At 47.9% G+C, this 140,290-nt stretch overlaps 7 protein-coding genes, 11 non-coding genes and 1 pseudogene across 28 annotated transcripts in view; 12 read left to right on the forward strand and 7 right to left on the reverse strand.

Moving 5' to 3' along the window:
* The window catches only part of SHF (Src homology 2 domain containing F), a 21,718-nt gene extending 15,500 nt beyond the window's left edge, over positions 1 to 6,218 (forward strand). For 5 of the 8 annotated variants that reach the window (XM_065688040.1, XM_065688034.1, XM_065688032.1 and 2 more), the window contains 2 exons: positions 1 to 119; positions 3,513 to 6,218. The exon at positions 1 to 119 is cut by the window's left edge and continues 1 nt beyond it. In XM_065688040.1, coding sequence (XP_065544112.1) covers positions 1 to 119; positions 3,513 to 3,699 — 306 coding nt within the window. In that variant the 3' untranslated portion in view covers positions 3,700 to 6,218. Of the gene's footprint in view, positions 120 to 1,778; positions 1,822 to 3,512 lie in introns of all 8 variants that reach the window. The other 3 variants (XM_065688039.1, XM_065688037.1, XM_065688031.1) reach the window with 2 other exon arrangements.
* Positions 6,219 to 13,032: 6,814 nt separating this feature from the next.
* On the forward strand, positions 13,033 to 41,857 carry LOC136019069 (mitotic-spindle organizing protein 2B-like). 4 transcript variants are annotated; one of them, XR_010614731.1, is made up of 5 exons: positions 13,033 to 13,195; positions 13,277 to 13,422; positions 23,625 to 23,840; positions 27,802 to 27,939; positions 28,613 to 36,046. XR_010614731.1 is itself a non-coding variant. In XM_065688840.1 (3 exons), exons 1-3 carry the CDS (start codon positions 13,071 to 13,073, stop codon positions 23,783 to 23,785), a joined length of 432 nt encoding a protein of 143 aa, XP_065544912.1. In that variant the 5' UTR covers positions 13,033 to 13,070; the 3' UTR covers positions 23,786 to 23,848. The 4 variants fall into 4 exon arrangements, 1 of the variants encoding a protein (XP_065544912.1); XR_010614733.1 differs by lacking the exons at positions 27,802 to 27,939; positions 28,613 to 36,046 and adding an exon at positions 39,329 to 41,857; XR_010614732.1 differs by lacking the exon at positions 27,802 to 27,939 and having other exon boundaries at positions 35,735 to 36,046.
* Positions 32,815 to 33,698, reverse strand: LOC136019153 (olfactory receptor 10A7-like). Its single transcript, XM_065689052.1, is given in 2 exon segments — positions 32,815 to 32,978; positions 32,981 to 33,698. Coding segments are annotated over 2 exon segments (882 nt in total).
* LOC136019154 (olfactory receptor 10A4-like) lies at positions 40,010 to 40,965 on the reverse strand (annotated as a pseudogene).
* A 15,277-nt stretch (positions 41,858 to 57,134) lies between the features above and the next one.
* On the reverse strand, positions 57,135 to 57,216 carry TRNAS-AGA (transfer RNA serine (anticodon AGA)). The gene has a single exon. It is a non-coding gene; the product is annotated as a tRNA-Ser (tRNA).
* An 8,154-nt stretch (positions 57,217 to 65,370) lies between these two features.
* TRNAM-CAU (transfer RNA methionine (anticodon CAU)) lies at positions 65,371 to 65,442 on the reverse strand. Its single transcript has one exon. It is a non-coding gene; the product is annotated as a tRNA-Met (tRNA).
* Positions 65,443 to 66,333: 891 nt separating this feature from the next.
* Positions 66,334 to 67,275, reverse strand: LOC136018919 (olfactory receptor 12D2-like). Its single transcript, XM_065688596.1, is given in 3 exon segments — positions 66,334 to 66,802; positions 66,804 to 67,117; positions 67,120 to 67,275. Coding segments are annotated over 3 exon segments (939 nt in total).
* Positions 67,276 to 76,443: 9,168 nt separating this feature from the next.
* LOC136018797 (olfactory receptor 10A7-like) lies at positions 76,444 to 77,418 on the reverse strand. Its single transcript, XM_065688391.1, has one exon. It carries the CDS (start codon positions 77,416 to 77,418, stop codon positions 76,444 to 76,446), a length of 975 nt encoding a protein of 324 aa, XP_065544463.1.
* Positions 77,419 to 86,009: 8,591 nt separating this feature from the next.
* Positions 86,010 to 86,951, forward strand: LOC136018907 (olfactory receptor 12D2-like). The gene is given in 3 exon segments (XM_065688584.1): positions 86,010 to 86,165; positions 86,168 to 86,481; positions 86,483 to 86,951. Coding segments are annotated over 3 exon segments (939 nt in total).
* Positions 86,952 to 87,842: 891 nt separating this feature from the next.
* TRNAM-CAU (transfer RNA methionine (anticodon CAU)) lies at positions 87,843 to 87,914 on the forward strand. The gene has a single exon. It is a non-coding gene; the product is annotated as a tRNA-Met (tRNA).
* An 8,154-nt stretch (positions 87,915 to 96,068) lies between these two features.
* On the forward strand, positions 96,069 to 96,150 carry TRNAS-AGA (transfer RNA serine (anticodon AGA)). The gene has a single exon. It is a non-coding gene; the product is annotated as a tRNA-Ser (tRNA).
* Positions 96,151 to 99,876: 3,726 nt separating this feature from the next.
* TRNAQ-CUG (transfer RNA glutamine (anticodon CUG)) lies at positions 99,877 to 99,948 on the forward strand. The gene has a single exon. It is a non-coding gene; the product is annotated as a tRNA-Gln (tRNA).
* A 5,212-nt stretch (positions 99,949 to 105,160) lies between these two features.
* TRNAS-AGA (transfer RNA serine (anticodon AGA)) lies at positions 105,161 to 105,242 on the forward strand. The gene has a single exon. It is a non-coding gene; the product is annotated as a tRNA-Ser (tRNA).
* A 3,726-nt stretch (positions 105,243 to 108,968) lies between these two features.
* On the forward strand, positions 108,969 to 109,040 carry TRNAQ-CUG (transfer RNA glutamine (anticodon CUG)). The gene has a single exon. It is a non-coding gene; the product is annotated as a tRNA-Gln (tRNA).
* Positions 109,041 to 114,250: 5,210 nt separating this feature from the next.
* On the forward strand, positions 114,251 to 114,332 carry TRNAS-AGA (transfer RNA serine (anticodon AGA)). Its single transcript has one exon. It is a non-coding gene; the product is annotated as a tRNA-Ser (tRNA).
* Positions 114,333 to 118,058: 3,726 nt separating this feature from the next.
* TRNAQ-CUG (transfer RNA glutamine (anticodon CUG)) lies at positions 118,059 to 118,130 on the forward strand. Its single transcript has one exon. It is a non-coding gene; the product is annotated as a tRNA-Gln (tRNA).
* A 966-nt stretch (positions 118,131 to 119,096) lies between these two features.
* LOC136019155 (uncharacterized) lies at positions 119,097 to 134,596 on the reverse strand. The gene is given in 5 exon segments (XM_065689053.1): positions 119,097 to 119,162; positions 119,261 to 119,399; positions 130,311 to 130,441; positions 134,068 to 134,550; positions 134,552 to 134,596. Coding segments are annotated over 5 exon segments (864 nt in total).
* On the forward strand, positions 123,351 to 123,432 carry TRNAS-AGA (transfer RNA serine (anticodon AGA)). The gene has a single exon. It is a non-coding gene; the product is annotated as a tRNA-Ser (tRNA).
* Positions 127,693 to 127,764, forward strand: TRNAQ-CUG (transfer RNA glutamine (anticodon CUG)). Its single transcript has one exon. It is a non-coding gene; the product is annotated as a tRNA-Gln (tRNA).
* Positions 134,597 to 140,290: the final 5,694 nt, after the last annotated feature.

Here is a 140,290-nt window from a genome sequence, read left to right on the forward strand (position 1 = left end):
TGGTACCATGGGGCCATCAGCCGGACGGATGCAGAGACTCTGCTGAGGCTGTGCAAGGAAGCCAGCTACTTGGTGCGCAACAGCGAGACCAGCAAGAATGACTTCTCCCTCTCCTTGAAGTGAGTGAGCCCGGATGAGGCTGGGGAGTGGTGGACCCACAGTAGAGGTGACTTGGTAACGTAGGTGATCCTTCATGGGGGGGTGCCCCATGCAAACATATGCCTGTGCTGATGGGGTGACTGAGATGACCACAGCATGGTCAGAAATGGCTGGAATGCAAAGTCTGCACTTCTCTGTGGTGTGTCACAGGCTTCTGGTTTGGTGCCTGGCAAAAGTATGTCTTGGGAAGGCTTGAGGTTCTCTTTCCTTGGCAGTGCTAGTAATCCCTCAAACAGATAAAATGATGTGCCTCACTGCTCACTTGAATGTGTCTGGTTACAGCTTCCAGCTCTGGCTTGTTACCCATTTTTTTTTGTTTTTTTTTTTTGTAGCTTATTTTCATGAGAAAAGAAAGTTTGTGTTCATGAAGATGCAGGTACCCATTCCTGCCTCCCCAGCCCACGTAATCATTGAAGCTGTTGTTCAGCAGCACTGTAGAGAGGGAATTACCCTGCTCTGGTTTCCCGGCAGGAAAACCTCACCCTTCACATTTTATACATACGTATATATAGAGAGAGAGAGAGCTTGGTTTCTGCTTGGGTTTTTTTTTTTTTTTGGATCTTTGCATCCTCCCCAAGTTTTCCAGGTTCCCTGAGCACCAAAACTGCATGAACATCACCACATGTGTCCTGCTGAGGAAGGGGGGAGCTGCCCATAGCTCTTCAGCTCTTTTGTGACTCTTGGGGTGTGAAATGAAGGCTGATACCTGTCCTGAAGATGATGATGGATTATCAGATGCCTTCTTGCCCTTCTGCTGGATGACTATTTTAGCTCTTTTCCTGGCAGATGTGAAAAAAGTATTTATTGAGCACTTCAGTCATCTCTGCCCAACAACAAGCCACATACTCCTATGCTTTTCTCAATATACTTTAAGTTTCCTCAGTGCTTGCTGTACCTGCATTGCTCCCTGGTGGTTTCAGCCTCCTGTTTATTTCCCAGTGACACAACTGTGAATTAGATTGCTCTGTCTCTCTGTCTTTTCTTCCCCTTTTATTTCTGCCTTCAGCACCAAGCCAGGGCCAAAATTGAGCTGGGAAATAGTCTTTCTTCCTTCTGCAGTTCTAGTTTTTGGATCAAACAACGACTCCCTCCTTTTCTTTTTTTTTTTTTTTTTTTTTTTTTGGTCAGAATTTGTACTGATGTTTTAATTTTCTCAATATTTGTTCCTTGCTATAGCTTGCGAGCAATTTTGAAGCAACTTTGAAGCAACAGCTTCTGCTGGCTGGCTCATATTCAAGGCTGCAAGAGGTCCTCTTGGCCGTCACCTTGTGGGTGGCATAGGCCATCATGTGTGGTGGCATTTGGTTGTTGATGTGGCTTCCTCCCTCACCAGCATGGGTGTCCCTTTTCATCCCCTCTCTACAAGCCAGTCACACATTTCTTTGGGTTTTGTTCCTTACTTCTTACTAACCATCCTTAGCCTTATGACAAAAAGGGCCAAATCCTGTTCTCAGACGGCATGCATGTCTAGGACATGGCCTTGCAGTGGCGTCCCTCCTCCCCAGAGGAGACTGCAGCGCATCCAGGAGCTGCTTGGGCATTACCTGTCCATCAGCTGTGATTGCAGTGAGCCCACAGCCCCAGAAACATGATTTTTACTCCACTATTTTTCTCTATAGAGCCTGTTCAAGGAAAATGCCCTGGGATGCTTTTCATATATCTGTAAGCTGGCTTTTATTTTTTTTGTTTGTTTGTTTGTTGAGGAAGGAGGCGCAGCATAGGATATGGTCTGAAAGAGAGCTCCCATGCTGACCTAAAGCCCTTTTGTGCTGCTTTAAAGGAAAATAACGCACGAGAGAGAGCAGTAGGAATGCTGTACCCATAGTGTGTCAGGTTGCTGGAAGGATTTAGCCCTGCCGTGATACCCCTGGCTGGTCCAGGCTGGGCAGCCCCACATTGCCTGTTGTGGACAGGGTTGTAATGTGAATACCTTAAGCACTTGAAAAATTATTCCCTCCTGGATCGCACCTCCGTGAGAGTGGCTGAGGCCATGCTGCAAAGGTTTGGGTCCTTCCTCATGTCTGTAAGGTGCTCAGCAGGAACAGCGGCTGCCTCTTATCTTTGTCCCACCCCTGCTACTGGCTCCAAGCCTGTCAGGTTTGTAGCACGCTCCCTCAGCCATGTCTCCAGGGGTCTGATCTAGGTCACATCCCTGAGCTTGTGACAAAGACTGCTGGACGAAATACAACCAGCATCACCTCTCTGTGGATCCGTGTGGCAGTGCTCCGGCTCCAGACCAGCACTGACAGCACCAGGCTCCTGCACCCCTCTCACCTGCCAGCACAGGCAAGGGCTGTGTCTCCCTGCAGACGGTGCAGTGCTGAGTGAGGGCAGCATCCATGGGCAGCTCCACGTGTTAGTGCTGCGACCATATGTGTGTGTGCAGGTGTACCTTCACAGGTGCCATGCATGGGGCAGCCCCACAACTCTTCCCTGCACCCTGCCACTGGGATGCAGGATGTGGCCAGCTATCGCTTTTCCTTGGCTCCTGGCAGGGGGCTGCAGCTCTGCCATCCCTTGGGGCTGGCTCCTTGCCTCTCAGCTCTAAATGGATTGCAGACCCATTTTGCTAATGGAGCCAGGCTGTCCATTATGGGTACTGACTCCAGCCGGGGGGAAGGGACTGGCCTGCACAGCGTTGGAGGCTGCTCAGCATTGCTGATGAGGTCCTGTCTGCTTTTAAATCATCGATATTTTGCCTTAATGTGCATTCCAGACACTGCAGACAGGCTGTGGCGCTCCTCAGAGACACAAATTAATAGCAACAGGGCCATTAGCCTGTCACTTGGAATCAGTGCTCATGGCAGGATCTGACTGCACAAACTCTCATGGCTCAGTGCCCATGCTGTGCCAGGAAATGGCCTCACTACACTGAGTGGGTTCTATGGAGTCCTCAGTGTTGGCATTGAGGGGGATGGGGGACCAACAGGCTGTGGGCCAAAGGAGAGAATCCTGTTTTGCCATGGTGAGGCTGGAGAGCTGAAGTCTTCCCTTGTGAGCCTTGACAGTTGCAAAAGGGGCTTTGCCACATGCGAGGGGCAAAAGCTGCTGCCCTATGTCACCATGCAGTGAGAGTCCCAGCTGCTCCTGCCTCCACATGCCTGCCCCAGCCTCAGCACTGTTCTTGTCCCTGGATCAACCCCTCACACCCCTCTGCATGGCCATGCTCCCTTGGGGGCACACAGCTGTGATCTCTCCCTCATGTTGTGGGCTTTTTGTGGGGTTGGGCAAGAGCAGGATGGTATGGGCAGGGCCTGGTTGGGTTGCCTATTTCAGGGTGGGGGAGATGTCAGGAGTTGATGGGAGGCTGGAGCCAGCTACACCCCTAACCCTGCCTTCATGTCTCCTTGCAGGAGCAGCCAGGGCTTCATGCACATGAAACTGTCCCGGACCCAAGAAAACAAGTATGTGCTGGGTCAGCACAGCCCACCCTTCGACAGCGTGCCAGAGATCATTCATCACTATGCGAGCCGCAAGCTGCCCATCAAAGGGGCTGAGCACATGTCCTTGCTCTACCCGGTGGCTATCCGTACCCTATAGTACTCACCATCCACGAACCAGGCTCCAGGCTGGGTGCATCTGAAACTGGTCTGTCTGCAGGGCCGAGCACAGTCACGCTGACCACTGGCTCTGGACTGTCAGCTCACAAGCAGTTCGCTGGGCACAGCCAGCGCTGTTGGGGATTGCTGCAGCTGGACCCTTCGTCCTGCTCCCTTGGGGGGCTCTTGCACGCTGGTTTGCCGGCTGGGATGGCGCCGGGGGGAACCCATGCCTGAGGAGCTGAGAGGGGCTTGCTGGCTGCCCACTGCCCTTGCATACCTTCAGGCGGAGCTCAGGACATTAGGACTGGAGCTGGGGCCTTGGAGAGGCAAGGGAGGGGGGTTATGTGTTGGAAAAGGGAGAGAAATCAGCCGGTAGCAGGCATGAGGTGCCACCATGAGGGTGCCTGGCTCTACCCATGGGAGACAAAATGTCTGTGCCAGCAGGCAAGAAGGCTGGCAGGGACAAGCCTGCCAGGAACAGCGAGACATGGCAGGCTGGGCAGGCTGTCCCTTCCCCCCCCCACACTGTGCTCAGCACTCTCTGCCATCCTTTGCCAAATGTACATAGTAACCGCTTTTGGCTAGGTGTGCAGCACCGCTGCCTAATAAAGCGGTGCATGCTCACCTCCTGCTTCATGCATCCCACCACCCTAAGTGGGAGGTCGGTGTGCCAAAACAGTGAGAAGTGGGATTTTATTATATGAAAGCTTGAAGTGAATTGCTTTTTCCTTCACTCTTGCACACACAGGTCTTGAAACCCGTGTGCCTGAGCGGTCCAGCCAGCTTACTCATCTGTAACATGGGGAACATGGGAAGTTGGTGGTCATGTCCTTGCTATGTCTTTGGGACACTTTGTGGGCAGCAAAGTGTACTTGCCTGTTATTCCCTGTAGAAGGGGGTGCTTTTTGGGATCTTTTCGCCTCCTTGTTTTCCTTCACCCTTTGTAAGCCTTAGGCAAAATCCCTTAATTCACAGATCTCCCGTTCTCCTCCTCTGGGTATTTACTGGCCTCAGTCTTGTTCTTTGTCTTCCTGATACCTTGTCTTTGGGCTAGCTTGCTCCTTTTCTTCATTTGGCTGAAGCTATGTGTGATGCTCTGTAGCATTTAATGCATACCTTGCCTTTTAACCTTGTTCCTGGTCTTGCTTGCTGCTGTACCTAGACACGTTTCCTCCATCCATGCTTCAGGCTAAGCTCAGTCTCACTGTTGCTCCCCTGCAGTGTGTTCCCTTTCTTCTCCAGTCCCTTAGTGGTCCTGCTGTGCTCAGCAGAGAGAATGACAACAGCAAATTTGCTGCTGGACCAGCAAAACCTTTTGCATCAGTGGAGCAAAGTGCTTGGGGCATTGGTGATGATGCATCAGCAGTGGTTTGATGAAGGCTTTGTGAAAAAGCATCATCCTCCACACCGCCTGTTCCCAGAAAAAGCTGGTCCTGCTGAGGGGGGTGGAGGTGGTCAATGGGGCCATGGGGACCTTGCATGGGTCCCTGTTCTACTTACTGTGCAGGGCTCCAGGGTTTTCCAGCTCAATCTGTAGCCAGGAATCGCTGCCCTGACTGCCCAGCACAGCTTTGAGCTGCTGTGGGGACCATTGGGCACAGCCAGCGTGGTCTGTGAGCGCACACCGCGGTTTGGAGCATGCAGAAACTGGTGATTTGTTCCAGGTTACCTCAGCCTCTACCGCTCCTTAAAAGGCAGCAGTTTGAGCTCATCAGGCGCCCGGTGTCTCCTTACAGTCCTGCTTGGCTGCCTCTCCGTCCCAGGAAGGCATCTTGTCCGGCAGGGATGGAGGCAGCACTGGAGGGGTTTTGTCCTGGCAGTGCCACACCAGAGCCTGCAGAAAGGGCCAGAGATGCAGAAATCTTCAGAGATGCTCTTGGATGCCCTTGCTGCATTTAAAGGTTTCAAGGGCTCTTAGCAGCTCTGCCGTGCCCTGATGACTCCAGCACAGATCTCATCTTGGGGGATACTCTGCCTTCTCCGTGGCTGCAGCTGGGAAAGCAGAGGCTTCTTGGGTCCATGCAGTTGGGGAACGTAGGCACATGAGAACCTCCCCATATTCTGTTTCTTTCTCTGGAGAAACTGTGGTAGTGAGCAAACTGCCTAGCAGCCAGTGCTGATTGTATCAGTGCGCTCACGGCTTTACAGTGAAATCCTGTCTAAGCACTCTAGCTCCATCTCGGGGACATCCAGGCAGAGCACTAAGAGGCATGAGACCTGCGTGCGTTTCATCAGCTCTCCATAAACAGCCATTGCTCTAGAGCTGGGCTTTATGTCCAAGTGATTCAGCTAAGCAGCTCTCAATCCTCACTGTGGCAATTACATCCCTTCTCACCCCTTTCTTCTCCAGGCTAAAGAAGCCCAACTCCTCAAGCATCTCCTTGTACAACACACTGTACAGCCCTGACTATCCTAGTGGCCCTCTGCAGGACTCTCTTATTGTATTTGGGGTCCAGAACTGGACACAGTATCCACATGTGACCTCACAAGTGTCAAATAAAGGGAAATAACAACTTCCTTTTGACCTGGTTGCACTCATGTAACTTGGGCTGGAAGGGACCTTAGGAAGTCTCTAGTCTACCCTCCTGCTCCAAGCAGTGTTAGTGTTGACCAGTGTCAAGAGGGGTATTTTTTGAGAAGCAGAACTGCCCTAAGCCTAACTAGGGTTTTTCCCCTCTTCATAGCATTACCAAGGGAGACGGGACAGCAGGGATAGAGGGCTGCAAATTCACTGCAACCTGAGAGCAATGCCTCCAGCCCAGTGGCGCCTCCAGCTCCATGAGGGCTCTCATGTGATGGGGGAGGTCCAATAAGAGCGATGTAGGAGCAAGGTACAGGATGCAGAGCCATAGTAAAGAGCCAGCCCTGACACTGGGTCAGGGGATGGACCTTATGGGGCAGATTCGAGCAGGTCATGTGTTCTGTTTGGATCCAGGAGGTGTCATTTTGAGTTTTCCACATAAAGTATATGACTCTGGGTCTGGCTGGTTCATCTTCTGTTTGCAATGGGAACTAATCAGGAGCTCCCCAGAAAATTTGAATCGAATCTCTCCTGCAAGGGTATTTTAGTGCTACGTTTGCCATCCCGTAACTGGGGTGATGTTTAGGAATGGGGTGTTTGGGGGCAGCCATGTGACAGGGCTAGAGAGGTGATGGGTGGGATCCCCATTCACGATGTTAATCCCCAGGACAGACAGGGTCCAGAGCAACCTGATGCGGCTTAGATGTTAATCCTGCTGGGAACATAAAAAGAACCAGAGACCTTGTCTGTAGCAATTCCCAATCCACTTGTCCTAGAAATCCCCCATGTACCCCCAGCTGCCTCTGTTCTCTGTCCCTCCTCCCTGCAAGCAGAAGAGCTCAGCCATTCATCGGTTATCTCTAATCCCTTGCTAAGCCTTCCACAATCAAGAACTGTTTCAGTATTCTGCAGGTCCTGGTGATGAAGGAAGGAAGTTTGTTTCGTAATTGGATTAGCACTGCTGGGAGCATGCTCTCGTATGGCAGTGAAAGCTGGGCTGGCATGGCCCCTTAGCCCTGTGCTGCTTTGCCTGGTTGTGGGCCAGCTTGGGGCTCCGCTTACTCCTGCACAGAACTTCACTGGCCAAAAGATGTCATCTTGCCAGAAGGCAACCAAGAGGGGTGAAAGGCTGATTCAGGGCAGAATTTGAGTTTACCCTTCTTGGAAGCTGGGATGTGCTTGCTGAAACTGTCCCTCATGTCTTTCACCTTCTGGAAATGAAGCATTTTGCTTAGCATCATCAGCCTCATCACCCACCCTAGCACAAGCCATCAAGGCTTCTGAACACCACGAAGGCTGGAGAGCATCACCAGTAACTGATCTGTGTGAGACTGGGTAAAATCCTCAGATTACTGCCTCTCTGCCCTGGAAGTTCCCTTGAGCCCATGCCTAGTGATTAGTTTAAAACCCCAGCCCTAGCAGTGATGCCTAAGTTGCTTATAGGTCACTGAAAACAGAGTGACCTCTATTCTGTCTCCAACCACAGCAATCTGCAGAAGGATTAAATAACCCAACAGTTCAGCTGCTGAAGTTTATAGCAGAGAAATTTGTTCCTGATCCCTGCAGGCTACCAGGAAAATGTGAAGTGCAGCACATACAGAGCACATACATGCATGTGGCACACACACAGACCAACTGAAGGCCTCCTTTTAGATCTTGTAAAGAACAGTATGTTTGACAGAAGGGGCAAGTTTCAGTCCTTAACTCAGTGACCACCCCAGCTCAGTCCCTTTCGTATGCTTCCCCAGCATTGTCTTAAGCCGGTTACTTGGTCGTGTTACCCTGTTTGAAAATTGTCCCAAAACATCCATGCCTCCACCAAATTTTCAGTCTACACTTGCGAGCAGTTCTCTCCTTTTCCTTGCACAATTTTGCAGGCACGTCTCCGGAACAGCATGCTTGGGCAGATCTTCTGGGTGAGATCTTCCCAGTGCCTTTGTAATAATGTGTCTGTTTCCCTCCTGAAAATGCATCTCAGGCATGACAACTCCACACTCCCAGCCCTGCACTGCTTGCTATTAACATTAGTGGGGTCATCCCAAGACTAGGGTGGAGGAACCATGCTAGGGAGAGCTGAGAGACACCCTTTTTAACACAACCCATCATATACTTGATTAGGTGGTTCCTCCTCTGCTACATCCATATGTCTGACTTCCAGCATTGGAGACTGTTTGTATTGGGTTAGGTACAAATAAAACTTTTTCCTTAAATCTAACCAGCCTAAATACACTGCATCACCTTGTCATAATTATGAAAGTAAAATCATTATGTTACACTGAGACAAGGCATCTGTGATAAATTCTGTTTCCAGTTCCCCTCGTATGTGGAAGCTGGGTCTCCTTCAAAACACCCTTTTAAAGGTATGAATGTCTAGATATGTTTTAGTATCTCTTTTCACTTTCTTGGATGTGGGAGGCACATTTGCTGCATTTGTTTGCTATTTGAGCCATATCCATGTTATCCTAAATCTTGTCCTTTCACAGAGAGGTGACCTTGGTCCTTTTCTCTCCAATCTCCTGCAGCACCTCCTGGTTGAGCCTCATCTCATGCATTCAAAGTATGTCCTTAACTGGTGGCTGTGCCTCAGGCATTCTCTGTCCTTCGCATCTGACTCAGCTTGATGACCTGCACAGATACATGTCTTTCTCTTAATTTCCAGGATAAATGTATGCATGCTGAATTGTTCTCCATTAAATGGCAGTGCACTGCAAGTCCTTATCTTTGCCTGTGTGGGATCAATGGGCTCCCTGCATGTGTCCTCTCTGACTGCTCCTGTACGGGATAGACTTGCTGCACATGTACACTGCACTGTGATTTACTGCCCCTATGCAGCATTACAGCCTCTCTCTGCATGCACAGTGTCCTGATCTGTTCTCATTAAGGGTTACCTCTCTGCAAATTCACAGCATGTCTCGTTTTAGTGTGACCATGTCTGACCATGCACAACATGTCCTGATTATCAGGGAAGGCTCTTACATTTTTTTGCCCCTGTCTAGAGTGCCTTAAGTCATTATTCATACATGCCACTGCCCCTCTCCAAGGGGAACAGTCTGCCTGATTTGCCTCTTGGATTTACTGTGTATGCAGTAGGTGGGTACTCCATGTGGCATAGCGTAATTTCCATGTGCTCGTGGCATCCTAATTTTGGTTCACGCATTAGCTTCTTTCCCACACAGGTGCCTTGCAGCCTCTGGACAGGCACATACTTTGTGCTTGTGTGCAAGACACCATCATCATGTCCTGACATCAGAGCAACTCCCAGCTCTAGCTGGTAATGTGTGGTAAAGATTGCAGCCTCTGTGCTGCACTCAATTCCATTTTCCTTCCACATGCACAGGCTGTCAGAGCCTCCTCTGCCCCCATCTGCTCAGCGACTCTTGTAACCATGTCTTACAGGGGCTGAGGTGCAGCCTGGCACCTCCATCCTGCACTATCCTGGCTCATGTCCCACTCTGGAAACCGTCGGCTCTGTGGTAACCAAGTGTCCTGCCAGAGGTAATGGAGAGTGTCTCTGGTGGGCAGCAAGACTCAGTGTCTTGCTGAATGTCATTTAAGCCAGAGCCCCAAGGGCACCTCCTGCTGCTGAAGTCTTCTTAGGGGATGTTTATGGGATGCCAATGACTTTCTTCATTGACCTGTTGGCTTGAGTGACCAAAAGGGGAAAACTGGGATATCAGAGCCCCCATAAATGCTTCAGAGGGTAGTTCAGAGAAGAGTGTCGCTCGAAGTTGCAGAATGTGCCCACCCAGGCATAAAGAAAGTGAGGAAGTTGTGACTCACAGCCATGGCCTGTGTTGGCCTGTGAAGGAAGCATGGGAGAGGTAGAGTATCCCATTCCTTGCCCTGGGAAGGTTTACAGCCATGTTTGTGATGCTGGTGACCAGAGAGCTGCCAGCTGGAGTTAGCTGGGGCTGGGAAGAAGGAAATACAAGCTGAGACAGCTTCAGTTTCTTGTAAGGAAGGTAATTCCTGGTTTGTTTTTTTTTTTTTTTTGGTCGGTTGGTAGTTTGGTTTAGTTGGTATTTTCTTGTGTGTGGGGTGGACTTTTTTTTTTGTTCGTTTTGTTTGTTTGTTGGTTTGGTTATTATATTGTTTGTTTGTTTGTATCCCCAGAGGGGCTGAGCTAAAAACCATTTTGCTTTTTTCTGCTGTGACTTGTAGCTGAGCTCTCAGATGCCACAGGCTGGGGGAGGTGGTGTAGGTGGTACCAGGAAGGGCTGGAGAGTGCATTACCTACCTGGTGAGGGCTCTTGCCCTTGAGTTTGACTTCCAGCCAGTCCTGAAGGAAGCAGCACATCATATACCAGAGCAAGCAAGAGAACAAACATAGAGATGTTGCTCAGTCCCCTGTGCATCACAGACCCCGCACTGCCCCACTCAGCTGGCAGTCCCAGTGAAAATCCATCATTCAGGGCGACCTCAGACTTTGTGGCTCTGGCATTGTCAGCCCTACAGGCAGCATGGTAATTCACACTGGTAGCAGCTGTTCCCCGTGTCAGCATTGGGCAATTGCCCCTGCTGGTCTGTTCCTGCTACGTGCCATTAGCAGCAAGATCCTTCTTTTATCATCATACTTCTCATTCCATCTTGGCAGCTGCAGTAAATGTCTGTCTGTTAGCAAGTATGAATGCCTGTCAGGACACAAGGTTGGGTTTCCCTGTAGCAGGAGATGATTTTGACACACTCATGGGTTGCTCAGGTGTGGAGTGGGATCATCTCTTTTGAAGCAGGGATGGGACAGGGTCTCTCATAGTGTCACTGGGGGTACAGCCCAGCACACAGGGGGTTTCTGGGCTCAAGTGCATACTGAGTCCAGGTCATGGGGAGCTTCTCTTCACCCAGCACCCCCAAGTCCTTCTCCTCAGGGCTGCTCCATCCAGTCTATGCCCAGCCTGTGTTTGTGCTTGGCATTGCCCCGATCCAGGTGCAGGACCTTGCACTTGGCCCTTCTAGGCATCTTCCCCAGGCCAATCCCAGCTTGCTGTCTCCTCACTGTGGTATGATTCAAGACACAAATTTCCAGTTTTCTTTTCCACACAATGCCATATGCTCTCGGCTGGCTTGGGAACTGAAGCACATTAGAGGTGCTGCAGCCTGGAAGAGGTGGATAGTTGGGTGCGTGAACATGGATGATTACCTGTGTGTAGCTCCAGGAAGGTCAGCTCCCAGCTCCCATATGGCTTCTCTGTATCCAAATCTGCTGCACAAAGTGCTCCCACTGCCTTTCACTAGCTCCCTTCCCTGTCCTCAGACAGATTAACACCAGCATCCACAGTTGGCCCACATGATCCGGATCACTTGGGGGCAGAGGATGGTCACACAAGAAGTCACACAGATGATAACCACAGCAATGAGGACAACCAGATGCTTGTCTTTCAGTGGGAAAAATGCAAGAAGAAATACAGCAAGGGGGTAAGGGTGTCCTTGCTTGCCACCTACATTGAGTGCATGTTCACATGCCCAGACAGGTGATATAGGGAAGCTCACGATCTTCTGTGTGGTCTTCTCCTGTAGGAATAAAACACCAGTTTCACTCAGCTACAAATGTGACAGCTTGTACAAAAGAAGGTGGAGCAGGTTGGCAGTGGGGGAGCCACAACCTCAGCCTTGGGAATGCCTGGAGACTCCAGTTTGGAGGTTCAGGGCAGATGTCTGCTTTGCGAAAGGAGTTTGGCTTAAGTAAACAGTGAGGTAGGGGAGGCTACCAAGGGGCCCCTTCCAGTGAGTGAGAGCATGTATGCTTGGAGGAGGGACACAGAGGCAGTAGTGCAGCCCACAGTGAATTTGAAGGGTGGCCTGGGGAAGATGCCTAGAAAGGCCAAGTGCAAGGTCCTGCACCTGGATCGGGGCAATGCCAAGCACAAACACAGGCTGGGCATAGACTGGATGGAGCAGCCCTGAGGAGAAGGATTTGGGGATGCTGGATGAAGAGAAGCTCCCCATGACCTGGACTCAGTATGCACTTGAGCCCAGAAACCCCCTGTGTGCTGGGCTGTACATGGGAGCAGCAGAGCTGTTCCTCCCTCGATCTGCTGCTCAAGACCCAGAGCCTCGTGGGAGGGGATTTTCCCTCTCTGCAGTCCTGATCCAGCTCTGGGACAACAGCACAAGAGGGACGTGGAGCTGCTGGAGGGAGTCCAGAAGAGGCCATGGAGCTGCGGCGAGGGCTGGAGCAGCTCTGCTCTGGAGCCAGGCTGAGAGAGCTGGGCTGGGGCAGCCTGGACAAAAGAAGGCTCCTTAAGGGGAGACCTGAGAGCAGCTCCAGTGCCTAAAGGGGCTGCAGGAAACCTGGAGAGGGGCTTGTGACAAGGGCCTGTAGGGACAGGCCAAGGGGAATGGCTTTAACCTGCCCGAGGGGAGACTGAGCTGAGCTCCTAGGCAGAAGCTCTTCCCTGTGAGGGTGCTGAGGCGCTGGCCCAGGGTGCCCAGAGAAGCTGTGGCTGCCCCATCCCTGGCAGTGCTCAAGACCAGGTTGGACACAGGGGCTTGGAGCAAGCTGCTCCAGTGGAAGGGGTCCCTGCCCGTGGCAGGGGTTGGAACTGGAGGAGCTTTAAGGTCCCTTCAACCCAAACCGTTCTGCGATTCTGCTTCTGTGAAATCACCATGAGCAGTGTTCTACAGGCTTGGGGCGCCAGCAGCTGCCCAGGGGAGGGAACAAAGGAGCCCTGGAGGGAGCGGGAGGATGAAAGAGCCCCGCTCGCGGCCAAGCACTCCTGGCTGCCGCCGGAAAGCGGCTGCCACCTGCCGGGCGCTGGCGGGAGTCGCAGGGCCGGGCAGCGCCGGGCTCGGGCCTCTCCGGTGGCGGACACTCGCGGTGAGGCTGCGCGGGGCGGGGCCGGCGTGGGGTAATGGCGGCGGTGGGGGCCATGGCGGAGACGCGGCTGCGGCGGAAGCAGCTGCTGAGCGCGGAGGAGGCGGAGTTGTTCGAGCTAGCGCAAGCGGCGGGGAGCGGACTGGATCCGGAGGTGTTCCGGTGAGCGGAGAGGCGGCCGCCGGCGCTCTCGCTGGCCTCTGTCTCCTCTGACCTTTGTCCCGCTGGCCGCTGTCCCCTTAGGGTGCTGCTGGATCTGTTGCGCATGAACGTGGCGCCGCTCGCCGTCTTTCAGGTGCTGAAGTCTATGTGCGCCGGACAGCGGCTGCCGCCGGGACTCGAGGGCTGCCCTCCCGCCGCGCAGGCCCTGCTCCCCTCCGACACGCGAGGTAGGCCGCGGGCAGGGCCGGGCGGCGGGCTGTGGGACGGTGGCGGGTCCTGACCCCATATCTCCTTGCGTAGGGCCCCCAGAGGACGGCCGGGCCCCCTTCTCTGCTCTGCGGCCGCCGCGGGTCGGGGCGCGCCCCCCCCAATCCCGTGGTCCCCCCCCCACCTCTGCTCGCTGGCTCGCGGCCTCCCCTGGCCTCCCGCCGGCCGCGCCGCCCGTGCCGCCACGGGGATGGGTCCGCGGGCCGGGCAGCCGGGCCCGCGGGGAGGCTCGGCCGGCCACCGGGGTCCCCGTTCGATGTGAACGTGGGGCCGGGGCCGGCGCCGGCGGGGACTTTGCGCGCACCCTTTGGTCTTACTTCCTATTTTTTGTAGCAGCGCAGGGGGCCGGGTGAGGAGGAGCTGTACGGCGTGGCCGGGGAGAGGTTGCTTCAGTCGTTTGTGCTGGGTTTTGTAGCTTCCTGCCTAGGACTCCGTGACTTCAGCAGCAACAAACAACAAACCCCTTAGTGCACAGTGTTATACAATGCTGCTTTGTATCTAATGCAAAAAAAAAAAAAAAAAAAACAACAAAAAAACCACACCAAATCGAAAAAGAGGAGTTTCTGGTACATTAGGAATCCTCAGAAAATGAGAGGAGCAGTGATGCTGCTCCATCCCCATACAGCACAGTGGCTTCTGCAGCTTGTCCAGAGGTTTCTTTCTGTGGGAATGTGAAATGGGCGGCACTGTGGGGATTGTTGGCTGAAATAGCAACTGCTTGTGAATGTAATTATCTTCCGTCATTGCCTTAATCTCGATGGACAGTAGCAGATGTAGCCCTAAAGCTGAGCCATATATATTTATCTTATTTCAAACCAGTTCTAGTAAAACTTTCACTGACCCCCTGAACTTCCTGAAATGAGTTTTGGCTTTTAGTTTACAACCTCTGTGGATTAATTCCAAAAGGTTTGAAAAGAAGTAACTAAAACAAGCTTGTCACTAAGCTTAAATTCACTGCAGAAAGGCTCTCATTTGTCTTGTATTCAGAAACAGCAGAAAGGGGCAGTGGCCAAAACAGAAAGGTTTTGTGATTATACTCTGTGGTTGCCAAGAGCAAAATTTCATGCTGAAAGCTTGCTGCTCTACCAGTAATGTCTCACCCAGCGGGAGCCTAGAAATGGATGAGGTCAAGTTGAATCGTATTGTCGTGTCCTGTTCTTCTTCCTTGCTCTCCCTGTTTCAGGGTGAAAACTGCTGTAGCTGATGGGTCTCTGTTGCCCCATGATAAATTTTGAGGCAAAGCTTTAGAAAGGAATTATCAGCTGGGAAGACAGAGAATGGGGCAAGAAAGGAAAGCTTTGTCAGCAAGGTAACTGGGGTAGTGTGGGGGGAAAGTAAGGTTTCCCACTCATTGTAGTGTACTACTGCTTAGTCTCTCTGCTGAAACTGCCTTGATGGTAGGGGCTGTTTACTCTCATAGCTGTGCTTGTACGTTTGGTGGTAAGTTCTGAATGAAGTGAAGGTGAAAGGTAAGAAAGACCAACTATAAGCAGTCAGTTTTAGGGCAAGAACTGTTATGCCACACTCTGAGGCACCCTTACAACAGCAGAGCCTCCTGCTCTAGGTATGAATTCCCACATGATAAGTGGGTGAGACTTACTTCATGGAGCAGCTATACAGAGACTGAGAAAGTTTGCTAAAGCCCAGATGGGAATTGGAATGTGTGGATAAAGTGTCCAGGACCCCACAGAAACCTGGACAAGTTCTGCTTTGTCAAGAAAGAAGGCACCTGGCTGAGTCCTTTTTTGCCAGCAAAAAGAAGGAGGTACAGCAGCATGCTGTTTGTGTACCATGTTGAGAGGAAAAAATGTCAGAAAAGCACCAATTTTGAAGCAAGGATGCTGTGAAATTTTGCTCTCTTCTTCTTTTGCTTTGTTGGTGCTTCAAGTGTGATGGGCCACTCAAACTGTGAAACAACTTTGGTAAGGCTTTTTGCTCCCGTATGTCTGTTAGAATCATAGAATCATAGAAGTAGCTTTTATTCTCTCGTGTATGCTGTTTGTGTGGTACTTCTTGTAAAAATCAGACTTTTTCCTAGCAGTGGGCTACTGCCATGAGCTAGTTTTAGCTGGTAGTAGGCTGGCTCAGGTTTGAAATGGTCTAATGGCAACTTTCTTGTTAATGAGCATTAAATTCCTCAAGAGGAAAAGCCTGTGTCATTCCAGGGTGCTCATTCTGCATGTTTAGCTGAGCATCTACTGGTCCAAGATGATGCCCAAGTCAGATTTCAGTCCTAGTGTGTCCAGCCAGACTTTCCTCTCCATAGTTTCCTTTCAGAATTGACACGCTGATATTCTCAAGTGCACTGGGAAAAGCACTCCAAGGGCCAAGTGTAGTGAAGTTGAGAGAAAGATGATGTTAGCTCTGTGTTGCTCATAGTAAATATTCACATTATTAGTTTGGCCTTCAGCATCTTCTGTTGCTGCTTTATTTCACAATGTTAAAATAAGTTTCAGGGCTAGCTGACGCACTGAGATCACTGGATCATACGTAGCTTACTGAAGCAGGAGAATTGTGCCCATCAAGCCACAGTTTCACTGCAGACGTGGTGGTGAAACATTAAATGCTGAGCTTGCATTTGCTCCCTTTGCAAGCTGGTGCTTAGTAATGTGGTGGTAAAGGGGCACTTTGTCCTCTTCTCCCTCATCACCCTCAGTCCTGACCAAATTCAGATATGCAGCACTTGCATGCCTTGTCAGAAGGTTTAGTCTTCCCCAACGGTGTTGGTGTGTTTTTGTTTTGCAGAAGCTTGTGCTGTATTGGTGCTGTAAGTCACTTTGAATGAAAACTTCTCTTTTTAGTTTTTATCAGCCCAAGTGACTTTGCTGTCATCCAGCACCCACTGATATCAGCTAATTCCTTTTGTGAATGAAATCACCATTGAAAAGTTAACTCCCTCAGAAAATTCTTTGAGCAGAACATAAGCTCAGCAGCAGCCTGTCACAACCTTAGTCCCGCATCCTCATTCCTGTGAGTATAAGTACTGGTAAGATCTCCTTAATATTGAGAAGAGGACACATTTTATCTAGCTCTCCTTGTGGGAATGTTTTTGTAGCCTCTCAGATGGAAGGCAGGTGTCTGTGCTTGCTGTGATTTATTCAAAGGAGGGGCTGTGTTAGCTTAGTGCCTGGCCTGACCTAAGATAGGCATCTGGTGCAAGTGAACAAGCTTTTGCAGCTTTGTGCAAATTTTGACTAGCTTATGTCTGACTGCAGTGCCATGTAGACAGTCGGAGCAGTATGCCTGGAGAGTCTGAGGAGGATATGTAGGACTCCTGGCAGAAAGTCATGAACACAAGTGGGTGTCCAGAGAGATCTCTCAATCTGTGGAAATTGGTAATGATATAAAGCAGAACTGGCCCATCAGTGCCAGTCTTGTCCATTTTACTGGACCCCCTTTGGCCGAATTAGGATTTGAACTATCTAGCTCAATGTGGGATCTTGTTTTACCATAGCCTTTGGGGAAAAGTGTGTTCCTGAAATAAAGATCCCATTAAAATCAGCATACCTTTATCAGAGTAATTTTCTTTCCTCCAGCTGCAGAAGCAACCAGCTGGCTTAAATTGAAGAGGAGGAGTAATGTCTCCTCAGTCATTGAGCTTCCTAGTTTTGGTCACAGTCCAAGTCAGTTGTTAAGGAGTTGGGTAAGTGCTACTAGGGTTACTGGGGGTGTCCTCTAGGCTGGATCTGTTCTGCAAGAGTGTTTGGCTTGCCTTGCCTCCTTTCCCTTTAAGGAGCTGCTGCAGGGAAGCTGTGTCTGCTTTTGGCCCTGCTGTCTTGTAGGAAGATGCTGCTTCCATTTAAGAGGGAGATGGTGTTGCTGCCATGCAGGGCTGGGCATTTGGAAATGGGAGATGCACTGTCTGCATAGCTGGGACTTGTGTGTGCTGATAAAGCCAGAGCTCCTTGTGCTGATAAAAAAAAAAAAAAAAACAACAAAAAAACAGTGGTTGTCTTATATAAGCTTGCCAAGTTGCTTTGCACAGTGTCCTTCAGCTCTGTGTATCTACTCTTTACCCTATGCTTTCTCCTTTGTTGAAGACAGACTAGTGGCTGAAGTAATCCAGGTCTCACTAAAGATTAGGCAAGACTGCTGTGGTCAAATTTTAGCACTAATGGTGTGATACTTGCTTTGGCTTCTCAGCCCATTGTGGTGCAGGGAGGTTTTTTAAAGCAGCTAAAAAAAGACTGTTACTGCATTTCTGAACAACATTATTGGTGTTCGGGGGTGCCCCTGGTAGTTATGTCCGCTGTTTTTACAGCTAAAGCAACAGAGTCTAATATGAATTACTTTATTTTGCATCTTCCCATGGAATGTAACCATGGTGTTCTGCATGGAGCTGTGTTTGCTGGTAACTGAATTAATGATAACTGGCTCCAAATTACTGTGTTGTGTACTGAAGCATCCCATTTGGCATACAGATACAACATAATGCAAGCTGCATTCCAGACGGTTCCTTGACAGTTGTTTATCTGGAAGGGGAAAAGCTGATTTTGAAGAGAAGGCTTAGGCATTTAGGTGTGAGGAGGAAGTGTGCATACCCGTTGGGATGGTGGCGTTGGTTTTGTCCTAGCCCAAGTGTTTTCCATAAAGTTACATCCCAGAGCTTTGCACCAGCTTATTTCCCGCGCTAAAACTGTTGTTTAGCTTTTCAAAGTTCTGTCTCCACTGGGGGCCTCTCACCTGGTCTATGGATTTTAAGGCTGTGAGGAATCATTGCAGCTTCCTGTTCTGCATAGCAGGCGTCAGAATGCTTTCCTACCCTGAGAAATGCTGTGTCGCATTTAGGTGACTGTTAGAAAGGCCACTGAGCTTGGGGAAGTCATGGGCACGGGGAAGAGTTTGCAGGGCATGTTTTTCTTGTCTGTGTAAGAATATGCTTTTGAGAATCAGAAGTCCTCCTGTGCCCCTGGATTTGTAATGACTTTCTTCCTGTGCAGATACTTAGGTATGATCAAGGTCTGTTGTGTGGTTATTTTCTAAACATCCCTCTGACTACTATGCAGCTTGTTGCCAACTTTGTCCTCTCTGTGTGTACCTTTTGCCATCCTTGTTTTTGTAGTCTTCTCTGTTCATCTTCTTACCGCTTATTTCTTGCGCTTTCTCTGTGTTGTCCATCTTCAGCTGTGGTCAGACTTCTGGGATGATGACTGTCGCTGTATGAGCCTGCAGTGTCTGCCATCACTCTTGGGTACTGCTTGCTTGCAATGCATTCCTCTGCTTTGCATTCCTCTGGTACTCACCTTCCACTTACTCAGCCTTGTTTTGTCTCAGGGGATAACACTGTCCTAAGTGTGGTGGTGAAAAGTAGTAAAATGAGGAGCAACCAGGAAGATGTGAGGATTTGTAGGGGAATAGCTAGTGCATGTCATCTTGATGAGTGAATAAGAAAGGATCTCCTGTGGCTCTGCTGAGCATCCTTGAAAGGAGCCATCACTCAAAAGAGCAGGAGAGGTGATCAAAAACCTTGTCTTCAGTAGACCAAACACTTCATAGGTGGCTAAGTTGGCAGCCTCTCAAAGTAACATTGATATTCTATGATTCTGTATTAGAGTAAAAGGAGAATCCATCCATCGTGTAGATGAGAATGAAGTATTATTTCAGAGAGTTGCCTTGGAAAAGGATTGTCAGATTGATAAGACTAGTACAGACCTCTGCTCTGGAAGGAGGGAATTGTTTTGTATATTAAACCACCTTCAGTCATCTTAGAATCATAGAATAGTTAGGGTTGGAAAGGACCTCAAGATCATCTAGTTCCAACCCCCCTGCCTTGGGCAGGGACACCTCACACTAAACCATCCCACCCAAGGCTTCATCCAACCTGGCCTTGAACACCACCAGGGATGGAGCACTCACAGCCTCCCTGGGAAACCCATTCCAGTGCCTCACCACCCTAACAGGAAAGAATTTCCTCCAATCCCCCAATCTAAACTTCCCCTGTTTAAGTTTTAACCCATTACCCCTTGTCCTGTCACTACAGTCCCTGATGAAGAGTCCCTCCCCAGCATCCCTATAGGCCCCCTTCGGATACTGGAAGGCTGCTATGAGGTCTCCACGCAGCCTTCTCTTCTCCAGGCTGAACAGCCCCAACTTTCTCAGCCTGTCTTCATATGGGAGGTGCTCCAGTCCCCTGATCATCCTCGTGGCCCTCCTCTGGACTTGTTCCAACAGCTCCATGTCCTTTTTATGTTGAGGACACCAGAACTGCACACAGTGCTCCAGGTGAGGCCTCACAAGAGCAGAGTAGAGGGGCAGGATCACCTTTTTCGACCTGCTGGTCATGCTTCTTTTGATGCAGCCCAGTGTATGGCTGGCTTTCTGGGCTGCAAGCGCACACCGAAGCCGGCTCATGTTCATTTCTCATCGACCAGCACCCCCAAGTCCTTCTCCTTGGGCTGCTCTGAATCTCTTCTTTGCCCAGTCTGTAGCTGTGCCTGGGATTGCTCCGACCCAGGTTCTTACTTGATGTATGAAACTGAGATATTTGAGCACCTAAAGAGTCTCATCAGTATCTTGAATAGGATATGGGACTTCTGTAGTGATACCTAGTAAAACTGTTGAATACCAGACCTGTTTGGAAGAAACAGGCTTGCTGAAGAAGAGTCTTAAATTCTGTACAGGTGATTTGTAGGCCTGTGTAGGTCCCCTCTTACTTTGTATTCTCTTCTTTCTCCGAATCCTTCTCTTCAAATGAGAGTTTGCAAGAGAAAAACGTGCTTAAATAATGACCCTCTGCTTAATGCATACTTAAGGTCTTAGTTATTTGGAAAGTAGTTAACTTATTTGGAAAGTGCATTTGAGAACCATTTTTTTTTTTTTCTCTTTTCCCTCCTCTTCCCCTGTTTCAAAACAATTCAGCTGGATTTCTTCAGACATTTTGCCATTTTCTCCTGCTGTTTTACTCTGTTAGGGAGACTGCTGTAGCAGGGGTGATGTTTTGGCTCTGGAGGGAGTATATTAGCTGTTCAGGATATGGCAGCAGCTTTAAAGATCTGAGAACCTCCCAGTTTGTATTGCAAAAGAGGGCTAATTGTGATATTTATGTAAAGATGAGAGCAAGACTCTGCAGGGCAAACCTGGCAGTCTGGCAAAAAATTGAATATAATGAGCCACAGACATACTGGGACCGCTTTGGGGAGTGAAGCCTAGCTGTATCCCAGGTTTTTCCATGGTCAGGATGTGATGAGATTTGAAATGGGTCACATCGTTATGCACATTTTGGATGATCAGGCAAAAGGTGTCTGTTTAAGCCTCTAGGTAACACATAGTGATTATGAAAAGGAAGGACTTTGCTCTTATAAGGCATTTATTATTTACACCTAAAGCTTGTCTAGAAAGGCCAGCTGGTTTACTATGCCCAGCAAAAGCCTTACTGGGAGACAGAAACAGGAAGTAGGATTTTTGAGAATGTAAAAGTACCCCTGCAGTTGTTCTAGCCCATAGTCACTGCCAATATGCATGACAGGAGATATTTTGAGATAGCTGCAGCCCTGGTATGCCTGACTGTGTTATAAATAAATGTATCAATATCCATTTATTTATTTATTTATTTGCCAGTGGGAGGAAAATCTGTCGTCCCTGGTACTGTTTAGAGGCAGGAAAGGATCCCCTGGGGAAAACAGTAGGGTTGAGTAGAGGAGACTGAAAAAGAAGAGCTTTAGATTTCCACTTCTGAAAGCATATTTGGGGTTGGGATTCCTTTCCTAAATCTGATTGGTCTTTATTTGCTTCCTTGCTTGACACAAGAAGGTGCTGCTTCTTCTGTCTGCTATTTAAGGCTTTGTCTTCTTGCCGTGTGCCACCTTGCAGACTCCTATCCCAGTATCTTGTGGTGGTCTTCCAGAGGTGACCATAGCTTTTTTGTCTTGGTTTTGTTGAGGTGATGAGCATGATTGTGTTCAGTGAGCAGCCTGATCACAGTGGGCACTGCTATTTTTAAATGGGGGAGTCAGCACTCAGAGGTAGGTCTGGCACACTTCTGCCGCTGTTTGCATGCAAACTATGCCTGGCTCTAGAGGAGATAAACACTCTGCTTCTTCTGGAGTCATCTTTGGGGAAGGAGGTATGATGATTAGGCTTTTGGCTTGTCTCTTGCATCTGTAGCTATTTGAGCTGCAGTTGTTCTATGATAATCGGACACATAGGACATCTTGTGTCACCAAGGAAAATATCAGTGGAATCCTTTTGTTCATCTGTAGTACTTGAATTGCGCAGTTTGTGGATGTTCAGCTGCTGTTGTGCTTTGTGTTAATTGGATCTGTTATCTCTGGTAGTGTTTTAACTGGTAGAATTGTACAAGCCATGCCTGTCCTCATGCACTTCATGAGCTATTCTTGATTGGTTCATGGGTCATGCTTCCAAAATCAGAGTTGATTTTTATGCTATTGAAGTAACTGTTTTGTTTTATTGTGATTTTTGAGGCTAAGAGAATGGATGGCATGTGCTTTGAGTGCAGCTTCTGCTCAGTAAAGTGATTCTTCCCAGGTTGTTTCAGCTAGATCAGACCAAGGGCCTGACTACTAGTAGTCCTTAATGGTGCAGTTGTTTTATGTGTGCAGGTGGTTAGAGTTGTACACAGTCTGAGGACCTGTCCTCTTACTGGGTAGATGCATGTGAGAAAAGGGAGGGCATTCACCCGTGGAGATGTCCTGGGTTGCTAAAAGCATCGTGGTGAACTATGTTTTTTTTTTTCCTGCCAGTTTTTCTCTTGCATACCATGAGATAATGTATTGCCTTTGTGCAATTTGTGTTCGTGGGCAATACTTGCATTAGTGAAACTGCTTAAAGTGCTTCAGCTGCAAAGAAAGATTGCAGTTCTGGTTGGTTGGCGTGGGATAATAACTGCTGGCAGATCACAGTGTGGCTTACAAAAAGGGACTTTTTTAAAAGCGCATGACTTGGCTGGGGTAAGTGGACATATTTTGCTACCCTGGTCTGTCAAATTTTACAAATATGAAGTGGCTACATACTCGGAAGTTCTTGGGTTGTCGTTCTGGTGCTGCAAGGTATTGTGTTATTGATGTAGGTCCTGTTCTCAGCTGCTCCAAGGAGACAGGGTGGTTTGGTAAGTAAAACAGACACAGCTCCAGCCTGGTGCTGTCCGTAGCACAGATGATCCAAGATGATGATTTCCAAACCATGCCTGTGGAGACTTCAGTGTGTGGAGTAGCTGTTGGTATTCTGAAAGTTGCTCTGATAACGATTGCTAGAATATCACTCTTCATTTAATTGTGTGCACATAACTACAGTAGCTGCAGCTCACTGTATTCTTGTGCTTTGTTTCCTTCTTGCTGTTAATAATTTTTCATGATGCCTCTTGGAGCTTGCTACCCTTACTAAAAGCTGTGACCATTTTCCTCAGGTTCCTTTTATTTTTACTGTCTTTCTTAATGAGAGTCCTACTTCTCATCTGAAGTAGTTCTGTCCAGTGCCAGGAAAAGTCAGTCTTCCTCACTTATCCCCTCCTGTCATTTGTTTGAAGCCCACCTTAGTCTGTTCCTCTCTCCTCTAGCTGAATCGAGTGGGGTGAGCTACATGCCCCTTGCCTCCCTCATCTTCTTTCTACCCATTGCTTCTCTCTGCTGTCACATTGTATTTTAGGGATAGTCATTTGTACCTACAAAAGGATAATTATCTTCTGAACACAATAAGAAAATTTCTAAGTCCTGTGTAGGAGTCTGAGCTCCTGGAAACCCCAGAAAATTATAGGGAATCCATACTTGCCCATCAGGTTACAGCATGACATGGAAGGTTTCTGATCCAGAAATGTGCCTGCAGGCCTCAGAAACTGGTGGACACTGACACATCAGTTTACTTACCCCAGTCCTGAGGTATTAAATACTCTCCATGTTCTTCCTGAAGTGCTGTTTGCAGTGCTGGTGTTCCTACACCAAATGAAAGCAAGGTTTTAAAAAATGAAGTAGCTGGTTATTTTGCAGGTTAAACTTGATGAAAATTAAGTATGCTTCTACTGCAACTTGTTTTGGTTTTGTGACCCTGATACCTCTGAGCTGAATTCACAAATTCACCTTCTGTGCTTGATACTGGATACATTTGGGACATCTAATACAATTTTGCCTTGTGCATGATTTCCGAAGGCATGTGGTCTGGGTGACATGTAGGATTGGGACTTGAAAATTAATGTATGTTTTTGTTTATTCAGGGAGAAATAAAAGCAGTTCTGCTGTCAGCGGGACCCAGGTTCTAGCAGAAAGAAGCAGCCGGGAAGGATCTGCCCAGAGGATGCCTCGGCAACCCAGTGCAAGCCGGCTGCAGAAAACAGGAGCTTCTGGAAAGAACACTGGAGGAGGCAGCAGTACCTAAACAAGGCCTTGAAACTGATGTATTTTGATGCTTGGCAATGTATATAAACCATTTGGTAAAGCAGCTTGTTTTGTGTATGTTAACCTGACAAATGTGGTTTGTAATGTATGGAAGGGAGCTGTTGTTTCTTATTTCCAAAACTTCTTTTGGCAACGCAGACTGCTAGGTATTGTTGAACCACTTCCCTCTGCCCTTGCCTTAGGGTGTGGTTCCACCAATCTATTTCACTTTCACACTCTCTAATGGCTCTCAACCTTTCAACATCCTCCCTCAGTTCAGCCACCTGCCTGAGCAGGTCATTTATTTGCTCACAGCGAACACAAGCAGTGTCACTGGCTCCCTCCAATACAAGTGCCAGGCTCAGGCATTCGCTACAGCCAGAGACCTGCACAGCTGCATGTCTGCAGGAAGGCTCAGTCTGGATACCCACATTAGTACTCACTACAGCTTTCGATCGTGTTGTAACCATGATCTATCTGGTCAATCAATCCTTCAAGGCCCGCCTGGACAAGTTCCTGTGTGATGTACTGTAGGTTACCCTGCTCTTGCAGGGGGGTTGGACTAGATGATCTTTTGAGGTCCCTTCCAACCCTTGGGATTCTGTGATTCTGTGATTGGCTGAAGGCACGTGGGACAAAGAGCCTGAAGTAATGCTCAAGTTGCTCCAGAGAAGTCATGACTCATTTTATAAGCCAGTGCTTCTTGCTGCCTCTTTCTCTAAAATCCATTTTGATATGTTGATGCTGTTGTAGCAGCAGAAAGTCTGGTTGGCTGCATTACGAGGTGAGGTATATCATACGTTAGTGTCACTGAGCCCTCCAGTGATGGTAGTTTGTGCTGGAAACCTGACTCTGGTGGTGGTGTGTTCTTGTACTAAAGCTGGTTTGCCCTGTTCTTTCATGTGCATGCTTACTTGGGGTTTAGCTCCTTAATCTGAAAACCAGTTTGACCTATCACATAGCATAATTGCACAACATTCCAATGATGCTAATGTGATTATTAACTTATAAAGTATTACAAACACCTTTGCCTAATGGGCCAGGTTAAATCAGGAGATTGTGCTGGATAAGGGAGAGAATAGTTTCACCGTTCAGTGTAAGGTACATGCAGGTGACTAAAACAGTTTAAGTGGATTTGTTAGAGCTTTAGTGTTGCTGATCACTGTTGTGTACGCAGGCAGTGGAGTTGTCTGCTATGGCCTTGGTTAGCTCAGGAGTTGCTAGTGACATCCATTTTGCTAATTAGGAGCAAGTGCCTCCATTCTTTGTGAGGGATAGATGGTGTTACATAAACTCAAGGAGATCTTACTAACCTGATTCAACATGTGCTAAAATTTCTTCCTGACCAAAGGAAAAGAATGCTGGAGAGTACAGTACTCTTCTGCACAAGTTTTTGTGCACAGTATTAATGATGCTCAGATAATCCTACTTTATAGATTCCTCTTGCAGATTAGTCTGCTCTTTTCCTCCCTCTCTGACTAGACCTGAGGCTGTTGTTAAGGAAGATGGTTATGTTCACAGCCCATGGCATTCACGAAAGACTTGCTCCTGTGTGTGCTCTCCGTGGACTGCAGTTCCTTCCAGGAATACTTGTTTGCTCTGGCAGGGGCCCCTCTGAGTGTCTGCTACCGTGTAGTTCTCTCCACAGGCTGCAGGGGACAGCCTGCCCTTTCATTTCCATGGGCTGCAGGGAAATCTGCTGGCAGCATATCCTGCCACTCCTCCTGCTCTGCTCGTAGTGTTAGCAGGATTGTTTCTTCTATATTTCTTTTCCTCACTCTGGGTAGAATTTTGTCATTTCTTAAATACGTTTTTATAGAGGTGCAACTTTTGTAAAGAAAGCCACCTTGGTTGCTCAGCCAGGGCCACCCCTGCAGCATCCCAGCCTTGCCATGTAAATCCAATACATCCATCTGTGGAGATAAGAATTTTTCAAGGGTATGAGTATCTCCTGCGTTGATCTTGTAAGAGAATATATCTACTCCCCCTAAAACAACCTCCAAAGCTCTACTGGGAAGCTGTAAGTTGAATTTGCTGGTGAAAAAGAGCAGCTGAAGGGCTGGGTTTTTTTTTTTTCTGAGAACAGTCATTGGTGCTTTTATCCCTAGAACAGGTGTGAGCAGACTTGAGATGTGACTGAAACCTCAGTGCAGTATATTGACCTTCTTGGGAATAAGTACCTACCAAACATTTTTTTTACCTGAATGTTCACTGCCTCCTCTCTTTTTAACTAATTCCATACTTGTGTTTCTTTAATTTATCCCTCTTCAGCTTGGGACACCTCCTACGGTGTAGCTACCCGTCTATATCCAAGCTTCCACCACATCCTCCTGAGCTCTACTGCCTGCTGCTTTTTTCCTGATGTCCAGTTTTCCTGGCAGGCTGTCCTGGTCTCCTTCCTCAACTACCTAGCTGAATATAAATGCTCAGTGCATGCTTTTATATCTGCAGCAGTTGAGGCACCCTGGAGCTGGTGTTGCTTTGGAGCACCTTGATCTAAGGGGTTCTCCACTGTGCCCAGCATGCCTGCTTTCTGTGTGCAGTAGCTGCCTTGGTGGACGCTGTGAGAACAGTAGGAATAACTTTCTTTGACTTACGCTTTTCAGTATGGTCTGGTGACCCTGCAGCCTCACTGAGGAGATGGGCCTGTTTGGGTGGACTATAGGATGAATGGCAAGTTGGCTGAGCTGCAGCTGAATTGAGAGTGCAGATAACTGACACAGAAGGGTGCAAAGAAAGGGGCCTCATCTTGCTTCAGACCAACCTAAATCTTCTCAGGTGTGATGGTGGCAGAGCACAGGGTGTGTTCTCAAGCAGGTGTTGGAGCAGCTGTCACTGCCAGGGCAGAGGCTTCAGCCCAGGTTTTGAATGGCAAATGAAACCCTACAAGTCTCAGGGTGTGCCTGGGAGTGCCTGGGGCCTCCCCCTGAGGCTGGCAGAGAGGGTCTTCGCTGCTGGAGGTGTGGCGGTGGTATTGGAGACTTGCATTACTACTTGGAGCAGTTACAGGAGGAAGTCAGCAGGGTAAGCAGTTTCAGGGAGCACCAGAAAGACTATGTTCTCAGACCCTGCACTTCAAGATCCGTGGACCTCAGCTGTAGTGGGATGACAGGCAGAGTCTGTAGCAGATTGTAAGTACAAACTGCAGGGAAGGCAAGGGCTGGAAGCTGGTGACTTCTGCCACTGAGAGGGAGGCTCCTGCTCCACCTGAAGGCTTGCAGCAGTGGAACAGGTTCACTGTCCTCAAAGCTGAGGAGGAGGTGGGTGTGCTTTCAAATGAGTTGTCTGGGCAGACCAGCTCAAATCATGCAAGGAGGAAGCACCAAGTGATAGTTGTGGATGTGCCCCTGCTGCAGGGTGTGACTTGACTTGTCAGGAGAAGTGCACTACTTGCTGTTGGGCCCAGATCTGTGGTGCTGTGGGGACAAGTGGATGAAGCTGCCTACAGACAGTTGAAAGCAGTCTCACTGGAAGCATGACCCTGCTCCTCATGGGGAGAGTTTTACCACCCTGATATATGCTGGTAGTACAACACAGGAGGGCATAAGCAATCCAGGAGGTTCCTGGAGAGCATCAATTACAGCTTCCTTCTCCGTGTGATAGAGCAGTTAATGAGGAGAAGTGTTTTTCTGGATCTCATACTTGTCAGCAAGAAAGGGCTCATCAGGGGTATGGAGGCCAAATGTAGCCTTTGCTGCAGTGACCATGAGATGGTGTTCAGGGTCCTGAGGGGAGGTAGCTGGGCAAAAGTCAAGATCACAATGCTGGACTTCAGGAGAACAGACTTTGGCCTCTTTAGCTATCTGCTTGATACAGTCCAATGGGATAAGGCCCTGGGAAGGAGGCCCAAGAAAGGAGGTTGATACTCAAGGATCACTGTCATGCTCAAGAAGGATCCATCCTGACACCCCAGAGCTGCATCCCATGCCTGAGCTCCAGCTGCATCCCTGACAACCCCTCTTAAAGCCACATCCTCATGTCTGGCCCCTCTCACAACCTCATGTTTGTTTCTTCCAGGCCCTGCAGAGCTGAAGATGCTCCTGTGGAGTTGCAGTGAGCTGCAGCAGCTGGGGCCTGGCTGGATGCAGTCCCCTGGGGCAGGAGAAATCCACCATGGCACCTCAGCCTCAGTGTCCTGGGCTGGCAGGGTCCAAGGTAATTCCAGTGTTGAGGGCTGTGGTTCTCCTGAGGTTGCTGCAAGGGGCACTCTGGAACAGGATGGGATGTGGGCTGGCACAGAGAGGAGAAAGAGAGCCCAGAGCAGATAGGGACAGATGCTAACGCTGGTCTTTCCTGTCCGCTTCTTCCTGGAATTGCTGCAGTGGCAGGAGACAGTGATTGAACATGTTGCAGAAAGAAGTGGTGTGTTGGGGAAGGCACACTGTTCCTATTGGAAAGGTCTCTGTGGGATGGCTCTTACAGGGCATCCTCCATGGGTGCATGATTTGGGGCTGGTGGATGCAGGGTTCCCCCCAGGAGCATCCACCAGGGCTGGCATCCAGGGAGCCCCTCCACCCCCCACCATGAGACAACATTAAGTTTTGTAATTGAAAGCTCATCTCCGTGAATGAAGAGAAGCAGAGGAATGATGAGAGGTGAAGGAACCCAGGGAACCTCCACAGTGCCAAGGATTCTCTGACCCAGCTGCTCCTTGGGCTGTCCATGCGTCCAGAGGTGGCACCGATCTTGATGGTCAAGTGGGTCAGCTCTCCAGATCCCCTCTTGGACTGGGGGGGTGACTGCCTAGGGGTGAGGGACACAGTATGGGATGCAGGGGAACAGCTTTTTGGGATTATACAAGAGTTATGGGCTGTTCTGGTGTCCTCAGCATAAGGACATGGAGCTGTTGGAGCAAGTCCAGAGAGGACATGAGGATGCTCAGGGCCTGGAGTACCTCCCATATGAAGATAGGCTGAGAAAGTTGCGTCTCTTCAGCCTGCGGAAGGGAACCTGTGTGAAGACCTGAGAGCAACTTCCAGTATCTGAAGGAGGACTACAAGGATGCTGGAAAAGGACTCTATATTAGGGACTGTAGTGATAGGACAAGGGGTGATGGGTTTAAACTGAAACGGGGAGTTCAGGTTAGACGTGAGGCAGAAGTTCTTCCCTGTGAGGGTGGTGAGGCGCAGGCACAAGTTGGCCAGAGAAGTGGTAAATGCCCCATCCCCGGCAGTGTTCAAGGCCAGTGTTCAAGAGCCTTGGGTGACATGGTCAAGTGTGAGGTGTCCCTGTCCATGGCAGGAGGTTGGAACTAGATAATCCTAAGGTCCTTTCCAGCCCTAGCTATTCTATGATTCTATGTTCAGGAGGAGGAAGCAAAGGTGGGGAAAAGGAGGGGTAAAGGTGGTTTGGAGAGCCACAGATGTGGGAAAATAGAGGGATAAGGGTATGAAAAGGGCTGTGTATCATCTATCTAATTGTCCATCTACCATTTTGGGGTGTATATATGCGTGCCTCCTGGGGTTACATGCTCAGCCTTGCTGGCTGAAGCTGGGGACATGGAGCCATGGCAGCCTTGGCCATCTTGGGCTTCTGGATTTGGCAGCACCCAAACAGGGTGTCCCACTGGTGTTGCCAAGGGTTTGCAGCACAAGGAGCAGTGTCTGCAGCTGGTGGCATACATTGGACCCAATAATGAAAGTTTGTGCTGGTTTCAGCAGTAACAGTCGTTTTTCTCAGTCTTAGTAGCTGGTGCAGTGCTGTGTTTTTGACTTTCAGCCTGGGAACAATGCTGATAACACCGATGTTTTTAGTTGTTGCTCAGTAACGTTTGATCTGACCAAGGACTTTCTGAGTCTCATGCTCTGCCAGGGAGGAGGGGAAGCCAGGAGGAAGCAAAGACAGGACACCTGACCCAAACTAGCCAAAGAGGTATTCCGTACCACAGCACGTCATGCCCAGTACATAAACTGGGGGCAGTTACCCAGAAGGGCTAGATCACTGCTTGGTCGGGCTGGGTATTGGTTGGCAGGTAGTGAGCAGTTGTATTCTCTTCTCATTTCCCTTATCATTATTATTATTGGTGGTAGTAGCTGGTGGTAGCTGCAGTGGTTTTGTGTTACACCTTAGTTACTGGACTGTTCTTACCTCAACCCGTGGGAGTTATATTCTTTCGATTCTCCTCCCCATCCCTCTGGGAGTGGGGGAGGAAGGGGGGGAGTGAGCAAGCGGCTGCGTGGTTCTGGGTTGCTGGCTGTGCTTAAACCATGACAAAGTTTATTATGGAGAGAAAAAAAAAAAAGGGGGGGAAAGATTGAGACAAAGCATGTGGGGGGACCCTCTCCCTGGAGGCAGCTGGTGTGAGAAGCTCTGAGCTCCTGGTGAGCAGCAGCCTTAGTTTCCCCTCCAGTGCAGCAAGTGGCAACGGTGCTGATGGTGCTGTATTTTGTATATTTTCCTTGATCCTATTTGTGACACTATTGGGTTGCACAGTCAGGTGCACGTGTTGCACACTGACCAGTTGCTGACTTTCTGTGCAAACACGTTTTCCATAGAATCACAGAATCAGACTGGTTTAGCTTTGGGTGCGAAGTGACAGCAACAGTCCTGCTGAAAGCTGAACAGAGCCCCATCTCCCAGTACTTAAAGGGGCCGACAAGGAAGCTAGAGAGGCACTTTTGCCAAGGGCCTACGGTGACAGGATGAGGGGGAATGGCTTTCTCCTGGCAGAGGGGAGATTGAGATGAGATTTTAGGAAGAAGCTCTTCCCTGTGAGGGTGCTGAGGCACTGGCACAGGTTGCCCAGAGAAGCTGTGGCTGCCTCATCCCTGGGAGTGTTCAAGGCCAGGTTGGATGGGGCTTGGAGCAACCTGCTCTAGTGGAAGGTGTCCTTGCCCATACCAGGGGGTTGGGACTAAATAAGCTTTAAGGTCCCTTCCACCCAAACAGGTCTGTCTCAAGAGTTGTGTCATATGCTTTGCTCAACTGTGGTGTCTGGGCAAACCTTCCTGCTACTGCAGCCCTTTCCACTGGAGTTGCAGTGCTTGCCTTGCCTCTTCCCCATGGGAAACTGCCCACATTCCCTGTGTCTCCACTTGCTGGATTGGCAGCTTAGATTTCAGTCAGCATATGGTAGGTATTTGCAATTTTTGCAAATACCTTGCTTTTCAAGACTGACAGAAGATGGGCACACAACATAAAAGCATTTGATGAAGTGAAAGAACTTGTATTTCCTGTTTGAAATGTAAGAAAATTCCCCAATTTTTTCTCTTTTCATGAAAAGTTTCCCTTCTCCAACCCTTTCCCTCTCCAAAAGCCCCTGCAAGTTCCATACCTAAACCTCACTTCTCCCCAAATGGTTCTGGCCACTCACCACACGCTGACACCTACTTACCTATGCAGCCACCTCAAAAGATGATTTCTGTTCTCCTAAGCTTTCCTTTTTCCCCCCAGTCTTTGGCTTTTTGCAGCACCCTCTCCCCTCCTTTCCCTCATGCTGTCCAGGCAGCACAGAGACAAGGGCGCAGAAAACAGGTATGTACTCACCTGTTCAACATACTTGGGTATGTTTCCAGCCCAAGAGTCCACAGACCAGCAGTCCTTCAGCCCCCTGCAATGCCTTCTCACTGGTAGTGGGTGGCTCTTCCCCATGGCACAGCCTGATGGCCCAGGGAAATCCTTCTTCTCCAGGAGTCTCTTTTAAGGCAAGTCTTCTTGGAGGTGTCTGATGTTTCGTCACTCCACTGCGGCATCCTGAAATACTGTTTTCTGTCATACCCGTGTTCCCATATATCACAAGTGAGTCTGCTATTGTATCTCTCAGATTCGTTTTTGAGCTCTTCTTCCTGGCATTGGTTTGCAAAGAGTTGTAAAGAGCAATACTCACTTCTGACAGCTTGTGGGATCTCCTTGGAGATACTTGAAAGCCACATGGACATGATCCTGTGCAAATGGCTCAAGGGACCTTGCTTTAGCAGGGGGTGTTGGACAAGATGATCTGTAGTGGTCCCTTCCAATCTCAATCATTCTGTGATTCTGTGGCATCTTGTGGTGGGATCTCTAATCACCCCCACACAGCTGGAGATATATCACGCTCATCTCTCCAGAAAAATAGTGGATACAAGGCCATGGACCTTGGAGTCAGTTTGCTGACACTCTTCTGGTATGGCAGCTGGAGGTCTGTTGGGTACACTACTGTGCCTGCCCCTTGACTAAGCTGCAATATAGGTGTCTGGAAACATTCTTGGCAGCCTGCAGTCCCCAGGGTTATCTGTTACATTTGGCTTGTCAGATATAACACAGACGTATGGGAAGCTCAAACCTTTTTGCACTGGAACCAAAGTAAGATGATGTAGGACGTTTCCAGCAGCGCTAGTTATTTGTATTCAAGCAGCCAAAGCAAGTTGGTTGCTCACTCCTGAAGTGCTTCTGATTGTAATGACTAGGTTGTCATTGACTTTGATGAATGTGTAGGTGTTGACTTATGTATAGATGCCTACAGCTGGTTATCGTAATCTGGAACTGAATCCCATTCCTATATCCAGTCAACTGGATCTCACTCTTTACCTTCTGGTAGGAGGATCTGATTACTATGGGATGAACTATACTTGTATGCCAGAAATCTGGTGGCATATTTGTCCTGAAAATATGCACAACTTTTTTTTTGTGACTTTGCTGGAATTTTGCTGCAGGTTAGGTTTATGTGTGCTGAAGTCATGTGTTCTTATGACAGCGATTTGTTTTAGACATGCTTGAAAGCTAACCTTATGAAGCAGAGAAAAAGGTTTAAACATTTTGTAGTCAAAGTACAGATTTTATGGCTTATTTCTGTACTCTTTGTAATGTTTTGAACAGTTAAATATATTCATTTGTTCATTGTACAGATCATGTGCATTTCTCAGCATTTTGCAACAAAACCTAAAATATCCAAGCCCGTTACAGACTTTGAGGAATGCACTAATTCATTGATTTGTAACCTTTCAAGTGTGAACAATTTTCAGAAAATCAGTGAGACTGTCTAGGCAGAGATAACTTGCTGAAGAACTCACTTCTCCCAGATGTCTTCCTCAGAGCGTTCTTTACTTCTTTGTTTCATAAGCTGTAGATCATTGGGTTCAGCATAGGGGTTACTGTTGTGTAAGAAAGAGCCACCAGTTTACTGCTGTTTGCCAAGAGACTGGACTTTGGCTTTAAATTTATCAAGCCAGTTGTGCAGTAGAACAGTGTCACTACCACCAGGTGAGAAATGCAGGTGAAAAAGCTTTGTGTCTTCCTTCAGCAGATGGCATGTGGAGAATGGTGTGGATTATCTGGGTGTAAGAGGCTGCTATCAAGATAAATGGAATCAGAACAATTAAAACAGTAGCAACGAACACAAGAAGCTCAAATAAGTATGTGTCTAAACAGACCAGATCCAGAACAGGAGTTGTATCACAAAAGAAATGTTCAGTCTCATTTGAGCCACAAAAGGGGTAGCTAAATAGACACCCAGTGAGTCCTGCAGAAGGTGGAATACCAGCAATCCAGTGTGCTATGACCATATGAAGACACATTCTCCTGTTCATTGTTACGGTGTAGTGCAAGGGGTGGCATATAGCCATATGTCGGTCATATGCCATAGCACCCAAGAGGGAACGCTCAGAAGTGATAAAGAGTATGACAAAATAAAGCTGTAGGGCACAGGCAGGAAAGGAGATGGCCTTTCTCTCAAACAACAAATCAACAGGCATCTTGGGCACTATGTTTAGTGTAAAGCAAATTTCAAGTAAAGCCAGGTTTTTGAGAAAATAATACATGGTGTGCAAGGCAGGGTCAGCGATTGCAACTATGATGATAAGAAAGTCCCCTGTCATCCTGATTAGGAACATTAGCAGAATTCCCTCAAAGAGGAACACCTGAAGAGCGGTGAGGTAGGAGAACACTTGCAAAGCGAAGTAGGTCTGGTTTCTGAGCCACAGTGTTTCAACAGCTTCCATGTGAAAGGGAAATGACACAGCCTGTGTAAGTCAACCAGGAAGACATGAGAAGAAGAGTACAGGATGAAGAAGAAATAATTAGCTTCTCTGAACCTGGTTCTCTTATTTATTAAGTTGGACTATCAAATACAACTGGGCAAATAATTTGTGAGGCACACTACAAAAAAGTAACACATGGTCAAAATGAGAAAATAAGAAAAAACAATAAATTTCAGGACAGAAAAGCTAGGATTTTCCTTACAGTTTGTGTTTTCATTTTTAATTAAGCTAAAATATTGCCGTGTCTACTTCATATTTCAAATGGAATATGTTTTCATCAACAATTCACCTATTTTTTTCTGTGTGCAAAATACGAATTAATTTCCTAGAGAACTGAAATTATATTTTCTGCTCTGTTTAAAGAAAAAAATGTTTTCCCCAGTTTTCTCACATATGTATGTATAGACGCAATACCTTGGTTGTATATCTCAATCCAGTTATCTTTACTGGTGTCACTATATGGGGTTTGCCATTCATTAGCACAGAAAGGAGCTACATCTGCTGCAGAAAGTGGTATTATCTGGGAAAGGTCCTCCCTGACAGTTTGCAGTTTGATTATCAAACCTGCACTGTGATTATCAACATTGGTTGACCTTCCTATCTTCCTTCACAGTAAAGTGAAGTTACAAGTCTGCATTGTTATAAAGCACAATTCAGTATGTTACTATCCTGACCTGTGTTTTCTCTGATCATCTTAGTGGTTGTCTTCTGGACTCTCTTTTTATCAATCTCTTTATTGTATAGAGAGATTCCAAAATAGGACACCTTTCTCGATAGGCAGCCTCACAAGTGCTGAGCAGAGGGGAATGTGTCTTCCTTTGACCAGCTGACTAGTTCTTGCTAGCACAGATGGTTACTTCTCTACAGTGCAGGGACACACTGCTGTCTTACATCCAGCTTGCCACCCACAAGGAGCTCCACACCCTTTTCTGCTAGCTGGTCCTCTGACAGTCAGTCCCAGTCAACACCTATGCATCTTTTGTGCCATGGCCAGAACTTGGTATTTGTCTTGTACTTTGTGAAGTTCCTGTGCATGGCCCACTTCCCTGATCCCCACATTTCTGTCATCTGGAAACTCATGAGGATATTCTTTGTCATGTCTTCCCAGTCACTGAATATGTGAAACAGCATTAGTATCAACCCAGGAAGAATGCCTCTTATTGCCAGCTACCAGCTAGACCCAGATTGTTGACCCCTGCTCATTAAAGTCTGGATGGTTTAGACCACCCAGCTTAGATCTTTCTAGTCTGGCTCTAAGGCTACTATGTCAAAATTTGCTGAACTCATTAAATGACATCCACTACTGTGCCTGCACTCAAACTGAGCCAAGTCATCTCATCACAGAAAGGCATCAGATTGGTCAGGCATGACGTATTTTTAGTAAATCTGTGCTGCTTACACATCCTTTCCTGGTCTTTGTGTACCTGGACATGCGGACTGTGCAACTACTTTGGGTTTTGTTTGTGGTTTTGGTTTTGTTTTTTTTTTTTTTTTTTAAGAAGACCCATTTCAGAGCAGGGAGGTGTTGGTTGGTTTGTTTTGTTTGTTTTTTTAGACATCCATATTTTTACAAGTGAAATATTTTCCCAAATGATCAAGAAAAGCTTATGTGCTGTTTCTGCAAACAGCCATATGGTAAACATCAGCAGCTGAGATACCCTTACTGTCTATGAATAGAAACAACTCTCAGATGCTATTTTTGTTCATTCTTCAGAAGTAATCTAAAATAATTGCTAGAAGTACTTAAATCTCTTAATTTAATCTCTTACATCTTCATGAAGATCTAAACAAATAGCTCAGACATTAGTGTGTACATTGCAGACACCTGGAGCTGTCAGATGCATTCTCTTCTAAGTTACATTTTCTTCCTGAGCAATCTGTAAGCATTTTTCTTGCCAATTTTAATTACCTAACAGTATAGAAAATATTGGTATACCCCAATTTTTATAAGAAGCAATCCAGAATTTCTGATATGATGCCTTTGTTCATGATTTCAGGTACTGGGATACCTTTTTCTGCTTTTTGGGCAGCAGTGGACTGTGAATAGTTTCCTGTAGGATCCCCACAAAAGAATGAGGTTCAACTGTTCTGAACTGCATGCAATCTTACATTGCTTCCTGACCTAGGAACCCTTCTGTGGATTTATTACCAAGTACACTCAGAAGAAAGAGCATCTCGTTTGGTATTGTAGCAGACTGTGAACAGTTGAAATTAAAGTTAACTTGTCTGTTGTTAATCTTACATGAGTAGAAGCAATAAAATATAATTGGGTTAACATTTAAAATTAAAAATAAAGTTTAAATAGTGAAGTATGATTCTTCATTTGAAGGTAACGGGAGGAGGAGTATACTGTTTGCTAGACACCTTGTTTTAATTATTAATCAATTCTGTCTTGATAGAGAGTAAAGAACCCCCAAACCAAATCAGACCACTTGTTTTAGACATCTATCTGAGGCTCTGTATATCAGTTTCTGAAGACAGCTATCTTCTATTGTCAGGCAAGTAGTAGCATTATGTCATTTACCTAAGAAGTCTATTGTTGAATGGATAAATTCAGGTGAAATGGATCCTACTTGAACTACAGCTGTCCAGAAAGGTAGAAATTAAGTGTGAAGTTTCCTGAACTAATTTTTGAAAACTGTCCTAGACCCAAACGGAACAAAGTATTTTGTGCAAGGTAAGGAAGGAAAGCTGGTAGCAAGTGGAACAGAGATTCACCATGCCTGACTTCAAGCACCTGTAATCCATTGTTTTATTTGTTGTTGGCATATCCAGTGACTTTTAAAATGCTGTAGAGTATCCAAGATACCTGCTTAGGACTGGCAGATATGATAGAGGTCCACAGGAGACCTGTTCTGGAACATTACTGGACATCCTTGTCTCTAAGTTGGAGAGGCATCAATTTGATAGGTGGACCACTCAGTGGACAAAGAACTGGCTGGGTGGCCACATACAGAGAGGTGTGGTCAATGACTCAATATCCAGCTGGAGACCAGTAACGAGTGGTGTCCCTCAGGGGTTGGTGTTGGGACTGGTCTTGTTCAGGATCTTTGTTGCTGACATGGACAGTGGGATTGAGTGTGCCCTCAGCAAGTTTGCCGATGACACCAAGCTGTGTGGTTCGGTTGATACACTGGATTGAAGGAATGCCATCCGGAGGGACCTTGGACACGCTTGTGAGGTGGGCTGATGCCAACCTTATAAAGTTTAACTATGCCAAGTGCAAGGTCCTACACCTGGGTCGGAGCAATCCCAGGCACAGCTACAGACTGGGCAGAGAAGAGATTCAGAGCAGCCCTGCGGAGAAGGACTTGGGGGTGTTGGTTGATGAGAAAATGAACATGAGCCGGCTTCAGTGTGCGCTCGCAGCCCAGAAAGCCAACCGTATCCTGGGCTGCATCAAAAGGAGTGTGACCAGCAGGTTGAAGGAGGTGATCCTGCCCCTCTACTCTGCTTTTGTGAGACCTCACCTGGAGCATTGTGTGCAGTTCTGGTGTCCTCAACACAAAAAGGACATGGAACTGTTGGAACAAGTCCAGAGGAGGCCACGAGGATGATCAGGGGACTGGAGCACCTCCCATATGAAGATAGACTGAGGAAGTTGGGGCTGTTCAGCCTGGAGAAGAGAAGGCTGCGTGGAGACCTCATAGCAGCCATCCAGTATCTGAAGGGGGCCTATAAGGATGCTGGGGAGGTACTATTCATTAGGGACTGTAGTGACAGGACAAGGGATAATGGGTTAAAACTTAAAAAGGGAAAGTTTAGATTCGATGTAAGGAAGAAGTTCTTTACTGTAAAGGTGGTAAGGCACCGGAATGGGTTTCCCAGGGAAGTTGTGAATTCTCCATCCCTGGCAGTGTTCAAGGCCAGGTTAGACAGAGCCTTGGTTGGCATCGTTTAGTGTGAGGTGTCTCTGCCCATGGCAGGGGGGTTGGGACTAGATGATCTTAAGGTCCTTTCCAACCCTAACTATTCTATGAATCTATGGTCAGCTAAGATGCTCCTGGGTGTTTCAGATTGCACTGAAGGCCTATGTTTGTCAAGTTGTTTTGAGTCCTAAATTTTTACATATGAGCTTGTCATAATTCATCATAGCCTCAAAAGTAAAAAATGTGCAGATAAGTCAGAATGTAGAAATGCCTTTTCCATTTAGTGAGTATGCTGGCAAACTAGGTGACTGACACATAATACGAAGTTTGTATTGCAGATTTGTAAGTGTTAATGGATATCCGTTATAGTAAATAAAATGATACAGAAATTTCTGGGCTGGGTAATTTGGCTATACATATGTACAGTTTTATGTAGCAAGTGGTACCTATTTCTTTCTATTTTTGCTAATCCTCTCTCCAGTTGCTCCCTCCTTCTGACCCCAGGGATGCTTCCCTGTAGCCATGTCTTGCTCTGCTAATTGCATTCAAGAGCTACATTTCCTTACTGTGATGGCCAGTCCTGGGCCTATGCTGTCTTTTCTCCACTGCTTATTGCACTGCTAGAATCTTCAGTGATGTGAAGCTTTACTAACCACTTCTTCCTTTATTTTTTTCTAACCAGGTTAAATATAAGAACACACATGACAGTCACAATTCCATAACCTGCAGAAGATTTCTAAACAGCTCTTCCTATTTCCTAATTGTTATCAAGGAGACTAAAACTACACATGCAAAATGTACTAATTTCAGGATTGTAAAGATGGTCCTTTCCATTTTTCTACCCCTCCTTTACCAAAATCAGTGAAGTAGGCATTCCTCTTTAGAAGTTGTTGCAATGTTGTTGTGGGAGTTTTGCTTTCATTTTAAGGGTTTAGTTGTCAGTACAAGTATGGGTAGTGTATTAATTTTAGACTGAATATCTGCATTGTGTGTTTTTCTGTATGAGCTAGCAGTTCTGTAGTGTATTCAACTGAACCTTCTAGAGCATGGTTTATATTAAACATCCAAAATAGATCAGATGAACCACATTCAAGCAATGTTTCTCACTCTCTTCATTTGCAATCAAGAGAGTCCAGATACTGATCATGAATAAACAGATCTACACCATAGGTGTAAAACCAGAGTAATCCAGAAGAAAAGAAAGAAATGGTTTATGTAGTATAAATTGAGTTTCTACTGAACTGAATTTCAGCTGTAGTGAGGAAAAAGAAAGCGAGCAGGGAGGCAAGACAATATGATGTGCAATAATACAAATGCAGTTACACTAATGGATTTATTTTGCTTACTTTACAGTGTTCACAGAATCACAGAATTGTCAGGGTTGTAAGGGACGTCTGGAGATCATTCAGTCCAAACCTTTGCCAAGGCAGGGCCACCTAGAGCAGGTTACACAGGAACATGTCTAGGTGGGTTTTGAATGTTTCCAGAGAGAGAGACTACACAACCTTCCCTGGTCAGCCTGTTCCATTCCTCTGGCCAACCTCAATGGAAAGAAGTTCTTCCTCGCTTTGAGGTGAAACTTCTTGTGCTTTAGTTTATGGCCATTGCTCATCATCCTGTCACTGGACACCCCTGGAAAGAGTCTGGCACCACTGTTTTGTTACCCGCCTTTGAGTTACTGATCTAAATTAATGAGATCCCTCTCAATTTTCTCTTCCCTAGGCTAAACAGTTCCGGCTCTTGCAATCTCTCCTTATAAGAGAGGTGCTGAAGACCCCTGATCATCCCTGTGGCCTCCACTGGACCCTCTCCAGTAGCTCCTTGTCTTTCTTGTACTGAGGAGCCCAGCACTGAGTGCTCGAGATGTGGCCTCACCAGGGTTGAATAGAGGGGAATGAATAACCTCCCTCAACATGCTGGCCACAGTCCTCCCAGTGCACCTCAGGATACATTTGTACCTCCTGGCTCATGGTCAACTTACCGTTTACCAACACCCTCTGGTCCTTCTCGGCTGAACTGCTCTAGTAGGGCAGCACCAGCATGTGCTGGTACTTGGGGTTCTTCCTTCTCAGGTACAGGACCCTGCACTTGCCCTTGTTGAACCTCAACAGGTTTCTCTCTGCCCAATTCTCCAGCCTATCAAGGTCTCACTGAATAGCAGCACAGCCATTAGTTGTATCAGCCACTCTTCTAGCTTTGTATCATTAGCAAACTTGCTACTTCACTATATATTCATGTTCCTTCTCCATACCACCCCCAAGAGATAGCAAGATTATTTACCTATTTTGTTTCTCTGCTTATTTATTTTCAAGATATACAGCTATGTATTTCCAAGTTTTATTCAGATTAACTATATTCGCGTGCCATATAGCTGTGTCTGAACTTGTAATTTATTAAGGATAATTACCCCTCCTTTTTAACAGAAAGCAGGCCTCTGAAAGTCAGCAATTTACTTGTGAGCTTCGTTTACTTCTTTGTTTCTAAGATTGTAGATGAGAGGATTGACCAAGGGAGTGAGAATGGTTTAAAAAACAGATATTTTGTTTGGAGATATTTGGATATCTTGATGAGAAAGCACATAGACAGTTAATATTGACCGGTAGAAAAGAATCATCACGAAAAGATGCTTGGAGCAGGTGGAAAAGGCCTTTTTTCTTCCAGTGGCAGAAGGAAGTCTCATGATAATGATGCAGAGGTAGGATGAGAAGGTCAACAAAAAAGGAGGCAGTGAGCACACACCTGCCACAACAGAAGTGACAAGTCCAACCACATGAGTTTCGCTACAGGAGAATTTTATCATTGTGAATGAGTCACAGAAAAAATACTCAATTTCATTAGGCCCACAGAAATCTAAACTTGAGATCAGGAATGTTAGTATAGAATTAGATGGAAAGCCACTTACCTTACCCAAGATGCAGCACCCAGCTGGAGACAGAGCTTGCTGTTCATATGGAATGGATAGTGAAGTGGCTTGCACACTGCTACGTACCTATCGTAGGACATCACTGCAAGGAGACAGGAATCTACAGCTGCCAAACAACCAAAGAAATAGTATTGTGTAAAGCATCTGTTGACTGAAATACTTTTGTCTCCACACAGATAGCTAAGCAACATCCTCAGCAAGATATTTGAGCTGTAGCAGATTTCCAAGCAGGCCAAATTGCCCAAGAAGTACATTGGGCTGTGAAGGTGTTGATTAGCCACCATCAGCACAATGATGAAGGTGTTTCCAGTAATAGTCACAATGTAGGTTGACAGAAACATCAGGAAGAGAAGGGAATGCAGTTTAGGCCATTCCCAAATCCCAGGCGCATGAACTCAACAACAACCATTTTGTTTTCCCACTCTTGCTTTGTCATAACTTTTATTCTAGTGATAAAACCAGGAAATGTTAGCACCAATGAAGACCTTGACAGTTTAGACTCAAGTGTTATCAGACTTGTCAGCTGATTTCTATAAAGATTTCTTACATACTGAGAGTCACGTTACTCATTACTCCACGTACTGAGAAGAGCACTTAAAACTGAAGTAATGTCCATTCTTCTCTGGCACAGGGAAACTTTATAATATGTTTCCAGTCTGTGTAAGCAAATGAAAAATCAACTTCTTTCTTAAATGCCATCACATGTTTTGCTATATTTATTTCTGTTGTGAAAAAAGCAGTATTTGGTCTGATTGCACCAGTACCAATATTTCCATTGCTAATATGTACTGATGCATATTATATATTCACCATACATATCACTATAAGTATGTAGCATGACCTTTAACACTTACATATTTCTTATTTGAAGGAGGCGGAAAATAATCCATCTTCCATCAATGAAAATAAGTATGAACATCTATACCATCCTCAGTATATGTTTGCCCTGCCAAAAAAACCCCAAACACACAAAGCATCCTCTGGTTGTCTCACCCTTCAGTCTTGTCAGTGGTTAGAATGGAGGATTCCAGATGTAAGGAATTTAATTCACCCTAAAACAGACAGAATGAATCATCTTGTGAAAATACATAGTTATTGTCACTGAGAATTCAGAGGCAGTTTAGTTGCCAGACCCTTAATCAGAAAAATACAGTTTAGAAAAATCCTACTGCTTGTTATAGTACTCACTCTTATTTTCATCTCATGTTTACAGAATCACCTCATTCTCTAGATTTCCTTATAAATTCCATTTTCCAAAACTCCTGAGGATTTGGCTGATGTTTTCTGGACTTGTTTAGTAGAAAAATAATAAAAAAAATAATAAAATATTCAGTGGCCAAAACTTGATACAATACCATTGTTAAGGCTACTAAAGGAGCTGAACAGAAAATCTACTCCTTTTTTATTCTGTATAGATTCTTCTTGTCAGCTCTGTTTAATGTGCATGGAGTTGGGAGAGATATTTGCAATGTATTAATGGGGTGCATTTTTCAATCCCATGCACTTGGCAGCACAAATTCCAGCCATGACACTTCAGAGATTGGGAGGGACAAGCTTCAGCCCCGGGGTTCCCTAAACACATCATCTATTACAAATACAACTTTGGTGGGGTTTTTTTCAGCCTGTTATCTTCCCAGATCTAGCACTCCAATTTAGCACCATCTATTTGAATCATCTTCACAAGGATTAATGTGGTCTAACTTGAAATATCTGCATCTAAGGCGTTCACTGCAGACTGCTTCTATGGAGAGAAGTGCTTTGGATTACAATCCATCCAGTATGTTTGATAGTCTACTTTGTATGAGATAAAAAAATATAAGGAAATTACCTATTTCTTTTCTTTCAATTGACAGTAACAGGAGTTTAGGTATTAGCTCAGAAGTCAGTTTCTGCCATGCAGACTGCACCTCTATTTTGATGCTGCTTACAACATTGAGGCAATACGGGGAGGTGACCAGACACTATAGCAAAGGCCACATAAGAATATGCAGCATTGTGTGCAATTCTGGTGTCCTCAACATAAGAAGGACATGGAGCTGTTGGAGCAAACCCAGAGGAGGCCATGAGGATGATCAGGGGCTGGAGCACCTTCCATATGAAGACAGGCTGAGAAAGCTGGGGGTGTTCGGCCTGGTGAAGAGAAGGCTTCGTGGAGACCTGACAGCAGCCTTCCAATATCTGCAGGGGCCTATAAGGGTACTGGAGAGGGACTCTTCATCAGGGACTGTAGCGATAGGACAAGGGGTGATGGATTTAAACTGAAACAGGGGAAGTTCAGGTTAGATATAAGGCAGAAGTTCTTCCGTGTGAGGGTGGTGGGGTGCTGTAACAGGTTGCCCAAAGAACTGATGAATGCTTTATCCCTAGTAGTATTTAAAGCCAAGTTGCACAGAGCCTTGGGTGATATGGTCTAGTGTGAGGTGTCCCTGCCCATGGCAGAGGAGTTGGAACTGGATGATCTTAGGGTCCTTTCCAATCCAAACCATTCTATGATTCTATTATTCTATGATTCTATAGGATTAATTCACACACTATTAAATTTGTACCTAGCCTCATGTAGCTTTTTAAAACTCCACCTGGAAAGTGAAGAGAGAACGGGCAATGTGAGTCTTGCAGTATAAGGATTGTCACCTGAAAAGGCTATGGAAATTCTCAGAAGTGTCAGTCTCTCTCCACTAAGAGAACTACACTGAGTATGTAGTTGATTTTGCATTTCCAGATTTCTAGTTAAAATAGTGTTCAAGTGTTCAAAATTTGGGTCAGATGACTCCATATTCTAAGTATCAAAGGAGATTTCAGTCTTCCTTTTTGAAACCTGGAATGTTTACAACACTTGCTCAGTAAATAAAATACTTGAGTCCTAGCTGCCATGTAACTCAAAGATTCATTACCCGCAGCTCCCTTAATACCACATTGTACTCTAGTGCCTAGACTATCACATGATTCATCATAGGTTCTCTTCCATGTCTGTCTTAGGGAGTTCTGCCATGAGGTGGAAAGTAATGTTCATGAGTGCTGAGTGTTCCTGAGAGCCAGGAACTGTCTCTATCCACAGCGATGTTCTGTGCACGTTGTGTTCAACGTAAAAAGCATTATCTCTGCTGGGGAAAAAGGGTAGGCCACTAGAGGAGATTTTACATTAGTCAGGTGAATACATTTGAGTACCTCAAAGGCTTATATCTGATGCTCTTCTGAATTAAGGAAGGGAAAACAAAATTAAGATTTTATGAATTACGATTCTTCAGAAGTATTTGTATCATACCAATATAACCCCAAATCTGAACTGCTTTTGGATATTGTTTTAACCAGGTGTTCCACCAGCATTTAGGCCAAGGAGCATCTTGCCAATACAGATAGCATCTTCCTGATGGAAGTTTCCAGTGACTGGAAAAGGGGAAACACAACCACCATTTTTAAAAAAGGAAAAAAGGAAGGTCCAGAGAACTGCAGGCCAGTCAGTCCCACCTCTGAGCCTAGAGATCATGGAGCGGATCCTCCTGGAAACTGTGATAAGGAACATGGAAAATAAGGAGGTGATTGGTGACCACGCACGTATTTCCATGTTTCTCTTCTTCTTCCTGGAGCTTTTCTTCATGCCTTCCTGTGAGGGAACTCAGTCAATATTGACACAAGATTTCCCCTCATCATCTGCTTTAGAGCAGAAATCTGTCAGTGGAGAGCACCAGTTGTGGTTTGACCCAGCAGAGGTTGTTCTCTGAAATGCTAATCTATGCCCTCAGGCTGTTTGTGAGTGCCTGCATCAAAGGCATATTGTAAAGACACCATTCAAATGGGTTGTGATACAGTCCCCTTTAATTCAGTATAACAGATACTCAACTCATGTTCATTAGGTATCTGGATGCCTTTGGAAAATGGAATATAATTTGAAATAGTATGTGTGGGGGATGGAGAGAGCAAAATATTTTTGTAAATTTCACTGCAGTATTAACATATTATAAACTTTAATTAAGAATGTTATTGGGAAGGTTCTACCCAATTGATAGGTTATTTAAGATTTCCATTAATAAAACCATCAAAGAAGATTTTGTGTTCATACTCAAAAACATATAATGAGTCACAAGGGAATTCTGAGTTCGTCTTGGCTCCATCACATGTGGAAGTTTATTAAAGACAACAAAAAAACCCACTTGGGAAGATCAAGCTCTTGGCTTCCATATAAAGAATAAAGATGAATATATGTAGTCTTACATATAAAGAATATGAGAATAATGATGAAAAGAGAAGAAAGCCTGCAGAATCCATGCTGGTTTCCACAGCGTGATGTGGGCAGGTCTAAGAGACCTTGGTCCATAACTGGCTACCATGGATGTAAACCTGACAAAGGAGAGTGTGAAGAAGAAAGTGAATGAAGAAATTATGAGAAGATAGATTTATGATTTCCTGTGTTTTTCTGTCAGTGGAAATAATTGCCCATGTGCCAAACTAGAAGGCTTATTGGTTACTGACATGATTTTGTAATGCCAGTTACAGCTTTATCTGAAAGTCCCAATATTTTTTAAAGGACAAGACATTGAACAAACTGAACAAACTGCATAGACAGTGCTCCCCAGGCCTAAAAATCCCCTATCTTGTAAATCCACTGGATCACCCAAGATGCAGAATATAAGAAAACTTGTATGAAGATTGTCTGGTTGCAGAAACTGATCTGATGTGATCATAAGCTAATGCCATAGTTTAGGTGTAGGTAGTTTAGAACAGCTTTCCCTGTGCTCTGTGATCTGCAAAGTAGTTTAAGTATATAAATGTATATCCAGAGAAATAAAAGTAAGAATTAGGATATGTCTCTACAAGACAAGGGAACAAGCCAGGGCGCTAAGCCAAAAAATGGCATGTAATCACCTATACTTCTTAGAAAAGAAGAAAATTGTCTTGAGCCTGAGGCATACCAACAGTGATTGAAACTGAGATGAGACAATTTGTTTTTTTTTTCATAGAAAACATTACTGAAATGCTTTAAAAGTTGGAACTTTGAATAAGTTATAGCGTAGAGATTGGATCCAAGAATTAAGGTGAATAATGTATCTTTACAGCCATGCATGGAAAACAGTTTTTTGATTTTTATATTACATTTTAGTATTTGCTTTCCACAAGATGCAGTGTGAGTCAGCTATGGAAAAGCAAAACGAAACATACATTACAGAAGTCATCCTCCTGGGATTTGGTGATTTACCTGACCTTCAGGTTCCTCTCTTCCTGCTCTTCCTGGACATCCACATGGTGATGATAGTGAACATTTTCATCCTCATGTTGGTGGTGGTTTATCAGCATCTCCACATCCCAGTGTATTTCTTCCTCAGTAACTTGTGCTGCTTGGAAATGTGCTATGCCTCCAGCATCCTGCCCCAAGCTGCTGGTCAGCTTCCTGACAGGTGACAGAAGTATTTCCTACAGCACTTGCATGACACAGTTTTAAATATTTGCTTTTCTAGTTGGGGTAGTGTATTACCTCCTGACAGTGATGTCAATGATCAATACTTAGCAGTATGCAAACCTTTACATTACATCACCCTAATGAGTCATAAGCTTGGCACAGGACTAGCTGCAGGAGCCTGGGTAAGTGGTTTTATGATCAGCTTTTTTATCACACTGTTGATGTCACAAATGGTGTACTGTGATCATGGTGAAATGGACCATTTCATCTGTGATTTTGACTCTGTGATAAAATGCTCCTGCAGGGACACATTTCTGGTAGTTTTAACACCTTTGATGTTTGCTACATGTACGATGCTGCCCTTTCTTTTCACTATAGCATTCTGTATTTTAATCATCATAGAATCACTGAATCATCGAAAGGTTTAGGTTGGAAGGGACCTTAAAGAACATCTAGTTCCAACCCAAAATGTAAGACATAATACTTCTTTTCAGCTATAAGAAGGTCTGAATGACAGGAGAGTCATTCAGCTCCCCAAACATAGTTATCAAGTAATCATTTGATACCTTAGATCATCCAGGAAAACTCCATGGGGCTGTCAGCTATGCCTAAAGTCCTGCAGGAGACACATATGCTTCTGTATTGGAAGCAAGAGACCAGATGGGGCACCATAAGACAATTCCAGAATTCCTCTGTCATCCCCATGGTAAGCAACCAATACACAGCTCACTGTTGGAGTTTTTCATTTATTTACATGGCTTTGTTTCAATTGTGTCTGAATCCCTCAGCACAAAGCCAACCTACCTTAATATTGAGATCTACCTTAACCTATCTTCAGGCCTGCGACACGTAAAGGTTATTTAATAGTTAATATGTCTCTATAATTAATATTGAGTGATCCTCTCAGTTTGCCAGGTTTATGCTAGGATGGTGTGGTAGGAAAGTACCTACCACATGCAGAAGAAAATTACATGTAGGGATGTGAGGATGTGTCTTGCTCAGATACTCTGAAAGTTTACTTGTGTTATGTTTGTGGGCTGAAACAGAGAAAATGCAGAATGATATGTGCTAGGTGGGCTAGCAAGGAGTTTGGCACAAGCCCAGCCTTGACAACCATTATGAGGATATCAGTTAGAGACCAGTTTATCCTGTTTCCCAAAGAACTGGGTCCCAAGGGAGTTACAAAGTGATTTGAGTCAAGTGATTCAAGGCAGCTGTCCTATCTGATTGTCCTCACATGTTTGCTAGCAAGGAAAGCTGGCTGTCAGGAAGCCAAGGGAGGTGTGTTCCTTGGGGATGGATATTCATGCATCGGATGCCTGCCATTTTCTGGTGGATCATGGATAGATAAATCCCTGCAGATGTCCACAGCTCTGTTCTGTGGATTCCTAGCATACAATTCCAGGATTAGCACTGATCATATTTTGTGAATTTGTTTATTTTCTGTGTTGTGATTTTGGCTACTTTTTTAACATCAAAACAATTATGATGCATTGATGTTCATGAGGACTTAATGCAGTAGTAATAACTGTAACCCAGGGATAGCTGTATAGGCTGGCACTTGGCACATATCCATGAACACCAGAGATTTCAAACTGGGTTGAGATATCTTCACTGAGCTGTTTGTGTATTCTGAGTTATCTTAGTTAAGACTTTAGCATCTGCAAAATGAGGGGTGATGGTTTTAAACGAAAAGAGAGGAAATTCAGACTGGACATGAGGAAGAAATCTTTTACAGTGAGGGTGATAAAATCCTGGTACAGGTTGCCCAGATACGTAGTGACTGCCCCATCCCTGGAGACACTCAAGGCCAGGTTGGATGTGGTTCCTGGCAACCTCGTCTAGTTGAAGATGTCTGTGCTCATTGCAAGGGGGTTGGACTAGATAACCTTTGAAGGGCCTTTCCAATCCAAAATATTCTATGATTCTATGATTGTATAATACTTCAGTGTAACTTCCTCCATTCTATTTATGCATTTCAAGCCATCTTTTGATTTTTTTTTTTGTGAAATAGATTCTCTTGGTTCTGTGTCAGAGGGTGTGATTTGAAGTGTATATCCCTAACATTTGTGAAACCAGGCCCAAAGACATTGTGGACAGTGACAGAAGAACTGCCTTTGAGCACCCACATCATGAGTGCATGCGCATTTTACTGTTAAAACAACTCTCTTCAGTAGACAGGGACTCATACCTTGATCTCAGACAAAAATCATTTACAATGACCCTTTGACAGAGCAATTTCCATTAAACATCCCACTGGGGACACTTGTAGAAAAGTGATGGTGGCTCAGTGAGGGGCAATTGGTGAGCTCGGTGAGTACTGCAGAGGTGGGGGAGGTTGGAGGGGTCAGCATTTCAGGGAATTGCTCAAGGCATTGCTGTGGGGAAGGGGAGATGGCACTGAACAGAGACAGAAGGCAGGGCTGGGACAACTGGGAGCGGTAAGCTGTCACCACCAGAGAGCTGAGGAGCACCCATCTGTTCTGGAAAGCATGAGTGGAAGTTCAGGGGTTACACGAACAGGCTACAAGGCACCACTGAAGCAGTGGGGTCTGGTGGAGTGGGGATTGGTCTGGGGCAGGATGGACTTTGTGGAGAAGCTGGATGCCATCTCAGTGCAGCTGGACTGCTGGGGACCTCCAGTCTTGGCCAGATTGTTGTCAGGTAAAGTGAGGTGGTGAAGGCTGTGTTTCAAGACAGAGCAGCAGCACTTGAGCCTAGGGCACACAGGGGAGGAGGGCAGCCCCAAGGCTGGGTTAGCAGTGATGTGTGGACCAGACTGATACATCTTTGTTCAGGCGCTGTGGGTAACATATTCATATAAAGTGGGAGACCTGCTGAGGGGTCCCGTGATGCTGTTGGTCCATTTCCCTGAACAGGTCAGCCAAATCTCTGATCCAGCAGGACTGTTCAGTGAAGGGTGCCTATAATGATAGACTGGTCTTACACAAGGGTCTTGGCTTTCCTGGAGCATTATAGAAAAATTGAACACTAAGGGTTGAAAAAATCTCCCCCCCTTTTCATGTGACAAGTCACCTCTGCCATGCAGAATCCCGGGAGTCTGGGTGTCTCCTCTGCATACCCTGCAATGACCAGAAAGAAACCCAAGGCAGGCAAGGCATGGAAAGGTCCTGCAGTGGATCAGCACCCAGCTCCTTTTCTTGACAGGACACATCGAAAGGACTGCTGGATGAAAACTTTCATTCCTTCATTTTCCTTAACCACACTCCAGTCTTCTGCTCTGATCAGTACCCCAGGAGGGACACTTAGACTTCTTGCAACATCTCCACCTCTAATAGCCTCAACGGGCCCAATTAGAACTCCAGGAAACTACTCCTGTGACCTTCACACATGTAATTTTTACCCAAGGGGTCCACAGAACAAGTAAACTGTAACATGGTTTTCCTTGCTGCTTATTCTGTGCACAGTCATTCGGGTGGCTAATAGGAGAAATAGTCATTGCGAAAGAATTTTGCTAGACTTCAAGTTTTTAATGAGCATATGATACAGACTTCAAGTTTTTAATGAGCATATTTTTGTTTCAGGCCTGATGGTGTAAATTAATATACTCCAAATGAACTCAGTAAACATCATTTTTCAATAGGGGCAGATGCTGTCAAAAAAACCCAAACAATTTTATCTTTGTGGTCAAGCATCTCATGGACTATCTGTCTTCGGCTGTTTCAGGCAAATCTGTCTGTGATAAACTAGTCCCTCTCACCATTTTCAGAAACCGCACTGCATGGCAAATCCAGTGACAACTCCAATTTCCTCTGGTGCTGCTTTTGTAAAATTATCTGCATATGTGAGGCAAAATACATAGGTGTAACAAGAATCATGACATACATAAAACTATTAAAAAAAAAAAGGCACCCAAACTAAACCCAAATAACACTTTTTAACATTATGAAGGTGGGTTTTCAAACTCTTTCTCTTGACTATAAGATACACCAACACAACCAACCCTGGACGCATTCATAGAGACAGGCATATGATGAAGAGACAAACAAACCACTACATGAGCACCATAAGATAACATCAAAGGTGGCAGTTAGTGATAGCACATGTCCAAGAATTAAACAGACAAATACTGGGTAGGACAAATTAAGCTCATGTAAAAAAATTTTCGATAGTTAGACAAGCAGGCAAATAAATATTTGTATAAATGAAGAAAAAGGCAGAACAAAATTTAGTGGATAGTGAACTAGCCAAGTTATGAAGAACACAAGTGTCATGCACACACAGACTTTTTTCTTTCAACAAATGAATAATTATAGAAACATTGGGAATATTTGCCAGATTTCAGTTTTACAAAATCATTTTGAGCAACTTAATTAATGGATTAAAATTCAGGAAAAATGTTGATGTTAGCCAGGTTTGTATTTTTTTTATTTCCAAACATTAGCAATACATCAATACATGTTTTTAAAATAAAATACTAATTTTAAGACATTAAGTGTCTATGAACAAGCTAAACCATTTTGCTTCAGGATGAGTGACAGCAACTAACCATAGCCAAAATTAAAGTGGGGAATGATCTGACTTGTCAAGAAATATCAAGAGGAACAGGTAGATACACTAGATAACCACTTGCGATCATTGTCATGCTGCTTCCTCTAGTCCATAGGAGAGAAATTCTGTGGGCTTGCAAAATATCTAGTTGAAAAATGAGATTCTCATGCTATTTCCAGGTGGTCTGAATTACTTTTTCCTTCCTATGCCCTGATCTCTGCCCTGAGGATGAATATAAGACTCAAAGAATTTGCCTGAAGTGGGAGGAGAATTCAATGGGATGAGTTTAATTTGTCTTCTTTTGTTTTGAGGGAAGGTTGTACCAAGCACCAACAACTAGTAGATTTACTGTTTTCTGCAATTCCCAGCATGTTACTTTAGAGGTGTTTGTGCCTCAGAAGGAAGGCCTCCATGTTCTCCTAAGGAGTAATCTACCCTAAGCTTATCTGTAGGAATGTAACTGCAAGCTCGGATCACAGGTATAATATATGAAGCTACAGAAATTATCCTTGAATATTCCCTTGAAGAAGACTTTTCTGACTTACCTTTTAGCTGTTTACAAGCTAGAAACCTGATGTCAGCTCAATACTTGTGATCCATCTATAGTTGGTAGCAAAGAATAAGCCTACCTGCAATTTACCTCCTTTCTTCCTCAGACAGGGGTCAAGCACAACATCTTCCTCAAAGAGAATTTAAAGAAAAATTTCTTAGACCTTCATGTAACATATATAGGGAGAAGTAAAATAAGATTTCTGCAGTGAAATCAGTCACCTGAACTCCACTTCTAATCAACAGAAACAGGAACTTGTGGAAGACAGCTGATGGCTCTTTGTTGGCTCCATCAGGATGAAATCAGACAGGATGTAGAAGTACCTGCTGCCTTCCATGTAGGGATTTATATTGGATGTACTGATTATTAAATTTAATGCAGAAGTTAAAAGTTCCTACAAAGTTAAATGCCTCTGCGTCAGAGAGTGATCCCTAGATTCCAGGAGTAGAGTGTCACTCACATTTTCTGATGGTTGTGGCTAGCATCCTAGCAGGTGCTTGTACTGACACTGCATAGCTCTCAGCAAAAGTCTTCTCTTGGCCCTGTGTGTCTCAGACATATCACTTCTTTTTTTGGGGGGGAGTGTTGCATTCCAATTCAAACTGCTTGAAATAGGATTAATGGTGGGCTGCAGCTTTTCAGAGTAATGATTTTGTACATACTGTGTTGCTGATGTTATAGGAGGGGGCTGAGTGCAGGTATTAGAAAACAAAGGGGAGATTAAACACTTCTGGAAGACTATTTTGGTGAAAAGTGCCAAACCTTGCCTTCACTCAAGGTTCAAACCTATTATCTACATCCCTGTTACAAACAGCATTTCTGGAAAGTAATTGTTCACCTTTGGACACTCATCTGTTCGGGTGTGCAAGACCACTGTCCAGGCCCTCCCTGGTCTGAGGTTCAACCAACTGCACAGGACTTGGGAAAATTCTAGGCAAGACATGAGACACTGCTGGACGTGGTGGTTACCAAAAGCTAGCGAGCTGTGTGAGGGGTGGCTGAAGTTCACAGGTGGGTAAGGAAGTGTGGTGTGAGAAGTGGCCAAACTTCACAGGTAAGAGAAGGGAGTTTGAGGACCTTACAGGGTATGGAGTAGGCTGACCAAATGATACTATGTAAATCTGAGGTGATCTGTGTAACAGTTGCAGGAAGAAATATAAAACTTGGGTATAGGTATAACAGAATTGGGACAAAGAAGGAATATTTTTAGGGGAAAGTTGGGTTCATTTTGGGTGGAGACGGACAGAAAAAGAGTGGTGATGGAGGGTGGAGCAAGCCTGGCAAACAGAAAAGGTTGGGGACATAAAGGGACCGGTCAGGTATAAACATGCTGCTGGTCAGTAACATTCTCTGGCCAAGACCTGTGCCTGATCTCCAAAATGTGATCACTGAACTCTGTTCCTAACCCTTTTCTATATTGGTATTCTGGGTATGACACTGGGTATGTGATCTGCTGGTGAGCTTCAGGCTGGACTAGCCTATGGGTAGGAGGAGACCAGCATCTGGACAGAGCCCCAGTAGGAGATGGTCCAGGGTCTGGGCATGGGTCCTGGATAGTGCCTTTGTTGATCTGTATGGAAGGCTGCATGAGTGCTGTGTATGTGCGCCTGTTCTGGAAATATGGGCTTAGCCTCACCCCTGGCTGCATCTGGGAAATGGGGAAAAGCAGTAGTCTTGCCTTCAGTAAACCAGGAGGACAATTCTCCTTAAAGTTCACTCTATTCATCTCTTCTTAACACAGTCTTCATATACAATATCTTCACTTTTGGAGATGTTCATTCCCAGTGACTATAGATGAAACTAATGAAGAGTTGAACGGCTCTGCTGGAAACAACTGATATTATGTATAGTGACCTAGTAAAGTGGTTTCATCAGGCTGGAGCCACTTCAAGAAAGATTGATCAGAGGGATAGTCACTAGAGAAAGTTACATCCATTGGGTCAATAGATGTCATTGTTACCATTATACTAAAAAGTAATCCAGACATCCCAGTGCTCCCTATCAGCGAAGCCAAATCATACCTTTGGTAAGTGTTGTAAAGTGGAGAGTTTTATTTAGAGTTAAGTCATGGTTATTAGGCATTGATGCATTACTTTGCAGCTGTCAGAACACAACACCAGAAAAATTGCAAAGTGCAGCTATCAACAGAAATGGTTACATCTGCAAGGATCCATGCAGCTATGGCCTTGGGAAAGATGGTGGAGGACAAAAGAACTAAGGACTAATTTCAGAATTCTAGTGAATCAAATTAAATCAAAGCCAGAACAGTGGTCAGGATGTTTCTAATCATGGTCATCATATACAAAATTAAAAACCCTAGAAAAAGAGGAATAAACAGTACAGAAACATTCCCATATTCCAGGGGCAAATCAGTCATTATTGATATTGTTTCTAGTACAATGGTGTGCAGCAGCAGAAGGCAGAGCACAGAACAGAGCTCCCCTCCACTACTAAAACCTTGCCATATGTAGACAACACAGTGCCCACTGGGAAAGCCATAAGGCATAGCACTGATGTAATAAGGGCAGTCTAACCCTGTTGGAATCACATTCACACTGTCCCAGGAAAACGTGGTTATGAGGTTTTCCCTCTGGTTGCATTAAAAAGTCACTTTGGGAGGAATAAGCCTATGAGCTCTGACATCCCTGGCGTTCCTGAGTCCAGGGCAGCATGTTCACTCAAGTCCACAGCACAGTGGCTCATATTTGCATGGAGTTCAGGGGTTTTCCCAATTCTTTCACATCATGATGACACCCAGCTGCCTGGGAGACTGATCCAATGTCCCACTGAAGACTGAAATGTATGGAATGGGCCAACCCATCTCTGAGTCAGGAAAAAGAGAGGTGAGGTTCTGGCTCCCTGCCCTGAGCCTGTCCTCAAAAGCACGCCATCCAGGCCATTGGCCTCTAGCACGAAGTTGCTGAGCAAAACAGGTCAATGGGTCTCTTTCAGGGAAGGATGCAGCATCTGTTTGATCACCCTCCTATGCGTAGATTTCCTTGTTTACCACAAGTTGAGCCCACACCTCTGGATGGAAGAAGCCTTAGGGTCTGGTAAAGTCATCAAGGGACATAAGTATGAAGATGCCATGGAAAAGTCAATTGAAAGAGACCTGCTTAGCCCACTGGTCTGGTATCCATTGTTTTCAATCTCCCTTTGTTATATGGGCTTGTGGGTGGAAAAAACAGGCTGTGGCTGATCTTGATAAGCTGTAAGCATTGTTCTCATGGCCCCCATTTCTGTCTGCAAAGGGCACCCTGCACAAGAAGGTTCTAGAGGCTCCAGAAAAATGTCTTTCAATATGTCCCAGCTCTCGGCACCCTTTATCTCTGAGGCCATTTTCCAAGGGATCACACACGGAAGCACCTTAAACAGCCGATACCTTGCCTTTCTACAGTGTAGGATCCTGACTCTACTTTTTACATACCCTATACCTCTCAAGGCTGAGAATTCTACCAAGACATGATAGCTGCTGACCAGGCTACCTCCTGTCTTGGCCTTTTTGGTAAGTTCTTCTGCACTAGTAAGGAGCAGGTCTAGCACTGTCTCTCCTCTGGTCGAATTCTCCATCTCGTCTACTAGGAAGTTGTCCACGACAGACTCCAGTAGTTTCCTGGACTGCTTTTGGTTTGCTGTGTCACTGTGCCAGCAGAAGTCATGGTGGTTGAAGTACCTTGTCGGGATCAGGACCTAAGAAGAGGCGATGCTTCCTAAGACTTTGCCACAGACAGTTTTTACTGCCCACAAGCTCAGGTAACAAAGGGAGATTGAAAATGACGGATAGCAGACCAGTGTGTCAGGCAGCTCTCTTTCAAGTGACTTCTCCATGGGATCTCCATAGTCATGTCCCTTGATGACTAAACCATGCCCTAAGGTTTCTTCCAGCCAGGGGCCTGGGCTCAACGTGGGAAGTGGGGAACCTGCTGGAAACAAGGAAATCAGCACTTAGGAGAGTAATCAAAGAGATGCTGCGTCCTTCCTGAAAGAGACGCATGCTCATTCACCTGTTTTGCTCTTTGATGAAACCAGCACCTGAAGCTATGAGCTCTGGTGTGCCTGGCACACTTGAGACCAGGGCAGCATCTCCACTGAAGTCCACAGCAGCGTGACTCATGTTAGCCTGCAGTTCAGGGGTTTTCCCAACTCTTCCACATCACAAGGACTCCCAGCAGCTGCACTGGCACACTGATCCGATGTCCCTTTGTAATTTGAAATGCATGGATTGGCCACACCATTCCTGACCCAGAAAAATGGTCTATGACCTTCTGGCCCGCTGCCCCGCACCTCTTCTCAAAAGCACTCCTTCCCAGACTCTGGGAGGGGAAGCAGATCTCTGAAAACAGTATGGGTCAAGACAAACATGACTTCTAAAAACACAGCTTAGCAAAAACTCCTATGGGCAAACCAGGCTTACCTTGGTAGGGGAGTCAGGGCATAGCTGATTAAAACAGATTCATGTAGTGAGAAACAGAAACACCAACATAAAAAAATATCTTTCCTCACCCCTGTCCGCAGGTCTGTTTTACACAATCACACCACACTCCTTTCCCTGACTTGGACTCTCACCTTTAGCCTTACTGCTACCTGAGAGCCCAGGGCTGCTCCTGACACCATGCAGCTTGCCAGAGAGCCAGAGAAACCCCTTTTCTCTGTGCCTGGAGCCATTCCTGTCCTGCCCAACACTGCTGGCCAGAGCATGCAGCAACCAGGCAGAGGAGGGAAAAGCAACATGGGGACAGATAGGACCAGCACGGTGGTGCAGATGTGAGCACACTAAGGCATCCTCTCCATTGCCCTTTGCTTCTTTATTCCTGCCGAGAATCTCTCTGAGGTTCTTTCTCCCTTGCAATGCTTTCCCCAGCCTGAGTGGCATGGCTACAGGGAATTGACCATGTGCCAGCAATGTATTTTTTTCTCCTCCTCCTTGTGTAGGCTCTTCCTGCATGTGCTTCTCAGAGTTTACTTTTTCCTTAAGATGCTAAACCACACAGGCAGGCTATCAGAAGCTCAACCTCTGCCGCTCCTCTAGTAGGGGCAGCTGAGCATGCAACTGAAAGAAGACCTCTGGGAAACCTCTGGCTCTTTTCTGTCCCACCCATCAGGGTCGGTGGAGGCAGGGGATGGTCTCCTGATACCACCGTCACCACCAAGTCTCTTTTTGCCAATTTCACATCTGTCGAGGTTTAAACAAAGTCAGCCATCAATCACGCAGTCGTTCACTCCTTCTCCCATTTCTTGCCCTCTCCCTACACCCAGAGGGACAGAGAGGAGAATCAAAAAGAATGCAATTCCCATGGGTTGAGATAAGAACAGTTTAGTAACTAAGGTATAACACAAATCACTACTGCTACCACCAATAATAATAATGATAAAGGGAACAAGGGAAGAGAATACAACACCTCACCACCCACCAACCGATAACTCGCCCCACCCCACCCAACCAAGCACCGACTGATACCTACTGCAACCCTGCTGTGAACTAGCCCTTCCGGGTAACCCTCAGTTACGTCCTGGGCATGACGTGCTGTTGTGTGGAATACCTCTTCGGCTAGTTTGGGTCAGGTGTCCTGCCTCTGCTTCCTCCCAGCTTCCCACCCTCCCGGGCAGAGCATGAGGCTCAGAAAGTCCTTGGCCAGACCAAACATTTGAGCAGCAACGAAAAACATCGGCGTTATCAGCACTGTTCTCAGGACAAAAGTCAAAACACAGCGTTGCACCAGCCACTAAGAAGGAGAAGAATTACTGCTACTGCTAAACCCAGGACAACATCTTACCCAGAACACGAGGGCACAGATCACACCTACCTCTCATCATCTCATCCTTCAGCTAAATTTGAAAAACCCCCTTGGAAAGGTTGTTCATTTTTGACCCTGCTGGGGACTGGTTGGGCAGAATATCCCCACAGCCTCTTAAGTTGCACTCAAGAAACAGCAACGGTGGAGCTCTTTTCATGGCTTATACTCAGCCCTGGTCCATAGTCTTCCCCCCAAAGGCCTACCTTTGTAATGGGAGCAGAGTTTACCATTCAGTCAGGACAAGACCAGGAGGGAAAGTGCTTTTACTGTCTGCCTGGGCACCAGGCACACTGTGGAGCTGGAAGCCACTGCAGAAACCTGGTCATTTGGTAGCAGCCCAAAAAACAGCTGTTCACCGTAGCTGGCAGGATTCGAACCTGCGCGGGGAAACCCCAATGGATTTCTAGTCCATCGCCTTCACCACTCGGCCACAACTACCTGATGCAGCCCTCTCCGCTCTCCGCCCCACTGATCACAGTGTCTGTGCAATGACACCTGGCTTCCAGGGAGTTACAGGGCAATGCTCCACTTCAAGATTTGTAGCCGGGACTTTCACTGCACGTCTAATGAATCAAAGACCTCTCTGTGTTATCTCAAGGCACCCTGGAGACGCTGACTGACCCTGTTCAGGAGCTGGCACTGCAGGGACATCCTGGAACTGGGTGCAACACTGTACCTGGCAGCTAAGAGCTGAGACAACTTCATGTCTCTCGCAGCCTTATGGCCTACGGACCGAGGGAAAAAAAGGAGCCTCTCAGAACTGGACTCTCTGTCTGAAGGGGACAAAGCTACTCAAACCTTTTCTAGTTCAACAGCTGCTAAAAGCAAAACAAGCTATAGTCCTTCCTCTGCTGACATTCAGAAAACAATCTGCACGGCGAGGTTGTCTGTGGGATTTGTGTTAGCGCAGTGTTTACAGGTTTCCCTGCATTTCAACCTACAAAAGGACCTCGAATCCATCTCTCCAAGCACCTGAGAGTAATTGTGATGACAAAGGCAGAAATGCCTCTGAGGAAGCAGAACTTTTGGAGGATTGAGGCTATGAGCTCTGGCAACGTTGGCTTGTGTGCATCCAGGGCACTGTGTCCTCTGAAGTCCACAGCAGCGTGACTCATGTTACCCTGCAATTCAGGGGTTTTCCCAACTCCACATCACAACGACTCCCAGCTGCTCTAGGAGACTGATCCGATGGCCCTTTGTAATTTGAAATGCATGGAACTGGCCACCCCATCCCTGACCCAGAACAATGGGGCTGTGAGCCGTGGTGGAGCCTGATGGACTTATGCAAGGTGCTCGTGCTATTACTCCTTCCCACAGGGAATTTCCTCATAGTGCACAATGGTCCTTTCTTGCTGCTGAGGGTACAGAGGCGAGACTGCCTAGCCTGCAGTTCCCCAGGTCTTCCTTTTTTCCCTTTATATATCTGGGGGATTATATTTCCCCTTTTCCAGCCACTGGCTATTTTACAACTTTGCTATTTTGATGGATAGTGCCTTAGCAACTTCCTCTGACAGTTCCTGCAGGACTCTCGGGTGCATCTCCTCAGTTCCCAAAGGACTTGTGCACTTTCAAGTTCCTGCCGTGGTCTTGAACTTCCATCTTCTTCATGTTGGTCACAGCCAGGCCTCCCGTTTGGCTCACCTACAGTGTGGGGCTACAACTTCTTTCACCTTCCTTTGCTGTTCTATGTACCTGAAGAATGCCTTCTAGTTATTTTTCATGGCCAGAGACAAGTTCAGAGCCAGCTATGCTTTGTTTTCCTGATGCCCTCCGTACACCCGTGTGACATTCCCTGTAATCTTCCCAGGATGTTATCCCTGCCTTCACTGCCTCTCCATCTTTGCTATGTTTTAATTTTAGTTTAGTTCTTTAGTTTAGTTTAGTATAGTTTAGTTTGGTTTCTTTTGTTTCAGTTTGGCTAAGAGGCCTTGCCTTCCCCAGGCTAGGCTCCTGCTTCCCCTGTCGGACTTCTTGCATGTTGGGATTTCTAGAGGCTCCAGAAAAATGTCTTTCAATATGTCCCAGCTCTCGGCATCCTTTATCTCTGAGGCCATTTTCCAAGGGATCGCACACGGAAGCACCTTAAACAGACTATAGCTTGCCTTTCTACAGTGTAGGATCCTGGCTCTACTTTTTACCTACCCTATATGTCTCAAGGCTGAGGATGCTACCAAGACATGATTGCTGCTGACCAGGCTACCTCCTGTCTTGACCTTTTTGGTGAGTTCTTCTGCGCTAGTAAGGAGCAGGTCTAGCACTGTCTCTCCTCTGGTCGAATTCTCCATCATATCTACTAGGAATTTGTCCACGACAGACTCCAGTAGTTTCCTGGACTGCTTTTGGGTTGCTGTGTCACTTTGCCAGCAGACGTCTTGATGGTTGAAGTACCTTGTCGGGATCAGGACCTAAGAAGAGGCGATGCTTCCTAAGGCTTTGCCACAGACAGTTTTTACTGCCCACAAGCTCAGGTAACAAAGGGAGATTGAAAATGACGGATAGCAGACCAGTAGGTCAGACAGCTCTCTTTCAAGTGACTTCTCCATGGGATCTCCATAGTTATGTCCCTTGATGACTAAACCATGCCCTAAGGTTTCTTCCAGCCAGGGGCCTGGGCTCAACGTGGGAAGTGGGGAACCTGCTGGAAACAAGGAAATCAGCACTTAGGAGGGTGATCAAAGTGATGCTGCATCCTTCCTGAAAGAGACACACACGCTCATTCACCTGTTTTGCTCTTTGATGAAACCGGCACCTGAAGCTATGAGCTCTGGTGTGCCTGGCACACCTGAGACCAGGGCAGCATCTCCACTGAAGTCCACAGCAGCGTGACTCATGTTAGCCTGCAGTTCAGGTGTTTTCCCAACTCTTCCACATCACAAGGACTCTCAGCAGCTGCACTGGCACACTGATCCGATGTCCCTTTGTAATTTGAAATGCATGGATTGGCCACACCATTCCTGACCCAGAAAAATGGTCTATGACCTTCTGGCCCCCTGCCCTGCACCTCTTCTCAAAAGCAGGCCATCCAGGCATCTGGTCTCTGGGATGCCCTTGCTGAGCAGAACAGGTGAAATTGGGTGTGGGTCTCACTCAGGGACGATCGTGGGCATCTCTTTCATCACAAAACCAGGCTGTGGTAGAGCCTGATGAGCGTAAGCAAGGTGCTCATGGCCATCACCCCTTCCCGCAGAAAAGTTCCTTATGGCGCACAATGGTCCTTCCTTGCTGTTGAGATTGGCCACATCCCTGCAGAGCTGAGTTTCACCTCACGTATGGGCTTGTGCAGTCTTGACCTTCTGATTGAACTTACTCAGAGTCTCCTGTGTCCCTACAATGACCCGTGGGGAGCAGGTCTCTCCATGTTATCCATACTGCCTGACAGGAAAGCACTTGAGGTGACCTCGTACCTGAATTTGACCATGACTGATAGCTGTGCTCACCACTAAAAAGGCAAAGGCATGGAAACACTCTCTAAATATCCTTCTGCACATGCCTGAGATATCTGAGTTGATCGATCTTATGAAGGCGGGGCACAGATGAGTCGTTCTGATGTTCAGTGATAGAAAGCGGGAGCACGGTATTTCTAATGAAAGAGGCAAGGGCTTCATCACCAGCGAGGCTTTGGCAAGCAGCGACTACTGTGTGTTCAGATGCTTCATGAGCAAGGAATGTTGGTTCCCCTCAGGGCTCTGGAGCACAGCATAAAAGCCTGCTCTACTCCAGGCTCTGCATCTTCCTCTCTTGCTTCCCTTTCCTCTAAGAACAAGGTAAGCCTGAGTCTGCTCTGTCTGTCTCTGTGGGCTGAAGTGCTGTGCTGGTGGCTACTCAGGCTGATATTGGGCTGCCTCTGCTTGGCCCTGCAATGGAAATAGTCAACCCCTGAGACCTCTGTCCTTTTCATGGAGGTGGCTGGGGGCAGCTGGGAAGAGGAGGGTTTTCCAAGCAGAAAGCATCCGTGGGGCTCAGATGCAGGGATGGCTGCCCACCAGACTGTGCGTGTCCATCAAATTGTATCTAACCAAATGGCCAAGCGCATGCAGTGCTCTCTTCAATGCAGCACTGTTTGCTCAGGAGATGGGGTGTGATCAGTCACTCCACAGGGGCTTTAACCCCAGGGAAAGCGGACCTATTACAAAAGGGGCCAGCCTTCCTGTCCCATGCAACCTGCTGGGCCAGTGAGGGCTCTGGAAGTTGTAGAGTCACTGCGTGTATTCAACGCAAGATGTGCCCACAGAGAGAGCTGGAGAAGACAAGGACACGCTAGTATTGAGGTTTGTGCTCCCTGCCTGCTCTGTGTTTCAGCTTTGCCTCGCTCACCGAGAGATGTCTTGCTTCAGACCATGTCCCCCACGCCCCTGCGGCACCTCTGGCCCAACGCCACTCGCAAGCAGCTGCAGTGAGCCCTGTGTCGCCCGCTGCGCTGACTCAACGGTGTTCATCGAAGCCTCCCCGGTGGTGGTGACCCTGCCGGGCCCCATCCTCACCTCTTTCCCTCAGAGCACGGCTGTGGGATCCTCTCTGTCAGCTGCTGTTGGGAGCTCCCTCAGCACTGGTGGGGTTCCCATCTCTTCTGGGGGCTCCCTTGGTCTGGGGGGGTCAGGCCTGTGTCTGCCTCCTCCCCGTTGCAGTCTGAACTGCTGAAGCTGGCGGATCATCCCCTTTGGAGCCAGAAGAAAGACGTGCACCCTGTATGAGCTGTAGAGTGGCCACGGCTTCCAGATGGGCTGGGTGTCCTCTTCCCACCTGGCAGGATGGTCCTGTGCTCTCTGCTCCTCGCTGTAGGATGAGCCTCACGCTGCCTCCTCTGGCTCTGCTTTGCTCTGAGCCCCTGAGAGAAAGGGCTCCTTCTCTTCTGCTTTGCTGAACCTCCTACTGATGTGGGAAGGGTTCCGGAGTCAGTGACTGCTCTTGGTGGCCTGGGATGGCAACCAGGTGGAGCGGAATGGGAAAAGGGTAGCTATTTTCGTGGATCTTTTCTTTGGGAAACGGGCCGTTCTTTGTGCCTCCCCAGAGCCTGCAGATGTCTTTCTTGGTCTCTGTTCTGTGCCGCATTTGTTCCTTCTGATTAAAGACTTTGTGCAACACAGCTGGATATTCGTGGTGGTTTGTTCTCTTCCCTCAGTTAGCTACCTGCTCTGCCAGTGCTGATGTATTTTGGTACTCAGAGCTGTTTTGGAGGCTAAAAATCACCTAAGCTGCTCAGGTGTAAAACAAGGTGTCCTACGTGCAAGCATGCAGCCAACCCCTAGATTCAGTGCCACTGATCTGTCTTGGAAATAATGCATCCCTCTCCTCAATGATGCACCATGACTTCCTTTCATTACTCACTGCTGCTATAGCTTTATGAACTTTGGGGCAGGTCCACGTCTTTTCCTGACTGAATGATGTTGCTTCACCTTCCTCTCTTGGTCAAATCTGCTCCCAGCAGCAAGTGGAAATCTTTCTGCAAAGTTTCCTTCCTCTGTTGGAGACTTCGATGTCTGCATGCCTTGTGCCCTTACAGGAACTCCTCTAGTGTGACCGTGAGGCTGACTCCCACTTATGCACAGCTAGGGGCTCAGGCAGCCCTTCCAAAGGGTCACTGAGGGGATTAATGACTTGGATCAGCTGTCATACAAGTACAGGCTGGGAGAGCTGGGCTTGGTTAGCCTGTGAAAGGGAAGGCTGAGAGGGCATCTTATGCATTTCTCTAAATGCATGGGGCAGGAGAATGTACAGGTGGATTAAAGGATAGAGAACCATCCTCTTGCTTTGAGGTAGAAAATGTAGTTCTAAGAGGCTCCTCGTGTTTCCCTTTGTCCACAGACCGTAAGCTGCAAGAAAAATTCAGTTGTTTCAATTCTTAGTTACCAGGAACACTATTGCACTCAATTCCAGTAAACTTCAGGTTGTCTCTGCAATGCTGGAGCCTGGACAAGGTAGGCCAGCAGCCCTGCAGGTTGGCTGGGGTATTGATCTCCAAGACATGCAGCCTTGATTGTTCAGGAGAGTATTTCAGACCCAGTTACAGGGCTTAGCAGAGTCTGTTTTCAGGGAAGAGTGCTTTAGAGGAAATAACGCTGTGGTATTAGCACAGGCATTGTACATCTCAACATCCCCTCTGAAAGGGAGGAATCCCCACACTTGATCAGCCGACACTGGAGAGTTGGAAAAGGTGGAGGATGAAGAGCAAATTCACTCTGGTGTGACTTTGAGACATTACATAAAGGACAGGCCTTCTCGCACTGTATCCCCAGATATGCATATCTGGCCTTGTGAAGCATAATGCATGCGTTGGGTCCCACCAGGGCATTGTTGATCTTCATCTGGACCCTGCCACAGCAACATGCCTTTCTTGCTAGGTGCAAGCAGCAGCAGCAGGAGGTCCAGCTCTAGGCCAGACCAAAAATCCCTCTCCTCTGCCTCCTGCACCAACATCGCAGTAAGGAGCCCAGCCTGGAGCCACCTCAGCAGGAGAAATACACTCATCTCAGAAGGGTGTTCTCCAGGACCCCAGGCAGCTGACACTGTAACAGTATTTCTCACCAGCAACCTTATCTGGGATCCCTGGGAGAGAGACTGGAATGAAGAGAGAGACCGTCCAACAAAACCAGATGTATCATGGTAGACAATGGAAGACCAGAGCCCAGTTGCTTTTCACCCAAGGTTACAGGAACACAACGCTGCCTCTGTGCTCCTCTGATCACAGCAGTCTGTGGTAGCACAACGGAGTTTACAAGATGAATGGGTTGGGGACACGGAGGTGTTTGCAGGAGTCCGGAGAGCCTCAGAGGAGGGTTCTGTGCCTTTGAGCATGGCTGGTACAGCGATCGGCAGCGTTGCCTGTGAAGCAGCTGTTCCGTGCTTGCCTGCTTTCTTCCTTACTGGTGGGGAAGCTGAGCAAGCAGCTCTGGAAAAGCAAGGCACCTTGAACACCATCAGAAGCAAAATTCTTGGTGTGTTGGCCAGGAATCGAACCTGGGTCAGCTGCTTGGAAGGCGGCTATGCTCACCACTGTACCACCAGCTCTCTCTGTTTAGGGCTTCTCTCTATCTCCTCTGAGTCACAGACCTGTCTCCCTCCTGCTTCTCAATGGACTGGCCAGCCTCCTTCTTCCAGCGCCCTCCTTCCAGCCCCCTCCACATACCCTTCCTCAAGCTGCTAAAAGTTGGTGTGTTTCTGCATATGTGAGGTGCTGGCTGGGGAATCAACTGTGCTAGCCACAGTCTTGTGGAGATCAGCATCGAGGACTATCCAGGATTGGCCCATAACACCAGGCAACCTGGGACAGAGTTCCAGACATGGACTCTTGTCTCGAGCTATGGTATAGCGTAGTGGTTTAAACCCAGCTGGCAGCTGAGTACGACACAGCTGCTCGCTCACACCTCCCCACCCACCCTGGGCAGGATGGGGAGGAGAATTGAAAAAAATGTAAAACCTGCAGATTGAGATAAGAACAGTTTAATAGCTAAAATAAAGTGCGATATAATGCTAATACTAACAACAATAATAAGGGAAATAACAAGGGGGGATAATATAAAACAAAAAGGTGGAAAAATATAAAACAATAAACACAAGTGATGCACAATACAATTGCTCACCGACACAAGCAGTCATGGGTCCCTTCCAGGTAGCTCCCCCCAGTTTATATACTGAGCATGATGTTCTATGGAATGGACTACCCCTTCTATGGTCACTCTTTTCCCTATCTTCAGTGAGATGGCAGGCATAGAAAATAGGATGAGAAAGCTTCCAGGTCAAGATAAATACAGGACCATGGAAAACACTGTTGTGGGCAAAACAGACTCAGCATGGGGTGAATTAGCATTTTGCCAAATGAAATAGATTCACATAGCAAGAAACAAAAGGACAAACATAAAACACCAGCTTTCCTCCCACTTACCCAGGCTGAACTTCACTCCAGACTCCTCTAACCAAGTGGCACAGGGGGGATGCATTTTCCTTCTGCTCTTTCTGAATCTCCCACTTTCTCCTCTCTCTGTCTCACATGTTCTACCCTTTCTGGAATATGTTTTCACAGGGAGGTTACAAATTCAGCTGATGGCACAGCTGTGTCCTGAAATGGGTCTACTGTGGAGATGGAACCATCTGTGTGCGGTGCAGGGCAGCCCCTTGGCTCCTCTCACGGAGACCACCCTGGAGCACCCCCTTTGCCCTCAACTACCCAACACCTAGCCACATATAGCCAATACAATGCCCATTGGAAATGGCTCCTTGGCCCTGCTCCTGCCTGAACATGCTACTGGCCATGGCAGAAAACAGACTAGGACAGAGAAAGCCCCCAGGTGGTTGAGCCAATGACCTTGGTGCTCCCCAGACTAGCCCCAGGCCTGTCCTGCTCCACCCCTGGAGCCTGGGTGTCCTTGCTCGTGGCTGGGAAGTTGGGATTGAGCTGCCTCAGAAGAAAGAAACACCGATGTCCCCAGGACACTCACTGCCTTGTCGGGGGAAGGAGCTGAGGGAGAGCCAGGGCCATGGGTGCGCAGAGAGCAGGAGCGCAACAGTGTGGGGACACTTGCTGAAGGCTTCAATGCACTGCATCGTGGTGATGGTGTCCCCTGCCTCTGGACTGAGGGGGAAAAAAAAAAAAGCAATTAGCAGAGGATGGTTTCGATCCATCGACCTCTGGGTTATGGGCCCAGCACGCTTCCGCTGCGCCACTCTGCTCCACCCACACTCTTCACCCAGACCTTCCACAGCCCAGCCTGATGCTCCGTGGCATTGCCAGAACCTGCACCTGTTCTCACACCTCTTTCACTTCCTCCTACCTGTGCTCTCCACATAACTGTCCTTTTCCCCAAGCAGTTTGAGCTTTCCATTAACTTACTTTGTACAAAACTTTTGACCTGGCTCGCCCCAAACTCTGTCAGGTGGATCACTTTTGAACTGGGACTCTCTTCTTTTATTTGGTCCCCCTCTGGACCCCCTTCTGGGGCCAGTGTGGTTTGTCCTCCCACTTCTGAGATGTTTGGATCCCATTCTGAGGTCAGTTTCTTGTACTCTCTGCAATAGTTTGCCCCCCAGCCCCGGATTCGTTTAATGCTCTTGGTACAATATAAGTGATCTGGCCTAAGTATATCTGCTGTTACGTTGGGTTTGCGTGGCAAGGTTTTGATAACGGAGGGGCTACAGGTGTGGCTTCTGTGAGAGGCTGCTGTGGCTCCTACTACAAGTATGTATGTACTACTACAGAAATAGCTACTGTAGCTACAGTGGCCTCTAGTGCGAGAGACTACATAGCCATCAAGTAATCATGTGATAGCTTAGATCATCCAGGAAATCTCCACGGTGCTGTCAGCTGTGCCTCAAATCCTGCAGTAGACACCCATGTTTCTGTACTGGAAGCCAGAGACCACATGAGACGTCTAAAAATGATGGAAGAAGCATTAAATCTGTGGATAACTCCCCCGATTTAGATCTATGCATTTCTAAGTGCAGTGAGCTACATGAGATAATCAGTAGTTTTTCAGAGTCATGCAATACAGTGTCCTTTTGACCTCTCTCCTTATAAATACGAGAGGTGGAGTAACGACATCCTGCGTCTTCTCCTTGTTTTTGTCACTTTCCTCTGGGAATGGGTTGTCTCCCTAACATTTTTTTCAGGGCAGATCTCACCTCCTGATTGCTAAGGGTGTATATCAAGGGGTTCAGAGCTGGGGTGAGAGCATTGTACATGAGAGACACTTGCACATCCATTCCAGGGGAGCTTACTGAGGAAGGTGGTGCATAAGTGAAGAGCACTGGTATGTATAACAGCGCCACAATGATGGGGTGGGAGATGCAGGTGGAGAAGGGCTTCCATCTTCCTTCCTAGGACTGGACGTTACAGAAGAGGAAGGAGGTAATATAGACATAGCAGAGGACTATGAGAGTGATGGAGACTAGGACAATAGATGTGGCAACAACACTGAGGAGGGTCGTGTTGAGGCTGGTACTACTGCAAGCCAAATTCAACCGTGGCTTAATGTCACAACCGAAGTGGTGGATGTGGTTGCAGTCACAGAAACTCAGTTGAGAGGTCATGACAGTGCATTGTGGCATGTACAAAGCCAGTGGACCATCTAGCCAGAGCCAGCAGCAGACAAGTCCGTGGACTCATGACAAGGACGTAGCGCAAACGGTTGCAAATGCCCACGTAGTGGTCATGGGCCATGGCGGCCAGGAGCACAGCCTCAGTACTGCCCAGGAAGTGGAAGAGGTGGATCTGGGCCAAGCACGCACTGAAGGAGATGGGCTGATGCCCAAAGAGAAAGCCTGTCAACATCTTGGGAGCAGTGACTGTGGAGCAGAAAATGTCCAGGCAGGACAGGTTCCCCAGAAAGAAGTACGTCAGTGTGTTTAGAGCCGGGGCTCAGATATCACCATGGTCACAACGGCACCATTTCCCAGAAGGCTGGTCAAGTAGAGCAGCAGAAAAGAGATGAAGAAAAAGTGCTGCAGCCCCTGCATGTCGGTGGGGCCCAAAAGGATGAACTCCCTGACCGCTGTTTGGTTCAGCATTGCTAGAACAATAAGAAGCAAAGGCAAAATGTCAGGGTTCCACGGTTGTGAAGAGTAACAGTATTACAAAACTCACTGGCTTCTGCGCTATTTTAATGCAAACAAATGCACAAGAGAGCAAAACACAGCACATGTAATCAAACATAAAAGCAGCATTGAAAGTCAAGACAGTAACATGGACAGAGGAACTTCAATGTAGTCTTCTACTTTCTGTCTAGAAGAGGGCAGAATATTACAGAGGGTAAAGTATTAATATAAAAACTTCCACCTATGCATTACAGCACAATATGTAAGATGCAAAACATTGCTGTTTGTTCACCTTCAGACGCATTCGTATTTCAATTCTGCTAAACTGGAACTGCAAACTTTGATCTCATCCTAGTGCTTCTAACTCATGATGTGACTCAGTCCTGATGCTTTCTTTCTACTACTGTGCTGACATTTCATTATGCCAATCTCAGCTTTCACATTTGTAATGGTTAGCATCTCCTAGAGACAGTTTTTTGCTTTTAACAATCACACAATTTCCATTTTCTTTATCAACAGCCGCCCGAAGGTGCTCCAAGTAGTTTTTGCTGTACATTCAATGCAGTGAAGATTAATACTGATGAATACAACAAATGAAAAGAAAATAAATTGCTTCCTAGATATTTCCTGTAAAGATGTTAAACACATACAGATGATCTTTCTTGCCTGTTCCATTGTACTACATACTTTCATTGGAAACAGATGATTTTTGGAAGTCATTATTCTGTATCTCCAGCCCTGTCACTCTTTTCCTCTTACTTCTTTAGCTTATTATTTCAGCATGAAAACAGCAAGCAAGCAGAAAACTTTTCAACTGATTTCATAATAAAAGAACATGAGCATGTAGCCTTAAGGTAATTTAGGCGCATACGTGTTCACTCTAAAAACCTGATCTATTCTGTAAAAATACTTTTAGTCTGATCTTTGAACAAGCTCTGGTGGAAACATTAGATTTGATAATATTATAGACTTAGGAAAATTTTAGTCAGACATCTGTGTTTGAAGAGGTCTAGGTACAGTTCTAATTTTAAGACTCTTGCTTAAAGATTAGTGCAAAAAAAAAAAAAAAAAAAAAAAGGACTTTGCATGATGAAGCGTGCCTATCTTCCCAACTACAGAAATTCCATAGTGAAAAAGGATAATTCTGCACAAAGCTCACCTCATCAGCAATCAGCATTTTCTCACTGTAGGAAGACCCGGGCAGATAATGAGCCAGAAGGCAAAGCAGAGGACAAAACAACTTGATTTGTGGAGTTATAAGACAGAATTTGGGTTCTCCTTTTATTTGTCCATATTGACTTGGCATTCTTCTAGCTCAGAGATTAATACTGCAGGTGTGATGAGAAGGACTACTGCAAGTTCCCAGGGGCTTGTAGTTATTCAGGTAGGATGCAAAGAGGAAGCTTTGCAAATTGTACCAGAAGTCTCTCATGACCTAGTTAGAGATGGGGAGGGAAAGTCTTTTTGCCATGTCCAGAATGTGCAAAATATCGACAACATCACACAGGAAGTAAATTGCCTGCTGCTTTGGCAAGTCTTCTGAGATGAGATTTGTGATTCAATGGTGAGTTGCAGAGCAATGAACAAAGTGTTCCTTAAATGTACTGCATGGGTGAGCCACCTGCAAAACAGAAGAAAAAAGAAGACAACATCCGTGTATTCTTCCCAGGCTGCCTGTCCTTGCTTCCACGTTTTATAAGCCTCTTTTTTCCCTCTAAATTTCCTCAGCAGCTCCTTATCCACCCAAGGAGGTCTCCTGGCCCTCCTGCAGCACTTCCTCCTAGCTGGGACACAGCACTCCTGATCTTGTAGCAGGTGATCCTTGAATATCAACCAACAGTCTTGGGCCCCCCTCCCCTCTAGGGCTATATCACATGGAACCTTATCAAGCAGGTTCCTGAAGAGGCCAAAGTCTGCTCTCTTGAAGTCCAGGGTAGTGAGCTTCCTGCACGCTCTTCTCACTGTCCTGAGAATCTCATACTCAACCATCTCATGATCGCTATAGCCAAGGCTGCCCTGGAGCATCACATTTCCAATCAGCCCCTCCCTGTTGGTGAGCACAGTGTCAAAGATGGCACTTCTCCTTGTTGGCTCCTCTATTACTTGCAGGAGGAAGTTGTCTTCCACACAACTGAGGAACCTCTTGGATAGCTTGTGCCGGGCTGTACCGTCCCTCCAACGGATAGCAGGATGGTTGAAGTCCCCCATGAGGACAAGGGTCTGTGAGCATGAGGCTGTTCCCATCTGTCTATAGAGCGCTTCATCCGCAGAGTCCTTGTGAATGGGTTGGGTTAGAAAGGACCTGAAGATCATCCAGTTCCAACCCCCCTGCCATGGGCAGGGACGCCTCACGCTAGACCATGTCACCCAAGGCAATGTCCAACCTGGCCTTGAACACTGCCAGGCATTGGCCCACCTTTCAAGGGACCCCTCTAGATCCCTTCCCTTTCCTCCAGCTTGTCTACTGAACCACACGGCTTGGTGTCATCGTCAAACCTGCTGAGGGTGCATCAATCCCACTGTCCATGTCGCTGACAAAGATGTTGGACAGGACTGGTCCCAACACCTGAGGATCACCACTCGTTATTGGTCTCCCTCAGGGCCCGCGGATGGATTTCGTCAGCTCCCATGGACTTGTGCACATTCAGGTTCCTGAGGTGATCTCAGATCTGATCCTCTCCTATAGTTGGCCTAACATCTTCATTCTCACAGTCCCTGCATTTGCCTTCCAAGTCTTGAGTGGCATGGCAGGAGCACTTGCCCATGAAGTCATTGAAAACCATCGTGTTCTCCATATCCAGGGTAGCCAGTTCTCCTGTTTCCCTTCCAGAGAGGGCCCACATTATCCCTAGTTTATCTTCGTTTGGCAACATACCTATAGAAGCCCTTCCTGTTATCCCTAACAGCTTCAAGGATGAACTCCTACCTCTGTCTTCAGCTGATAGAGGTAGAAGTTCAGTAGTGCAGGCACACACGCAATACACTCTGGGTTCATAAACATAGGCATGTTTGTGGACCCCTCAGCCACCAACATGGCCCCTCTGTCCACCTGGTATCCATGCCCAGGTCCCAGGCCCTCCTGTCTGCTTCATGGGTTCCCTGCTTGCCATCTGATCTAGCTTGATGTTCACTAGCAAACACACACACTCACACACTGGTCCCACAGACTTTGCACATTCACAAGTCCCCTTGGGCACAGACCGGGTACTGGCATGGGCCATCTGTGCCTGCTGGGTTTAAACCATAACACTCCCTTATCATCTGTTGATCAGATTTGTATCCCTGTAAGTTCTTGTTCATTGCTTCCTCCGTTTCTCATTATGCCATGTCACACTGAAAGAGGTCCTTGACCAGGTACCCCTAAAGGAGTGGCCATTGCCCTTTTACGTATCCTTACAAAGGTATCTAATTTTTCCACTGTACATTTTATGTCGACACTGCCTTTGCTAGCTTTATTTAATGGCCCATGACTACTCAGGGAGAATTCATGTTCAGGGGAGAAAATCACACTGTCCAAACGCAAACCAACGTGTCAGGTGGTGTACGGTGCGGTGACAGCAGGCTGCACGCCAGCATAACACCACAAACTAGAGCTTCAGGAGTCTGTGTTACAGGTGAAGACATGTTTATACAAGCACAAAGTATTTACTTAACACGGAAGTGAAAGCGGAAAACTGTTTGTATGAGGAAGCGGGTTAATTGAAAAATGCCAAGTTTAGTCTTAAATTTTCTGCAACTATATAAGCATCTTACCTCTTGCCCACTCAACTCTCCTGTGGGGACAAAATCAAAGGGAGAAGACTCATGGATCAAGGTAATGGCAGTTTAATAAGAGAGCAAAAGCTGTACAGACAAGCAAAGAGGGAATTAACTGATTACTTCCCGTCTTCGGGCAATGTCTAATAACTTCCTAGGGAGCAGAGGCTCAGCATGCCTGACTGTTGCTTGTGAAGACAAACACCTTAAGCATGAACATGCCCCCTTCCTCCTCTACTCCCTGGCCTTTTATTGCTGAGTAAAACATCATAGGTATTCTCCCATGAGTGTTGAAGGAGCTGGTTAATGTCACATTGAGGCAACTCTCAGTAATTTTACGATGACTGGGAGAGATGTGTTAGGACTGAAGGAAAACAGATCTCACTCCTGGATTTGAAAAGGGCAAAAAGGGGAATTCATGATTCCACAGTTCTGCCCTGTGAACCCTTTCCAGGCACATGAAGAACATGAATGTGATCATGATCAATGGTCAACACAGCTTCACCAAGAAAAAATCATGCTTCACTGACATAATAATTTTCTGTAATGAAATGACTGGTTTGGCAAATGATGGGAGATCAGTTAGATATGTCCCTCTTTGCGCTTTCTGCACAGAAGGTGGATCACAGAATCACAGAATGGTTGATGCTAGAATAGACATCGACCAGAAACTTCAACACTTATGGGAGCATCCCATTAGGGTTAATGGACTTACATATTAGGGTTAATGGACTTACTGGTATTCCCTGACCTGATCTTTACCTCAGCAAGGATATACCATCCTTGCTACAGACTCTCCCGCTGCTCTCTAGGAGCTGGGATTCCTGAAGCATTTGGCATATCAACCTTTTCTACATCCTGCATCACCAGTTCGCCCAACTCATTCAGAAATGGGCATGCATTTACCCTAGTCTGCCCTTTATCACCTATGTACTTACAGAAGTCCTTCTTGCTGTCTTTGACGTCCCTGGGCAGATTCAATTCAATTTCAGTTTTGTCTTTCAGAACTGCAGCTCTGCATGCTCAGGCAGACCACGATATTTGAAAAATAATAATTCTTAATTATCTCATGCATTTTCATCATGCACACTGCCAGCCAGATGCTTTAGGGAATATAACTGTGTAGACAATCAGAAAAACCCCACCAACGCACACACATGCACACACATGCACCACACACTGTAGAGTCACCGCGCTCTAAAAAGGCAAGCAGAGGCTAGGAGCCCTTGAGGCTCAGTGGAGGATGATGATGCAGCTGTTGACAGCTGTTGTGAAAGAAACCAAAATCATCTCAATATGAAAGGAAACTGGAGGTTTGAGATTGTGGGTTGGTTTTTTGTTTGGGTTTTTTTTGACAAAGGAGTTAAAACCATAACAACAAAGTTATACTTACAGAAATGCAGACCTAGAGTACAGCAAAATTAATTTTAGGGTTATGATTACTGTTAAAATAAGATAACTTGTGTATTTATTAGGGCAGAAGTAAGCCTTGCCAGGCCCGTTAGCATCACAAGTGAGAGCTGTGAGAGGGTGAGCTGAACATAGGTATGTCCAGCCACACAGCTGCAGACACTGACCTGTCAGAGACACTTCTGTCTGACTCAGTCCCCAAAGTGGACTGTTCCCCAAAAGAAGTGTGGCATGGCTGGTGATGCAGCCCAGGACATGGTTGGTTTCTGGGCTGAAGCGCACACTGCTGGGTCATGGTGAGCTTTTTGTCAGCAATCACTCCCAAGTCCTTGCCCTCAGGGCTGCTCTTAGTCCAGTCTCTGCCCAGCTTGTGTTTGTGCTTGATATTGTCCCCAACACTTGTCACTGGTCTCCACTTGAACATCAAGTTGTTGGCCACAGCTCATTGAGTGCGACAATCCAGACAATTTGACTGTACCTCAAAACTTGCTGTCATCAGCAAATCCGGGGAGCATGCACTTGATCTCAACGTCCATGTCACTGACAGAAATGTTAAACAGCTCCGGGCCCAATACCAAGAAATCCCAGTCATCACTTGAACATCAAGCCTTTGACCACAACTCTTTGAGTGCAACAATCCAGCCGATTCCTTAAGTAAATTTCCTTTGGGAAATTCATCGATTGACTGATTTCCCGCAAGTCAGTCTGGTTTGCCTGTGATGGTAATTGGTAATTGATCTCCCTGACCCACAAGCTGTTTCGTCTGTTTTCTCTCCCTGTCCTGCCCTGTTGAGGGTGAGTGAGAGAGTGGTGGGGAGGGAGCCTGTCCGTCAGCCAAAGCCAGGCCCCTGTACATGGCTAAAGATATTTGCATTCACACAAGTGAGAAAACACGCAGAGACAAGAAAACCACGTCACTCATGGAAGACCAGAAGCAGGATAAAATCTGCATGGAGTACAGTCAAGGAGTCAGGGCTCAAGTCAAACCTCTCAAAACAGGAGAATATTAATGGCTCTTCTGTGGTGTTTCCCAGCTGTGATGCACTGGTACAACAGCTTTATTCTTGTTCCACATGTTTGACTTGTCTTTCTAGTTTTTTCAGGATACAAGCCTAGACTTTGCTGGAGTTGATTAAGTGTTAACTACTGCAGTCTTGAGTTCACATCACCTAATTTTTCACCTATGATGTCTTACACTGAGTCACCATGATATCATGGAGAGTGCTTCAGATGTCCAGCTAGACAGGTACCAAAACAGATCTACTGTTTTCAGTATGAAGTGGACAAAAGCAGTAACCCCCCCCCCGCCCCCAATCAACCAAAGTTATCATGTTACAGTGCTCTACATCCATAACACCATTGCTACTCATGTGTTTTTTATGATCTCTTGAAAGTCTCTACTGCTACTGGGAAACCAGCATATGTCAAATTCCATTTTTCTATAGTATTAGTAAACTAGGTAAGAAAAAGAATGACAGAATATCCTATTATTACTGTTACTTATTTCACACATACAGCTCTGAACATGTGAAAGGAAACTGCCCATGTATCGTAAAATATACTGCATAATTATACAGATCATGGATAAAAAACCATCATTCAACATATGATTTCACCGTACCGGAAAGTTGCTGCCTGGAGACCTGATCCTACTGGGAGCACAGGAAAATTCAAATACTTCTACCCATCAGCTGAAGGAGCCGTTAGAAACAGAGAGTAGATGCTGCTTCTTCCAGAGGAAAACAAAGGGATATTTTTTTCTCCCCTCTTTTCTTATTCTCTGTTCGTAATTTCTCTCCTCTCTGTCTTTGGACTTACTGCCCCGATTGAAGAGAAGGAGAAAACTCTACCAGTTTAAGTAACAAGAGGTAATATTTTATTTTCTATTCCTCATTCTTAGTTGGTTCCCAAGGCAAAACAAAAACATACGTGTGTTTCCATTGTCTATTTTTCTAATGGTACAGGGAGCTGCTGTTGCAATATAAAAGAGGAATCTGTCCCATCTACCTTTAGACAACAGCAGTACAGATTTTTACATCTGAAATACTCATCTGAGAGAAATAGGAATCTTCATGGCACTGGTGATTCATCTTATTTTAGATGTTAATGGTGGAGAAACACTATACTGACAGTGTACTTGCTTATTTCTATTGTCTACAGAAAGCTTTGGCAACTGCAGTTGCCTATTTAGCTGATAAATATGTTGAAGAAATAAATCACAGCGTCTATGTTTTCCCATCCCCTCTTTTTCTCTTTCATCATTGCCAAAGAAAAGAAAAGGCATTTTTAGAGATCCTGACACATGGATCAATATGATCTCCACCCGTTATTCCACACCATCTGCATCATCCTCAACTGTAACATTACCTGATGCATCATAGTATCCCTTGGCCATCACATTCACATGTTTCATTTCTATTGCCTATTCAAATTTTTCCACTTCCCTAATCACACTGTATTAAAATGTCATTCTTCTAACCCCTTCCTTTCATTTCCAATTTTATCTATTTCTTATTCCCAAAATCACCTCTTACCAATACTTGTAACTTTTACTGCTGTGGTGGGTTGACCTTGTACTGCAACCAGACTCCCACTCGAGCGTTCTCTCAAGTCCCCTCCTCAGCAGGACAGGACAGGAGGAGAAAAGAAGATGAAAAAGCTCTTGAGTTGGGAGATCCTTGGCTGATTATCAACCATCATGTGCAGAACAGAGTGACTTTGGGAAAATAATTTTTTTTCTGATTAAAATAGTTTTAATGATGAGAAACAAAGATAAAACACCTTCTCCCCACCCCTCCTTAATATTCCCAGGCTCAACTTCACTCCTCCATTCCCCAATCATCTACTTCCTCCCAGCTCACGCTGTGGAGGGAATGGGAGTGTAATAGGAAAGATGGGGAATGGAGAGTAGTGCTCTATTCATAACAGTTTTCCTCTGCTGCTCCTTCCTCCTTATGCTTTTCCCATGCTCCAGTGTGGGTCTTCTCTGGGGCCTGCAGTCCTTCAGGATAAACCTGTTCTAGTGTGGGTATCCCATGACCTGCTGTTCCCCACTGCCCAAACCTCTCCACATATACCAAATGTACAAGGAATTTTACCATTGTTCTTTTGCATTTGTAGTAGAAAGCCTTTGTGGCTTCTGGTCTAAGAGACGATGTAAGTTAGGTATTAATCACACAAACTGGAAGAAAAAATGCTGCTCAGCTATAAGCAATACCAGAATTGGGGTTAAAGTTAGATCAAAATAAGCAGAGAGAAAATAAAAGCAGAAGTCACAGTTTGCTTTCATGAATGCTCCATCTGGCAAGCCAATTGGAAAACCAATCAGATAGTAAGTATCAGGCTCAAAGAGTTAAGAAATAATCCCCTCCTAGCTTACTTTCAGCCTACATAAGAAGGGAATTAATTAAAACAAATCTATTGCAACTAGCTGGCAATATTTCAGTTTACTCTTTTAGTTTTGAACTGAGCAAGTTACTAGCTAGTTTGGGAACGAGGTCTTTGTTCCAACAGGAAAAAAATCATATCAGGTCTAGACCTGAACCCAATCTCTCACATCAGTAGGAAGGACACATCCTGGAGACACAGCTCATCCCCTCCATTCATAAGGTACTAACTTGTGTCTTAACTCATTATTGAGGGTTTTTTTTCTGTGGGGGGAAATTTCCAGGATACCACTTTTGCTTTGATGGAGAGGGAAACAAACTTTTTTGCCCGGACAAAGACTCCATATACTTACGGGGATAAATGTATAATGATGTGGGAGGGTAAGAATTTTATAATCCACTTTAGTGATTATAAAACTCCACTACACTCGGTTTGTTTTATTCTAATATCTGAGTAAAAAAGGCCAGGTATATCTGTATTTAACAGCAAAAGACTGATAATATAGCACAGGTATTTTTGAAAGGCTTTCACTTCATTCATAAATTCCATTTAATTTTTTAACTAGGGAAACACTTCCGTTCCATGCAGCTACAAGGAATCTATCTCCTGCTTCTTAAGTAACCATTTGTTGATGCATCTCCTCAAGCTTTGCTTGACTTCCTGATTCCTCAAGCTGTAGATGATGGGGTTGAGCATGGGGGTGACAACTGTGTAAGACAGGGAAACCATTTTCTTCATGTTGGATGAGAGGCCGGACTTGGGTCGCAGGTGAATGATGCCAGTTGTGCTGTAAAAAAGAGTCACTACCACCAGGTGAGCTGCACAGGTGGAAAAGGCTCTCCTCTGGCCCACAGCCGAGGGTATCTGAAGAATAGCATGGATAATGCAAAGGTAAGAGATAGCTATCAGAGAAAAGGGAATCATCACTATTATGACAATAGCAATAAAAATCAGTAGTTCAAACAGGGCTGTGTCTGCACACACCAGCTTTAACACAGGAGAAACATCACAAAAGAAATGGTCGACTGCGTTTCTCCCACAGAAGGGCAGGGTAAATAACCAGGTGGTGAAGCCCAGAGCCACAGGGACACCAGACAGCCAAGACCCAAAAGCCATCTTGAAGCAGCGAGCCCTGTTCATTATGGTGGCATAATGCAATGGGTGGCATATTGCTACTTGCCGGTCATAAGCCATTACACCTAAGAGAAAACACTCACAAGTAACAAAAAGAATAACGCAGTTGAGCTGCAAGGCGCAAGCTGTGAAGGAAATAATTTTTCCCTCCACCAGCAGAATCGCGAGCATCTTGGGGACAATGCTCAGGCTGTAGCAGATCTCTGTCAAGGCAAGATTCCTTAGGAAGTAGTACATGGGAGTGTGTAGGACAGGGTCAATGGCTGCGATCACAATGATTAGAGAGTTCCCTATCAAGATGGCCAGGAACATGGTGGAAATCACTGTGAAAAATAGGAGCTGCATCTTGCCATGGAAAGCAAACCCCAAAAGTAAGAAGTGAGTAGTGACCGTTTGGTTTCCTGTCCTCATGTCCTCAATAGGTCCCATCCTAAAAAAGAAAAAAAACAAACAACCCTATAATACAAAAAAATTAGTAGCTTGGGACAGATCTGCAGTCTCAGAAATAGCTACAGTAGCAAGTAAAACGGGGTTTAAGCCATGAGGTGAAATTTGGATTGCATATGACAGTGACCACAGTGTAAAAGGTCCCAGCTGGGGAACCTGTACAACGTCATTTTTAGCAGTCAGAGGCTGCGGGATTCATCTTCTCTAAATTAGGTGAACAGAAGATGGACATACATATTTCAAATAGCAATTCTGTGCTTATTTTATGTAGATAGAAATTAATACCTCCAAAGGGCAGGTCACCTTAGCATAAGAATAGCATCTATGATGAGACAGAAGAATTTCACTTTGGGTGGGCTAGTTGTCTCTCAGTTAACTTTAGCATCTAAATATCTCTAGCTATCTGAATGTTAGTCAGTCATTTTAGAGTCACTTTATATTTAATGAAGAGGAATACAGCATAAGACAGAAATAGTTTCATTCCTTCTAAGATGGATGTCCAAGGATGCCAGGATCGGTGGCATCATTAATAAGGGAGTACGCAATGACTGAAATTTTGGATAGATGTAATTATTTGGAATTCATGTAATTCTTGGTGCTCCAAAGTAGGTGATAAGGAGATCCTGTGGCTTTCCACCTACCAGTTTAGCTCAGTCATCAGTGGTCTACCTACACTATTTTCATTGCTAACCTTACAAAAGGGCAACCCAAACATAAAAAAGTTTGAGTTAATAAAAGTGTTCATGCACTTATGTTTGTTTCATCAAAACATATAAAATCCATATTCTGAGTTTTCATTTAAGAAAAGCTCTTAGGACTAAAAAGATTCTCAGCATACAGACAGCTGACTATATACAGTTGTTACTAGCATTTACACCTTACTGCCTGTTTCCACGAATTTATATTCTCATTAGGTGTGCTAACAAAGCCATTTGTCGGAAAACTTTTCAGACAGTTGCAGCCAAAATATACTTGCCTGATATTTAAAAGACACAGAAACAGAATCATGGATTTTTTTTTCTGCCTTTACTGTATCACAAATAACAAAAAAGGAGCTTGAGGTTTTGAAGTCTTCGGCTGTAAGGATCTCTAAAAATGCCTTTTCTTTTCTTTGGCAATGATGAAAGAGAAAAAGAGGGGATGGGAAAACATAGACGCTGTGATTTATTTCTTCAACATATTTATCAGCTAAATAGGCAACTGCAGTTGCCAAAGCTTTCTGTAGACAATAGAAATAAGCAAGTACACTGTCAGTATAGTGTTTCTCCACCATTAACATCTAAAATAAGATGAATCACCAGTGCCATGAAGATTCCTATTTCTCTCAGATGAGTATTTCAGATGTAAAAATCTGTACTGCTGTTGTCTAAAGGTAGATGGGACAGATTCCTCTTTTATATTGCAACAGCAGCTCCCTGTACCATTAGAAAAATAGACAATGGAAACACACGTATGTTTTTGTTTTGCCTTGGGAACCAACTAAGAATGAGGAATAGAAAATAAAATATTACCTCTTGTTACTTAAACTGGTAGAGTTTTCTCCTTCTCTTCAATCGGGGCAGTAAGTCCAAAGACAGAGAGGAGAGAAATTACGAACAGAGAATAAGAAAAGAGGGGAGAAAAAAATATCCCTTTGTTTTCCTCTGGAAGAAGCAGCATCTACTCTCTGTTTCTAACGGCTCCTTCAGCTGATGGGTAGAAGTATTTGAATTTTCCTGTGCTCCCAGTAGGATCAGGTCTCCAGGCAGCAACTTTCCGGTACGGTGAAATCATATGTTGAATGATGGTTTTTTATCCATGATCTGTATAATTATGCAGTATATTTTACGATACATGGGCAGTTTCCTTTCACATGTTCAGAGCTGTATGTGTGAAATAAGTAACAGTAATAATAGGATATTCTGTCATTCTTTTTCTTACCTAGTTTACTAATACTATAGAAAAATGGAATTTGACATATGCTGGTTTCCCAGTAGCAGTAGAGACTTTCAAGAGATCATAAAAAACACATGAGTAGCAATGGTGTTATGGATGTAGAGCACTGTAACATGATAACTTTGGTTGATTGGGGGCGGGGGGGGGGTTACTGCTTTTGTCCACTTCATACTGAAAACAGTAGATCTGTTTTGGTACCTGTCTAGCTGGACATCTGAAGCACTCTCCATGATATCATGGTGACTCAGTGTAAGACATCATAGGTGAAAAATTAGGTGATGTGAACTCAAGACTGCAGTAGTTAACACTTAATCAACTCCAGCAAAGTCTAGGCTTGTATCCTGAAAAAACTAGAAAGACAAGTCAAACATGTGGAACAAGAATAAAGCTGTTGTACCAGTGCATCACAGCTGGGAAACACCACAGAAGAGCCATTAATATTCTCCTGTTTTGAGAGGTTTGACTTGAGCCCTGACTCCTTGACTGTACTCCATGCAGATTTTATCCTGCTTCTGGTCTTCCATGAGTGACGTGGTTTTCTTGTCTCTGCGTGTTTTCTCACTTGTGTGAATGCAAATATCTTTAGCCATGTACAGGGGCCTGGCTTTGGCTGACGGACAGGCTCCCTCCCCACCACTCTCTCACTCACCCTCAACAGGGCAGGACAGGGAGAGAAAACAGACGAAACAGCTTGTGGGTCAGGGAGATCAATTACCAATTACCATCACAGGCAAACCAGACTGACTTGCGGGAAATCAGTCAATCGATGAATTTCCCAAAGGAAATTTACTTAAGGAATCGGCTGGATTGTTGCACTCAAAGAGTTGTGGTCAAAGGCTTGATGTTCAAGTGATGACTGGGATTTCTTGGTATTGGGCCCGGAGCTGTTTAACATTTCTGTCAGTGACATGGACGTTGAGATCAAGTGCATGCTCCCCGGATTTGCTGATGACAGCAAGTTTTGAGGTACAGTCAAATTGTCTGGATTGTCGCACTCAATGAGCTGTGGCCAACAACTTGATGTTCAAGTGGAGACCAGTGACAAGTGTTGGGGACAATATCAAGCACAAACACAAGCTGGGCAGAGACTGGACTAAGAGCAGCCCTGAGGGCAAGGACTTGGGAGTGATTGCTGACAAAAAGCTCACCATGACCCAGCAGTGTGCGCTTCAGCCCAGAAACCAACCATGTCCTGGGCTGCATCACCAGCCATGCCACACTTCTTTTGGGGAACAGTCCACTTTGGGGACTGAGTCAGACAGAAGTGTCTCTGACAGGTCAGTGTCTGCAGCTGTGTGGCTGGACATACCTATGTTCAGCTCACCCTCTCACAGCTCTCACTTGTGATGCTAACGGGCCTGGCAAGGCTTACTTCTGCCCTAATAAATACACAAGTTATCTTATTTTAACAGTAATCATAACCCTAAAATTAATTTTGCTGTACTCTAGGTCTGCATTTCTGTAAGTATAACTTTGTTGTTATGGTTTTAACTCCTTTGTCAAAAAAAACCCAAACAAAAAACCAACCCACAATCTCAAACCTCCAGTTTCCTTTCATATTGAGATGATTTTGGTTTCTTTCACAACAGCTGTCAACAGCTGCATCATCATCCTCCACTGAGCCTCAAGGGCTCCTAGCCTCTGCTTGCCTTTTTAGAGCGCGGTGACTCTACAGTGTGTGGTGCATGTGTGTGCATGTGTGTGCGTTGGTGGGGTTTTTCTGATTGTCTACACAGTTATATTCCCTAAAGCATCTGGCTGGCAGTGTGCATGATGAAAATGCATGAGATAATTAAGAATTATTATTTTTCAAATATCGTGGTCTGCCTGAGCATGCAGAGCTGCAGTTCTGAAAGACAAAACTGAAATTGAATTGAATCTGCCCAGGGACGTCAAAGACAGCAAGAAGGACTTCTGTAAGTACATAGGTGATAAAGGGCAGACTAGGGTAAATGCATGCCCATTTCTGAATGAGTTGGGCGAACTGGTGATGCAGGATGTAGAAAAGGTTGATATGCCAAATGCTTCAGGAATCCCAGCTCCTAGAGAGCAGCGGGAGAGTCTGTAGCAAGGATGGTATATCCTTGCTGAGGTAAAGATCAGGTCAGGGAATACCAGTAAGTCCATTAACCCTAATATGTAAGTCCATTAACCCTAATGGGATGCTCCCATAAGTGTTGAAGTTTCTGGTCGATGTCTATTCTAGCATCAACCATTCTGTGATTCTGTGATCCACCTTCTGTGCAGAAAGCGCAAAGAGGGACATATCTAACTGATCTCCCATCATTTGCCAAACCAGTCATTTCATTACAGAAAATTATTATGTCAGTGAAGCATGATTTTTTCTTGGTGAAGCTGTGTTGACCATTGATCATGATCACATTCATGTTCTTCATGTGCCTGGAAAGGGTTCACAGGGCAGAACTGTGGAATCATGAATTCCCCTTTTTGCCCTTTTCAAATCCAGGAGTGAGATCTGTTTTCCTTCAGTCCTAACACATCTCTCCCAGTCATCGTAAAATTACTGAGAGTTGCCTCAATGTGACATTAACCAGCTCCTTCAACACTCATGGGAGAATACCTATGATGTTTTACTCAGCAATAAAAGGCCAGGGAGTAGAGGAGGAAGGGGGCATGTTCATGCTTAAGGTGTTTGTCTTCACAAGCAACAGTCAGGCATGCTGAGCCTCTGCTCCCTAGGAAGTTATTAGACATTGCCCGAAGACGGGAAGTAATCAGTTAATTCCCTCTTTGCTTGTCTGTACAGCTTTTGCTCTCTTATTAAACTGCCATTACCTTGATCCATGAGTCTTCTCCCTTTGATTTTGTCCCCACAGGAGAGTTGAGTGGGCAAGAGGTAAGATGCTTATATAGTTGCAGAAAATTTAAGACTAAACTTGGCATTTTTCAATTAACCCGCTTCCTCATACAAACAGTTTTCCGCTTTCACTTCCGTGTTAAGTAAATACTTTGTGCTTGTATAAACATGTCTTCACCTGTAACACAGACTCCTGAAGCTCTAGTTTGTGGTGTTATGCTGGCGTGCAGCCTGCTGTCACCGCACCGTACACCACCTGACACGTTGGTTTGCGTTTGGACAGTGTGATTTTCTCCCCTGAACATGAATTCTCCCTGAGTAGTCATGGGCCATTAAATAAAGCTAGCAAAGGCAGTGTCGACATAAAATGTACAGTGGAAAAATTAGATACCTTTGTAAGGATACGTAAAAGGGCAATGGCCACTCCTTTAGGGGTACCTGGTCAAGGACCTCTTTCAGTGTGACATGGCATAATGAGAAACGGAGGAAGCAATGAACAAGAACTTACAGGGATACAAATCTGATCAACAGATGATAAGGGAGTGTTATGGTTTAAACCCAGCAGGCACAGATGGCCCATGCCAGTACCCGGTCTGTGCCCAAGGGGACTTGTGAATGTGCAAAGTCTGTGGGACCAGTGTGTGAGTGTGTGTGTTTGCTAGTGAACATCAAGCTAGATCAGATGGCAAGCAGGGAACCCATGAAGCAGACAGGAGGGCCTGGGACCTGGGCATGGATACCAGGTGGACAGAGGGGCCATGTTGGTGGCTGAGGGGTCCACAAACATGCCTATGTTTATGAACCCAGAGTGTATTGCGTGTGTGCCTGCACTACTGAACTTCTACCTCTATCAGCTGAAGACAGAGGTAGGAGTTCATCCTTGAAGCTGTTAGGGATAACAGGAAGGGCTTCTATAGGTATGTTGCCAAACGAAGATAAACTAGGGATAATGTGGGCCCTCTCTGGAAGGGAAACAGGAGAACTGGCTACCCTGGATATGGAGAACACGATGGTTTTCAATGACTTCATGGGCAAGTGCTCCTGCCATGCCACTCAAGACTTGGAAGGCAAATGCAGGGACTGTGAGAATGAAGATGTTAGGCCAACTATAGGAGAGGATCAGATCTGAGATCACCTCAGGAACCTGAATGTGCACAAGTCCATGGGAGCTGACGAAATCCATCCGCGGGCCCTGAGGGAGACCAATAACGAGTGGTGATCCTCAGGTGTTGGGACCAGTCCTGTCCAACATCTTTGTCAGCGACATGGACAGTGGGATTGATGCACCCTCAGCAGGTTTGACGATGACACCAAGCCGTGTGGTTCAGTAGACAAGCTGGAGGAAAGGGAAGGGATCTAGAGGGGTCCCTTGAAAGGTGGGCCAATGCCTGGCAGTGTTCAAGGCCAGGTTGGACATTGCCTTGGGTGACATGGTCTAGCGTGAGGCGTCCCTGCCCATGGCAGGGGGGTTGGAACTGGATGATCTTCAGGTCCTTTCTAACCCAACCCATTCACAAGGACTCTGCGGATGAAGCGCTCTATAGACAGATGGGAACAGCCTCATGCTCACAGACCCTTGTCCTCATGGGGGACTTCAACCATCCTGCTATCCGTTGGAGGGACGGTACAGCCCGGCACAAGCTATCCAAGAGGTTCCTCAGTTGTGTGGAAGACAACTTCCTCCTGCAAGTAATAGAGGAGCCAACAAGGAGAAGTGCCATCTTTGACACTGTGCTCACCAACAGGGAGGGGCTGATTGGAAATGTGATGCTCCAGGGCAGCCTTGGCTATAGCGATCATGAGATGGTTGAGTATGAGATTCTCAGGACAGTGAGAAGAGCGTGCAGGAAGCTCACTACCCTGGACTTCAAGAGAGCAGACTTTGGCCTCTTCAGGAACCTGCTTGATAAGGTTCCATGTGATATAGCCCTAGAGGGGAGGGGGGCCCAAGACTGTTGGTTGATATTCAAGGATCACCTGCTACAAGATCAGGAGTGCTGTGTCCCAGCTAGGAGGAAGTGCTGCAGGAGGGCCAGGAGACCTCCTTGGGTGGATAAGGAGCTGCTGAGGAAATTTAGAGGGAAAAAAGAGGCTTATAAAACGTGGAAGCAAGGACAGGCAGCCTGGGAAGAATACACGGATGTTGTCTTCTTTTTTCTTCTGTTTTGCAGGTGGCTCACCCATGCAGTACATTTAAGGAACACTTTGTTCATTGCTCTGCAACTCACCATTGAATCACAAATCTCATCTCAGAAGACTTGCCAAAGCAGCAGGCAATTTACTTCCTGTGTGATGTTGTCGATATTTTGCACATTCTGGACATGGCAAAAAGACTTTCCCTCCCCATCTCTAACTAGGTCATGAGAGACTTCTGGTACAATTTGCAAAGCTTCCTCTTTGCATCCTACCTGAATAACTACAAGCCCCTGGGAACTTGCAGTAGTCCTTCTCATCACACCTGCAGTATTAATCTCTGAGCTAGAAGAATGCCAAGTCAATATGGACAAATAAAAGGAGAACCCAAATTCTGTCTTATAACTCCACAAATCAAGTTGTTTTGTCCTCTGCTTTGCCTTCTGGCTCATTATCTGCCCGGGTCTTCCTACAGTGAGAAAATGCTGATTGCTGATGAGGTGAGCTTTGTGCAGAATTATCCTTTTTCACTATGGAATTTCTGTAGTTGGGAAGATAGGCACGCTTCATCATGCAAAGTCCTTTTTTTTTTTTTTTTTTTTTTTTGCACTAATCTTTAAGCAAGAGTCTTAAAATTAGAACTGTACCTAGACCTCTTCAAACACAGATGTCTGACTAAAATTTTCCTAAGTCTATAATATTATCAAATCTAATGTTTCCACCAGAGCTTGTTCAAAGATCAGACTAAAAGTATTTTTACAGAATAGATCAGGTTTTTAGAGTGAACACGTATGCGCCTAAATTACCTTAAGGCTACATGCTCATGTTCTTTTATTATGAAATCAGTTGAAAAGTTTTCTGCTTGCTTGCTGTTTTCATGCTGAAATAATAAGCTAAAGAAGTAAGAGGAAAAGAGTGACAGGGCTGGAGATACAGAATAATGACTTCCAAAAATCATCTGTTTCCAATGAAAGTATGTAGTACAATGGAACAGGCAAGAAAGATCATCTGTATGTGTTTAACATCTTTACAGGAAATATCTAGGAAGCAATTTATTTTCTTTTCATTTGTTGTATTCATCAGTATTAATCTTCACTGCATTGAATGTACAGCAAAAACTACTTGGAGCACCTTCGGGCGGCTGTTGATAAAGAAAATGGAAATTGTGTGATTGTTAAAAGCAAAAAACTGTCTCTAGGAGATGCTAACCATTACAAATGTGAAAGCTGAGATTGGCATAATGAAATGTCAGCACAGTAGTAGAAAGAAAGCATCAGGACTGAGTCACATCATGAGTTAGAAGCACTAGGATGAGATCAAAGTTTGCAGTTCCAGTTTAGCAGAATTGAAATACGAATGCGTCTGAAGGTGAACAAACAGCAATGTTTTGCATCTTACATATTGTGCTGTAATGCATAGGTGGAAGTTTTTATATTAATACTTTACCCTCTGTAATATTCTGCCCTCTTCTAGACAGAAAGTAGAAGACTACATTGAAGTTCCTCTGTCCATGTTACTGTCTTGACTTTCAATGCTGCTTTTATGTTTGATTACATGTGCTGTGTTTTGCTCTCTTGTGCATTTGTTTGCATTAAAATAGCGCAGAAGCCAGTGAGTTTTGTAATACTGTTACTCTTCACAACCGTGGAACCCTGACATTTTGCCTTTGCTTCTTATTGTTCTAGCAATGCTGAACCAAACAGCGGTCAGGGAGTTCATCCTTTTGGGCCCCACCGACATGCAGGGGCTGCAGCACTTTTTCTTCATCTCTTTTCTGCTGCTCTACTTGACCAGCCTTCTGGGAAATGGTGCCGTTGTGACCATGGTGATATCTGAGCCCCGGCTCTAAACACACTGACGTACTTCTTTCTGGGGAACCTGTCCTGCCTGGACATTTTCTGCTCCACAGTCACTGCTCCCAAGATGTTGACAGGCTTTCTCTTTGGGCATCAGCCCATCTCCTTCAGTGCGTGCTTGGCCCAGATCCACCTCTTCCACTTCCTGGGCAGTACTGAGGCTGTGCTCCTGGCCGCCATGGCCCATGACCACTACGTGGGCATTTGCAACCGTTTGCGCTACGTCCTTGTCATGAGTCCACGGACTTGTCTGCTGCTGGCTCTGGCTAGATGGTCCACTGGCTTTGTACATGCCACAATGCACTGTCATGACCTCTCAACTGAGTTTCTGTGACTGCAACCACATCCACCACTTCGGTTGTGACATTAAGCCACGGTTGAATTTGGCTTGCAGTAGTACCAGCCTCAACACGACCCTCCTCAGTGTTGTTGCCACATCTATTGTCCTAGTCTCCATCACTCTCATAGTCCTCTGCTATGTCTATATTACCTCCTTCCTCTTCTGTAACGTCCAGTCCTAGGAAGGAAGATGGAAGCCCTTCTCCACCTGCATCTCCCACCCCATCATTGTGGCGCTGTTATACATACCAGTGCTCTTCACTTATGCACCACCTTCCTCAGTAAGCTCCCCTGGAATGGATGTGCAAGTGTCTCTCATGTACAATGCTCTCACCCCAGCTCTGAACCCCTTGATATACACCCTTAGCAATCAGGAGGTGAGATCTGCCCTGAAAAAAATGTTAGGGAGACAACCCATTCCCAGAGGAAAGTGACAAAAACAAGGAGAAGACGCAGGATGTCGTTACTCCACCTCTCGTATTTATAAGGAGAGAGGTCAAAAGGACACTGTATTGCATGACTCTGAAAAACTACTGATTATCTCATGTAGCTCACTGCACTTAGAAATGCATAGATCTAAATCGGGGGAGTTATCCACAGATTTAATGCTTCTTCCATCATTTTTAGACGTCTCATGTGGTCTCTGGCTTCCAGTACAGAAACATGGGTGTCTACTGCAGGATTTGAGGCACAGCTGACAGCACCGTGGAGATTTCCTGGATGATCTAAGCTATCACATGATTACTTGATGGCTATGTAGTCTCTCGCACTAGAGGCCACTGTAGCTACAGTAGCTATTTCTGTAGTAGTACATACATACTTGTAGTAGGAGCCACAGCAGCCTCTCACAGAAGCCACACCTGTAGCCCCTCCGTTATCAAAACCTTGCCACGCAAACCCAACGTAACAGCAGATATACTTAGGCCAGATCACTTATATTGTACCAAGAGCATTAAACGAATCCGGGGCTGGGGGGCAAACTATTGCAGAGAGTACAAGAAACTGACCTCAGAATGGGATCCAAACATCTCAGAAGTGGGAGGACAAACCACACTGGCCCCAGAAGGGGGTCCAGAGGGGGACCAAATAAAAGAAGAGAGTCCCAGTTCAAAAGTGATCCACCTGACAGAGTTTGGGGCGAGCCAGGTCAAAAGTTTTGTACAAAGTAAGTTAATGGAAAGCTCAAACTGCTTGGGGAAAAGGACAGTTATGTGGAGAGCACAGGTAGGAGGAAGTGAAAGAGGTGTGAGAACAGGTGCAGGTTCTGGCAATGCCACGGAGCATCAGGCTGGGCTGTGGAAGGTCTGGGTGAAGAGTGTGGGTGGAGCAGAGTGGCGCAGCGGAAGCGTGCTGGGCCCATAACCCAGAGGTCGATGGATCGAAACCATCCTCTGCTAATTGCTTTTTTTTTTTTCCCCCTCAGTCCAGAGGCAGGGGACACCATCACCACGATGCAGTGCATTGAAGCCTTCAGCAAGTGTCCCCACACTGTTGCGCTCCTGCTCTCTGCGCACCCATGGCCCTGGCTCTCCCTCAGCTCCTTCCCCCGACAAGGCAGTGAGTGTCCTGGGGACATCGGTGTTTCTTTCTTCTGAGGCAGCTCAATCCCAACTTCCCAGCCACGAGCAAGGACACCCAGGCTCCAGGGGTGGAGCAGGACAGGCCTGGGGCTAGTCTGGGGAGCACCAAGGTCATTGGCTCAACCACCTGGGGGCTTTCTCTGTCCTAGTCTGTTTTCTGCCATGGCCAGTAGCATGTTCAGGCAGGAGCAGGGCCAAGGAGCCATTTCCAATGGGCATTGTATTGGCTATATGTGGCTAGGTGTTGGGTAGTTGAGGGCAAAGGGGGTGCTCCAGGGTGGTCTCCGTGAGAGGAGCCAAGGGGCTGCCCTGCACCGCACACAGATGGTTCCATCTCCACAGTAGACCCATTTCAGGACACAGCTGTGCCATCAGCTGAATTTGTAACCTCCCTGTGAAAACATATTCCAGAAAGGGTAGAACATGTGAGACAGAGAGAGGAGAAAGTGGGAGATTCAGAAAGAGCAGAAGGAAAATGCATCCCCCCTGTGCCACTTGGTTAGAGGAGTCTGGAGTGAAGTTCAGCCTGGGTAAGTGGGAGGAAAGCTGGTGTTTTATGTTTGTCCTTTTGTTTCTTGCTATGTGAATCTATTTCATTTGGCAAAATGCTAATTCACCCCATGCTGAGTCTGTTTTGCCCACAACAGTGTTTTCCATGGTCCTGTATTTATCTTGACCTGGAAGCTTTCTCATCCTATTTTCTATGCCTGCCATCTCACTGAAGATAGGGAAAAGAGTGACCATAGAAGGGGTAGTCCATTCCATAGAACATCATGCTCAGTATATAAACTGGGGGGAGCTACCTGGAAGGGACCCATGACTGCTTGTGTCGGTGAGCAATTGTATTGTGCATCACTTGTGTTTATTGTTTTATATTTTTCCACCTTTTTGTTTTATATTATCCCCCCTTGTTATTTCCCTTATTATTGTTGTTAGTATTAGCATTATATCGCACTTTATTTTAGCTATTAAACTGTTCTTATCTCAATCTGCAGGTTTTACATTTTTTTCAATTCTCCTCCCCATCCTGCCCAGGGTGGGTGGGGAGGTGTGAGCGAGCAGCTGTGTCGTACTCAGCTGCCAGCTGGGTTTAAACCACTACGCTATACCATAGCTCGAGACAAGAGTCCATGTCTGGAACTCTGTCCCAGGTTGCCTGGTGTTATGGGCCAATCCTGGATAGTCCTCGATGCTGATCTCCACAAGACTGTGGCTAGCACAGTTGATTCCCCAGCCAGCACCTCACATATGCAGAAACACACCAACTTTTAGCAGCTTGAGGAAGGGTATGTGGAGGGGGCTGGAAGGAGGGCGCTGGAAGAAGGAGGCTGGCCAGTCCATTGAGAAGCAGGAGGGAGACAGGTCTGTGACTCAGAGGAGATAGAGAGAAGCCCTAAACAGAGAGAGCTGGTGGTACAGTGGTGAGCATAGCCGCCTTCCAAGCAGCTGACCCAGGTTCGATTCCTGGCCAACACACCAAGAATTTTGCTTCTGATGGTGTTCAAGGTGCCTTGCTTTTCCAGAGCTGCTTGCTCAGCTTCCCCACCAGTAAGGAAGAAAGCAGGCAAGCACGGAACAGCTGCTTCACAGGCAACGCTGCCGATCGCTGTACCAGCCATGCTCAAAGGCACAGAACCCTCCTCTGAGGCTCTCCGGACTCCTGCAAACACCTCCGTGTCCCCAACCCATTCATCTTGTAAACTCCGTTGTGCTACCACAGACTGCTGTGATCAGAGGAGCACAGAGGCAGCGTTGTGTTCCTGTAACCTTGGGTGAAAAGCAACTGGGCTCTGGTCTTCCATTGTCTACCATGATACATCTGGTTTTGTTGGACGGTCTCTCTCTTCATTCCAGTCTCTCTCCCAGGGATCCCAGATAAGGTTGCTGGTGAGAAATACTGTTACAGTGTCAGCTGCCTGGGGTCCTGGAGAACACCCTTCTGAGATGAGTGTATTTCTCCTGCTGAGGTGGCTCCAGGCTGGGCTCCTTACTGCGATGTTGGTGCAGGAGGCAGAGGAGAGGGATTTTTGGTCTGGCCTAGAGCTGGACCTCCTGCTGCTGCTGCTTGCACCTAGCAAGAAAGGCATGTTGCTGTGGCAGGGTCCAGATGAAGATCAACAATGCCCTGGTGGGACCCAACGCATGCATTATGCTTCACAAGGCCAGATATGCATATCTGGGGATACAGTGCGAGAAGGCCTGTCCTTTATGTAATGTCTCAAAGTCACACCAGAGTGAATTTGCTCTTCATCCTCCACCTTTTCCAACTCTCCAGTGTCGGCTGATCAAGTGTGGGGATTCCTCCCTTTCAGAGGGGATGTTGAGATGTACAATGCCTGTGCTAATACCACAGCGTTATTTCCTCTAAAGCACTCTTCCCTGAAAACAGACTCTGCTAAGCCCTGTAACTGGGTCTGAAATACTCTCCTGAACAATCAAGGCTGCATGTCTTGGAGATCAATACCCCAGCCAACCTGCAGGGCTGCTGGCCTACCTTGTCCAGGCTCCAGCATTGCAGAGACAACCTGAAGTTTACTGGAATTGAGTGCAATAGTGTTCCTGGTAACTAAGAATTGAAACAACTGAATTTTTCTTGCAGCTTACGGTCTGTGGACAAAGGGAAACACGAGGAGCCTCTTAGAACTACATTTTCTACCTCAAAGCAAGAGGATGGTTCTCTATCCTTTAATCCACCTGTACATTCTCCTGCCCCATGCATTTAGAGAAATGCATAAGATGCCCTCTCAGCCTTCCCTTTCACAGGCTAACCAAGCCCAGCTCTCCCAGCCTGTACTTGTATGACAGCTGATCCAAGTCATTAATCCCCTCAGTGACCCTTTGGAAGGGCTGCCTGAGCCCCTAGCTGTGCATAAGTGGGAGTCAGCCTCACGGTCACACTAGAGGAGTTCCTGTAAGGGCACAAGGCATGCAGACATCGAAGTCTCCAACAGAGGAAGGAAACTTTGCAGAAAGATTTCCACTTGCTGCTGGGAGCAGATTTGACCAAGAGAGGAAGGTGAAGCAACATCATTCAGTCAGGAAAAGACGTGGACCTGCCCCAAAGTTCATAAAGCTATAGCAGCAGTGAGTAATGAAAGGAAGTCATGGTGCATCATTGAGGAGAGGGATGCATTATTTCCAAGACAGATCAGTGGCACTGAATCTAGGGGTTGGCTGCATGCTTGCACGTAGGACACCTTGTTTTACACCTGAGCAGCTTAGGTGATTTTTAGCCTCCAAAACAGCTCTGAGTACCAAAATACATCAGCACTGGCAGAGCAGGTAGCTAACTGAGGGAAGAGAACAAACCACCACGAATATCCAGCTGTGTTGCACAAAGTCTTTAATCAGAAGGAACAAATGCGGCACAGAACAGAGACCAAGAAAGACATCTGCAGGCTCTGGGGAGGCACAAAGAACGGCCCGTTTCCCAAAGAAAAGATCCACGAAAATAGCTACCCTTTTCCCATTCCGCTCCACCTGGTTGCCATCCCAGGCCACCAAGAGCAGTCACTGACTCCGGAACCCTTCCCACATCAGTAGGAGGTTCAGCAAAGCAGAAGAGAAGGAGCCCTTTCTCTCAGGGGCTCAGAGCAAAGCAGAGCCAGAGGAGGCAGCGTGAGGCTCATCCTACAGCGAGGAGCAGAGAGCACAGGACCATCCTGCCAGGTGGGAAGAGGACACCCAGCCCATCTGGAAGCCGTGGCCACTCTACAGCTCATACAGGGTGCACGTCTTTCTTCTGGCTCCAAAGGGGATGATCCGCCAGCTTCAGCAGTTCAGACTGCAACGGGGAGGAGGCAGACACAGGCCTGACCCCCCCAGACCAAGGGAGCCCCCAGAAGAGATGGGAACCCCACCAGTGCTGAGGGAGCTCCCAACAGCAGCTGACAGAGAGGATCCCACAGCCGTGCTCTGAGGGAAAGAGGTGAGGATGGGGCCCGGCAGGGTCACCACCACCGGGGAGGCTTCGATGAACACCGTTGAGTCAGCGCAGCGGGCGACACAGGGCTCACTGCAGCTGCTTGCGAGTGGCGTTGGGCCAGAGGTGCCGCAGGGGCGTGGGGGACATGGTCTGAAGCAAGACATCTCTCGGTGAGCGAGGCAAAGCTGAAACACAGAGCAGGCAGGGAGCACAAACCTCAATACTAGCGTGTCCTTGTCTTCTCCAGCTCTCTCTGTGGGCACATCTTGCGTTGAATACACGCAGTGACTCTACAACTTCCAGAGCCCTCACTGGCCCAGCAGGTTGCATGGGACAGGAAGGCTGGCCCCTTTTGTAATAGGTCCGCTTTCCCTGGGGTTAAAGCCCCTGTGGAGTGACTGATCACACCCCATCTCCTGAGCAAACAGTGCTGCATTGAAGAGAGCACTGCATGCGCTTGGCCATTTGGTTAGATACAATTTGATGGACACGCACAGTCTGGTGGGCAGCCATCCCTGCATCTGAGCCCCACGGATGCTTTCTGCTTGGAAAACCCTCCTCTTCCCAGCTGCCCCCAGCCACCTCCATGAAAAGGACAGAGGTCTCAGGGGTTGACTATTTCCATTGCAGGGCCAAGCAGAGGCAGCCCAATATCAGCCTGAGTAGCCACCAGCACAGCACTTCAGCCCACAGAGACAGACAGAGCAGACTCAGGCTTACCTTGTTCTTAGAGGAAAGGGAAGCAAGAGAGGAAGATGCAGAGCCTGGAGTAGAGCAGGCTTTTATGCTGTGCTCCAGAGCCCTGAGGGGAACCAACATTCCTTGCTCATGAAGCATCTGAACACACAGTAGTCGCTGCTTGCCAAAGCCTCGCTGGTGATGAAGCCCTTGCCTCTTTCATTAGAAATACCGTGCTCCCGCTTTCTATCACTGAACATCAGAACGACTCATCTGTGCCCCGCCTTCATAAGATCGATCAACTCAGATATCTCAGGCATGTGCAGAAGGATATTTAGAGAGTGTTTCCATGCCTTTGCCTTTTTAGTGGTGAGCACAGCTATCAGTCATGGTCAAATTCAGGTACGAGGTCACCTCAAGTGCTTTCCTGTCAGGCAGTATGGATAACATGGAGAGACCTGCTCCCCACGGGTCATTGTAGGGACACAGGAGACTCTGAGTAAGTTCAATCAGAAGGTCAAGACTGCACAAGCCCATACGTGAGGTGAAACTCAGCTCTGCAGGGATGTGGCCAATCTCAACAGCAAGGAAGGACCATTGTGCGCCATAAGGAACTTTTCTGCGGGAAGGGGTGATGGCCATGAGCACCTTGCTTACGCTCATCAGGCTCTACCACAGCCTGGTTTTGTGATGAAAGAGATGCCCACGATCGTCCCTGAGTGAGACCCACACCCAATTTCACCTGTTCTGCTCAGCAAGGGCATCCCAGAGACCAGATGCCTGGATGGCCTGCTTTTGAGAAGAGGTGCAGGGCAGGGGGCCAGAAGGTCATAGACCATTTTTCTGGGTCAGGAATGGTGTGGCCAATCCATGCATTTCAAATTACAAAGGGACATCGGATCAGTGTGCCAGTGCAGCTGCTGAGAGTCCTTGTGATGTGGAAGAGTTGGGAAAACACCTGAACTGCAGGCTAACATGAGTCACGCTGCTGTGGACTTCAGTGGAGATGCTGCCCTGGTCTCAGGTGTGCCAGGCACACCAGAGCTCATAGCTTCAGGTGCCGGTTTCATCAAAGAGCAAAACAGGTGAATGAGCGTGTGTGTCTCTTTCAGGAAGGATGCAGCATCACTTTGATCACCCTCCTAAGTGCTGATTTCCTTGTTTCCAGCAGGTTCCCCACTTCCCACGTTGAGCCCAGGCCCCTGGCTGGAACAAACCTTAGGGCATGGTTTAGTCATCAAGGGACATAACTATGGAGATCCCATGGAGAAGTCACTTGAAAGAGAGCTGTCTGACCTACTGGTCTGCTATCCGTCATTTTCAATCTCCCTTTGTTACCTGAGCTTGTGGGCAGTAAAAACTGTCTGTGGCAAAGCCTTAGGAAGCATCGCCTCTTCTTAGGTCCTGATCCCGACAAGGTACTTCAACCATCAAGACGTCTGCTGGCAAAGTGACACAGCAACCCAAAAGCAGTCCAGGAAACTACTGGAGTCTGTCGTGGACAAATTCCTAGTAGATATGATGGAGAATTCGACCAGAGGAGAGACAGTGCTAGACCTGCTCCTTACTAGCGCAGAAGAACTCACCAAAAAGGTCAAGACAGGAGGTAGCCTGGTCAGCAGCAATCATGTCTTGGTAGCATCCTCAGCCTTGAGACATATAGGGTAGGTAAAAAGTAGAGCCAGGATCCTACACTGTAGAAAGGCAAGCTATAGTCTGTTTAAGGTGCTTCCGTGTGCGATCCCTTGGAAAATGGCCTCAGAGATAAAGGATGCCGAGAGCTGGGACATATTGAAAGACATTTTTCTGGAGCCTCTAGGAATCCCAACATGCAAGAAGTCCGACAGGGGAAGCAGGAGCCTAGCCTGGGGAAGGCAAGGCCTCTTAGCCTAACTGGAACAAACCAAACCAAACCAAACTATACTAAACTAAACTAAAGAACTAAACTAAAATTAAAACATAGCAAAGATGGAGAGGCAGTGAAGGCAGGGATAACATCCTGGGAAGATTACAGGGAATGTCACACGGGTGTACGGAGGGCATCAGGAAAACAAAGCATAGCTGGCTCTGAACTTGTCTCTGGCCATGAAAAATAACTAGAAGGCATTCTTCAGGTACATAGAACAGCAAAGGAAGGTGAAAGAAGTTGTAGCCCCACACTGTAGGTGAGCCAAACGGGAGGCCTGGCTGTGACCAACATGAAGAAGATGGAAGTTCAAGACCACGGCAGGAACTTGAAAGTGCACAAGTCCTTTGGGAACTGAGGAGATGCACCCGAGAGTCCTGCAGGAACTGTCAGAGGAAGTTGCTAAGGCACTATCCATCAAAATAGCAAAGTTGTAAAATAGCCAGTGGCTGGAAAAGGGGAAATATAATCCCCCAGATATATAAAGGGAAAAAAGGAAGACCTGGGGAACTGCAGGCTAGGCAGTCTCGCCTCTGTACCCTCAGCAGCAAGAAAGGACCATTGTGCACTATGAGGAAATTCCCTGTGGGAAGGAGTAATAGCACGAGCACCTTGCATAAGTCCATCAGGCTCCACCACGGCTCACAGCCCCATTGTTCTGGGTCAGGGATGGGGTGGCCAGTTCCATGCATTTCAAATTACAAAGGGCCATCGGATCAGTCTCCTAGAGCAGCTGGGAGTCGTTGTGATGTGGAGTTGGGAAAACCCCTGAATTGCAGGGTAACATGAGTCACGCTGCTGTGGACTTCAGAGGACACAGTGCCCTGGATGCACACAAGCCAACGTTGCCAGAGCTCATAGCCTCAATCCTCCAAAAGTTCTGCTTCCTCAGAGGCATTTCTGCCTTTGTCATCACAATTACTCTCAGGTGCTTGGAGAGATGGATTCGAGGTCCTTTTGTAGGTTGAAATGCAGGGAAACCTGTAAACACTGCGCTAACACAAATCCCACAGACAACCTCGCCGTGCAGATTGTTTTCTGAATGTCAGCAGAGGAAGGACTATAGCTTGTTTTGCTTTTAGCAGCTGTTGAACTAGAAAAGGTTTGAGTAGCTTTGTCCCCTTCAGACAGAGAGTCCAGTTCTGAGAGGCTCCTTTTTTTCCCTCGGTCCGTAGGCCATAAGGCTGCGAGAGACATGAAGTTGTCTCAGCTCTTAGCTGCCAGGAAGAGTGTTGCACCCAGTTCCAGGATGTCCCTGCAGTGCCAGCTCCTGAACAGGGTCAGTCAGCGTCTCCAGGGTGCCTTGAGATAACACAGAGAGGTCTTTGATTCATTAGACGTGCAGTGAAAGTCCCGGCTACAAATCTTGAAGTGGAGCATTGCCCTGTAACTCCCTGGAAGCCAGGTGTCATTGCACAGACACTGTGATCAGCGGGGCGGAGAGCGGAGAGGGCTGCATCAGGTAGTTGTGGCCGAGTGGTGAAGGCGATGGACTAGAAATCCATTGGGGTTTCCCCGCGCAGGTTCGAATCCTGCCAGCTACGGTGAACAGCTGTTTTTTGGGCTGCTACCGAATGACCAGGTTTCTGCAGTGGCTTCCAGCTCCACAGTGTGCCTGGTGCCCAGGCAGACAGTAAAAGCACTTTCCCTCCTGGTCTTGTCCTGACTGAATGGTAAACTCTGCTCCCATTACAAAGGTAGGCCTTTGGGGGGAAGACTATGGACCAGGGCTGAGTATAAGCCATGAAAAGAGCTCCACCGTTGCTGTTTCTTGAGTGCAACTTAAGAGGCTGTGGGGATACTCTGCCCAACCAGTCCCCAGCAGGGTCAAAAATGAACAACCTTTCCAAGGGGGTTTTTCAAATTTAGCTGTAGGATGAGATGATGAGAGGTAGGTGTGATCTGTGCCCTCGTGTTCTGGGTAAGATGTTGTCCTGGGTTTAGCAGTAGCAGTAATTCTTCTCCTTCTTAGTGGCTGGTGCAACGCTGTGTTTTGACTTTTGTCCTGAGAACAGTGCTGATAACGCCGATGTTTTTCGTTGCTGCTCAAATGTTTGGTCTGGCCAAGGACTTTCTGAGCCTCATGCTCTGCCCGGGAGGGTGGGAAGCTGGGAGGAAGCAGAGGCAGGACACCTGACCCAAACTAGCCGAAGAGGTATTCCACACAACAGCACGTCATGCACAGGACGTAACTGAGGGTTACCCGGAAGGGCTAGTTCACAGCAGGGTTGCAGTGGGTATCAGTCGGTGCTTGGTTGGGTGGGGTGGGGCGAGTTATCGGTTGGCGGGTGGTGAGGTGTTGTATTCTCTTCCCTTGTTCCCTTTATCATTATTATTATTGGTGGTAGCAGTAGTGATTTGTGTTATACCTTAGTTACTAAACTGTTCTTATCTCAACCCATGGGAATTGCATTCTTTTTGATTCTCCTCTCTGTCCCTCTGGGTGTAGGGAGAGGGCAAGAAATGGGAGAAGGAGTGAACGACTGCGTGATTGATGGCTGACTTTGTTTAAACCTCGACAGATGTGAAATTGGCAAAAAGAGACTTGGTGGTGACGGTGGTATCAGGAGACCATCCCCTGCCTCCACCGACCCTGATGGGTGGGACAGAAAAGAGCCAGAGGTTTCCCAGAGGTCTTCTTTCAGTTGCATGCTCAGCTGCCCCTACTAGAGGAGCGGCAGAGGTTGAGCTTCTGATAGCCTGCCTGTGTGGTTTAGCATCTTAAGGAAAAAGTAAACTCTGAGAAGCACATGCAGGAAGAGCCTACACAAGGAGGAGGAGAAAAAAATACATTGCTGGCACATGGTCAATTCCCTGTAGCCATGCCACTCAGGCTGGGGAAAGCATTGCAAGGGAGAAAGAACCTCAGAGAGATTCTCGGCAGGAATAAAGAAGCAAAGGGCAATGGAGAGGATGCCTTAGTGTGCTCACATCTGCACCACCGTGCTGGTCCTATCTGTCCCCATGTTGCTTTTCCCTCCTCTGCCTGGTTGCTGCATGCTCTGGCCAGCAGTGTTGGGCAGGACAGGAATGGCTCCAGGCACAGAGAAAAGGGGTTTCTCTGGCTCTCTGGCAAGCTGCATGGTGTCAGGAGCAGCCCTGGGCTCTCAGGTAGCAGTAAGGCTAAAGGTGAGAGTCCAAGTCAGGGAAAGGAGTGTGGTGTGATTGTGTAAAACAGACCTGCGGACAGGGGTGAGGAAAGATGTTTTTTTATGTTGGTGTTTCTGTTTCTCACTACATGAATCTGTTTTAATCAGCTATGCCCTGACTCCCCTACCAAGGTAAGCCTGGTTTGTCCATAGGAGTTTTTGCTAAGCTGTGTTTTTCGAAGTCATGTTTGTCTTGACCCATCCTGTTTTCAGAGATCTGCTTCCCTTCCCAGAGTCTGGGAAGGAGTGAGAAGCTGGCTGGGGGATTGTCTGTGATTATACCACCAAAGGTGCGTAGCCACAAAGGTACATCCACGTGCATAGTACATGCAGAGCTGGTACAGGAATGAACGTAGTCTGAGAGAGGCACCGTTACTAGCACCCAGCAGCGAGAGTGTCCGCATCCAAGATGTCACTCCCAGGGAACACACACAGACATCCCAGCAGCTTGAAGTCCTTTGCATGCATGGGGACTGGAGGGAGGACTGGAAGGGACTGGCCAGGCGCTTACGTGGAGGAGCAGTAGACAGGTCACTTTGTGACCTGGCAGAGTGAGGCAAGCAGATGGGCAAGTGGAGGAGCAGGAGGCAGTAGTGCTCCCATGAGCATTGGTGGTATAGTAGAGAGCATAGCTGCCTTCCAAGCATTTGGGCCACATTAGATTCCTGGCCAATGCAGACAAGCTTTTCTTCAGCCTGGCTCCAGGGTGCCTTGCTTCTCCTGTTCCAGAGGAACCCATCTTCCCTTAGGACGTTCAGGTCCCATGGGGCACTGGAGCCACTCCCCTCTGCTGCCTTGCCTTGTGGCTAGCTCTCTGGGCACCTCCATGCCGAGCAGGCCTTTGAGCATGGCCCAGCTTGGGAAAAGCAGAGTGCAAGGGGCTGCTTTGGACCGCTGATTGCTTCTCAGGGTGTCGTGAAGCACTGGAGCAGGTGCCCAGAGAACATGTGGATTCTCCTTCATGTTGTGTATCTATCTCACTCAAGTTCCACTAGGGCTCAGGCACTGAGCTGCCTGCTCCAGCTCTGGGGCTGGCCGTGCTTCAGCTTTACCCTCTCTCAGTCCTGCTGTTTGGAAGGCATTACAGGTAGTCAAAGTGCATTCCCCTTCATGGTGGGTATCTGACTCTAGTTCCTCTAGGCCTCAGGCACTGAGCTGCCTGCTCCAGCTCTGGGGCTGGCCCTGCCTCAACTTTGCCCTTTACCAGTCCTGCTGTTTGGAAGGCGTTTCAGGGGGTCACAGTGAATGCTCCTTCCTCAAGCAGGGAGCTTCTTCCCACTGTGTGCACAGACTCTTCTTTGGTGGGCAGTGTGCTGGTCCCAAGGCATGAGGGAAAGTCCCCTCAGGCTCACTGCAAAATGCACCTGCGTCTGGAGCCATCTCAGGAGAGCAAACAGTGCTCTCCATGAGGGAGAGGCCAGTCCAGGGCACAAGGGGACAGTGTGTCCCTGAAAGAAAGGACAGGGTTTGAAGTCAGCCTAGACTGCCCCAGCAGATGAAGGCAGCTCAGCTTGTGCAACACGTAGCACACTGCTTTGGGTCCTCCTACTAGTTGGTCTTGCAGTTGAACCACGTCCGCTGCCCTCTGGCATGATTGCCTCATTTGTCAAGGTCAGGAGCTTGGCTAGGAGTGCAACTGAGAGTAAGGATATCTGGGCAAAGGCTGCTTAGTATGATCTACAAGGTGAGAAACTGGACAGGCCATGACTTAGAGTGGCAGATTGAGAGGCTGTCCAACATGGGGCGTCTGAAGGGAGGAAACACCAGCAGAGTCCACAAGTACAAGCACTAAACCACTGATCACTGGGCTGTGAATGTATATCCTTTGAGGTACGAGTGTTGAAGATGTTAAGCTGGAAAGGTCTTCAGCAGGTTTCATCAGGCAAAAGGAAGATTCTTGGGGGATACCAGCCTGTGCCTTGTAAGAGAGGGCCTGTGAGACTTGTACAAAATGCTGTGCCACTCCTCTTCTGTGAGTGAAAAGTGCCCAGTGTCCCTGAAGGAACAGCTGCTCTTGATGACTGATGGCCAGGGAGATGGAAAGACTGGCAGGCTGAGCCAGGAGCATATGTCTCAGCGAGGGTGGCTGCAGGAGAAAGACCTTTCCAGCATGTGCCTAGAGGTCCCATGGTGTAATGGTGAGCACTCTGGACTCTGAATCCAGCGATCTGAGTTCAAATCTCAGTGGGACCTTGTGCAAAGTTTTGGCTCCCTCAGGGCTTTCTCAGCATGCTTACACCTTGACAGCCCTGTTTTGCTGTTGGGTCAATTGTATCACGCGCTCTGATCTGGATCATTGTCCCCTGCACCCTCTGTGCTTCCTTCCACTTGTGGCTGCTCCTGCATGAGGGTATCAAGCAGTTTCGCGCCAAATCACGCAACACCTGAGGTGGGAATCACAAAGTCCAAATCCAGGCCAAGCAGGGGATGTTTTTCCTGGCCTTGTCTGGTTCTATGTTGGACATCTTCAAAGATGGAGAATCTAGAACTCCCTGAGCAACCTTGTCCCGTCTTTGACCTCCAATGCCTCTGGCAGTAGCCAGAATTCCAACTCTGTCCACTGCTTCTTGTTCTCTCCGTTTCTCTGAAGCTTTTCCGTTTCTCTTTGCCAAATTGTTTAATGCTGATCCTCGATCAGTTCAGGGAGCTCCAGCAAAATATGGCAGTAGTCCATGCTTGGCTGTCACGAGAGACAGCAGATCGCTCCTTGCACAGCACGGAGGTAAGTGAGGGAGGAGGAGAACAAACCACCATGAGTCTCCAGCTATGCTGCACCAAATCTTTAATCAGAAGGAACAAATGCGGGGGCACAGAACAGAGACCAAGAAAGACGTCTGCAGAGTGCAGGGAGGCACAGAGAATGACCCGTTTCCTAAGGACAAGTTCCACACAAAGGGCTTCACTTTTCCCATTCTGCTCCACCTGGTGGTGTTCCCAGGCCACCAAGAGCAGTCCCTGACTCCGGACACCTCCCCACATCTGTAGGATGTTCAGGAAAGTAGAAGAGAAGGAGGCCTTTCTCTCAGGAGTTCAGAGCAAAGAAAAGCCAGAGAAGGCAGAGAGAGGCCTGTCCTGCAGTGAGGAGCAGCGGGCACAGGACCCTCCTGCCAGGTGGGAGAGAAGACCCAACCCATCTGGAAGCTGTGGCCACTCTCCTGCTCATACAGGGTGCACGTCTTTCTTCTGGCTCCAAAGGGGATGATCCGCCAGCTTCAGCAGTTCAGACTGCAACGGGGAGGAGGCAGACACAGGCCTGACCCCCCCAGACCAAGGGAGCCCCCAGAAGAAATGGGAACCCCACCAGTGCTGAGGGAGCTCCCAACAGCAGCTGACAGAGAGGATCCCACGGCCGTGCTCTGCGGGAAAGAGGTGAGGATGGGGCCCGGCAGGGTCACCACCACCGGGGAGGCTTCGATGAACACCGTTGAGTCAGCGCAGCGGGCGACACAGGGCTCACTGCAGCTGCTTGCGAGTGGCGTTGGGCCAGAGGTGCCGCAGGGGCGTGGGGGACATGGTCTGAAGCAAGACATCTCTCGGTGAGCGAGGCAAAGCTGAAACACAGAGCAGGCAGGGAGCACAAACCTCAATACTAGCGTGTCCTTGTCTTCTCCAGCTCTCTCTGTGGGCACATCTTGCGTTGAATACACGCAGTGACTCTACAACTTCCAGAGCCCTCACTGGCCCAGCAGGTTGCATGGGACAGGAAGGCTGGCCCCTTTTGTAATAGGTCCCCTTTCACTGGGGTTAAAGCCCCTGTGGAGTGACTGATCACACCCCATCTCCAGTGCTGCATTGAAGAGAGCACTGCATGCGCTTGGCCATTTGGTTAGATACAATTTGATGGACACGCACAGTCTGGTGGGCAGCCATCCCTGCATCTGAGCCCCACTGATTCTTTCTGCTTGGAAAACCCTCCTCTTCCCAGCTGCCCCCAGCCACCTCCATGAAAAGGACAGATGTCTCAGGGGTTGACTATTTCCATTGCAGGGCCAAGCAGAGGCAGCCCAATATCAGCCTGAGTAGCCACCAGCACAGCACTTCAGCCCACAGAGACAGACAGAGCAGACTCAGGCTTACCTTGTTCTTAGAGGAAAGGGAAGCAAGAGAGGAAGATGCAGAGCCTGGAGTAGAGCAGGCTTTTATGCTGTGCTCCAGAGCCCTGAGGGGAACCAACATTCCTTGCTCATGAAGCATCTGAACACACAGTAGTCGCTGCTTGCCAAAGCCTCGCTGGTGATGAAGCCCTTGCCTCTTTCATTAGAAATACCGTGCTCCCGCTTTCTATCACTGAACATCAGAACGACTCATCTGTGCCCCGCCTTCATAAGATCGATCAACTCAGATATCTCAGGCATGTGCAGAAGGATATTTAGAGAGTGTTTCCATGCCTTTGCCTTTTTAGTGGTGAGCGCAGCTATCAGTCATGGTCAAATTCAGTTACGAGGCCACCTCAAGTGCTTTCCTGTCAGGCAGCATGGATAACATGGAGAGACCTGCTCCCCATGGGTCACTGTAGGGACACAGGAGACTCTGAGTAAGTTCAATCAGAAGGTCAAGACTGCACAAGCCCATACGTGAGGTGAAACTCAGCTCTGCAGGGATGTGGCCAATCTCAACAGCAAGGAAGGACCATTGTGCGCCATAAGGAACTTTTCTGCGGGAAGGGGTGATGGCCATGAGCACCTTGCTTACGCTCATCAGGCTCTACCACGGCCTGGTTTTGTGATGAAAGAGATGCCCACGATCGTCCCTGAGTGAGACCCACACCCAATTTCACCTGTTCTGCTCAGCAAGGGCATCCCAGAGACCAGATGCCTGGATGGCCTGCTTTTGAGAAGAGGTGCGGGGCAAGGGGCCAGAAGGTCATAGACCATTTTTCTGGGTCAGGAATGGTGTGGCCAATTCCATGCATTTCAAATTACAAAGGGACATCGGATCAGTGTGCCAGTGCAGCTGCTGGGAGTCCTTGTGATGTGGAAGAGTTGGGAAAACCCCTGAACTGCAGGCTAACATGAGTCACGCTGCTGTGGACTTCAGTGGAGATGCTGCCCTGGTCTCAGGTGTGCCAGGCACACCAGAGCTCATAGCTTCAGGTGCCGGTTTCATCAAAGAGCAAAACAGGTGAATGAGCGTGTGTGTCTCTTTCAGGAAGGATGCAGCATCAGTTTGATCACCCTCCTAAGTGCTGATTTCCTTGTTTCCAGCAGGTTCCCCACTTCCCACGTTGAGCCCAGGCCCCTGGCTGGAAGAAGCCTTAGGGCATGGTTTAGTCATCAAGGGACATAACTATGGAGATCCCATGGAGAAGTCACTTGAAAGAGAGCTGCCTGACACACTGGTCTGCTATCCGTCATTTTCAATCTCCCTTTGTTACCTGAGCTTGTGGGCAGTAAAAACTGTCTGTGGCAAAGCCTTAGGAAGCATCGCCTCTTCTTAGGTCCTGATCCCGACAAGGTACTTCAACCATCAAGACGTCTGCTGGCAAAGTGACACAGCAAACCAAAAGCAGTCCAGGAAACTACTGGAGTCTGTCGTGGACAACTTCCTAGTAGATATGATGGAGAATTTGACCAGAGGAGAGACAGTGCTAGACCTGCTCCTTACTAGCGCAGAAGAACTTACCAAAAAGGTCAAGACAGGAGGTAGCCTGGTCAGCAGCAATCATGTCTTGGTAGCATCCTCAGCCTTGAGACATATAGGGTAGGTAAAAAGTAGAGCCAGGATCCTGCACTGTGGAAAAGCAAGCTATAGTCTGTTTAAGGTGCTTCCGTGTGCGATCCCTTGGAAAATGGCCTCAGAGATAAAGGATGCCGAGAGCTGGGACATATTGAAAGACATTTTTCTGGAGCCTCTAGAAATCCCAACATGCAAGAAGTCCGACAGGGGAAGCAGGAGCCTAGCCTGGAAAAGGCAAGGCCTCTTAGCCTAACTGGAACAAACCAAACCAAACCAAACTAAACTATACTAAACTAAACTAAAGAACTAAACTAAAATTAAAACATAGCAAAGATGGAGAGGCAGTGAAGGCGGGGATACACATCCTGGGAAGATTACAGGGAATGTCACGGGGGTGTACGGAGGGCATCAGGAAAACAAAGCATAGCTGGCTCTGAACTTGTCTCTGGCCATGAAAAATAACTAGAAGGCATTCTTCAGGTACATAGAACAGCAAAGGAAGGTGAAAGAAGTTGTAGCCCCACACTTTAGGTGAGCCAAACGGGAGGCCTGGCTGTGACCAACATGAAGAAGATGGAAGTTCAAGACCACGGCAGGAACTTGAAAGTGCACAAGTCCTTTGGGAACTGAGGAGATGCACCCGAGAGTCCTGCAGGAACTGTCAGAGGAAGTTGCTAAGGCACTATCCATCAAAATAGCAAAGTTGTAAAATAGCCAGTGGCTGGAAAAGGGGAAATATAATCCCCCAGATATATAAAGGGAAAAAAGGAAGACCTGGGGAACTGCAGGCTAGGCAGTCTCGCCTCTGTACCCTCAGCAGCAAGAAAGGACCATTGTGCACTATGAGGAAATTCCCTGTGGGAAGGAGTAATAGCACGAGCACCTTGCATAAGTCCATCAGGCTCCACCAAGGCTCACAGTTCTGGGTCAGGGATGGGGTGGCCAGTTCCATGCATTTCAAATTACAAAGGGCCATCGGATCAGTCTCCTAGAGCAGCTGGGAGTCGTTGCGATGTGGAAGAGTTGGGAAAACCCCTGAATTGCAGGCTGACATGAGTCACGCTGCTGTGGACTTCAGAGGACACAGTGCCCTGGATGCACACAAGCCAACGTTGCCAGAGCTCATAGCCTCAATCCTCCAAAAGTTCTGCTTCCTCAGAGGCATTTCTGCCTTTGTCATCACAATTACTCTCAGGTGCTTGGAGAGATGGATTCGAGGTCCTTTTGTAGGTTGAAATGCAGGGAAGCCTGTAAACACTGCACTAACACAAATCCCACAGACAACCTCGCCGTGCAGATTGTTTTCTGAATGTCAGCAGAGGAAGGACTATAGCTTGTTTTGCTTTTAGCAGCTGTTGAACTAGAAAAGGTTTGAGTAGCTTTGTCCCCTTCAGACAGAGAGTCCAGTTCTGAGAGGCTCCTTTTTTTCCCTCGGTCCGTAGGCCATAAAGCTGCGAGAGACATGAAGTTGTCTCAGCTCTTAGCTGCCAGGAAGAGTGTTGCACCCAGTTCCAGGATGTCCCTGCAGTGCCAGCTCCTGAACAGGGTCAGTCAGTGTCTCCAGGGTGCCTTGAGATAACACAGAGAGGTCTTTGATTCATTAGACGTGCAGTGAAAGTCCCGGCTACAAATCTTGAAGTGGAGCATTGCCCTGTAACTCCCTGGAAGCCAGGTGTCATTGCACAGACACTGTGATCAGCGGGGCGGAGAGCGGAGAGGGCTGCATCAGGTAGTTGTGGCCGAGTGGTGAAGGCGATGGACTAGAAATCCATTGGGGTTTCCCCGCGCAGGTTCGAATCCTGCCAGCTACGGTGAACAGCTGTTTTTTGGGCTGCTACCGAATGACCAGGTTTCTGCAGTGGCTTCCAGCTCCACAGTGTGCCTGGTGCCCAGGCAGACAGTAAAAGCACTTTCCCTCCTGGTCTTGTCCTGACTGAATGGTAAACTCTGCTCCCATTACAAAGGTAGGCCTTTGGGGGGAAGACTATGGACCAGGGCTGAGTATAAGCCATGAAAAGAGCTCCACCGTTGCTGTTTCTTGAGTGCAACTTAAGAGGCTGTGGGGATACTCTGCCCAACCAGTCCCCAGCAGGGTCAAAAATGAACAACCTTTCCAAGGGGGTTTTTCAAATTTAGCTGTAGGATGAGATGATGAGAGGTAGGTGTGATCTGTGCCCTCGTGTTCTGGGTAAGATGTTGTCCTGGGTTTAGCAGTAGCAGTAATTCTTCTCCTTCTTAGTGGCTGGTGCAACGCTGTGTTTTGACTTTTGTCCTGAGAACAGTGCTGATAACGCCGATGTTTTTCGTTGCTGCTCAAATGTTTGGTCTGGCCAAGGACTTTCTGAGCCTCATGCTCTGCCCGGGAGGGTGGGAAGCTGGGAGGAAGCAGAGGCAGGACACCTGACCCAAACTAGCCGAAGAGGTATTCCACACAACAGCACGTCATGCACAGGACGTAACTGAGGGTTACCCGGAAGGGCTAGTTCACAGCAGGGTTGCAGTGGGTATCAGTCGGTGCTTGGTTGGGTGGGGTGGGGCGAGTTATCGGTTGGCGGGTGGTGAGGTGTTGTATTCTCTTCCCTTGTTCCCTTTATCATTATTATTATTGGTGGTAGCAGTAGTGATTTGTGTTATACCTTAGTTACTAAACTGTTCTTATCTCAACCCATGGGAATTGCATTCTTTTTGATTCTCCTCTCTGTCCCTCTGGGTGTAGGGAGAGGGCAAGAAATGGGAGAAGGAGTGAACGACTGCGTGATTGATGGCTGACTTTGTTTAAACCTCGACAGATGTGAAATTGGCAAAAAGAGACTTGGTGGTGACGGTGGTATCAGGAGACCATCCCCTGCCTCCACCGACCCTGATGGGTGGGACAGAAAAGAGCCAGAGGTTTCCCAGAGGTCTTCTTTCAGTTGCATGCTCAGCTGCCCCTACTAGAGGAGCGGCAGAGGTTGAGCTTCTGATAGCCTGCCTGTGTGGTTTAGCATCTTAAGGAAAAAGTAAACTCTGAGAAGCACATGCAGGAAGAGCCTACACAAGGAGGAGGAGAAAAAAATACATTGCTGGCACATGGTCAATTCCCTGTAGCCATGCCACTCAGGCTGGGGAAAGCATTGCAAGGGAGAAAGAACCTCAGAGAGATTCTCGGCAGGAATAAAGAAGCAAAGGGCAATGGAGAGGATGCCTTAGTGTGCTCACATCTGCACCACCGTGCTGGTCCTATCTGTCCCCATGTTGCTTTTCCCTCCTCTGCCTGGTTGCTGCATGCTCTGGCCAGCAGTGTTGGGCAGGACAGGAATGGCTCCAGGCACAGAGAAAAGGGGTTTCTCTGGCTCTCTGGCAAGCTGCATGGTGTCAGGAGCAGCCCTGGGCTCTCAGGTAGCAGTAAGGCTAAAGGTGAGAGTCCAAGTCAGGGAAAGGAGTGTGGTGTGATTGTGTAAAACAGACCTGCGGACAGGGGTGAGGAAAGATGTTTTTTTATGTTGGTGTTTCTGTTTCTCACTACATGAATCTGTTTTAATCAGCTATGCCCTGACTCCCCTACCAAGGTAAGCCTGGTTTGTCCATAGGAGTTTTTGCTAAGCTGTGTTTTTCGAAGTCATGTTTGTCTTGACCCATCCTGTTTTCAGAGATCTGCTTCCCTTCCCAGAGTCTGGGAAGGAGTGAGAAGCTGGCTGGGGGATTGTCTGTGATTATACCACCAAAGGTGCGTAGCCACAAAGGTACATCCACGTGCATAGTACATGCAGAGCTGGTACAGGAATGAACGTAGTCTGAGAGAGGCACCGTTACTAGCACCCAGCAGCGAGAGTGTCCGCATCCAAGATGTCACTCCCAGGGAACACACACAGACATCCCAGCAGCTTGAAGTCCTTTGCATGCATGGGGACTGGAGGGAGGACTGGAAGGGACTGGCCAGGCGCTTACGTGGAGGAGCAGTAGACAGGTCACTTTGTGACCTGGCAGAGTGAGGCAAGCAGATGGGCAAGTGGAGGAGCAGGAGGCAGTAGTGCTCCCATGAGCATTGGTGGTATAGTAGAGAGCATAGCTGCCTTCCAAGCATTTGGGCCACATTAGATTCCTGGCCAATGCAGACAAGCTTTTCTTCAGCCTGGCTCCAGGGTGCCTTGCTTCTCCTGTTCCAGAGGAACCCATCTTCCCTTAGGACGTTCAGGTCCCATGGGGCACTGGAGCCACTCCCCTCTGCTGCCTTGCCTTGTGGCTAGCTCTCTGGGCACCTCCATGCCGAGCAGGCCTTTGAGCATGGCCCAGCTTGGGAAAAGCAGAGTGCAAGGGGCTGCTTTGGACCGCTGATTGCTTCTCAGGGTGTCGTGAAGCACTGGAGCAGGTGCCCAGAGAACATGTGGATTCTCCTTCATGTTGTGTATCTATCTCACTCAAGTTCCACTAGGGCTCAGGCACTGAGCTGCCTGCTCCAGCTCTGGGGCTGGCCGTGCTTCAGCTTTACCCTCTCTCAGTCCTGCTGTTTGGAAGGCATTACAGGTAGTCAAAGTGCATTCCCCTTCATGGTGGGTATCTGACTCTAGTTCCTCTAGGCCTCAGGCACTGAGCTGCCTGCTCCAGCTCTGGGGCTGGCCCTGCCTCAACTTTGCCCTTTACCAGTCCTGCTGTTTGGAAGGCGTTTCAGGGGGTCACAGTGAATGCTCCTTCCTCAAGCAGGGAGCTTCTTCCCACTGTGTGCACAGACTCTTCTTTGGTGGGCAGTGTGCTGGTCCCAAGGCATGAGGGAAAGTCCCCTCAGGCTCACTGCAAAATGCACCTGCGTCTGGAGCCATCTCAGGAGAGCAAACAGTGCTCTCCATGAGGGAGAGGCCAGTCCAGGGCACAAGGGGACAGTGTGTCCCTGAAAGAAAGGACAGGGTTTGAAGTCAGCCTAGACTGCCCCAGCAGATGAAGGCAGCTCAGCTTGTGCAACACGTAGCACACTGCTTTGGGTCCTCCTACTAGTTGGTCTTGCAGTTGAACCACGTCCGCTGCCCTCTGGCATGATTGCCTCATTTGTCAAGGTCAGGAGCTTGGCTAGGAGTGCAACTGAGAGTAAGGATATCTGGGCAAAGGCTGCTTAGTATGATCTACAAGGTGAGAAACTGGACAGGCCATGACTTAGAGTGGCAGATTGAGAGGCTGTCCAACATGGGGCGTCTGAAGGGAGGAAACACCAGCAGAGTCCACAAGTACAAGCACTAAACCACTGATCACTGGGCTGTGAATGTATATCCTTTGAGGTACGAGTGTTGAAGATGTTAAGCTGGAAAGGTCTTCAGCAGGTTTCATCAGGCAAAAGGAAGATTCTTGGGGGATACCAGCCTGTGCCTTGTAAGAGAGGGCCTGTGAGACTTGTACAAAATGCTGTGCCACTCCTCTTCTGTGAGTGAAAAGTGCCCAGTGTCCCTGAAGGAACAGCTGCTCTTGATGACTGATGGCCAGGGAGATGGAAAGACTGGCAGGCTGAGCCAGGAGCATATGTCTCAGCGAGGGTGGCTGCAGGAGAAAGACCTTTCCAGCATGTGCCTAGAGGTCCCATGGTGTAATGGTGAGCACTCTGGACTCTGAATCCAGCGATCTGAGTTCAAATCTCAGTGGGACCTTGTGCAAAGTTTTGGCTCCCTCAGGGCTTTCTCAGCATGCTTACACCTTGACAGCCCTGTTTTGCTGTTGGGTCAATTGTATCACGCGCTCTGATCTGGATCATTGTCCCCTGCACCCTCTGTGCTTCCTTCCACTTGTGGCTGCTCCTGCATGAGGGTATCAAGCAGTTTCGCGCCAAATCACGCAACACCTGAGGTGGGAATCACAAAGTCCAAATCCAGGCCAAGCAGGGGATGTTTTTCCTGGCCTTGTCTGGTTCTATGTTGGACATCTTCAAAGATGGAGAATCTAGAACTCCCTGAGCAACCTTGTCCCGTCTTTGACCTCCAATGCCTCTGGCAGTAGCCAGAATTCCAACTCTGTCCACTGCTTCTTGTTCTCTCCGTTTCTCTGAAGCTTTTCCGTTTCTCTTTGCCAAATTGTTTAATGCTGATCCTCGATCAGTTCAGGGAGCTCCAGCAAAATATGGCAGTAGTCCATGCTTGGCTGTCACGAGAGACAGCAGATCGCTCCTTGCACAGCACGGAGGTAAGTGAGGGAGGAGGAGAACAAACCACCATGAGTCTCCAGCTATGCTGCACCAAATCTTTAATCAGAAGGAACAAATGCGGGGGCACAGAACAGAGACCAAGAAAGACGTCTGCAGAGTGCAGGGAGGCACAGAGAATGACCCGTTTCCTAAGGACAAGTTCCACACAAAGGGCTTCACTTTTCCCATTCTGCTCCACCTGGTGGTGTTCCCAGGCCACCAAGAGCAGTCCCTGACTCCGGACACCTCCCCACATCTGTAGGATGTTCAGGAAAGTAGAAGAGAAGGAGGCCTTTCTCTCAGGAGTTCAGAGCAAAGAAAAGCCAGAGAAGGCAGAGAGAGGCCTGTCCTGCAGTGAGGAGCAGCGGGCACAGGACCCTCCTGCCAGGTGGGAGAGAAGACCCAACCCATCTGGAAGCTGTGGCCACTCTCCTGCTCATACAGGGTGCACGTCTTTCTTCTGGCTCCAAAGGGGATGATCCGCCAGCTTCAGCAGTTCAGACTGCAACGGGGAGGAGGCAGACACAGGCCTGACCCCCCCAGACCAAGGGAGCCCCCAGAAGAAATGGGAACCCCACCAGTGCTGAGGGAGCTCCCAACAGCAGCTGACAGAGAGGATCCCACGGCCGTGCTCTGCGGGAAAGAGGTGAGGATGGGGCCCGGCAGGGTCACCACCACCGGGGAGGCTTCGATGAACACCGTTGAGTCAGCGCAGCGGGCGACACAGGGCTCACTGCAGCTGCTTGCGAGTGGCGTTGGGCCAGAGGTGCCGCAGGGGCGTGGGGGACATGGTCTGAAGCAAGACATCTCTCGGTGAGCGAGGCAAAGCTGAAACACAGAGCAGGCAGGGAGCACAAACCTCAATACTAGCGTGTCCTTGTCTTCTCCAGCTCTCTCTGTGGGCACATCTTGCGTTGAATACACGCAGTGACTCTACAACTTCCAGAGCCCTCACTGGCCCAGCAGGTTGCATGGGACAGGAAGGCTGGCCCCTTTTGTAATAGGTCCCCTTTCACTGGGGTTAAAGCCCCTGTGGAGTGACTGATCACACCCCATCTCCAGTGCTGCATTGAAGAGAGCACTGCATGCGCTTGGCCATTTGGTTAGATACAATTTGATGGACACGCACAGTCTGGTGGGCAGCCATCCCTGCATCTGAGCCCCACTGATTCTTTCTGCTTGGAAAACCCTCCTCTTCCCAGCTGCCCCCAGCCACCTCCATGAAAAGGACAGATGTCTCAGGGGTTGACTATTTCCATTGCAGGGCCAAGCAGAGGCAGCCCAATATCAGCCTGAGTAGCCACCAGCACAGCACTTCAGCCCACAGAGACAGACAGAGCAGACTCAGGCTTACCTTGTTCTTAGAGGAAAGGGAAGCAAGAGAGGAAGATGCAGAGCCTGGAGTAGAGCAGGCTTTTATGCTGTGCTCCAGAGCCCTGAGGGGAACCAACATTCCTTGCTCATGAAGCATCTGAACACACAGTAGTCGCTGCTTGCCAAAGCCTCGCTGGTGATGAAGCCCTTGCCTCTTTCATTAGAAATACCGTGCTCCCGCTTTCTATCACTGAACATCAGAACGACTCATCTGTGCCCCGCCTTCATAAGATCGATCAACTCAGATATCTCAGGCATGTGCAGAAGGATATTTAGAGAGTGTTTCCATGCCTTTGACTTTTTAGTGGTGAGCGCAGCTATCAGTCATGGTCAAATTCAGTTACGAGGTCACCTCAAGTGCTTTCCTGTCAGGCAGTATGGATAACATGGAGAGACCTGCTCCCCACGGGTCATTGTAGGGACACAGGAGACTCTGAGTAAGTTCAATCAGAAGGTCAAGACTGCACAAGCCCATACGTGAGGTGAAACTCAGCTCTGCAGGGATGTGGCCAATCTCAACAGCAAGGAAGGACCATTGTGCGCCATAAGGAACTTTTCTGCGGGAAGGGGTGATGGCCATGAGCACCTTGCTTACGCTCATCAGGCTCTACCACAGCCTGGTTTTGTGATGAAAGAGATGCCCACGATCATCCCTGAGTGAGACCCACACCCAATTTCACCTGTTCTGCTCAGCAAGGGCATCCCAGAGACCAGATGCCTGGATGGCCTGCTTTTGAGAAGAGGTGCGGGGCAGGGGGCCAGAAGGTCATAGACCATTTTTCTGGGTCAGGAATGGTGTGGCCAATCCATGCATTTCAAATTACAAAGGGACATCGGATCAGTGTGCCAGTGCAGCTGCTGGGAGTCCTTGTGATGTGGAAGAGTTGGGAAAACCCCTGAACTGCAGGCTAACATGAGTCACGCTGCTGTGGACTTCAGTGGAGATGCTGCCCTGGTCTCAGGTGTGCCAGGCACACCAGAGCTCATAGCTTCAGGTGCCGGTTTCATCAAAGAGCAAAACAGGTGAATGAGCGTGTGTGTCTCTTTCAGGAAGGATGCAGCATCACTTTGATCACCCTCCTAAGTGCTGATTTCCTTGTTTCCAGCAGGTTCCCCACTTCCCACGTTGAGCCCAGGCCCCTGGCTGGAAGAAGCCTTAGGGCATGGTTTAGTCATCAAGGGACATAACTATGGAGATCCCATGGAGAAGTCACTTGAAAGAGAGCTGCCTGACACACTGGTCTGCTATCCGTCATTTTCAATCTCCCTTTGTTACCTGAGCTTGTGGGCAGTAAAAACTGTCTGTGGCAAAGCCTTAGGAAGCATCGCCTCTTCTTAGGTCCTGATCCCGACAAGGTACTTCAACCATCAAGACGTCTGCTGGCAAAGTGACACAGCAAACCAAAAGCAGTCCAGGAAACTACTGGAGTCTGTCGTGGACAACTTCCTAGTAGATATGATGGAGAATTTGACCAGAGGAGAGACAGTGCTAGACCTGCTCCTTACTAGCGCAGAAGAACTTACCAAAAAGGTCAAGACAGGAGGTAGCCTGGTCAGCAGCAATCATGTCTTGGTAGCATCCTCAGCCTTGAGACATATAGGGTAGGTAAAAAGTAGAGCCAGGATCCTACACTGTGGAAAAGCAAGCTATAGTCTGTTTAAGGTGCTTCCGTGTGCGATCCCTTGGAAAATGGCCTCAGAGATAAAGGATGCCGAGAGCTGGGACATATTGAAAGACATTTTTCTGGAGCCTCTAGAAATCCCAACATGCAAGAAGTCCGACAGGGGTAGCAGGAGCCTAGCCTGGGGAAGGCAAGGCCTCTTAGCCAAACTGGAACAAACCAAACCAAACCAAACTAAACTATACTAAACTAAACTAAAGAACTAAACTAAAATTAAAACATAGCAAAGATGGAGAGGCAGTGAAGGCAGGGATAACATCCTGGGAAGATTACAGGGAATGTCACGGGGGTGTATGGAGGGCATCAGGAAAACAAAGCATAGCTGGCTCTGAACTTGTCTCTGGCCATGAAAAATAACTAGAAGGCATTCTTCAGGTACATAGAACAGCAAAGGAAGGTGAAAGAAGTTGTAGCCCCACACTTTAGGTGAGCCAAACGGGAGGCCTGACTGTGACCAACATGAAGAAGATGGAAGTTCAAGACCACGGCAGGAACTTGAAAGTGCACAAGTCCTTTGGGAACTGAGGAGATGCACCCGAGAGTCCTGCAGGAACTGTCAGAGGAAGTTGCTAAGGCACTATCTATCAAAATAGCAAAGTTGTAAAATAGCCAGTGGCTGGAAAAGGGGAAATATAATCCCCCAGATATATAAAGGGAAAAAAGGAAGACCTGGGGAACTGCAGGCTAGGCAGTCTCGCCTCTGTACCCTCAGCAGCAAGAAAGGACCATTGTGCACTATGAGGAAATTCCCTGTGGAAGGAGTAATAGCCACAGGCACCTTGCTTAAGTTCATCAGGCTCCACCAAGGCTCACAGTTCTGGGTCAGGGATGGGGTGGCCAGTTCCATGCATTTCAAATTACAAAGGGCCATCGGATCAGTCTCCTAGAGCAGCTGGGAGTCGTTGCGATGTGGAAGAGTTGGGAAAACCCCTGAATTGCAGGCTGACATGAGTCACGCTGCTGTGGACTTCAGAGGACACAGTGCCCTGGATGCACACAAGCCAACGTTGCCAGAGCTCATAGCCTCAATCCTCCAAAAGTTCTGCTTCCTCAGAGGCATTTCTGCCTTTGTCATCACAATTACTCTCAGGTGCTTGGAGAGATGGATTCGAGGTCCTTTTGTAGGTTGAAATGCAGGGAAGCCTGTAAACACTGCGCTAACACAAATCCCACAGACAACCTCGCCGTGCAGATTGTTTTCTGAATGTCAGCAGAGGAAGGACTATAGCTTGTTTTGCTTTTAGCAGCTGTTGAACTAGAAAAGGTTTGAGTAGCTTTGTCCCCTTCAGACAGAGAGTCCAGTTCTGAGAGGCTCCTTTTTTTCCCTCGGTCCGTAGGCCATAAAGCTGCGAGAGACATGAAGTTGTCTCAGCTCTTAGCTGCCAGGAACAGTGTTGCACCCAGTTCCAGGATGTCCCTGCAGTGCCAGCTCCTGAACAGGGTCAGTCAGCGTCTCCAGGGTGCCTTGAGATAACACAGAGAGGTCTTTGATTCATTAGACGTGCAGTGAAAGTCCCGGCTACAAATCTTGAAGTGGAGCATTGCCCTGTAACTCCCTGGAAGCCAGGTGTCATTGCACAGACACTGTGATCAGCGGGGCGGAGAGCGGAGAGGGCTGCATCAGGTAGTTGTGGCCGAGTGGTGAAGGCGATGGACTAGAAATCCATTGGGGTTTCCCCGCGCAGGTTCGAATCCTGCCAGCTACGGTGAACAGCTGTTTTTTGGGCTGCTACCGAATGACCAGGTTTCTGCAGTGGCTTCCAGCTCCACAGTGTGCCTGGTGCCCAGGCAGACAGTAAAAGCACTTTCCCTCCTGGTCTTGTCCTGACTGAATGGTAAACTCTGCTCCCATTACAAAGGTAGGCCTTTGGGGGGAAGACTATGGACCAGGGCTGAGTATAAGCCATGAAAAGAGCTCCACCGTTGCTGTTTCTTGAGTGCAACTTAAGAGGCTGTGGGGATATTCTGCCCAACCAGTCCCCAGCAGGGTCAAAAATGAACAACCTTTCCAAGGGGGCTTTTCAAATTTAGCTGAAGGATGAGATGATGAGAGGTAGGTGTGATCTGTGCCCTCGTGTTCTGGGTAAGATGTTGTCCTGGGTTTAGCAGTAGCAGTAATTCTTCTCCTTCTTAGTGGCTGGTGCAACGCTGTGTTTTGACTTTTGTCCTGAGAACAGTGCTGATAACGCCGATGTTTTTCGTTGCTGCTCAAATGTTTGGTCTGGCCAAGGACTTTCTGAGCCTCATGCTCTGCCCGGGAGGGTGGGAAGCCGGGAGGAAGCAGAGGCAGGACACCTGACCCAAACTAGCCGAAGAGGTATTCCACACAACAGCACGTCATGCCCAGGACGTAACTGAGAGTTACCCGGAAGGGCTAGTTCACAGCAGGGTTGCAGTAGGTATCAGTCGGTGCTTGGTTGGGTGGGGTGGGGCGAGTTATCGGTTGGCGGGTGGTGAGGTGTTGTATTCTCTTCCCTTGTTCCCTTTATCATTATTATTATTGGTGGTAGCAGTAGTGATTTGTGTTATACCTTAGTTACTAAACTGTTCTTATCTCAACCCATGGGAATTGCATTCTTTTTGATTCTCCTCTCTGTCCCTCTGGGTGTAGGGAGAGGGCAAGAAATGGGAGAAGGAGTGAACGACTGCGTGATTGATGGCTGACTTTGTTTAAACCTCGACAGATGTGAAATTGGCAAAAAGAGACTTGGTGGTGACGGTGGTATCAGGAGACCATCCCCTGCCTCCACCGACCCTGATGGGTGGGACAGAAAAGAGCCAGAGGTTTCCCAGAGGTCTTCTTTCAGTTGCATGCTCAGCTGCCCCTACTAGAGGAGCGGCAGAGGTTGAGCTTCTGATAGCCTGCCTGTGTGGTTTAGCATCTTAAGGAAAAAGTAAACTCTGAGAAGCACATGCAGGAAGAGCCTACACAAGGAGGAGGAGAAAAAAATACATTGCTGGCACATGGTCAATTCCCTGTAGCCATGCCACTCAGGCTGGGGAAAGCATTGCAAGGGAGAAAGAACCTCAGAGAGATTCTCGGCAGGAATAAAGAAGCAAAGGGCAATGGAGAGGATGCCTTAGTGTGCTCACATCTGCACCACCGTGCTGGTCCTATCTGTCCCCATGTTGCTTTTCCCTCCTCTGCCTGGTTGCTGCATGCTCTGGCCAGCAGTGTTGGGCAGGACAGGAATGGCTCCAGGCACAGAGAAAAGGGGTTTCTCTGGCTCTCTGGCAAGCTGCATGGTGTCAGGAGCAGCCCTGGGCTCTCAGGTAGCAGTAAGGCTAAAGGTGAGAGTCCAAGTCAGGGAAAGGAGTGTGGTGTGATTGTGTAAAACAGACCTGCGGACAGGGGTGAGGAAAGATGTTTTTTTATGTTGGTGTTTCTGTTTCTCACTACATGAATCTGTTTTAATCAGCTATGCCCTGACTCCCCTACCAAGGTAAGCCTGGTTTGCCCATAGGAGTTTTTGCTAAGCTGTGTTTTTCGAAGTCATGTTTGTCTTGACCCATCCTGTTTTCAGAGATCTGCTTCCCCTCCCAGAGTCTGGGAAGGAGTGAGAAGCTGGCTGTGGGATTGTCTGTGATTATACCACCAAAGGTGCGTAGCCACAAAGGTACATCCACGTGCATAGTACATGCAGAGCTGGTACAGGAATGAACGTAGTCTGAGAGAGGCACCGTTACTAGCACCCAGCAGCGAGAGTGTCCGCATCCAAGATGTCACTCCCAGGGAACACACACAGACATCCCAGCAGCTTGAAGCCCTTTGCATGCATGGGGACTGGAGGGAGGACTGGAAGGGACTGGCCAGGCGCTTACGTGGAGGAGCAGTAGACAGGTCACTTTGTGACCTGGCAGAGTGAGGCAAGCAGATGGGCAAGTGGAGGAGCAGGAGGCAGTAGTGCTCCCATGAGCATTGGTGGTATAGTAGAGAGCATAGCTGCCTTCCAAGCATTTGGGCCACATTAGATTCCTGGCCAATGCAGACAAGCTTTTCTTCAGCCTGGCTCCAGGGTGCCTTGCTTCTCCTGTTCCAGAGGAACCCATCTTCCCTTAGGACGTTCAGGTCCCATGGGGCACTGGAGCCACTCCCCTCTGCTGCCTTGCCTTGTGGCTAGCTCTCTGGGCACCTCCATGCCGAGCAGGCCTTTGAGCATGGCCCAGCTTGGGAAAAGCAGAGTGCAAGGGGCTGCTTTGGACCGCTGATTGCTTCTCAGGGTGTCGTGAAGCACTGGAGCAGGTGCCCAGAGAACATGTGGATTCTCCTTCATGTTGTGTATCTATCTCACTCAAGTTCCACTAGGGCTCAGGCACTGAGCTGCCTGCTCCAGCTCTGGGGCTGGCCGTGCTTCAGCTTTACCCTCTCTCAGTCCTGCTGTTTGGAAGGCATTACAGGTAGTCAAAGTGCATTCCCCTTCATGGTGGGTATCTGACTCTAGTTCCTCTAGGCCTCAGGCACTGAGCTGCCTGCTCCAGCTCTGGGGCTGGCCCTGCCTCAACTTTGCCCTTTACCAGTCCTGCTGTTTGGAAGGCGTTTCAGGGGGTCACAGTGAATGCTCCTTCCTCAAGCAGGGAGCTTCTTCCCACTGTGTGCACAGACTCTTCTTTGGTGGGCAGTGTGCTGGTCCCAAGGCATGAGGGAAAGTCCCCTCAGGCTCACTGCAAAATGCACCTGCGTCTGGAGCCATCTCAGGAGAGCAAACAGTGCTCTCCATGAGGGAGAGGCCAGTCCAGGGCACAAGGGGACAGTGTGTCCCTGAAAGAAAGGACAGGGTTTGAAGTCAGCCTAGACTGCCCCAGCAGATGAAGGCAGCTCAGCTTGTGCAACACGTAGCACACTGCTTTGGGTCCTCCTACTAGTTGGTCTTGCAGTTGAACCACGTCCGCTGCCCTCTGGCATGATTGCCTCATTTGTCAAGGTCAGGAGCTTGGCTAGGAGTGCAACTGAGAGTAAGGATATCTGGGCAAAGGCTGCTTAGTATGATCTACAAGGTGAGAAACTGGACAGGCCATGACTTAGAGTGGCAGATTGAGAGGCTGTCCAACATGGGGCGTCTGAAGGGAGGAAACACCAGCAGAGTCCACAAGTACAAGCACTAAACCACTGATCACTGGGCTGTGAATGTATATCCTTTGAGGTACGAGTGTTGAAGATGTTAAGCTGGAAAGGTCTTCAGCAGGTTTCATCAGGCAAAAGGAAGATTCTTGGGGGATACCAGCCTGTGCCTTGTAAGAGAGGGCCTGTGAGACTTGTACAAAATGCTGTGCCACTCCTCTTCTGTGAGTGAAAAGTGCCCAGTGTCCCTGAAGGAACAGCTGCTCTTGATGACTGATGGCCAGGGAGATGGAAAGACTGGCAGGCTGAGCCAGGAGCATATGTCTCAGCGAGGGTGGCTGCAGGAGAAAGACCTTTCCAGCATGTGCCTAGAGGTCCCATGGTGTAATGGTGAGCACTCTGGACTCTGAATCCAGCGATCTGAGTTCAAATCTCAGTGGGACCTTGTGCAAAGTTTTGGCTCCCTCAGGGCTTTCTCAGCATGCTTACACCTTGACAGCCCTGTTTTGCTGTTGGGTCAATTGTATCACGCGCTCTGATCTGGATCATTGTCCCCTGCACCCTCTGTGCTTCCTTCCACTTGTGGCTGCTCCTGCATGAGGGTATCAAGCAGTTTCGCGCCAAATCACGCAACACCTGAGGTGGGAATCACAAAGTCCAAATCCAGGCCAAGCAGGGGATGTTTTTCCTGGCCTTGTCTGGTTCTATGTTGGACATCTTCAAAGATGGAGAATCTAGAACTCCCTGAGCAACCTTGTCCCGTCTTTGACCTCCAATGCCTCTGGCAGTAGCCAGAATTCCAACTCTGTCCACTGCTTCTTGTTCTCTCCGTTTCTCTGAAGCTTTTCCGTTTCTCTTTGCCAAATTGTTTAATGCTGATCCTCAATCAGTTCAGGGAGCTCCAGCAAAATATGGCAGTAGTCCATGCATGGCTGTCACGAGAGACAGCAGATCTCTCCTTGCACAGCACGGAGGTAAGTGAGGGAGGAGGAGAACAAACCACCATGAGTCTCCAGCTATGCTGCACCAAATCTTTAATCAGAAGGAACAAATGCGGGGGCACAGAACAGAGACCAAGAAAGACGTCTGCAGAGTGCAGGGAGGCACAGAGAATGACCCGTTTCCTAAGGACAAGTTCCACACAAAGGGCTTCACTTTTCCCATTCTGCTCCACCTGGTGGTGTTCCCAGGCCACCAAGAGCAGTCCCTGACTCCGGACACCTCCCCACATCTGTAGGATGTTCAGGAAAGTAGAAGAGAAGGAGGCCTTTCTCTCAGGAGTTCAGAGCAAAGAAAAGCCAGAGAAGGCAGAGAGAGGCCTGTCCTGCAGTGAGGAGCAGCGGGCACAGGACCCTCCTGCCAGGTGGGAGAGAAGACCCAACCCATCTGGAAGCTGTGGCCACTCTCCTGCTCATACAGGGTGCACGTCTTTCTTCTGGCTCCAAAGTGGATGATCCGCCAGCTTCAGCAGTTCAGACTGCAACGGGGAGGAGGCAGACACAGGCCTGACCCCCCCAGACCAAGGGAGCCCCCAGAAGAAATGGGAACCCCACCAGTGCTGAGGGAGCTCCCAACAGCAGCTGACAGAGAGGATCCCACGGCCGTGCTCTGCGGGAAAGAGGTGAGGATGGGGCCCGGCAGGGTCACCACCACCGGGGAGGCTTCGATGAACACCGTTGAGTCAGCGCAGCGGGCGACACAGGGCTCACTGCAGCTGCTTGCGAGTGGCGTTGGGCCAGAGGTGCCGCAGGGGCGTGGGGGACATGGTCTGAAGCAAGACATCTCTCGGTGAGCGAGGCAAAGCTGAAACACAGAGCAGGCAGGGAGCACAAACCTCAATACTAGCGTGTCCTTGTCTTCTCCAGCTCTCTCTGTGGGCACATCTTGCGTTGAATACACGCAGTGACTCTACAACTTCCAGAGCCCTCACTGGCCCAGCAGGTTGCATGGGACAGGAAGGCTGGCCCCTTTTGTAATAGGTCCCCTTTCACTGGGGTTAAAGCCCCTGTGGAGTGACTGATCACACCCCATCTCCTGAGCAAACAGTGCTGCATTGAAGAGAGCACTGCATGCGCTTGGCCATTTGGTTAGATACAATTTGATGGACACGCACAGTCTGGTGGGCAGCCATCCCTGCATCTGAGCCCCACTGATGCTTTCTGCTTGGAAAACCCTCCTCTTCCCAGCTGCCCCCAGCCACCTCCATGAAAAGGACAGAGGTCTCAGGGGTTGACTATTTCCATTGCAGGGCCAAGCAGAGGCAGCCCAATATCAGCCTGAGTAGCCACCAGCACAGCACTTCAGCCCACAGAGACAGACAGAGCAGACTCAGGCTTACCTTGTTCTTAGAGGAAAGGGAAGCAAGAGAGGAAGATGCAGAGCCTGGAGTAGAGCAGGCTTTTATGCTGTGCTCCAGAGCCCTGAGGGGAACCAACATTCCTTGCTCATGAAGCATCTGAACACACAGTAGTCGCTGCTTGCCAAAGCCTCGCTGGTGATGAAGCCCTTGCCTCTTTCATTAGAAATACCGTGCTCCCGCTTTCTATCACTGAACATCAGAACGACCCATCTGTGCCCCGCCTTCATAAGGTTGATCAACTCAGATGTCTCAGGCATGTGCAGAAGGATATTTAGAGAGTGTTTCCATGCCTTTGACTTTTTAGTGGTGAGCGCAGCTATCAGTCATGGTCAAATTCAGTTACGAGGCCACCTCAAGTGCTTTCCTGTCAGGCAGCATGGATAACATGGACAGACCTGCTCCCCACGGGTCATTGTAGGGACACGGGAGACTCTGAGTAAGTTCAATCAGAAGGTCAAGACTACATAAGCCCATACGTGAGGTGAAACTCAGCTCTGCAGGGATGTGGCCAATCTCAACAGCAAGGAAGGACCATTGTGCGCCATAAGGAACTTTTCTGCGGGAAGGGGTGATGGCCATGAGCACCTTGCTTATGCACATCAGGCTCTACCACGGCCTGGTTTTGTGATGAAAGAGATGCCCACGATCGTCCCTGAGTGAGACCCACACCCAATTTCACCTGTTCTGCTCAGCAAGGGCATCCCAGAGACCAGATGCCTGGATGGCCTGGTTTTGAGAAGAGGTGCGGGGCAGGGGGCCAGAAGGTCGTAGACCATTTCTCTGGGTCAGGAATGGTGTGGCCAATTCCATGCATTTCAAATTACAAAGGGACATCGGATCAGTGTGCCAGTGCAGCTGCTGGGAGTCCTTGTGATGTGGAAGAGTTGGGAAAACCCCTGAACTGCAGGCTAACATGTGTCACGCTGCTGTGGACTTCAGTGGTGATGCTACCCTGGTCTCAGGTGTGCCAGGCACACCAGAGCTCATAGCTTCAGGTGCCAGTTTCATCAAAGAGCAAAATAGGTGAATGAGCGTGTGTGTCTCTTTCAGGAAGGATGCAGCATCAGTTTGATCACCCTCCTAAGTGCTGATTTCCTTGTTTCCAGCAGGTTCCCCACTTCCCACGTTGAGCCCAGGCCCCTGGCTGGAAGAAGCCTTAGGGCATGGTTTAGTCATCAAGGGACATAACTATGGAGATCCCATGGAGAAGTCACTTGAAAGAGAGCTGCCTGACACACTGGTCTGCTATCCGTCATTTTCAATCTCCCTTTGTTACCTGAGCTTGTGGGCAGTAAAAACTGTCTGTGGCAAAGCCTTAGGAAGCATCGCCTCTTCTTAGGTCCTGATCCCGACAAGGTACTTCAACCATCAAGACGTCTGCTGGCAAAGTGACACAGCAAACCAAAAGCAGTCCAGGAAACTACTGGAGTCTGTCGTGGACAACTTCCTAGTAGATATGATGGAGAATTTGATCAGAGGAGAGACAGTGCTAGACCTGCTCCTTACTAGCGCAGAAGAACTCACCAAAAAGGTCAAGACAGGAGGTAGCCTGGTCAGCAGCAATCATGTCTTGGTAGCATCCTCAGCCTTGAGACATATAGGGTAGGTAAAAAGTAGAGCCAGGATCCTACACTGTAGAAAGGCAAGCTATAGTCTGTTTAAGGTGCTTCCGTGTGCGATCCCTTGGAAAATGGCCTCAGAGATAAAGGATGCCGAGAGCTGGGACATATTGAAAGACATTTTTCTGGAGCCTCTAGAAATCCCAACATGCAAGAAGTCCGACAGGGGTAGCAGGAGCCTAGCCTGGGGAAGGCAAGGCCTCTTAGCCAAACTGGAACAAACCAAACCAAACCAAACTAAACTATACTAAACTAAACTAAAGAACTAAACTAAAATTAAAACATAGCAAAGATGGAGAGGCAGTGAAGGCAGGGATAACATCCTGGGAAGATTACAGGGAATGTCACACGGGTGTACGGAGGGCATCAGGAAAACAAAGCATAGCTGGCTCTGAACTTGTCTCTGGCCATGAAAAATAACTAGAAGGCATTCTTCAGGTACATAGAACAGCAAAGGAAGGTGAAAGAAGTTGTAGCCCCACACTTTAGGTGAGCCAAACGGGAGGCCTGACTGTGACCAACATGAAGAAGATGGAAGTTCAAGACCACGGCAGGAACTTGAAAGTGCACAAGTCCTTTGGGAACTGAGGAGATGCACCCGAGAGTCCTGCAGGAACTGTCAGAGGAAGTTGCTAAGGCACTATCTATCAAAATAGCAAAGTTGTAAAATAGCCAGTGGCTGGAAAAGGGGAAATATAATCCCCCAGATATATAAAGGGAAAAAAGGAAGACCTGGGGAACTGCAGGCTAGGCAGTCTCGCCTCTGTACCCTCAGCAGCAAGAAAGGACCATTGTGCACTATGAGGAAATTCCCTGTGGAAGGAGTAATAGCCACAGGCACCTTGCTTAAGTTCATCAGGCTCCACCAAGGCTCACAGTTCTGGGTCAGGGATGGGGTGGCCAGTTCCATGCATTTCAAATTACAAAGGGCCATCGGATCAGTCTCCTAGAGCAGCTGGGAGTCGTTGCGATGTGGAAGAGTTGGGAAAACCCCTGAATTGCAGGCTGACATGAGTCACGCTGCTGTGGACTTCAGAGGACACAGTGCCCTGGATGCACACAAGCCAACGTTGCCAGAGCTCATAGCCTCAATCCTCCAAAAGTTCTGCTTCCTCAGAGGCATTTCTGCCTTTGTCATCACAATTACTCTCAGGTGCTTGGAGAGATGGATTCGAGGTCCTTTTGTAGGTTGAAATGCAGGGAAGCCTGTAAACACTGCACTAACACAAATCCCACAGACAACCTCGCCGTGCAGATTGTTTTCTGAATGTCAGCAGAGGAAGGACTATAGCTTGTTTTGCTTTTAGCAGCTGTTGAACTAGAAAAGGTTTGAGTAGCTTTGTCCCCTTCAGACAGAGAGTCCAGTTCTGAGAGGCTCCTTTTTTTCCCTCGGTCCGTAGGCCATAAAGCTGCGAGAGACATGAAGTTGTCTCAGCTCTTAGCTGCCAGGAACAGTGTTGCACCCAGTTCCAGGATGTCCCTGCAGTGCCAGCTCCTGAACAGGGTCAGTCAGTGTCTCCAGGGTGCCTTGAGATAACACAGAGAGGTCTTTGATTCATTAGACGTGCAGTGAAAGTCCCGGCTACAAATCTTGAAGTGGAGCATTGCCCTGTAACTCCCTGGAAGCCAGGTGTCATTGCACAGACACTGTGATCAGCGGGGCGGTGAGCGGAGAGGGCTGCATCAGGTAGTTGTGGCCGAGTGGTGAAGGCGATGGACTAGAAATCCATTGGGGTTTTTCCGCGCAGGTTCGAATCCTGCCAGCTACGGTGAACAGCTGTTTTTTGGGCTGCTACCGAATGACCAGGTTTCTGCAGTGGCTTCCAGCTCCACAGTGTGCCTGGTGCCCAGGCAGACAGTAAAAGCACTTTCCCTCCTGGTCTTGTCCTGACTGAATGGTAAACTCTGCTCCCATTACAAAGGTAGGCCTTTGGGGGGAAGACTATGGACCAGGGCTGAGTATAAGCCATGAAAAGAACTCCACCGTTGCTGTTTCTTGAGTGCAACTTAAGAGGCTGTGGGGATATTCTGCCCAACCAGTCCCCAGCAGGGTCAAAAATGAACAACCTTTCCAAGGGGGCTTTTCAAATTTAGCTGAAGGATGAGATGATGAGAGGTAGGTGTGATCTGTGCCCTCGTGTTCTGGGTAAGATGTTGTCCTGGGTTTAGCAGTAGCAGTAATTCTTCTCCTTCTTAGTGGCTGGTGCAACGCTGTGTTTTGACTTTTGTCCTGAGAACAGTGCTGATAACGCCGATGTTTTTCGTTGCTGCTCAAATGTTTGGTCTGGCCAAGGACTTTCTGAGCCTCATGCTCTGCCCGGGAGGGTGGGAAGCCGGGAGGAAGCAGAGGCAGGACACCTGACCCAAACTAGCCGAAGAGGTATTCCACACAACAGCACGTCATGCCCAGGACGTAACTGAGAGTTACCCGGAAGGGCTAGTTCACAGCAGGGTTGCAGTAGGTATCAGTCGGTGCTTGGTTGGGTGGGGTGGGGCGAGTTATCGGTTGGCGGGTGGTGAGGTGTTGTATTCTCTTCCCTTGTTCCCTTTATCATTATTATTATTGGTGGTAGCAGTAGTGATTTGTGTTATACCTTAGTTACTAAACTGTTCTTATCTCAACCCATGGGAATTGCATTCTTTTTGATTCTCCTCTCTGTCCCTCTGGGTGTAGGGAGAGGGCAAGAAATGGGAGAAGGAGTGAACGACTGCGTGATTGATGGCTGACTTTGTTTAAACCTCGACAGATGTGAAATTGGCAAAAAGAGACTTGGTGGTGACGGTGGTATCAGGAGACCATCCCCTGCCTCCACCGACCCTGATGGGTGGGACAGAAAAGAGCCAGAGGTTTCCCAGAGGTCTTCTTTCAGTTGCATGCTCAGCTGCCCCTACTAGAGGAGCGGCAGAGGTTGAGCTTCTGATAGCCTGCCTGTGTGGTTTAGCATCTTAAGGAAAAAGTAAACTCTGAGAAGCACATGCAGGAAGAGCCTACACAAGGAGGAGGAGAAAAAAATACATTGCTGGCACATGGTCAATTCCCTGTAGCCATGCCACTCAGGCTGGGGAAAGCATTGCAAGGGAGAAAGAACCTCAGAGAGATTCTCGGCAGGAATAAAGAAGCAAAGGGCAATGGAGAGGATGCCTTAGTGTGCTCACATCTGCACCACCGTGCTGGTCCTATCTGTCCCCATGTTGCTTTTCCCTCCTCTGCCTGGTTGCTGCATGCTCTGGCCAGCAGTGTTGGGCAGGACAGGAATGGCTCCAGGCACAGAGAAAAGGGGTTTCTCTGGCTCTCTGGCAAGCTGCATGGTGTCAGGAGCAGCCCTGGGCTCTCAGGTAGCAGTAAGGCTAAAGGTGAGAGTCCAAGTCAGGGAAAGGAGTGTGGTGTGATTGTGTAAAACAGACCTGCGGACAGGGGCGAGGAAAGATGTTTTTTTATGTTGGTGTTTCTGTTTCTCACTACATGAATCTGTTTTAATCAGCTATGCCCTGACTCCCCTACCGAGGTAAGCCTGGTTTGTCCATAGGAGTTTTTGCTAAGCTGTGTTTTTCGAAGTCATGTTTGTCTTGACCCATCCTGTTTTCAGAGATCTGCTTCCCCTCCCAGAGTCTGGGAAGGAGTGAGAAGCTGGCTGGGGGATTGTCTGTGATTATACCACCAAAGGTGCGTAGCCACAAAGGTACATCCACGTGCATAGTACATGCAGAGCTGGTACAGGAATGAACGTAGTCTGAGAGAGGCACCGTTACTAGCACCCAGCAGCGAGAGTGTCCGCATCCAAGATGTCACTCCCAGGGAACACACACAGACATCCCAGCAGCTTGAAGTCCTTTGCATGCATGGGGACTGGAGGGAGGACTGGAAGGGACTGGCCAGGCGCTTACGTGGAGGAGCAGTAGACAGGTCACTTTGTGACCTGGCAGAGTGAGGCAAGCAGATGGGCAAGTGGAGGAGCAGGAGGCAGTAGTGCTCCCATGAGCATTGGTGGTATAGTAGAGAGCATAGCTGCCTTCCAAGCATTTGGGCCACATTAGATTCCTGGCCAATGCAGACAAGCTTTTCTTCAGCCTGGCTCCAGGGTGCCTTGCTTCTCCTGTTCCAGAGGAACCCATCTTCCCTTAGGACGTTCAGGTCCCATGGGGCACTGGAGCCACTCCCCTCTGCTGCCTTGTCTCGTGGCTATTTCTCTGGGCTCCTCCAAGCCGAGCAGGCACCAGCCAGGCTTTGAGCATGGTCCAGCTTGGGAAAAGCATAGTGTAGGGGCTGTTTTGGACCACTGATTGATTCACAGGGTGTCTTGAAGCACTGGAGCAGATGCTCAGAGAACATGTGGTGATACCTGGAAATAAAGGGTTAACATTGTGCCTGCTTGCTTAAGCAGTCACTGTGCTTGGTGAAGCAGAACCTTAGGAGTCAAAGTTTCTAGAATTGTGAAGCAGAATTGTAGGACTTACAGCTGCTAGGCAGAATTGTAGTAGATAAGATTCATAACTTCTGTAATGAACATTTAAGACTTTCTTGTTTAAGTAGTATCCATACAAAGAAAAGGAACAAAAGATAACCACAGTAACAAAATTTGCAAGCTTGACAAGTTTCTGCTTTAAGAGACATAAAACCGGCTTGTACCAAACCCGAGGTTTTGATAGGAGCTGAAACCCTATTGAGTCTGCGTGAAAGCAAGAGGTTACTCGTGGTGATGAAGAAGAACTACAGGCCTTCAACCTCACGACCCCCTAAAAAACACCACCAGGAGGCACTGCTCAAGAGCATTAATGGGACAAATGACAGAAAACTAATTATAATACTAAACGGGAATAGGTTTTGCATATGTATTAGACATGAAGCAATCTCATGTTTATGTAATCATTATATGTAATACAGACAAGCTGAGTGGCAAAGGAAAGATGAGCATGCTTTTGGAGGAGCAATCCCCCATGCTCCTCAGCGCTGAATAAAGCATACCAACATTACACCTTTGATGAGTTGTGTCGTCTATCTACTTATCAGTGGATTCTCCTTCACGTTGTGTATCTCACTCAAGTTCCACTGGGGCCCAGGGACTGAGCAGCCTGCTCCAGCTCTGGGACTAGCCTTGCTTCCACTTTACCTTCTCTCAATCCTGCTAGTTGGAAGGCATTTCAAGGAGTCATAGTGCATGCTCCTTCCTCAAGCAGGATGCTTCTCCCCACTGTGTGCATGGACCCTTCTTTGGTGGGCAGTGTGCTGGTCCCAAGTCATGAGGGAAAGTCCCCTCAGGCTCACAGCAAAATGCACCTGCGTCTGGAGCCATCTCAGGAGAGCAAACAGTGTTCTCCATGAGAGAGAGGCTAATCTGGGGCACAAGGGGACAGTGTGTCCCTGAAAGAAAGCACAGGGTTTGAAGTCAGCCTAGACTGCCCCAGCAGATGAAGGCAGCTCAGCTTGTGCAACACGTAGCACACTGCTTTGGGTCCTCCTACTAGTTGGTCTTGTAGTTGAACCACGTCCGCTGCCCTCTGGCATGATTGCCTCATTTGTCAAGGTCAGGAGCTTGGCTAGGAGTGCAACTGAGAGTAAGGATATCTGGGCAAAGGCTGCTTAGTATGATCTACAAGGTGAGAAACTGGACAGGCCGTGACTTAGAGTGGCATATTGAGAGGCTGTCCAACATGGGGGGCTGAAGGGAGGAAACAGCAGCAGAGTCCACAAGTACAAGCACTAAACCACTGCTCACTGGGCTGTGAATGTACCCTTTGAGGTACAAGTGTTGAAGATGTTAAGCTGGAAAGGTCTTCAGCAGGTTTCATCAGGCAAAAGGAAGATTCTTGGGGGATACCAGCCTGTGCCTTGTAAGAGAGGGCCTGTGAGACTTGTACAAAATGCTGTGCCACTCCTCTTCTGTGAGTGAAAAGTGCCCAGTGTCCCTGAAGGAACAGCTGCTCTTGATGACTGATGGCCAGGGAGATGGAAAGACTGGCAGGCTGAGCCAGGAGCATATGTCTCAGCGAGGGTGGCTGCAGGAGAAAGACCTTTCCAGCATGTGCCTAGAGGTCCCATGGTGTAATGGTGAGCACTCTGGACTCTGAATCCAGCGATCTGAGTTCAAATCTCAGTGGGACCTTGTGCAAGGTTTTGGATCATTCAGGGCTTTCTTCAGCATGCTTACACCTTGACAGGCTCGCGTTTGTTCTTGGGTTAATTGTGTCATGCACTCTGATCTGGATCATTGTCCCCTGCACCCTCTGTGCTTCCTTCCACTTGTTGGCTGCTCCTGCATGAGGGCATCAGGCAGTTTCGCGCCAAATCACGCAACACCTGAGGTGGAAACCACAAAGTCCAAGTCCAGGCCAAGCAGGGGATGTTTTTCCTGGCCTGGTCTGGTTCTAGTTTGGACATCTCCAAGGCTGGAGAATCTTCAACTCCCTGAGCAACCTTGTCCCATCTTTGACCTCCAATGCCTCTGGCAGTAGCCAGAGTTCCAACTCTGTCCACTGCTTCTTGCTCTCTCAGTTTCTCTGAGGCTTTTCTGTTTCTCTTTGCCAACTTGTTTAATTTTGGTCCTTGATCATTTCAGGGAGCTTCAGCAAAATATGGCAGCAGTCCATGCTTGGCTGTCACGAAAGACAGCAGATCTCTCCTTTGCACAGCAGGTAGCTAAGTGAGGGAGGAGAAGAAGAAACCGCACAAATCTGCAGCTATGCTGCACAAAGTCTTCAATTTGAAGGAGCAAATGCAGGTGCACGGAAAAGAGACCAGGAAAGGTTCAGGGAGGCATAGAGAATGCCCATTTCACAAGGACAAGCTCCATACAAATCACTTTCCTTTTCCCATTCTGTTCCACCTGGTGGCAATCCCAGGCCACTAACAGTTGTCCCTAATTCCGGATCCCTCCCCACATCAGTAGGAGGTTCAGCAAAGCAGAAGAGAAGGAGCCCTTTCTCTCAGTGGCTCAGAGCAAAGCAGAGCCAGAGGAGGCAGTATGAGGCTTGTCCTACAGTGAGGAGCAGAGGGCACAGGACCCTCCTGCCAGGTGGAACAGGACACCCAGCCCACCTGGAATCCATGGCCATGCTTGTGCTCATGCAGTGTGCATGTCTTTCTTCTGGCTCCAAAGGGGGTGATCCTCCAGCTTCCGCAGTTCAGGCTTGTCATAGTTTAAACAAAGTCATCCATAAATCATGCAGTTTCTCTCTCACTCCCCCCCGTTCTTGCCCTCCCCTACTCCCGAAGGGACGGAGAGGAGCATCGAAAACAATGCAACTCCCACAGGTTGAGATAAGAAAAAATTTATTAACTAAGGTATAACACAAACCACTACTGCTACCACCAGTAATAATAATGATAAGGCAAATAACAAGGGGAGAGAATACAACACCTCACCACTAGCCGACTGATAACTCCCCCACCCCACCCGCCCGAGCACCAACCGACACCTTCTCCAACTCCGCAGTCTCCTAGCCCTTCCGGGTAACTCCCTGTTACATCCTGGGCATGACATGCTGTGGTATGGAATACCTCTTTGGCTAGTTTGGGTCAGGTGTCCTGTCTCTGCTTCCTCCCGGCTTTCCCTCCTCCCTGGCAGAGCATGAGGCTCAGAAAGTCCTTGGTCAGACCAAACATTTGTGTTATCAGCTCTGTTCCCAGGCCAAAAGTCAAAACACAGTGCTTCACCAGCTACTAAGAAGGAGAAAAATAACCGCTACTGCTGAACCCAGGACAAGGCTGCAGTAAGGGGGAGGCACACACAGGCCTGATCCCCATATGCTGAAGAGGCCAATTTTGGTCAGGTAAACTCCCTGCATCTGATCCCTATTGACTCCCTTCTGCTTGAAATACCACCTCTTCTTCCCCACTCCCCCCAGCCACTGCTATCAAAAGGGAAAGAGGTCATAGCCCTTCAACAGGTCCATTGCAGGGCCAAGCAGAGGCAGCCCAATATCAGTCTGAGTAGCCACCACAACAGCACTTAAGCCCACTGAGAGAGATGGAGTGGACTCCAGCTTACCTTATTCCTTGAGGAAATACAGTAAAGAGAGAAGATGCAGAGCCTGGAGCAGTATAGCCTTTCATGCTGTATCCTAGATCCCCTCTGAACAAAACCATTCCTTGCTCATGAAGCATCTGAACACCTGAACACTTGCTGAGGCTTCGCTGGTGCTGAAGCCTTTGTCTCCTTCATCTGAAATGTTTTCTGACCACTTCATATAACCCTGAATCATAGAATGAATCCTAGAATTATTTTAATTTGGAAGAGGCTGTAAAGATCTTCTAGTTCTATGCCCACTGGCATGGGCAGGCGTACATTCCACTATTCCAAAATTCCATTTTTGGTTCCCAAAATCCCCATCTAGTCTGGCCTTGAACGCTTCCACAACTTCTCTGGACAACTTGCTCCAGTGTCTCACCAACTTCATAGGAAACAATTTTTCCAAATATATTGACCTGCTTTTGGTGCAGTCCATGATATGGTTGGTTGTCTGGGATGTGACTGTGCATTGCCAGCTCATATTCAATTTTTACCCACCAATACTCCCAAGTCCTTCTCCACAGGGCTGCGCTCAATCTACTCATGATCTAGCTTCTACTCATGTTTGAGATTGCCTAGACCTGTGTGCAGGACCTTGGAACTTGGCCTTGTTGAACTTCATGAGGTTCACACATGCCCACCTCTCTAGCCTGTCAAGGTCCCGCTGGAAGACAACCCTTTCCTCTAGGGTATCAACCACACCACTCGGGTTGATGTCATCCACAATTATGAGAGTACATGTAATCCCACTGTCCATGTACTTGGCAATGACCTTAAATAATAGTCGCAGTACAGACCTCTGAGGGGCACCTCTCATCATTGGCTTCCACCCCAACAGGAAGCCATTGGCCACAAATTTATGAGTGTGACCATCCAGTCAGTTTGTTATACATGCATCATAGAATCATAGAATCATAGAATAGCTAGGGTTTGAAAGGACCTTAAGATCATCTAGTCCCAACCCCCTGCCATGGGCGGGGACACCTCACACTAAACCATGTCACTCAAGGCTCTGTCCAGCCTGGACTTGAACACCGCCAGGGATGGAGCACTCACAACCTCCCTGGGCAACCCATTCCAGTGCCTTACCACCCTCAGTGTAAAGAACTTCTCCCTTATACCCAATCTAAACTTCCCCTGTTTAAGTTTTAACCCATTACTCCTTGTCTTACCACTACAGTCCTTAATGAAGAGTCCCTCCCAAGCATCCTCATAGACCCCCTTCAGATACTGGAAGGCTGCTATGAGGTCTCCACACAGCCTTCTCTTCTCCAGGCTGAACAGCCCCAACTTTCTCAGTCTGTCTTCTTACAAGAGGTGCTCCAGACTCCTGATCATCCTTATGGCCCTCCTCTGGACTTGTTCCAACAGTTCCGTGTCCTTTTTATGTTGAGGACACCAGAACTGTACACAATACTCCAAGTGAGGTCTCACTAGAGCAGAGCAGAGTAGACAGCCAGGATCACCTCCTTCGGCCTTCTGGTCACGCTTCTTTTGATACAGCCCACGTCACATATCTCCATTTTAGAGACAAGGATGTTATGCAGTACAGGATCAAATGCTTCACACAAGTCGATTATTTCAGTCACTCTTCCTTTATCTGCCAATGCTGTAACCCCATCGTAGAGCACCACAAAGTTTGTCTGCCACGATTTCCCTTAGGGATGCTGTACTCCCTGTCCCCAGCTCTCTCCTTATTTTCCATGTTCCCATGTTTCCTTAGCATATTTTTCAGGAGGATCTGCTCTATGATTTTGAAGGGCACAAAGGTGAAACTTTCCGGCCTAAAGTTCCTGAGGTCTTCTTTTTTCCCCTTTATAAATCTGAGGTCTATATTTCCCCTTTTCCAGCCACTGATAATTGCACAGCTTTTCTAATTTGATAGAGACTGGCTTAGCAAGTTACTCTGACAGCTCCTGCAGGACTATCAGGTGCGTCTCCTCAGGTCCAATGGACTATGCACATTCAGGTTCCTGAGATGATCTGGAACCTCTATCATCTACATGTTGGTCACAGCCAGGCCTCCTGTTTGGCTCACTTAAAGTGTGGGGTGTCCTGGATTCAGCAGTAGCGGTTATTTTTCTCCTTCTTAGTAGCTGGTGAAGCACTGTGTTTTGACTTTTGGCCTGGGAACAGAGCTGATAACACAAATGTTTGGTCTGACCAAGGACTTTCTGAGCCTCATGCTCTGCCAGGGAGGAGGGAAAGCCGGGAGGAAGCAGAGACAGGACACCTGACCCAAACTAGCCAAAGAGGTATTCCATACCACAGCACGTCATGCCCAGGATGTAACAGAGAGTTACACGGAAGGGCTAGTACATGGCAAGGTTGGGCGAGGTCTGTGCTCAGTCGGGTGAGGTGGGGCGAGTTTTTGTCGGCTGGTGGTGAGGTGTTGTATTCTCTTCCCTTGTTATTTGCCTTATCATTATTATTACTGGTAGTAGCAGTAGTGATTTGTGTTATACCTTAGTTACTAAACTGTTCTTATCTCAACCTGTGGGAGTTGCATTCTTTTCGATTCTCCTCTTCGTCACATCGGGAGTAGGGGGAGGGCAAGATGGGGGGGGAGTGATTGGACAGGCTGCGTGGCTGGGTTTAAACCACGACACTGGACTACTTCTTTTATCTTCTTTTGTTGTTCTGTGTACCTAAAGAATGCCTTCTAGTCATTTCTTATCTCTTTCATCACAAAACCATGCCATGGTAGAGCCTGATGAACATAAGCAAGGTGCTCATGGCCATCTGTTGTGGTTTAAGCCCAGGCCATAAATCAGAACCACACAGTCTACTCCACCCTTTCCCACCCCACCCCCCAACCCCCGGAGGGACGGGGTGGAGAATCGAAAGAAATGTAACTCACATGGATTGAGATAAGAGCAGCCCAGTAACTAAGGTATAACACAAACCACTACTGCTACCACCACTACTAATAATGATAAGGGAAATAACAAGGGAAGAGAATACAATACCACCCGTCAAAAAACAGCCCGACCGAGCAATGAACCAGCCCTTATGGGTAGCTCCCAGTTACAAATCCTGGGCATGATGTGCTGTGGTATTGTTGTGGTTTAAACAAAATTAGCCATAAATCACGCAGTCGCTGTCTCACTCCCCCCACTTCTTGCCCTCCCTCTACTACCGGAGGGATGGAGAGGAGAATCAAAACGAATGCAAATCCCACAGGTTGAGATAAGAACAGTTTAGTAACTAAGGTATAACACAAATCACTACTGCTACCACCAATAATAATAATGATAAAGGAAATAACAAGGGGAGAGAAATACAACACCTCACCACCAGCCAATCGATAACTTGCCCCACCCCGACCAAGCACCGACTGATACCTTGTCCAACCCTGCAGTGCACTAGCCCTTCCAGGTTAACTCTCCGTTACATCCTGAGCATGACGTGCTGTGGTATGGAATACCTCTTTGGCTAGTTTGGGTCAGGTGTCCTGTCTCTGCTTCCTCCCGGCTTTCCCTCCTCCCTGGCAAAGCATGAGGCTCAGAAAGTCCTTGGTCAGACTAAATATTTGAGCAGTAACTAAAAACGTTGTTATCAGTGCTGTTTCCAGGCCAAAAGTCAAACTTAGAAGGAGAAAAAAATGACTGCTACTGCTGAAACCAGGACAGTATCCACCCCTTATTCCATACCATTCACGTCATGCTCAGATCCCACATTTTCAATATACCATCACTCTTATATATATACATATGCATGTATACATATACAGAGAGAGAGAGAGAGATCATTCCTTAGTGCCATGGACCAATCCCTATAAAGCTGCTGAGTCCATCCAGTCCATGATATCTGGCTCCATCTCTTGTAAGTCTTTCAGAGCAGGAAAGGCTGTGTGCAGTGTTCACAATCACGAATAACCTAGTCAATAGTGTCCATTGCTAAGTCCACCCCTCAGTCATGAGTCCATCTCTATGTTGCATCTCTGCCCTGATGGCCTGAAGTGTCATGGGCCCACCAGGCTCAAAATAATTCACCCTCCCCTTCAGCAGTTTCTGCAACTTGTCACTGGAGACTCCATACAGCTGCCTTCCCTCTCCGATGCTTCCAAAGCACTGGGGGGGCCCAGTGGACTAAATACTGGCTTATACTGTCCCACACACCCTGCCACTCATGACTGTCCAGCCTTGTGGAAAACCTCTTGGTCCTCCCACATCATCATCTAACCCTAGATAAGACCCAAACCCGACTCTGCTTAACTTTCGAGGTGAGACAAAATGGTTGTGGGTAGAACACCCTCTGTGTGTGTGCCAACATGCTGATCCTCATCACAATCAGCAGGCAGGTCTCAAGGGTACCCAAAGGCCATTCAAAACCTTCAGAACTCTCAAATGATGCTGCTGTACTTGTCACTGGGGCTGGTGTAGCTGCTGTGCTTGCCGGCTCTCTCACCACCAGCTTCTCTTTTTCTGAGTCCAGATATTCCACCTCTGCCTTGTTGGGAAATTCTGTGGGGTCTCCTGCATCCTCCACTTGTCCCGGATGCCCTAGGCTGGACCCAGCTGAGGCTTCCAAAGGTGGTATCTTGGTCTCTGCATCCTCCTGTGGCTCGTGCTCGCAAGGCTCGGCGGCCGGCTGCTGGGGGATGCTATCGGCTTCTGTGGGGCTGGACTCGGCCACAGGGCTGGGCTCCTCCACCACCTCCTCCCACTGCTCGGCAGCTTTGTCCTTCCCCTCCTTGACCGCCCCAACCTTCTCCACCGGCAGCCGCTCCATCCCGGCCTCCGGTCCCGCTCCCGCCGCCGCTTGGTCCCCGGGGCCTCTCTCCCGGGCCGTATCAGCCGCCACCGGCTCCCGGGGCTGCTCCCTCTCGGCTCCAAGCATCCTCATGAAGATGGAGGCGAGGACTAGGGCCAGGATGGTTGAAGAGCAGTGGGACGGCCAGGTACAAGTGCACGGCCATGTCCATCCTACCCTACTGCCGGAGCCCACCCGTATTACAACTCATTACCATAAAGTACAACGAAACAAGAACCTTAGCCCAAGCCCCCAACCTGATAAACACTAGCACATCAAATACCAGCTGTAAGTAAGGTATGACATACTGAAACTGTGAGATCAGGAGCAATAACTTTGAGAGCCAATAAATCAGCATTGTAACAAGTGACTATTAATCCGAAACAATGAAAGCTTATCACAAATACGATTAGACACACTCTGGTCAGATCCGTCACTATCTCAACCCTTCGTGCCCCACACTGGGCACCAAAAAGAACTGTCATGGTTTAAGCCCAGGTCATAAATCAGAACCACGCAGTCTACTCCACCCCTTTCTCCCCCCCACTTCCCAAACTCCTGGAGGGAATGGGAGGAGAAATGAAAGAATGTAACCGCCATGGGCTGAGATAAGAAGAGCCTAGGAACTAAAGAATAACACAAACGACTACTGCTACCACCAATAATAATAATGATAATGGAAATAACAAGGGAAGAGAATACAATAAAACCTGTCAAAAAACAGCCTGACCAAGCAGTGAACCAGCCTTTACAGGTAACTCCCAGTTACACATCCTGGGCATGATGTGCTGTGGTACTGAATACCTCTTCGGCTAGTTTAGGTCAGGTGTCCTGTCTCTGCTTCCTCCCGGCTTTCCCTCCTCCCTAGCAGAGCATGAGGCTCAGAAAGTCCTTGGTCAGTCTAAAACATTTGTGTTATCAGCAATGTTCTCAGGTCGAAAGTCAAAACACAGTGTTGCACCGGCTACAAAGGAGAAAAATGACTGCTACTGCTGAACCCAGGACAGTATCCACCCCTTATTCCATACCATTCACATCATGCTCAGATCCCAGACTAAATATTAGATATGGTCTAAATGGTCTAAATATGGTAAGACTAAATATTAGAGCAGTAACTAAAAACATTGGTGTTATCAGTGCTGTTCCCAGGACAAAAGACAAAACCACAGCATTGCACCAGCTAAGAAGGAGAAAAACTTACTGCTACTTATGAACCCAAGACACCATCACTCCTCAACAGGGAATTTCCTCATGGCACACAATGGTCCTTTCTTGCTGTTGAGGGTACAGAGGCGAGACTGCCTAGCCTGCAGTTCCCCAGGTCTTCCTTTTGACCCTTTATATATATGGGGGTTAATATGTCCCATTTTCCAGCCACTGGGTATTTTACAACTTTCCTGTTTTGATAGAAAGAAGCTTAGCAACTTCCCATGACAGTTCCTGCAGGACTCTCGGGTGCATCTCCTCAGTTCCAAAGAACTTGTGCACTTTCAGGTTCCTGCCGTGGTCTTGAACTTCCATCTTCTTCATGTTGGTCACAGCCAGGCCTCCCGTTTGGCTCACCTAAAGTGTAGAGCTGCAACTTTTTTAACCTTCCCTTGTTGTTCTGTGTACCTGAAGAATGCCTTCTAGTTATTTTTCATGGCCAGAGACAAGTTCAGAGCCAGCTATGCTTTGTTTTCCTCATGCCCTCCATACATAAGCCATGACATTCCCTGCAATCTGCCCAGGATGTGTATGCCTGACTTCACTGCCTGTGCATTTTGGTACGTTTTAGTTTTACTTTAGTTTAGTTTAGTGTAGTTTAGTTTAGTTTCGTTTAGTTTAGTTTAGTAAGGTTTGGATTGGTTTATTCTGGTTTGTTTCAGTTGGCTAAGAGGCCTTGCCTTCCCCAAGCTAGGCTCCTGCTTCCCCTGTCGGACGTCTTGCATGTTGGGATTTCTACAGGTTCCAGAAAAATGTCTTCCGATATGTTCCAGCTCTCGGCGTCCTTTATCTCTGAGGCCATTTTCCAAGGGATCGCACACGGAAGCGCCTTAAACAGACTATAGCTTGCCTTTCTACAGTGTAGGATACTGAGCCTACTTTTTACTTACCCTATACCTCTCAAGGCTGAGGATGCTACCAAGACATGATTGCTGCTGACCAGGCTACCTCCTGTCTTGGCCTTTCTGGTAAGTTCTTCGGCACTAGTAAGGAGCAGGTCTAGCACTGTCTCTCCTCTGGTCGAATTCTTCATCACGTCTACTAGGAAATTGTCCACAACAGACTCTAGTAGTTTCCTGGACTGCTTTTGGTTTGCTGTGTCACTTTGCCAGCAGACATCTTGGTGGTTGAAGTACCTTGTCGGGATCAGGACCTAAGAAGAGGCGATGCTTCCTAAGGCTTTGCCACAGACAGTGATTACTGCCCACAAGCTCAGGTAACAAAGGGAGATTGAAAATGACAAGCATGCTAAGGCACATGAAAAACAAGGTGCTTAGTGACAGCCAGCATGGCTTCACTAAGGGGAAATCCTGCCTGACCAATTTGGTGGCCTTCTATGATGTGGCTACAGAATTGATGGATAAGGGTAAAGCAGTTGATGCCATCTACCTGGACTTGTGCAAAGCGTTCGACACTGTCCCACACGACACCCTTCTCTCTAAGTTGGAGAGGTATCAATTTGATGGATGGACCACTCGGTGGATAAAGAACTGGCTGGATGGCCGCACACAAAGAGTTGTGGTCAATGGCTTGATGTCCGGCTGGAGACCGGTAACGAGTGGTGTCCCTCAGGGATCGCTGTTGGGACCGGTCTTGTTTAACATCTTCGTCGCTGACATGGACAGTGGGATTGAGTGCGCCCTCAGCAAGTTTGCCTATGACACCAAGCTGTGGGGTCTGGTTGATATGCTGGAGGGAAGGGATGCCATCCAGAGGGACCTTGACACGCTTGTGAGGTGGGCTGATGCCAACCACATGAAGTTCAACCACGACAAGTGCAAGGTCCTACACCTGGGTTGGAGCAATCCCAGGCACAGCTACAGACTGGGCAAAGAAGAGATTCAGAGCGGCCCTGCGGAGAAGGACTTGGGGGTGCTGGTCGATGAGAAAATGAACATGAGCCGGCAATGTGCGCTCGCAGCCCAGAAAGCCAGCCGTATCCTGGGCTGCATCAAAAGGAGCGTGACCAACATGTCAAAGGAGGTGATCCTGCCCCTCTACTCTGCTCTTGTGAGACTTCACCTGGAGCATTGTGTGCAGTTCTGGTGTCCTCAACATAAAAAGGACATGGAACTGCTGGAACAAGTCCAGAGGAGGGCCACGAGGATGGTCAGGGGACTGGAGCACCTCCCGTATGAAGACAGGCTGAGGAAGTTGGGGCTGTTCAGCCTGGAGAAGAGAAGGCTGCGTGGGGACCAAATAGCAGCGTTCCAGTACCTGAAGGGGGCCTATAGGGATGCTGGGGAGGGACTCTTCGTCAGGCACTGTAGTGACAGGACAAGGGGTAACAGGTTAAAACTTAAACAAGGAAAGTTTAAATTGGATATAAGGAGGAAATTCTTTCCAGTTAGGGTGGTGAGACACTGGAATGGGTTGCCCAGGGAGGTTGTGAGTGCCCCATCCCTGGCGGTGTTCAAGGCCAGGTTGGATGAAGCATTGTGTGGGATGGTTTAGTGTGAGGTGTCCCTGCCCATGGCAAGCGGGTAGGGACTAGATGATCTTGAGGTCAATTCCAACCCTAACTATTCTATGATTCTATGATTCTATAGCAGACCAGTGTGTCAGGCAGCTCTCTTTCAAGTGACTTCTCCATGGGATCTCCATAGTTATGTCCCTTGATGACTAAACCATGCCCTAAGGCTTCTTCCAGCCAGGGGCCTGGGCTCAACGTGGGAAGTGGGGAACCTGCTGGAAACAAGGAAATCAGCACTTAGGAGGGTGATCAAAGTGATGCTGCGTCCTTCCTGAAAGAGACACACATGCTCATTCACCTGTTTTGCTCTTTGATGAAACCAGCACCTGAAGCTATGAGCTCTGGTGTGCCTGACACACCTGAGACGAGGGCACCGTCTCCACTGAAGTCCACAGCAGTGCGGGTCATGTTAGCCTGCAGTTCAGGGGTTTTCCAACTCTTCCACATCACAAGGACTCCCAGCAGCTGCACTGGCACACTGATCCAATGTCCTTTTGTAATTTGTAATGAATGGAATTGGCCACACCATTCCTGACCCAGAAAAATGGTCTACGACCTTCTGGCCCCCTGCCCCACTCCTCCTCTCAAAAGCAGGCTATCCAGGCATCTGGTCTCTGGGATGCCCTTGCTGAGCAGAACAGGTAAAATTGGGTGTGGGTCTCACTCAGGGACGATCGTGGGCATCTCTTTCATCACAAAACCAGGCCGTGGTAGAGCCTGATGAGCATAAGCAAGGTGCTCATGGCCATCACTCGTTCCCGCAGAAAAGTTCCTTATGGCGCACAATGGTCCTTCCTTGCTGTTGAGATTGGCCACATCCCTGCAGAGCTGAGTTTCACCTCACGTATGGGCTTGTGCAGTCTTGACCTTCTGATTGAACTTACTCAGAGTCTCCTGTGTCCCTACAATGACCCGTGGGGAGCAGGTCTCTCCATGTTATCCATACTGCCGGACAGGAAAGCACTTGAGGTGACCTCGTAACTGAATTTGACCATGACTGATAGCTGCGCTCACCACTAAAAAGGCAAAGGCATGGAAACACTCTCTAAATATCCTTCTGCACATGCCTGAGATATCTGAGTTGATCGATCTTATGAAGGCGGGGCACAGATGAGTCGTTCTGATGTTCAGTGATAGAAAGCGGGAGCACGGTATTTCTAATGAAAGAGGCAAGGGCTTCATCACCAGCGAGGCTTTGGCAAGCAGCGACTACTGTGTGTTCAGATGCTTCATGAGCAAGGAATGTTGGTTCCCCTCAGGGCTCTGGAGCACAGCATAAAAGCCTGCTCTACTCCAGGCTCTGCATCTTCCTCTCTTGCTTCCCTTTCCTCTAAGAACAAGGTAAGCCTGAGTCTGCTCTGTCTGTCTCTGTGGGCTGAAGTGCTGTGCTGGTGGCTACTCAGGCTGATATTGGGCTGCCTCTGCTTGGCCCTGCAATGGAAATAGTCAACCCCTGAGACCTCTGTCCTTTTCATGGAGGTGGCTGGGGGCAGCTGGGAAGAGGAGGGTTTTCCAAGCAGAAAGCATCCGTGGGGCTCAGATGCAGGGATGGCTGCCCACCAGACTGTGCGTGTCCATCAAATTGTATCTAACCAAATGGCCAAGCGCATGCAGTGCTCTCTTCAATGCAGCACTGTTTGCTCAGGAGATGGGGTGTGATCAGTCACTCCACAGGGGCTTTAACCCCAGTGAAAGGGGACCTATTACAAAAGGGGCCAGCCTTCCTGTCCCATGCAACCTGCTGGGCCAGTGAGGGCTCTGGAAGTTGTAGAGTCACTGCGTGTATTCAACGCAAGATGTGCCCACAGAGAGAGCTGGAGAAGACAAGGACACGCTAGTATTGAGGTTTGTGCTCCCTGCCTGCTCTGTGTTTCAGCTTTGCCTCGCTCACCGAGAGATGTCTTGCTTCAGACCATGTCCCCCACGCCCCTGCGGCACCTCTGGCCCAACGCCACTCGCAAGCAGCTGCAGTGAGCCCTGTGTCGCCCGCTGCGCTGACTCGACTGTTGCCATCCAGGCCTCCCCGGTGGTGGTGACCCTGCCGGGCCCCATCCTCACCTCTTTCCCTCAGAGCACGGCCGTGGGATCCTCTCTGTCAGCTGCTGTTGGGAGCTCCCTCAGCACTGGTGGGGTTCCCATCTCTTCTGGGGGCTCCCTTGGTCTGGGGGGGTCAGGCCTGTGTCTGCC

This window comes from Lathamus discolor, chromosome 8 (genome assembly GCF_037157495.1).
Source record: "Lathamus discolor isolate bLatDis1 chromosome 8, bLatDis1.hap1, whole genome shotgun sequence".
NCBI lineage: Eukaryota > Metazoa > Chordata > Aves > Psittaciformes > Psittacidae > Lathamus > Lathamus discolor.

What these genes read in the sequence shown, in the direction of transcription:
- LOC136019069 (XM_065688840.1), top strand. Translation starts at nt 13,071, where the DNA reads ATGGCGGCGGTGGGGGCCATGGCGGAGACGCGGCTGCGGCGGAAGCAG. An exon ending in CTGGATCCGGAGGTGTTCCG is followed by an intron (nt 13,196 to 13,276) that starts GTGAGCGGAGAG and finishes CTGTCCCCTTAG; the next exon opens with GGTGCTGCTGGATCTGTTGC. An exon ending in GCTCCCCTCCGACACGCGAG is followed by an intron (nt 13,423 to 23,624) that starts GTAGGCCGCGGG and finishes TTGTTTATTCAG; the next exon opens with GGAGAAATAAAAGCAGTTCT.
- LOC136018797 (XM_065688391.1), bottom strand. Translation starts at nt 77,418, where the DNA reads ATGGGACCTATTGAGGACATGAGGACAGGAAACCAAACGGTCACTACT.